Source organism: Patiria miniata, unplaced genomic scaffold (assembly GCF_015706575.1).
Source record: "Patiria miniata isolate m_02_andy unplaced genomic scaffold, ASM1570657v1 HiC_scaffold_28, whole genome shotgun sequence".
Taxonomy (NCBI): domain Eukaryota; kingdom Metazoa; phylum Echinodermata; class Asteroidea; order Valvatida; family Asterinidae; genus Patiria; species Patiria miniata.
In genome coordinates, this window is record NW_024037067.1 from 1,784,204 (window position 1) to 1,919,030 (window position 134,827).

The 134,827-nt window shown below is 40.5% G+C and overlaps 5 protein-coding genes and 1 non-coding gene across 14 annotated transcripts; 3 read left to right on the forward strand and 3 right to left on the reverse strand.

The window, feature by feature from the left end:
- Nucleotides 1-24,626: 24,626 nt before the first annotated feature.
- Nucleotides 24,627-55,001, reverse strand: LOC119734695 (LYR motif-containing protein 1-like). Of its 5 annotated transcripts, XM_038208229.1 has the most exons (6): nt 47,485-47,557; nt 42,300-42,372; nt 27,777-27,983; nt 26,445-26,505; nt 26,081-26,112; nt 24,627-25,308 (listed from the first exon to the last, which is right to left on the reverse strand). In XM_038208229.1, the coding sequence occupies exons 3-6, from the start codon at nt 27,927-27,929 to the stop codon at nt 25,195-25,197; spliced, it is 360 nt and encodes a 119-aa protein (XP_038064157.1). In that variant the 5' UTR covers nt 27,930-27,983; nt 42,300-42,372; nt 47,485-47,557; the 3' UTR covers nt 24,627-25,194. The 5 variants fall into 5 exon arrangements, with proteins under 5 accessions (XP_038064157.1, XP_038064159.1, XP_038064158.1 ...); XM_038208231.1 differs by lacking the exons at nt 42,300-42,372; nt 47,485-47,557 and adding an exon at nt 54,980-55,001; XM_038208230.1 differs by lacking the exons at nt 42,300-42,372; nt 47,485-47,557 and adding an exon at nt 42,713-42,734.
- LOC119734694 (TGF-beta-activated kinase 1 and MAP3K7-binding protein 1-like) lies at nt 53,097-74,880 on the forward strand. 3 transcript variants are annotated; one of them, XM_038208225.1, is made up of 7 exons: nt 53,097-53,475; nt 59,296-59,365; nt 63,398-63,534; nt 68,313-68,556; nt 70,495-70,633; nt 72,024-72,249; nt 73,276-74,880. In XM_038208225.1, exons 2-7 carry the CDS (start codon nt 59,348-59,350, stop codon nt 74,120-74,122), a joined length of 1,611 nt encoding a protein of 536 aa, XP_038064153.1. In that variant the 5' UTR covers nt 53,097-53,475; nt 59,296-59,347; the 3' UTR covers nt 74,123-74,880. The 3 variants fall into 3 exon arrangements, with proteins under 3 accessions (XP_038064153.1, XP_038064152.1, XP_038064154.1); XM_038208224.1 differs by lacking the exon at nt 59,296-59,365; XM_038208226.1 differs by lacking the exons at nt 53,097-53,475; nt 59,296-59,365 and having other exon boundaries at nt 63,459-63,534; nt 68,294-68,556.
- An 11,494-nt stretch (nt 74,881-86,374) lies between these two features.
- LOC119734699 (transmembrane protein 180-like) lies at nt 86,375-96,023 on the forward strand. Its single transcript, XM_038208236.1, has 5 exons — nt 86,375-86,517; nt 87,606-88,614; nt 90,711-90,865; nt 92,469-92,552; nt 93,310-96,023. Exons 1-5 carry the CDS (start codon nt 86,510-86,512, stop codon nt 93,605-93,607), a joined length of 1,554 nt encoding a protein of 517 aa, XP_038064164.1. The 5' UTR covers nt 86,375-86,509; the 3' UTR covers nt 93,608-96,023.
- Nucleotides 96,024-96,117: 94 nt separating this feature from the next.
- Trnal-uag lies at nt 96,118-96,199 on the reverse strand. Its single transcript has one exon. It is a non-coding gene; the product is annotated as a tRNA-Leu (tRNA).
- Nucleotides 96,200-96,459: 260 nt separating this feature from the next.
- LOC119734696 (eukaryotic elongation factor 2 kinase-like) lies at nt 96,460-119,352 on the forward strand. 3 transcript variants are annotated; one of them, XM_038208233.1, is made up of 14 exons: nt 96,460-96,710; nt 103,330-103,821; nt 104,436-104,473; nt 105,312-105,489; nt 108,424-108,573; nt 109,217-109,277; nt 109,675-109,874; nt 110,414-110,740; nt 111,357-111,380; nt 113,817-113,939; nt 114,111-114,299; nt 116,453-116,577; nt 117,244-117,422; nt 117,793-119,352. In XM_038208233.1, exons 2-14 carry the CDS (start codon nt 103,486-103,488, stop codon nt 117,918-117,920), a joined length of 2,058 nt encoding a protein of 685 aa, XP_038064161.1. In that variant the 5' UTR covers nt 96,460-96,710; nt 103,330-103,485; the 3' UTR covers nt 117,921-119,352. The 3 variants fall into 3 exon arrangements, with proteins under 3 accessions (XP_038064161.1, XP_038064160.1, XP_038064162.1); XM_038208232.1 differs by having other exon boundaries at nt 96,461-96,714; XM_038208234.1 differs by lacking the exon at nt 111,357-111,380 and having other exon boundaries at nt 96,462-96,714.
- An 821-nt stretch (nt 119,353-120,173) lies between these two features.
- Nucleotides 120,174-132,569, reverse strand: LOC119734698 (CBL-interacting protein kinase 11-like). The gene is made up of 10 exons (XM_038208235.1): nt 132,192-132,569; nt 126,369-126,509; nt 125,326-125,422; nt 124,845-124,988; nt 124,310-124,441; nt 123,825-123,947; nt 123,550-123,699; nt 122,980-123,130; nt 122,493-122,623; nt 120,174-121,974 (listed from the first exon to the last, which is right to left on the reverse strand). Exons 1-10 carry the CDS (start codon nt 132,345-132,347, stop codon nt 121,505-121,507), a joined length of 1,695 nt encoding a protein of 564 aa, XP_038064163.1. The 5' UTR covers nt 132,348-132,569; the 3' UTR covers nt 120,174-121,504.
- Nucleotides 132,570-134,827: the final 2,258 nt, after the last annotated feature.

Consider the following 134,827-nt stretch of genomic DNA (forward strand, 5'->3'; position numbering starts at 1 on the left):
GCTACGAATCATGAACTCTTCACTTGCAACTGGAACTCTCCCTTTGGACTGGAAACTGTCCCAGATTTCACCAGTGTTCAAGGCTGGTAAACGCACTGACATCAAAAACTACCGTCCTGTTGCATTAACCTCAGTCATTTGCAAAGTCTTGGAAAAGGCAGTGGCTGAACACATCAACAATCACATTTCTTCACTTTGCCTTGGCAACACCAAGCAGCATGGCTTCACTGCTCAACGATCCTGTGTCACTCAACTTACCAATGCAATTCATGACTGGGCGACAATTCTCGATAGACCACGACCTCCTCGCATTGACATCATTTTTCTTGACTTCAGCAAGGCCTTTGATGTCATGCCACACGACATCCTGCTAAACAAAAAAAAGGCAAGCAATTACAACATCAGTGGTCAAACCTGGGCATGGATCAAATCCTTCTTGATTGGCCGAAAGCAACGTGTCATGTATCGTGGTTGCTTTTCAGACTGGGCACCTGTCACATCTGGAGTCCCACAAGGAAGCGTCCTTGGCCCTTTGCTTTTTAACCTGTTCATCAATGACATTTCCCACAACCTGTCAACAAAATTCCTGCTGTTTGCCGACGACACACTTATTTACCAACCCATCCAGTCACCTGATGACGAGCATGCCCTTCAAACAGACCTCACTGAACTTGGCCGATGGAGTAAAATGAACGGCATGCAGCTCAACCTAAAGAAAACTAAGGTCCTCCACATGTCGCGAGCAAAGAAACAAATTGATCCTCCCACTTATATCCTCAACGACACTCCTGTAAGCATCACTTCAACCTACAAATACCTTGGACTCACCCTCAACAACCCTTTCACCTGGTCTAATCACATCAATGCAGTCGTTTCCAAAGCCAGTAGGATTGTTCATCTGGCAAGCAGCAGGAGGAACTTCAACGCAGGCCCTTTCATCTCTTTATAAATCCCTGGTACTACCAGTGCTTGAATACGGAGTGCCAGCCTGGTCCCCTTACACTGCCGCTGACATCTGTAAATTGGAACGAATCCAGAGGCGGGCCAGCAGGATGTGTCTGAAGGTTGCCAGGGGAACCGTAACGTACGAGGACAGACTTCAAGCCCTGAACTGGATTTCTTTGGAGAACAGACGAGCAAAGCAGTCCATCACATTATGTAGTGAAGTGTCTGTATGGACTTATTGACTGCCATTCTGTTTGTAGTAATATAACAGTAAACACTCGCCACCTAGATCATGTGATATTCAGCCAACAATATGCCAGAACTCTTGCCCTCAAGAACTCCATCACCCATTCATTTCCACGCATCTGGAGCAACCTTCCCTCTCATATTAAAGACTCGGTTATACTTGACTCTTTAAGTTCATTCAACAGAAGTCTGTCTGATCACTTCCTAGACAACAATGTCAGATCAGGCACTAGTGTATTTGTTTGGCCATTCTTTTCCGGCGTGACTCCTACGAGAGTCTCGTAGTAGCCATCAGTGCGTTGTTGATTATGTAGGGCTCAGTAACAAATGCGACTTGTTCGTTGAAGGGCACCCGGGCCTGACGTATGACAGATTTTTCGTAAACAGTGGACACTATTGTCAGAAAATGAGTTCAAGACCAATTGACATTTTGTGCATAGATATGGGCACAAATGATCTTTGCCAACAAGACATAACTCCACTAGTTCTAGTTGATAAAACCATCCAGTTCCTGGATACACTAACCCTTCATGGAATTGCTCCTCGATGCATCGTTATGTTTTCGGTCATTCAAAGGTCCAGGCTGTCCCGATCTGGTCAGGTCGCACTCACAACTTTCAATCATAGAGTGAGACGTTTTAACTCGCTCTTACCTCGCAGGATGCGCGCGTACCCAAGAGTACACGTGTATCAGCAAAGACGAGTAAACTATCCTCGATACCTAGTGGGTGGTTGCCATCTGACCTCTGATGGCATGCACAAATACCGTAGAAGCATTAAGTAAGTAGCTCTTTGTTACCGACGTAGGTAAATGTGAAATCTCAGCTAATTGGTTGTATTTTTGGCTCAAAGGACCCACGGGTGATGTAAAAAGGAAAAAAAAAGTGCCTTTATTGCTAGATAGCCCGAAGTCTCTTATGCCTGATGTTGTGGTGGTAGGGCCTAACAGTGATAAAATTCAAAAGTTTTGGATCAGTATTGTCCTGATTTTGTCTATTTTAAAGGATTCCCTTTTGTAATCCAAATCTTGACATTTTGCAGTAAAAAGTCTCTTAGCACATAGAGATTATGTAGAACAAAAGCAATTGATATTTTAGGCATTGTTTTAAATAAATGCTGACCATTGACATAACATCGTATGTTGATCTGAAATCATCAAACTCTTTTTGCAAATTGTTTTGTGGACTATTTCATTTTCCACAACTCGTCTCTAGTTTTAAATGATTTATTCTCATCCTTGTGAGTAAACCTGTTTATGCTGTATAATAACACATTCAGTATCTGCAGCTCTGATTCACTATGAAGTAATAACAAAGCTGTGTGGACGGTGAGTTGTTGCTTCCATTTTGAGGGTTAAACCTCAAGCATCCCAAATTCCACATTGTTTGGTAAGGCTATTGTCTTATAACAATTTAAAGGAACCTAATCAGTGTTTAAAAAAACAAAACTATTAAATCATTTTCATAAAGTTAAGAAGTTTTATAACTGCTAATTTGCTAGTTTTACCATTTGATGTTCTGACAAGTTCACTTTCATTGTGCATGTACCATGCCAGGTATTGATTCTCTCAATAGTGTTCCGCAACCACTTTTATTGTATACAAATGTATTAAAGAAGGAATAATGTTGATATACGGGTGAATAATTTGGACATCTTTGAAATTGTAATTGAAAGTTTGATATTTTACTTAAATGAACCACTCGTGGTCGAGGGTTCTTAAGCAGGGAACTTGTAGGGATCATGAATATTGATAAGCGTCTTCTGACGCTCCGCCCACTTTTCTCTCTCTCTCGTCTTAATTCGTTTTCGTGAGCTGCCCTTCTAAATTGACGCCGAAAACCTCTCATTTTATAAGCGCCCAGAATCGAGCCAGACAGCTGACGCATACCAGGGTAACAATAATCAACTACTGGAAGCTCTGTAGCCTCCCGGTACTGAGATTTACATTTCTAAAACTGCACATAGACGAGGTGCTGGGATTATCTTGCTGGGATTATTGGCTGGAGATTTGGGAATAAAAGCTCAGTGAACATCAACATTTTGTACAGTCTTCCTTACCGAGGCATCAAACCTCAAACCACGTGGGCTGACTGCTCACGTAAAAGCCGAACCGACGCACACGCGTCGCTTCACTTCAATAATAATAATAATAATTTTTTCGAGTAAACCCATTTTGAAAGCTTCGTGCGCAAATAAACTGGTCCCAGTGCCCTCTATCATCGTACTTAACTGCATTTCAGGGCCGGGAACCAGTCAGTTGTAAATCGTTTCAGTTAAATGTATACATTTCCAATAGTCCAGCGGATATGTGACAAAATATCGATGAATTGTGCACTTTTGCATAAAAGCGTGAAACTTGGCACAGATGTTTATATTCATGCGAGAAAATGTTTTAGATGTGGAGCCATCGCAAATTTACCCTTTTAGGGGCGTGGCATCCATTTAAAAAAAGGGGGGCGGGACTTGTCGTGCCCGCAGTAAAAATGGTTTTTCCCACTTGTTACAAAAGCAGGAAACTTCACAAAGACATAATTATATAGATTATTAGTGTTTTCCAGATTTGGAGCCACCACAAAAGTACCTTTTTAGGGGCGTGGCAGCCATTAAAAGAAAAGGGGGGGGTTTAATTATTATGCCCACTTTGGAAAACATTGTGCCCATATTTCATGAACGAATAAAACGTCCCACAGACGTTTATATTCATGAGAAAAAAAATTCCAGATGTGGAGCCATCTCGAACACACCCTTTTAGGGGCGTGGCAACCATATAGGAAAAAAAAGGGGGGCGGGGTTTTCATTATGCCCACCCTGGAAATATTGTTCCCACACTCATAGAGAAATGGAACTTTCCACAAACATTGACATTCATGAGAAAACAAATTCCAGATGTGGAGCCATCTCGAACACACCCTTTTATGGGCGTGGCAACCATATCAGAAAAAGGGGGGGGCGGGGTTTTCATTATGCCCACCCTGGAAATATTGTTCCCACATTCATAGAGAAATGGAACTTTTCACAGACATTGACATTCATGATAAAAACAATTCCAGATGTAGAGCCATCGCGAACACACCCTTTTAGGGGCGTGGCAGCCATATTGAAAAAGGGGGGCGGGGTTCTCATTATGCCCAACATGGGAAAAATGTGCCCACATCTCATAAACGAATGAAGCTAATTTCCACAGACATTAATACTCACGAGATAAAAATCACATGTGGAGCAATCGTAAACACACCCTTTTAGGGGCGTGGCAGCCATAATAAAATGGGGGGGGGTAGTCATGATGCCCCTATAAAAGAAAGTTGTGCCTACCTTTCATGAATGGATTAAATTCCACTCGGACAATATATTCATAAAAATCTTTTTTTTTTAATGTGAGGCCTTCACAAACCTACCCTTTTAGAGGTGCGGCATCCATTTTTAAAAGGGGGGGGGTACTCAATATGCACAACGTGGAAAATTTTGACCGCGTTTCATATAATAAAATCCACCTCAGATAGCTGTTTAATGTGTTGGAGTAGGGCCGCCTTTATAGTTGGAATTTACTGTTGACAAACCCTTTGTTTTCTTACACTATGCATTCTTGCCTCATCTATATTAACCCAGTTACTGGTTCTTTCGTCTGTAGAATTATTGATAACCTTTCAACTGCATCAATATCTGAATTAGGGGTATAAACTGGGGTACCTCAGTTAGTCCTGGAAAGACTAGAGTTACTTCTTCAAATACATTGTTTCCCCTGCCTTTTTTTCTGACAGACCAAAAGGCATATGCAGTGTCGCACCTGTATAACGTATAATTTTTGTTAAATGGATTTGGTCGGGGTAAAAAAAACACTCATAAGAGCTTGATATACCATTTTTAAGAGAACAGAGGTGCTGTGTGGTGGGGGTACACAGATTCATTGAATGTGAAGTCATAGTGGACGTGTCCACCACTTTGTGAGGCGAGTACATCGTGTTGTTACCCAATCTGCTGTCAATGCGGCACAACAGGTAAGAGGTAGGGGGATTTTACACTCCCCCCCCCCCCTTCCCGTAAAAAAGGATTTCCATGGCCCTTTAATGTTAAATGTTAGAGTTTAGGGCTGCCATTGTGTGCTGTGTATTTGTAACAAGCTGATTTACCCGATCATAGATCGGGTAGGGCGTAGTGTTGGGGATGAAAATGTGGGGAATTAAATGTCAATGGGGGATATAGTTGGGGAGACATGCAGTTATAGAAAAGCAATTTCTGTGGTGTGATCTGAGGCAATTTCTGACCACTAAAACCAAAGATCATCTTTTAAAGTTTTGAGTTTGGAGTAATTGAATCAGCTACATATATTCTGAGCAATAGAATCATTATTGTAGGCTACAATATTTTTATTCGGGGAAGAAAAAGTGGGGGGGGGGGGGGACACCAAAAAATGCCCCCGCCTCAAAATGTGTGTGTGGGGGGGGGGGGGTGGAAGGGGGGGGGGTTCCCCATGTCCCCCGTCGATTTACGCACATGATAATTATGTACCGTGGCAACTGTCTGTAAATGTTGCCGTTGGTCTGTTAAATTGGCTTTTTGTGAGGCAGTCGCATTTGGGAAAACGTAGTGAAAAGGTTACTGTAGTACACAGGCAAAGGCTGGTTTAATTCATAATGCAATAAAACGTGAAGGTGTCATTTGAAATGAAAATGTTGAGTGTTAACATTAAATTACAAACGGTCTGAATCATGGAGGAAGGTCATAATTAAGTTTCAGTATTGGACTCTTCAAAAAACGTAAACTTGAACTTCTAACAATTTGCGAGACCGTCTGCGAGGAAAAAGTCGGTAACTTTTATTGAAGTTGGTACAACCATCTATATAAGAGCAAGTTTTACTCGGCCTCCGAGAAATGTTTGCTCCTGAAAGGATCCGAGACCGCGGCTTCACGTCCGTGGAAAAATGTGGGTGTCTTCCGCCGGGTCGGACACTGTTTCGTGGATTTTTTTGTGACTGCATTTAAGATCGCGAGTTTGAAGCAATGCATCGATCCTTCGTTGACCCCAAACAGGCCCCCGAAATTATAACACGACACTGAATCATACGTGGCGGGCAGCGAACTCACAACACTCAGCCTTGGTGGTGGAAGCATGGAGCTGTAAACACATTAGGGAGGTTTCGCAAGCGAACGGATACGCTTACACTTACGTTTAGCTATCCGTATCCGTGTTTTACTTACGTGTAGCGAGCGAGGTATGCGTGTCGTCTGCACGTATGACGTCATACGCCACTCACTATCCGCTAAACGTGCAGACGACACGCATATCTCGCTCGCTACACGTAAGTAAAAACCGGATACGGATAGCTAAGCGTAAGTGTAAGCGTATCCGTTCGCTTGCGAAACCTCCCTATTATGGAAGCAACAGCACTCTATCACGCGACGTCACATGCTTGCGCCTCAAATAGCGAGCACCGTAGACCCAACCTCGTTTCCAGGGTGTGGAGCAGGCTGCAGTACGCGTTGCCATCGACAGTTTTGCATAGCCCGGAAATACTACGCAGTGTAGACTTTCGATTGGTCAGACCGCGCAAGGCATACTTAATGTATAGTCCTTCTGAGTATTCGTTGCACTCGGCGCAGGGGTTGCAAGCGAAGCATACGAAAGAATAGGGGCACTTGGTGGCCACGCACCATGGAAAATCAGGACGACCCGAAGTGTCCGACCCGGCGGAAGACACCCTCCGCATTTTTCCACGGACGTGGAGCGATTTTGGCGATGCGGGAGACCGCGGTCTCGGATCCTTTCATGAGCAAACATCGTCTCGGAGGCCGAGTTAAACTCTCTCTTATATATATAGATTATGAAATCACTCTGGAATTTAGATGTGCATGATAATATAGGTGCAAGTACACAAATTGAACAATATAACACGGGTTAGCCTACCGGTACTTACCCATGCTCTTTGGGGTAAGTCATTGGATTACCAAATAATATAGGTTATGGGCCAATCAACATTATAAGAAATCAACAACAAAATATAAAAATGCAATTGTGGGCACAGTGAGTAGGCCCCTCACACCTCTACAAGGATGAGTTTGCTGTGGCTCTACATAAGAACTCTCTTTTATAGGGGCATCATGACTACCCCCCCATTTTATTATGGCTGCCACGCCCCTAAATGGGTGTGTTTACAATGGCTCCACGTGTGATTTTTATCTCGTGAGTTTAATGTCTGTGGAAATTAGCTTCATTCGTTTATGAGATGTGGGCACATTTTTCCCATGTTGGGCATAATGAGAACCCCGCCCCCTTTTTTCAATATGGCTGCCACGCCCCTAAAAGGGTGTGTTCGCGATGGCTCTACATCTGGAATTGTTTTATCATGAATGTCAATGTCTGTGAAAAGTTCCATTTCTCTATGAATGTGGGAACAATATTTCCAGGGTGGGCATAATGAAAACCCCGCCCCCCCCCTTTTTCTGATATGGTTGCCACGCCTCTAAAAGGGTGTGTTCGAGATGGCTCCACATCTGGAATTTGTTTTCTCATGAATGTCAATGTTTGTGGAAAGTTCCATTTCTCTATGAGTGTGGGAACAATATTTCCAGGGTGGGCATAATGAAAACCCCGCCCCCCTTTTTTTTCCTATATGGTTGCCACGCCCCTAAAAGGGTGTGTTCAAGATGGCTCCACATCTGGAATTTTTTTCTCATGAATATAAACGTCTGTGGGACGTTTTATTCGTTCATGAAATATGGGCACAATGTTTTCCAAAGTGGGCATAATAATTAAACCCCCCCTTTTCTTTTAATGGCTGCCACGCCCCTAAAAAGGTACTTTTGTGGTGGCTCCAAATCTGGAAAACACTAATAATCTATATAATTATGTCTTTGTGAAGTTTCCTGCTTTTGTAACAAGTGGGAAAAACCATTTTTACTGCGGGCACGACAAGTCCCGCCCCCCCTTTTTTTAAATGGATGCCACGCCCCTAAAAGGGTAAATTTGCGATGGCTCCACATCTAAAACGTTTTCTCGCATGAATATAAACATCTGTGCCAAGTTTCACGCTTTTATGCAAAAGTGCACAATTTTTTCACATATCCGCTGGACTACAACGCGTCGAAAGATTACAAACGGAGCGCCGCGGCGCGTGGCTAGCCATGTTTACGGGCCAGATTCCACTGGGTGTGTGTACAGGTACGTGCACAATAACGTTACATTCAACGAAAAAACGTATAACGTGAGACCTTACTTTTCTCATTGAAACGGTTTCCGACTTAAATGATATTTATACATCGCACTTTCCGTGGCATCCTTTACCATTTTTCAGTGAAGACAAGTTTACAATTACTCGGCAAAACTGAAAATGTGACCCAATACTTTCGTACTATACGACACGGAAAAACAAAAAAAATGCATCAAATACTCTCTGTTTTTTTACGCTAAGGTTTGCAAAAGTGACTTTGATTGCCTTAAATTCCTGTCCACGTGGAAAGAAAAATTTATCAAAGTACTTCGAGCGTGATGTTGACCGATACTTCCAGTGGGTCAAACTGAGACTGCAGGCATCCATGTTTGCTGATTATCAGTATTTCATATTTTGAGTGCGCATGCGCGCAAACTAACTGAGCGGCTGAAACATACGTGCTATATAAAGACTGGATAGCGGCAACCTCGTTCCCCATGGGTACGATCGCGCTGCGCCATGTTGTTTCCCATCATGCCTTGCGCGATCTAAGTTAGTTTAAGGAACGCGCACGCGCCCCTGGAGTCGAGGCTGGGGTAGCGGATAAAGAGCCGCACAACGGAATGAATTTGACACCATATTGGTGAGACCGGCTGGTGATCTTCAAAGGACAAGTTGCCGTCTTTATAGACGGCATGATCACTTTTGTAACATCGGGGTTCACTTGACTTATATTTTGACCACCACCACTGACTAAGGTTTACAATTTCTCTAACGTCGTGGTTTACTTTTTGAATGCCGCAGTTTACTTTTTCGGCGTTTTGGAAATAATAATCAGTACGGAAATGTGTCCTATTTAGAACATCATAATATGTGTACGTTACCAAAATGCGCGTCAATGGCGTGTCAAACGTTGCAAAATTCAATGTTTTACAATATATATGTTCGATGTTCAACATTTGTGTGTTATCTTTTACATGTATATGTGATGTTCAGTATATGTGTGCGATGTTCAACATATGTGTGCGATGTTTTACAATATTATGTGTGATTTTCAATATATATGTGCGATGTTTTACATTGATGTGCGATTTTCAAAATATATGTGCGATGTTTTACAATATATGTGCGATATTTTCAATTATGTATGCGATGTTTTACATTAAATGTGCAATGTTATCAAAATAATTATGTGTGATGTTTTACAATATATTTGCAATATTCTCAAATATGTGAGCGATGTTTTACAAATATATGTTTGATATTTCGAGCATTATATATTTAATGTTTAATTATTTCTGTATTTGATCTTTCATCGTATATGTATTCGATCTTTTGCAATATGCATTTGATGTTTTACTTTACATTCGATGTTTCGTTAAGAGTCGCAGTCTGGTTACTAGACCACGAAATTCTGACTATTTTGCCTAAAGTCAATGTATGAGACGTCCGGGGATCGCGTAAGTGATTAGAGCCAGACCTAAACGGTAAAAACCGGAATTGTGGGCAATCTCGGAGCATGCGGAAAGCAATCGTCATTGTTTGGGCAGTACCGCCAGCGGCATGTGTTTGTAATTTGTAAATGGTATGTACATGTACATGTACATCATGATGTCATCATCCCACATGCCATGGCGATTCCAAAACCAGCCTTTATTTACACATAAGTGCTAGCATGGCGCTATAAAAACCAATCGGCGCAGTACCGGTTGCAGTTTCATCGTAATTCTCGAATAAACAGCCCACCGAGTGTTGTATAAACAAGATAAGCAGAGTTACAGAATTCGTTGGCTGTAATAGTGGCACACGCGAGGGCTTCCTTGCTCTATGGTGAGAGAAGTTTTTTGGTAAAAGATGTTTTCTTCGTAAAACTTTACGGACGAATATTCAGTGCATGGAGTGAAGTATACATAATTAGACTTCTTCTCAAGTTACACTCTCAGTCATTACAAAAGGGCAAAATGTCGAATATCTAAGTGTTGTAAATTCGAGCCGGGAGGATTACGGTTGCGCCGAGAGCATTCGGCAATTCCATCATTCCATTCGGCGATTTCATCATTCCATTCGGCGAGTCCATCATTCCATTAATCAATTTCATCATTCCATTCGGCGATTCCATCATTCCATTCGGCGATTCCATCATTCCATTCGGCAATTTCATCATTCCATTCGGCGATTCCATAACCATTCGGCGTTCATCCTTTCATTCGTCTATTTCGCATTTGATTTAGCCATTCCACATTTCATTCAGCAATTTCGCCCCTTTTGCACTTCATGCTCAGTTCTGCATTTCGCTTTTCATGCAGCCATTTCGCATTTCATGCAGCTATTCCGTATTTCATTCGGTCTGGCAGCGTCCATCCGTACGGAAGCGTTAAAGGGATATAAGACAAAGTAAAAAAAAAAAGTCTTAATTATGACTTGACATATCTTATAATAATGACTATTAAGTCATAATTATGATATATATCATAATTATGACTTATTATTAAGTCTTATTTATGACTTATATGTTATAATAATGACTTCATACTAAGTCGTAATTATAAGATATAAGTCATGACTTAATAACAAGTCATTATTATAAGATTTGTCATAAATATGACTTAATAATAAGTCATAATTATGAGATATAAGTCATAATTATGATTTAACAATTACTAAGTCGTAATTATGAGATATATATCATAATTATGACTTAACACCAAGTCATTATTATAAGATATAAGTCATAACAATGACTTAATAATAAGTCCTAATTATGACTATTTTTCTCTCTTTTTTACTTTGTGTTATGTCCCTTTAACGCTTCCGTACGGATGGACGCTGCCGGACCGAATGAAATGCGGAATAGCTGCATAAAATGCGAAATAGCTGCATGGAATGCGAAATGCAGAATAGCATGAAGTGCAAAAGGGGCGAAATTGCTGAATGAAATGTAGAATGGCTAAATCAAATGCGAAATCGACGAATGAAAGGATGAACGCCGAATGGAATGATGGACTCGCCAAATGGAACGATGAAATCGCCGAATGGAATGATGGAATCGCCGAATGGAATGATGAAATTGATTAATGGAATGATGGACTCGCCGAATGGAATGATGAAATCGCCGAATGGAATGATGGAATTGCCGAATGGAATGATGAAATCGCCGAATGGAATGATGGAATCGCCGAATGGAATGATGAAATTGATTAATGGAATGATGAAATCGCCGAATGGAATGATGAAATCGCCGAATGGAATGATGGAATTGCCGAATGGAATGATGAAATCGCCAAATGGAAGTGAAATCGCCGAATGGAATGATGAAATTGATTAATGGAATGATGACATCGCCGAATGGACGGAAATCGCCGAATGGAATGACGGAATTGCCGAATTGAATGATGAAATCGCCGAATGGAATGATGAAATCGCCGAATGGAATGATGGAATCGCCGAATGAAATGATGGAATCGCCGAATGAAATGATGGAATCGCCGAATGGAATGATGAAATTGATTATGGAATGAAATCGAACTATAGAAGGCGACTTTGGCGTTCCATACGTACGTGCACAAAAACGTTACATTTAAGGAAAAACGTATAGCATGAGACCTCACTTTTCTCATTGAAACGGTTCCGACTTAAATGATATTTATACATCGCACTTTCCGTGGCATCCTTTACCATTTTTCAGTGAAGACAAGTTTACAGTAACTCGGCAACACTGAACAATTATCCCCTAAACTGTCGCCTGTTTTGAATTTGTGACCCAATACTTTAGTACTACACGACACGGAAAAACAAAAAATATGCATCAAATACTCTCTGTTTTTTACGCTAAGGTTTGCAAAAGTGACTTTGATTGCCTTATATTCCTGTCCACGTGGAAAGAAAAATGTATCAAAGTACTTCGAGCGTGATGTTGACCGATACTTCCAGTGGGTCAAACTGAGACTGCAGGCATGTTTGCTGATTATCAGTATTTCTTATTTTGAGTGCGCATGCGCGCAAACTAAATGAGCGGCTGAAACAGACGTGAGAGGGACTAGTGTTCATTCGTTTTGAAAGTACGCAGGACGGGCATTTACGTCTCAGCCAATGAAAAGCTTTGCTTGTCACGCTACACCCACAGTTACCGCCCACCGTGACCGTCCACTGCCTTACTTTTATTATTCAAATTGTTCGCTGCTTCTATTAATCACGATAACAATGCAAGAGGATTCCAAGTCGTTGAGCGGTACAAATTTCAACATAACAAAACAACATTCTAAGTGGCAGGATCGGGAACAATAAAGTGGAGTTGTATAGTGCTGTACCTATAGGCGACATATAATTATGACGTAATGAAGAAATGCACTGGAAATATTGTACACGTACGTGTATACGTGTATAGGATACTATAGTGCACGTACAACTCAAACTCGTGTTGAAATCTTTCGACAAAGTTTGTCAACCCTTTTTCCTGTCAATAAAAGTAAACATAAACAAATCTCTGTTTCTTTGAAGCTCTATCGTATAATCTCCGATAAATAAAAACTGAAATTAACAAAATAAAAGACTTGTTATCGATTATATCACATGTATTATAAATAAATCATTATACACTAAAATTGGAAGGGCTTGCCGAAACATGGGTTAGCTAAGTTTGTTGATTGTAGTTTCAGGTCATTGTACTCTTTAAACAGTTTGCAGCAGTTGTATTCGTTTTTAGTTATGAAAAGAATATGATAAAAATACGGTACATACAAATATTTCTTTTTATTGGAGATTCAGTTAAGGTTAATTTTAAACGTAATGAGCCAAACTTTTTTTCTCAGCGTCGTTAAACATTTGTGATTTACTCTATAAACTTATGATTTACTCCATAAACCTCTTCTTTGTTTATAAACTTATGGCGATATGCATTTAAAACAGGTGCCCTCTCCTCATCATTGATATTCACATGGGCACATATGTCGAACGTTCCCCATTTCGTGCCTCACTTTCGTCTTGCTTTCAGAGTGACAGTACCCGACGGTACATGGCCTTTAGCTTTTACAGGCATAGAATGTATATGTCTTGTTAATCTGAATACTGACTGTACCCTGCGTAAGCATTTATAATCCTATATACCGTTTTTATTGTTATTCTAAGTAGCGCTCGTACCCTGCCTTAGCCTTATTATTTCCTTGCGTTCCGAGTGAATTGTTAATCTGAATACTGACTGTTCCCTACGTAAGCCTTTTTAATCCTATATAGTTTCTATTGTAGCGCTCGTACACTGCCTTAGCCTTATCCTTACGAGCCAAGTGTACTGTTAATCTGAATACTGACGGTACCCTACGTAAGCCGTATAATAGTGTCTATTGTAGCGCTCGTACCCTGCCTTAGCCTTATTCTTTCCTTATGTTCCAAGTGTATTGTTAATCTGAATACTGACTGTACCTTACGTAAGCCTTATAATAGTGTCTATTGTTGCGCTCGCGTACCCTGCCTTAGCCTTTTTCTTTCCTTACGTTCCAAGTGTATTGTTAACCTGAATACTGACTGTATGCTGTACCATACGTAAGCCTTCAGAATAGTTTCTATTGTAGCGCAATCTTGGCAAAGGTGCAGGAAAAACAAAATATGCCCGTGCAGAGAAAACCCATAAACAGAGTGTTGAAATAATTCCAAAGAAAAGCCAGCTCTTCGTCGAGAACAAAATCAACAGGGGGTACGCTTATCAATAACAGAAAGTAATAACATAGAAAGGAACATGATTGTGGCCACGGGATCCATGACTAAAGGTAGTATGTACAGTAGGCTTAAATGCTGAGAGGACTCCCTGCAGTTAGAATTTATATACCTGCACTAAACTAATTACGTGCGTAATTCTGTTTGCTTTACCGACTAGATTTTGTTCAGAACACATCATGTACAATGCACATGTACTTACAAAATTGCTTCGATAGAGAGATTCAGCAGGCATTGTGTCAGACAGCTTTCTTTGTAAGAGATCTTCTTTTGTTATTTAGATTTGTGTACCGCTCAACGAGTTGAAATCCTCAAATGTATGCAGCAAACAATTTGAATAATAAAAGTAAGGCTGTGGACGGTCACGGTGGGCGGTAACTGTGGGTGGAGCGTGGCAAGCAAAGCTTTTCATTGGCTGAAACGTAAATGCCCGTCTTGCGTACTTTCAAAACGAATGAACACTACTGAGACCTCTATACGGCCGACAAAGAAAAGAAACACAATAGGCCTGTGTCTGCAAAATTTCACTAAATCGATAGATGGGTTAAGCATAGAGAAAGGACATCCAAACTTCTATTATAACGCGCCCCGAATTGCGAATAATTCGGTATCAAAACAATCCCAGCCCAACCCATTTCACATCGAGCATACATCCAGGCACTTGAACACCCATTTTTCATCGCGGATAGAATAGATTTCCGGCTTTGGAATGAATTTGGTCCGTCGTTAATTACAGAAATTTGAATTTGTTGTTAAATCATCTTACGAAAGGGGGAACTTAAAGAATGTATAAGCGCCTTGAGAAAATCGGTGCATTGGTAAACCCAGCCCAATTAATTTTATAATGAGACGGAGATCCGGCTTTTTTCAACATTCATTGCTGGAGTGAAACGAAAACCCGTAATTCAGTCAGACGATTTTGTTCCGATCGCTTATTTCAGAAATGTCCAGATTCGATAGATGGGTTAAGGCACTAAAGTTTAATTTATAAGTTAGCGCACCGAATAATTCGGTATCGAAACAGACTCAGCCCAACTAATTTCACATTGAGGTTTAAATCCAGGCAAAACATTATAAACATACATGGTTCATCAGAATTACGGATTTCCATGCTTTGAAATGAATTTGCTCCATGAGACAAATTTGGGTGTTTTTGTGTGTGTGTTAAATCATCTTACGAAAGGGGGAATTAATGAAATAAAATCCTGCCCCGAGAAAATCGACACACTGGCAAGCCAAGCCCAATTAATTTAATTTAAAAACGGAGATCTGACTTTTTGCAATTCCTTCAAATCCACAGTGCAATCGGGTCGGGAAGGGCCACGTTTTGAGGCCGAGGGTCCGGAGAGTGTCCGGCCGGTGCTGTCAGGCGCGGTCCGCTGATGGGAGTGCACGTGCCGTTCGTTGCGCCCCGCACACCGCCGAGGTCCGATGAAGCAGCCGCGGCCGCAGTGGATAGCCCAACTTCCTTCCTGCATCCTGATTCGATACCGCAAATGGCTAGAAATGGATTTATATCGTGTACTTGGTATTGTTTTTCACAACGTGCAGTACGTGTTTTCGCGATCATTCGTCCACGCCTTCTCGAAATATTCATTTCCTTTCCAGTTTGTTAGTATTAATATGAAATGTGATACTGCATGTTGTCTCGTTAAGATCGTAACAGTTTAATTAAAATAAAATCATGTTTTCGTAACTCACGCCATGCTCGCGCTGCGACGAATTGATTCTGTTTTTACCCCAGACACCGCATACAAAAACAAACGCAAATGTAACGCACAGGCGCGTGTAGGATTTTGAGTTTTCACGAAGAGACAATTTGTGCGTGTTTGGATAGCGGAGAGTTTGAGTTTTTCACAAAAAAATTCGGTCCCCCAAAAAAGTGGGTCAAAAAAATTACGGCGTGGGAAAATTTTTGGATTCTAGATGCTCTGTGGTGCGATCTGAGGCAATTTCTGACCACTTTAAGGCCAAAAAAAAAAGTCTCCGGTTTCTGGTATGCGCGCGCGTCGCCGTAGCCATGCGCGTCGGCAAAATGAAAAAGTTTTTTTTTTCAATACAAGATGATGTTTCAAAACCGCCAAACTCACTGGTTTGACTGGAATTCTGCTGCTGCACAATATTAACGTGTTTTTAGAAGGGGTTATGATCGAGAATAAGATTTATGTGGCCTCTCTGGACTCCCATATATTTGCACTAAGTTTAGTCGGGCACCATTTGCAGTCACCAGCCGACATTTGAAGCCAAAAAAAAAAAAAAAAACAGGTAAAAAAAAAAAAAAGCCGCGTCGCCGCACCACTTTTGGGGCAAGCTCCATACCAGAAACCGGAGACTTTTTTTTTGACCTAACCAATGTTTTTTTGAGGAAAAGATAGTGGTGTACTCATTGCCTGCCTTTATTGCGATGTCACATAAAAAAAAGATTGGTTTCGGGGTTTTTTTTGGGGGGGGGGGGGCATGGCCCCCTTGGCCCCCCCCCCCCCCTGGATCCGCCCTTGTGCAGGGCCAGTCGAAAATGTGCGTGTTCGGAAGGGGCAGTTTAGAACTGCAGCTCGTGCAAACAACGCACATTATTCAATGGTGTGAACGCACACTCGAAAGTTAAACGCACAAAATGTCGTCACCCCCCTGGCACTGATATTTACCCCTACTGGACAATATGGTATCGCCCTACAACTGCAGGGCGTAGTTGTAGGGCGATACCATATTGTATTAGAGTTGCTCAGTCGACCGCCTACATACAGTGCAGTGATGATTGCTCAGTTGACTACAAAATGCATGTGCCCGTGCATGCCACTAACGTCGGAGACATGGTGTGCAGTGCTATCGCCCTACAATGTGCCCGTCCTTTTTGCACTGTTTGCGTCATATTGAGCACGCGCGCTTTAGCTCGAACATGACGTAAACAATTGAAAAGAACCCCATGATGTGCCCGTCCTTTTTCCATTCTTGCGTCACATTAAGCACGCGCGCTTTAGCTCAAACATGACGTAAACAATTGAAAAGAACTGCGCGTGTTCTAGGTATATAATCTGCCACGTTGAGGCTCAGAAAAAATAACTTTTTTTGCAGCTTTTTCGAGAACCGCTCATCCAAACCACTTCAAACTTAGCACTGCACATTCTGTGGGCCCGAGCAACACACCCGCCGATTTTCAACTTCATACGGTGCCCGGTTCTAGTAAGGACTAGTGCAGGGCCAGTCGAAAATGTGCGTGTTCGGAAGGGGCAGTTGAGAACTGCAGCTCTTGCAAACAACGCACATTATTCAATGGTGTGAACGCACACTCGCAAGTTAAACGCACAAAATGTCGTCACCCCCCTGGCACTGATATTTACCCCTACTGGACAATATGGTATCGCCCTACAACTGTAGGGCGTAGTTGTAGGGCGATACCATATTGTATTAGAGTTGCTCAGTCGACCGCCTACATACAGTGCAGTGATGGTTGCTCAGTTGACTACAAAATGCATGTGCCCGTGCATGCCACTCACGTAGGATGGAACGCCGTATTATCGCGGTACTTATCACGTTTCTCGTTCGGAATAGAGATTGCCCACTATCCTTCCAGAATTGTGCTGTCTTATGTGTAGTATAACTCTTCCTTTTTAAATTAATATAAAAAAATCTGACAGGTGGTGTGGTTTATTCCGTGTACGATGCCTGTGAAAATAGACATGCGCGCCGTGTGCGAACGGAGGTGGACTCCCTATTATCGCGGTATGCGGGAAGTGGTTTTTATAATGATCCCAACTTTTTTGTTCATAGTTTATGTTTGACCAAACACCCCCTGAATAAAGTCTGATATTTTCCCTGTAAGGTTCAAGTTGATTAAAGACAAAATGTCTGCAGGATGATTTCTTAAGACCCTGCCCTTCCCCCGAAAGGAGAACACAAATCCCTGAGGCAAGTCTACTGATCGGCGATTGAGGGCACCATTCACTTTACACGGTGTGCCGTTTTATTTTCGCTAACGCGCGGTGCTTATTTTGATCCCGTAAAAGTTGTTACGATTTCGCGCTGCAAATATCGTCGTTCGACTTCATTTTACATTTGCAGCTGAAGAATGGGAACCAGACAATGGAACTTTCATGGACAGAGCGCAATTAAAGATTTATCATAATGTTAAAATATAAACGGTACCTTTTAGCAGACACGGTGAGGGAAAATTTTGCAAGTTTTGGAAAACGTTAATATTTTATTAAAATCGTTAAAAGTCCCGAAAGACACAACATTTTTTAATCGTCCTTTTTATACCACTGATGACTGGTGAACTGGATAAAAATCGCCACTTGAAGGAGTTTTGACACTGTAAAAAGAGAAATTTCCCATGCCGCGATATTAGGGATGCCGCGATAATAGGGAGTCCGACTATTATGTACGTACGAAGACATGGTGTGCAGTGATATAGCCCTACAATGTGCCCGTCCTTTTTGCACTGTTTGCGTCATACTGAGCACGCGCGCTTTAGCTCGAACGTGACGTAAACAATTGAAACGAACCCCATGATGTGCCCGTCCTTTTTTACATTGTTGTGTCATATTTAGCACGCGCGCTCTTGCTCAAACATGACGTAAACAATTGAAAAGAACGGCTGTGCGTGGTGTTCTAGGCTATATTCTGGCGCGCAAGGCCTCAGAAAATACTGCTTTTTTGCAGCTTTTTCGAGAACCGCCGGTCCAAACCACTTCAAACTTGACACTGCACATTCTGTGGTCCCGAGCAATACACCCACCGATTTTCAATTCCATACGGTGCCCGGTTCTGGAGATAATCGGCGGACAGACAGACGGACGGACAGACAGAGATTCCTTGAATTGTAGTATAGACTAGTGCAGGGCCCGTTGAAAATGTGCCTGTTCGGAAAGGGCAGAGAACTCATACAAACGACGCACACGATTCAATGGTGTTGTTTTCACAGGTTGGCTGCCAAGTTTACAGTTTTTTTAAACGCACACTTTGTACACGTCATCCCCTGACACAGATAGTCACCCCCATTGAACAATGGTATCGCCCTTCAGTTATTTAGTCGACCGCCTACACAGTGATGGTTGCCCAGTCGACGGCAAAATGCATGTGCCCGTGTAGCCACTCACGTACGTGTACATACGGAAACATGGTATGACTATGCAGTGCTATTCACCCATACTGGACAATGGTATCGCCCTTCAAAGCATGTGCCCCATGATGTGCCCGTCCTTTTTGCACTGTTTGCGTCACATTGAGCACGCGCGCTTTAGCTCGAACATGACGTAAACAATTGAAAAGAACCCCATGATGTGCCCGTCCTTTTTGCATTGTTGCGTTTATTGAGCACGCGCGCTCTTGCTTTAACATGACGTAAACAATTGAAAAGGACTGCGCGCGTTAATCTGCCACGTTGAGGCTAAAAAAATACTGTTTTTTTTGCGTCATATTAAGCAGGCGCGCTCTGGCTCAAACACGACGTAAACAATTGAAAAGAACGGCAGTGCGTTATGTTCTAAGCTATATACTGCCACGTTTGCCTCAGAAAATACTGCTTTTTGCAGGTTTTTCGAGAACCGCTGGTCCAAACAACTTCAAACTTTGCACTGCACATTCTGCTGTCCCGAGCAATACACCCGCCGATTTTCAACTTCATACGGTGCCCGGTTCTGCAGATAATCGGCGGACAGACAGACAGACAGACGGACAGACGGACAGACAGACAGAGATTCCTTGAATTGTAGTATAGACTAGTGCAGGGCCAGTCGAAAATGTGCGTGTTCGGAAGGGGCAGTTGAGAACTGCAGCTCCTGCAAACAACGCACATAATTCAATGGTGTGAATGCACACTCGCAAGTTAAACGCACAAAATGTCGTCACCCCCCCCCCCCCCGGCACATACAATGCAGTGATGGTTGCTCAGTTGAGTACAAAATGCATGTGCCCGTGCATGCCACTCGCGTATATGTACGTACGAAGACATGGTGTGCAGTGCTATCGCCCTACAATGTGCCCGTCATTTTTGCAGGGCCCGTCAAAAAAAATACACCTGTTCGTTAGGGGCAATTTCAAAATGCTCATATCATGCAAACAACGCACATGATTCAATTGTGTTGTTTTCACAGGTTAAACTCACACTCATAGGTTGAGCGCACTTTGTACATGTCACCAGGCCATCCCCGGCACTGATATTCACCAATACGCCCGTGCAGCTACTCACCTACGTGAGTAAGGTTGCTCAATCCACCGCCTACAATAGTGGTTCAATCGACTGTAAAATGCATGTGCCCGTGCAGTCATCACGTACGGAAACATATGGCGCGCAGTGCTATTCACCCATACTGGACAATGGTATCGCCCTACAATGCACGTGCACGTGCCCGTCCTTTTTCCATTGTTTGCGTCATATTGAGCACGCGCGCTCTTGTTTTAACATGACGTAAACAATTTAAAAGAGCGGCAGTGCGCGGAGTTCTAGGCTATATTCTGGCGCGCTAGGTCTCAGAAAATACTGCTTTTTTGCAGCTTTTTCGAGAATCCCTCGTCCAAACTACTTCAAACTCGGCACTGCACATTCTGTTGTCCCGAGCAATACACCCGCCGATTTTCAACTCCATACGGTGCCCGGTTCTGGAGATAATCGGCGGACAGACAGACAGACGGACAGACAGACAGACAGACAGACAGAGATTCCTTGAATTGTAGTATAGACTAGTGCAGGGCCAGTCGAAAATGTGCGTGTTCGGAAGGGGCAGTTGAGAACTGCAGCTCGTGCAAACAACGCACATTATTCAATGGTGTGAACGCACACTCGCAAGTTAAACTCACAAAATGTCGTCACCCCCCCCCCCCCCCCGGCACAAACAGTGCAGTGATGGTTGCTCAGTTGAGGACAAAATGCATGTGCCCGTGCATGCCACTCACGTATATGTACGTACAAAGACATGGTGTGCAGTGCTTATCGCCCTACAATGTGCCCGTCATTTTTGCAGGGCCCGTCAAAAAAATGCACCTGTTCGTTAGGGGCAATTTCAAAATGCTCATATCATGCAAACAACGCACACGATTCAATTGTGTTGTTTTCACAGGTTAAACTCACACTCATAGGTTGAGCGCACTTTGTACATATCGACAGGCCATCCCCGGCACTGATATTCACCAATACGCCCGTGCAGCTACTCACCTACGTGAGTAAGGTTGCTCAATCCACCGCCTACAATAGTGGTTCAATCGACTGCAAAATGCAGTGTGCCCGTGCAGTCATCACGTACGGAAACATATGGTACGCAGTGCTATTCACCCATACTGGACAATGGTATCGCCCTACAATGCACGTGCGCGTTCCCGTCCTTTTTGCATTGTTTGCGTCATATTGAGCACGCGCGCTTTAGCTTAAACATGACGTAAACAATTGAAAAGAACAGCAGTGCGTGGAGTTCTAGGCTATATTCTGGCGCGCTGGGCTTCAGAAAATACTGCTTTTTTGCAGCTTTTTCGAGAACCGCTGGTCCAAATCACTTCAAAATCGACACTGCACATTCTGTTGTCCCGAGCAATACACCCGCCGATTTTCAACTTCATACGGTGCCCGGTTCTGGAGATAATCGGCGGACAGACAGACAGACAGACGGACAGACGGACAGACAGACAGAGATTCCTTGAATTGTAGTATAGACTAGTGCAGTGCCCGTCTAAAATGTGCATCTTCGGGAAACGCAAATTGCTTTGCCGCTGGTATAGGTCGCATACTTGCAGAGTTTTTGAGAACTGCTTGTGCAAACAACACACGCGATTTAATGGTGTTGTTTTTACAGGTTGAACGTACACTTACGTCAAAGTTTGTGCCAAGTTTGAAGTTCGACCACCTACAATTGTCGCTCAGTCGACTGCAAAATAATGTGCCCGTGTACATACAAAAACATGGTATGTATCGCCCTATATAATGCACGTGCGCGTGCCCGTCCTTTTTGCATTGTTTGCGTCATATTGAGCACGCGCGCTTTAGCTTAAACATGACGTAAACAATTGAAAAGAACGGCAGTGCGTGGTGTTATGTTCTAAGCTGCCACGTTGCCTCCGAAAAATACTGGTTTTTTGCAGCTTTTTCGAGAACCCCTCGTCCAAACCACTTCAAACTTGGCACTGCACATTCTGTTGTCCCGAGCAATACACCGGCCGATTTTCAACTCCATACGGTGCCCGGTTCTGGAGATAATCGGCGGACAGACAGACAGACGGACAGACCGACAGACAGACAGACAGAGATTCCTTGAATTGTAGTATAGATGTGTAAGTGTGAGATTTCAGCTTACTATCGGTATAAAAAAAAAATAATCAACATGTCCTCTAAAAGTAGGCGAAATCTTCAGTTTAAAAAGGGTTCAACTTTAAAGTCGATTTTCTCAAAACTATGTTTCAACGCCCCGGCCGTGGCCACAATTCTCTCTTCGTGAAAACTCTTACCAATACCAGGGTGAGAGAGCAGGTAGTGGTGGGCGCGTACTGCTCGACACCATGGGGACGAGGTTGCTGCTATCCAGTCTTTATATAGAGATCAGTGGGATAACTCTGATGAATTCACGCTCTGATTGGTTGGATTTTGCGTGACAAGTGACCTGAGCGTCATCAAGGTCATGACTCTACATGGTTGAAACGGCCGTTAAGACTGATTCATTACTCTTTTATTAGTTTAGAGATGGTTTTTTTCTCGTTGAAAAAAGCGTAATAACGTAGGAAATTCTGTAAAACTTATCTGTGTTGTAAATTAACAATTCCCGCTACTCGCTCAGGCTCCGTTTCGAGTCACAAACGGTCGGATTGCATTATGCGACGCTCAAAATTTTGTCCACATGGTCCGCAATGAAACAGAAATCACATCCGGTATGGAATGCGCGCAATTCTATGGAAAGTTTCGGATAGCTTTTGAGCACATCGTCTAAATGCGGTCTTGAACAGCTGCAGCCAGATGCTTTATACATAGGTCATACGCCATTTCCTTCACAAGATTCTGTGAAGCTCATCAGAGTATCCCAGCGTCCTGTTTGCAGGGCGGGGGTACGAGCGAATATGCGACGCTCACAATTTTGTCCACATGGTCCGCAATGAAACAGAAATCATATCCGGTATGGAACTTGTGCATTTCTATGGAAGTTTTCGGATAGCATTTACGCACATTGTCTAACTGCGGTCTTGAACAGCTGCAGCCAGATGCTTTATACATAGGTCATAGGCCACTTCCTTCACAAGATTCTGTGAAGCTCATCAGAGTATCCCAGCGTCCTGTTTGCAGGGCGGGGGTGGGGGGGGGGCGAGTGAAAGGTTTGAAAACCCTCTCGATAATAATCGATACCAGAAAATGTTATACCGTGGGAGACTCGTCGATACTATTAATAATTAATAAAGTTTTACGATTATCCGTCATAATTATAATTGGGTGCAAAAGGGATAGACAAGGCTTGAGCTAACGAATTTCGCTTGTGGGCCAGTTCGCTAAATTTATGTCTTGAATAATAACCATTTCTATATTAATACATTCATTTACTAACTTTAAATAGCTTTATACCAAGACTCTCCTCCAAGACTCTGCTGCGTTTTCCTAGGGGTGAATATGGCCTGGGTGGTACTTGGGGCTTCAATCACATACATTAAGTGCCAAGGGCGGATACAAAACAAGTTCGGGGGGGGGGGGGGGCTGGGGGCAAGAGGGCTCCAGTATTATTTCAAAAGAAGGAAGGTGATTAAGTATATAGTTTCGTGCGCTAAGCCCATTTCAACATCATAAAACTGATGACTAACGATCGGAGATGCGCAACGTTTTATTTCCTGAAAAAAGTTCAGACAAAAAGATGTCTTCATCCCCCGATTAATTCATTGGGGGGGGGGGGGGGGGGGGGGGGGGGCCTTGACCTGCCCTGGCCCCCACCCCTACCATGTTCAGTTTTATCAATAACCTTATTAACAACGTAGTATGCCAAATGTTTGGCTTGTCAATTTGTATAAAAATGATTTATCATTAATACAATCCTTTCATCTGATCATGGATGGACTTTAGCTCGCAATCAAAAATATGATTAAGGCCAAAAAAAAAATACTCGGTCTCTGGTCAGCGCGCGCGTCGATTTTAATCATGCGCTTCAACCTTCTTTTTTTCTTCAAATTAACACGGAAGCTACAACAGCGCCCTCTATATTGCCGCGCCTCCTCAAATTTTTGTACCAAAGAGCACCAAGGAAAGGGGAAATTGCACCAAGGCAAATGATAAAGGGCACCAAGGCAAATTATGGAGGACACCAATGTATAATGAGGACACAAAAAAGAAAAATAGTACCCACCTTGTCTGTACAATACAGGCTTGAAAAAAAAACAGGCCACCAAAAAAAAAAAAAAACCCGTCGCCGCATCAATTCCGGAACTTCGGTCTGACCAGAGACCGACTATTTTTTTTTTTGGCCTAACCCTGAGGAATTTTTTAACACAAGCCGCTAAAAGTCATGGAAAATTAAGGTAACACTATAAAATAAAATGACTATGAACTTTCATCCTCAGTTAATTCATTTTCAGCGTGCCCACCACTTAAAAAGTCAGTTAGAACTTGAAAGAACAAGTTGCCACAAAATCTTAACATTTTGAAGAGCAGCAAGTCTTTTTATTCATATTTACAATGTTGGTAAAAGATAACAATTACATAATACTAAAAATATATAACACTAAGGGTGTGCCAAAACTTTAGAAAAAACTCAGTTTAGTATCTGTGCACACAAATTGTTCCAATAACAAATGCACCTAAGAATTGTGATTATACCATCATTCAGAAAGCTTCGGGTTTCAATGACAATATGCTCTTTGAATGCCTGATCTTCCAAGAAAAAAAGAAAAACGTAGAAACGTTTCCATATTTTTCAGACATTTCTGAAACAAAATTGAAACTGTACAATAAATTGTAGAAATTTGTTAAAGAAAAAAAGTCATTCAAAAAATTATCATCTTAAGAGAAATTTTTAGAAATTCCCAACCAAGTAGTAGCATCTGAGCATAACATTCCCCAATTTGAAGGTATGGCAGGTCTTTGTTACAATCAGCAAGGGCAGATCCACAGAGGTTAGTGCCAGGGGGAGCGGTCTCTCAAGTGCAAATGGCCTTATTTGACACAATTTCGGTCACCGCAGCCCCCTGGATCCGCCACTGATCACTGCTCATCATGGGATTGCAGATACACAGGCTTAGCTCTCTGTCTCAGTCTGTCTTGTGCCTTCTTCCCTCGACTCACAGAGGGTGGGAGACCCATAGGCGGAATATTCACCTAAAAAGAAAGGACTACTCTGTTTAAAACCTCTCTTTGAATTGGTAAAAGATCACAACCAATGTTACGTGGCCCAAGAGATTTCATTTAAAGAGGTTGTGGAATGCTCGCAGACATTTCCGTCATTTTTCGGGTATATGTAGCCTAAGGTGTGATGAAATAAAAACGACTATTGTTTCTGTCATAAAATGAGTACAAAAGGTACTTTTGAGAGCTGTTTTTCAAGTCCTGTCATGCCTGTTTCGACCCGAACGTGCAATTTGTGTAAAAGTCGTCGTTGCGGGCAGCAAACAAAACACAGTAAATCGTGACGTAATAAACTGGACTCCCGATGCAGAGTAGCATAAACGAGTCCTCTTTATTACGTCATGATTTACTGTGTTTTGTTTGCTGCCCGCAACGACGACTTTTACACAAATTGCACGTTCAGGTCGAAACAGGACCTGAAAAATAGCTCTCAAAAGTACCCTTTGTACTCATTTCATGACAGAAACAATAGTCGTTTTTATTTCATCACACCTTAGGCTACATATACCCAAAAAATGACGGAAATGTCTTCGAGCATTCCACAACCTCTTTAAACAAGAAATACTTGTGTTTTTAAAAGTCTTATTTCATTCTAGGCTTCTAAATTTTACTATTAAGAGTAACTTTAAAAAAAAAGGAATGGGCTTTTTTTTGTATGTAAAATCACATTAAAAAGCACAAAATTAAAGTAAAAATATCACTTAATTTAAAAATCTACAAATTATGATGGTGAGCTGGAACTTACCGGTCTTGGATAGGGGCTTTGGTAATGTAACGCTGTGGATAAAAAAAAGAAATTGTGGGGAAATTTCCATGTAGTGTAACAGTATAGTTCCATTCTGCTCAATCAACTTGAGGAAGTATTTAAATGAAGTAATTTAATGTTTTATTCTCAGCGTCGTAAGCGACTCAGTCATTAGTCAGTGACTTGGTCGGTCAGTCAAACTGGGTAGGAGGCCAAATTTACATCTTTGTAAAAACGTAAAGCATTATTTCATTGAACACTTTCAGCAATTGGTTTAGAGGTACACTTAAGTGGGTTATTTATTAGTTACCCAAATTGATTCTTCTGCAGTTGCTGGCTATACAACTATTAGCTCATATCTTACCCATTGCCAACCTTGCCTCAGCCTCCTGGATGTATACTTTAATCTTCTCAGGATCTGTTACCTGTCAAAGAAAGGTTCATAAAAAGTTTATTGAACAAGTTCTTTACATTCTTCGGTCACACTTTATTCACAGATGAAATTTGATTTCTATTTGATGCTGCACCATGAGCAGCATTTTCAAGTTTCACTGAGTGACTGTGTGCACATATGCAGAACTAGTCTGAAAATTTGGGACTCTCAATACCGAGTACGAGAGTCCCAAAACTTCAGGTATTGAAAACATGCAATACAAGAAAGTAGACTGGCAACTGAAACAACCAGTCCAACACCCCTTTAGTACTGCATCAATCAACTGTGCCATATGTGGCATGTCTGGTGCTAGTCTCTATTTCTCCATAGTCAGCCACCAGACTAATGACAATGAAAGAAGAGGTCAGTCATTTCAAACAGTTGGACAATGGTTGGACATGTACCAGTCTAGTCTTTAGCCTCATTTTGAAATCACTTGACTTCCCTCTCATGTGCAAAATATTGAAAAAAAGTCTCCTTTAAAAATTGAAGTGAGTCTTCAAACTTGGACCTTTTCATTGCCCAATGAAAATCTTGGAGAATTTTGCTCGCTGAAGAGCGAGTAAAGTTGGCCTGATTTCGTTTTGCATGTTTTTCAGCACTAAAGTCAATTCTAAAAATTAGTGATTTTGCAGTGTCACACACAGACATTACTGTGGTGGCTGTTTTTACTAGTTTTCAAGTTTATAGCAATTGTGGTGGCCACGTAATGTGTAAATTTGTTTAGGTGTTTCCTTGGTTATTTTTAATTTTTTTTGTAGTGGTGGGAGAAATCGGAGATTTGAAAATCCAGTTATTCTAATATTTTTTTCAAAACGAATAACGGTTATCTGATATTACTAGAAACTCCCATTCACTTCACAGTCATGCCAACAAAAGTGATGAGTGAGGTGCTGCATGCAATGACCTCCATCTTGTGCATTGGTGATTGGTCACTGCTGTTCGTGAGCACGGTGCTGTGCATGTGTAATACTAGACACACACAACGTTATCATACATTGTATGAAAACGACAGGAAACACATATCATACTCCGTCATGTCCAATGTAAAAAATCTGGGGTTTTTTTGGTCTTTTCTTGGGAACCGTAAGAGATATTAGGTTGGTTTCCTTTCAACCAGATGTTTGAAATAGGATAAGTAAACAATCCAAAACATGAAATTTTCGGGGATTTCAGCATGCAGTGCCCCTTTAAAGCTTTTGTTCAAACATAACTGTCCAAACTTGCCCGGATATGTTTGAGAGAAAACAAATGCAAGTTTACCTGCTTATTTTTCTTGAATAATGTCCGTGTTTCATCCCTGATGTACTGCTGTTCTTCCCTGGTATCCTTCAAGAGCTTGGTGCTTGCCTGCCATGTCTTGGCTGTGCACAGTAATGTTCGATACAAGGACAGTACTTCTCGTCTCAATGCCATTGGGAGTGCAGGTACCAGATGTCACATGATGGACACAAATTTCAACAATTTAACCTATACAATTTAAAATAATGAAAAACAGAAACATTGGGCAATGAAAGTGGAATTGTGCAATAGACCTATAATGTTGGTCCATAATGCTAACAACATCTGTAACTATGTGTTCCAGCAAGGAATCACAACTTGCTATATTTAGTGTTGATGTTATCCGGGGAACATGAGGGTGTTTCTGTTGCAACGAAATTAGTAATCCACCAAAACTATGTAATAATGCCCTATAGTATCACCCTGCAACAATTGTTGGTATCGAATTTCTAAATCGTGACAAAAATGGTAAAATTTTGTTTAACATAAGGCCTAATGGAAATGTTTTTTCGTGAGGTTGTAGACTATGCCTTGAAAAACATTTCTTGTCCCCGGACACAAAACCGCTTGACCTTCACTTCCGGTGTTACCGGAAGTGCAATTAAAACCGAATACAGTCGACTCTCGTTAGTACAACCTCTGTTAATACAAAATTCTGGTTATAACAAACATAAAGCCTTGGTCTCAACTGTGCATTTATGTGCACAATGAATGGGACTGATGTTCCTCTTAGTACAAAATTCTGATAAAACAAACAATTTGGCTAGGTACGTCCGAACGAGTTTGTTTTAATGAGACTCGACTGTATAACTCAAAAGCGGAAGCATTTTACTACACACATATAAATTATAAAAGTGTTCAGTGAGAAATGCCAGACACAAAAAACTGTGTGATGACTTCGCTCGTACCCCCCGCCCTGCAAACAGGACGCTGGGATACTCTAATGAATTCACGCTCTGATTGGTTGGATTTTGCGTGACCTGTGACCTGCGGTTATGACTCTGCAAGGTTTGAAAAGGCCGTTAAGACTGATTCATTACTCTTTTATTCCAGTTTAGAGATGATTTTTTTCGTTTCTTTGATTTTGTAGGAAATTCTGTAAAACTTATCTGTGTTGTAAGTTTGCAATTCCCGTCACTTCTTGCTCGGGCTCCGTTTCGAATCACGAACGGTCGGATTGCATTATGCGACGCTCAAAATTTTGTCCACATGGTCCGCAACGAAACAGAAATCACATTCGGTATGGAACGTGTGCATTTCTGTGGGAAGTTTTCAGATAGCATTTGCGCACATTGTCTAACTGCGGTCTTGAACAGCTGCAGCCAGTGCTTTATACATAGGTCATAGGCCACTTCCTTCACAAGATTCTGTGAAGCTCATCAGAGTATCCCAGCATCCTGTTTGCAGGGTGGGGGTACAAGCGAATGTGATGACGTCATCTTTTGAAAGGGTGCCCCCTAGCGGCACATAAAACAGTGTTTGCTTTCTTTAATTTGAAAACCTTCGGTTCAAATTTCACCAAATCGCCCCTTTAACCACAAATAACTTGGCAAGGTTTCAAATTCATGACGTTATCAGACCGGAAGTTACTTTTTATGAAAATTTGAAAACGACTATATTTTAGATTTAATTTTAATCATTTGATCCATGTCGTATATCTTTGTAGCCCAAATAACGATATCAATCACAATGTTCACTTTTTGCTTCCAAATACTGTGACGTCATCCGACCTGAAGTTAGGTGTAATGAATACATACACTTATTTTTTCCACTTTAAAATGAACATTTATCCACTCCGAACAAAATCAGTATTCACTTCCCGTTTTTGAATAATGACATCATCAAGCCAGAAATAACTTGTTTGAATGTTTACTTGAATTTTATCACAAAATAATTGATTGTACTGGAAAGTATTTAATTCCATGATCCTTTGTTCTTACATAAAAATATTCATAACTTACCTCGGCAGTGTTTAATGAAAAAATGTCTGCCCGACCACTCTGCGTGTGTAACAACAAACGCGAACCTCTAGTTTTAAATTGTATAGGTTACGTGACACTCAGCTAATCCTCACGATAGAAGATCAAGCGAGAGGATTGGATGTCAAATCTCAAATTGATGCGACTACAAAGCCAATCAGATTATTCCTGGATTATTTGAGAAATAATCTGATTGGCACAAGCACAATAACCACAACACAGCCATGACAGTGTGGCACTGGACTGTTTCTCTGAAGAAGCCACCAAAATCATCAATACTTTTTATATTTTAGTAACTTTTGTTCTGTTTCAAGTCGATCATTAGCTTCATGAATGACTGAGCGCACTTCTTCTTCTTCTACTTCTACAGCGGTACTCAGCAATGTCCATAAGTTTGGATGTAGTGCCGAGAAAAACTTGATGTACATGTACAGTGAGGGTGCCTTTCAGAGCAGGTATATACAGGGTGCAAGTGAAAACATCCATGAAATTATGGACAGGCTGCTGCTACTGCTCCCCTAAACACCTCATAAGTTGGTGAGGATACTACGGTGATTTCAGGGAGTGCATTTCACCAGGCGACTGTGCGGGGGAAAAAATGAGTAGCAGTATAGTTGGAGACGAGCTTGAATGGGTTGGTACTTATTAGGATGATATGATCTTGTTGATGAAGGAACCATTGAAATGAGGTAGAGGTCAGGGTTAACTGCCACGAGATGGCGTCGGATCTTGTACATCAGCCTGTCAGAAGGAGACTTGATGTTTTTTGTCTTTCTTCAAGCGAAGCCCACTGGAGTTTTTGCAGCATATCAGATACACTCTCCCGTCGACGATATCTGTCAAGTACAAACATTACGGCTTGACATTGGATGTTTTCGATCCTAGAGGTGTCCTTCTTGGAGTACGAATTCCATATGGTACAGCAGTATTCCAGGTGCGGGCGAACCAACATGAGATAGGCTCGTTCTTTGAGCTTGTGCGAAGCACCTCTCAGGTTGCGCCGGATTAGTCCCAGGATCCTGTTGGCTCTGGAAGTGACTTTATTGATGTGATTGGACCAGGACATGTTGGTGGAGAGTGTCAGCCCGAGGTATGGGTAGTCTGCTACTGATGTGAGGGTGCTGTTTCCCAGGTGATATGTGGCTTCGATCATGTTGCGACGGAGGAAGAACTTCATTGAGTGGCATTTCTCTGTATTGAACTGCATTTGCCATGTGTTGGACCATTGATGAAGATGATCTAGGTCTTGTTGAAGTACTTTGGTTTGGTGTCATTGTTGTTGGTGATGGTTCTGTAGAGTAGGCAGTCATCTGCGAAAAGGCAGATGTTAGAAGAAATGACCAATGGTAGGTCATTTATGAATGACAAAAACAGGAGGGGGCCAAGAACTGTCCCTTGTGGTACTCCTGAGGTCACAGATGCCCAGTCAGACAACTTTCCATCTACAATGTACTACAACACCCTAGGATCACTTCGTCAGAAAAATTTTCAACCATGTCAGAAGAGGCCCTCTGATTCCATAATGGTGTAACTTCAAAAGAAGGCGTTGGTGAGGGACCCGATCGAAGGCCTTTGAAAAGTCGAGTACTATTCCATCATCTTGGCCACGATCATCAAGCGCTTTGGCGAGATCTTGGGTGGAGATTCACACGATCGTCCAGGTCTGAATTCGCGTTGGGCATCTGAGAGGATATGGTGGTCCATTATCTGACTGAAAATGATGTGCTCAATGATCTTGCTTCAAATGGATATGATGGACACGGGATGGTAGTTGGATGCTGTGCTCCTATCACCCTTCTTGTAGATGGGCGAAATGTTGGCAATTCTCCAGGCAGAGGGGACACATCCTGTATCCAACGACTGTTGGAATATGCAGCTAAAGATTGGTGAGATTTCAGCTGCCAAATCTTTCAGAATGCGTGCTGGTATTAAGTCTGGGCCGGTTGCTTTCTTAGTATTCAGGAGCAGCTTGAAAACTCCATCTGATGTTACAGTGATCTCGTCCATTGCTGGCAAGTCAGGATCATCAAATGAGGGTAGATTGGTGGTGTCCTCTGAAGAAAAGACCAAGCAAAATTGTTCGTTGAAGATGGTAGCTTTTCCTTTGCTCTCAAAGAACACCTTACTTCCTTGTTCGAGGGAAGAAATGCTGGTTGAGTCCTGCTTTTTGGATTTTATATATCTCCAGAAGGATTTGTTGGATATGTATTCAGGGTTGGTGAGCATTGTATTTTGGAAGGCCCAACAATTTTGGCGAACTTTCTTTGGTGTTGATTTCCTATACATTTGTAGTCTTTGTATTCTTTCCTGTCGTTTGGCTTCTGAGTTGACTTGGCCTTTGTTGTACATCCTCTGCTTTTTCTTGCTCATTCTTCTTATGCTTTTGGTGATCTATGGATTGTTGTGCTTGGAGCTAGACATTTTCGATGGAACATGCTTCTCCATGAGCTCATTAAGTTTAGCTGTGAACATCTCCCAGTTTTCTGTAACTGATCTTGACCTAGGGTTGCCACTCAAGAATGATTGCTGAAAATCAACCATTTCTGTCTTCATGTTGGTCATATCAGCTCTATCAAACATGAACACCTTCCGTGGTATCTTCTTGTTGAATTTAGGCTTAGTGCATGGTAAGAGGTATGTTTAATGGAATCTGGGTTGGGATAGAGGGGAAAGGGACCATTTTGTGTAGGCCGGTTTTTTAGGGTCTCTTACAATCTCACATGTACAACATAGTTTTGTCTCCAGCGTCACATGTGAATTCCTGATGAGCATGTCAGCTGGACTTACTCAAGCTAATGGCATGGCATGCACACACACACAAACGTGTGTTCACCGTCGATCGTGGATGTCCATTGTCCCTCTTTTGTTTGTACTTTTTAGGAAGACTCCCATATGGTTTGAACACGACCCCAATCGCAGACGTATGCTGGACGATATTGTTCTCGTTTGGTCTCTGGTATTTTTTTCTCCACGGTTTGAAAAGATGAACACGTACACCCACACAAATGTGTATTTGCCTGCAATCGGGGAAATCCCTATTGTCCCTCTTTTGTTTGTACTCAAACTTTTTAGGAAGACCCGCCATATGTTTTGTACACGATTCTAAATTGGGGACCTTCGGGAATTGGGGACCCTATTGTCCTCTATTGTTCAACGTCCCCTATTGAATGCAAAAACAAACTCACACACCCATTCGTAAACACCAGCAATCGTGGACCTCCTATCCCTCCTCATTCCTTTGTTTGTACATGTACCTTAACTTTTTAGCAACAGCTGTCATTGGTTTTGTACACGAATTCCAATCGAGGACTTTCAGTCAATCGTGGACGTATTGACATTTTGTTTGTGCCCTATAGTATACCTTTTGTCCTAGGTGCACGATCATATGACGATTGCCAGTGTTTACAGTCACACACACCCACTTTTGCAAAGCTAGTTTGCAGGAAGACCAAACATTATTTAAAATTCCAGCCCCAACAATGCACAATATTTTATGTGTAGCCAACTAGCTTAAAACGGGGGCACAATTGCAGAATACCCCGCCACTCGATCTATGCACCTCGTAGCCGGCTATGAGGTCACGGTTGATTGCCCTCAATAAATCCTCTCAGCGCTACATGTATGTACTATGCGTCATGCTCCACTGCACTCCCACTCCGTATCCACGTAGCCGGCAACATTGTACATGTAGTTGGTTTGGACTTTTTTCAGCAACTCCCATTACTTTTGTGTTGCTTTGTTCTCAAGCATACTCCCACTTCGTATCCGCGCAGCCGGCAACAGCATAGTTGGTTGGACTTCGAATTTTTTTCAGCAACTCCCATTCATTTTGTGTTGCTCCATTCATTTTGTGTCTCAAGGAGACCCCCACTCAGTATCCGCGTAGCTGCCACAATGGACTTGAATTGTTTCTTTTCCAGTGATTCCAACCACGTAGCATGCGTAGCCAGAGAATTTAGGGGTGTATTTCCGAGTGGCGGGGGTATTCTGCAATTACTCCAAAACGGGACCGCCACTACCGCTTCAAAAGCCTAAAAATGTTAACGAATTGGTGACATGCATTTACAAGAATTTTTACCGGGTCGCCGGAACGGTCATGACGGTGTTGCAGCATAACTAGGAATCAACGGATTTGTAAATTCTGTGCGCCGAAACTAGGAATTTCAATTTCGGTATCGCATTCGGTGTGGTGCTAGTCTAGTTCCCAGACCTGACAATTATTCCCGACGCTCACGCCTGGATTGTAGTCAGATCTTTTCGTCTGGGAACCAGACTAGCTAGTGTGGTGCTGTCTCGTTCACAAATGGTGCACGAAATGGGGGGTTCTCGGTCGGTAGGTGTTTTCAGTAGCGCTACTGAACCCTACACAACTAGTATTCTGTCACAACCTAAAATACGCACACCACTGAATAATCTGTGAACCACTAGCCCACTGTGTAAATCAGTCTCCATAGAACTCTGTACATTAAAAAAAATATATATAAAAAAGCTCCTTTTTGAAGGGTAGTTGAAATCACTACTCACTACTCCATAGACACGTGTACAAAAAGTCACTACACAAGTCCTGCCGTGTAGGACTTGTGTAGTGCCTTTTTGTACACGTGTCTATGGAGTAGTGAGTAGTGATTTCATCTCCCCTCCAAAGAAGCTTTTTTAGTTTGTACACAGTTCTATGGGGTAGTGATTTTTCTGCCGTGTAGGACTTGTGTAGTGCCTTTTTGTACACGTGTCTATGGAGTAGTGAGTAGTGATTTCATCTCCCCTCCAAAGAAGCTTTTTTAGTTTGTACACAGTTCTATGGAGTATTGATTTTCCTGCCGTGTAGGACTTGTGTAGTGCCTTTTTGTACACGTGTCTATGGAGTAGTGAGTAGTGATTTCATCTCCCCTCCAAAGAAGCTTTTTTAGTTTGTACACAGTTCTATGGCGTAGTGATTTTCCTGGCGTGTAGGACTTGTGTAGTGCCTTTTTGTACACGTGTCTATGGAGTAGTGAGTAGTGATTTCATCTCCCCTCCAAAGAAGCTTTTTTAGTTTGTACACAGTTTTATGGAGTAGTGATTTTCCTGGCGTGTAGTCCGGACTTGTGTAGTGCCTTTTTGTACACGTGTCTATGGAGTAGTGAGTAGTGATTTCATCTCCCCTCCAAAGAAGCTGTTTTGCTTTGTACACAGTTCTATGGAGTAGTGATTTTCCTGCCGTGTAGGACTTGTGTAGTGCCTTTTTGTACACGTGTCTATGGAGTAGTGAGTAGTGATTTCATCTCCCCTCCAAAGAAGCTTTTTTGGTTTGTACACAGTTCTATGGAGTAGTGATTTTCCTGCCATGTAGGACTTAATTGTGTAGTGACTTTTTGTACACGTGTCTATGGAGTAGTGAGTAGTGATTTCATCTCCCCTCCAAAGAAGCTTTTTTAGTTTGTACACAGTTTTATGGAGTAGTGATTTTCCTGGCGTGTAGTCCGGACTTGTGTAGTGCCTTTTTGTACACGTGTCTATGGAGTAGTGAGTAGTGATTTCATCTCCCCTCCAAAGAAGCTTTTTTGGTTTGTACACAGTTCTATGGAGTAGTGATTTTTTTGCCGTGTAGGACTTGTGTAGTGCCTTTTTGTACACGTGTCTATGGAGTAGTGAGTAGTGATTTCATCTCCCCTCCAAAGAAGCTTTTTTGGTTTGTACACAGTTCTATGGAGTAGTGATTTTCCTAGCGTGTAGGACTTGTGTAGTGCCTTTTTGTACACGTGTCTATGGAGTAGTGAGTAGTGACTTCATCTGCCCTCCAAAGAAGCTGTTTTGGTTTGTACACAGTTCTATGGAGTAGTGATTTTCCTGGCGTGTAGGACTTGTGTAGTGACTTTTTGTACACGTGTCTATGGAGTAGTGAGTAGTGATTTCATCTCCCCTCCAAAGAAGCTGTTTTGGTTTGTACACAGTTCTATGGAGTAGTGATTTTCCTGCCGTGTAGGACTTGTGTAGTGCCTTTTTGTACACGTGTCTATGGAGTAGTGAGTAGTGATTTCATCTCCCCTCCAAAGAAGCTGTTTTGGTTTGTACACAGTTCTATGGAGTAGTGATTTTCCTGGCGTGTAGTCCGGACTTGTGTAGTGCCTTTTTGTACACGTGTCTATGGAGTAGTGAGTAGTGATTTCATCTCCCCTCCAAAGAAGCTGTTTTGGTTTGTACACAGTTCTATGGAGTAGTGATTTTCCTGCCGTGTAGGACTTGTGTAGTGCCTTTTTGTACACGTGTCTATGGAGTAGTGAGTAGTGATTTCATCTCCCCTCCAAAGAAGCTTTTTTGGTTTGTACACAGTTCTATGGAGTAGTGATTTTCCTAGCGTGTAGGACTTGTGTAGTGCCTTTTTGTACACGTGTCTATGGAGTAGTGAGTAGTGACTTCATCTGCCCTCCAAAGAAGCTGTTTTGGTTTGTACACAGTTCTATGGAGTAGTGATTTTCCTGGCGTGTAGGACTTGTGTAGTGACTTTTTGTACACGTGTCTATGGAGTAGTGAGTAGTGATTTCATCTCCCCTCCAAAGAAGCTGTTTTGGTTTGTACACAGTTCTATGGAGTAGTGATTTTCCTGCCGTGTAGGACTTGTGTAGTGCCTTTTTGTACACGTGTCTATGGAGTAGTGAGTAGTGATTTCATCTCCCCTCCAAAGAAGCTGTTTTGGTTTGTACACAGTTCTATGGAGTAGTGATTTTCCTGGCGTGTAGTCCGGACTTGTGTAGTGCCTTTTTGTACACGTGTCTATGGAGTAGTGAGTAGTGATTTCATCTCCCCTCCAAAGAAGCTGTTTTGGTTTGTACACAGTTCTATGGAGTAGTGATTTTCCTGCCGTGTAGGACTTGTGTAGTGCCTTTTTGTACACGTGTCTATGGAGTAGTGAGTAGTGATTTCATCTCCCCTCCAAAGAAGCTTTTTTGGTTTGTACACAGTTCTATGGAGTAGTGATTTTCCTGCCGTGTAGGACTTGTGTAGTGACTTTTTGTACACGTGTCTATGGAGTAGTGAGTAGTGACTTCATCTGCCCTCCAAAGAAGCTGTTTTGGTTTGTACACAGTTCTATGGAGTAGTGATTTTCCTGCCGTGTAGGACTTGTGTAGTGACTTTTTGTACACGTGTCTATGGAGTAGTGAGTAGTGATTTCATCTCCCCTCCAAAGAAGCTTTTTTGGTTTGTACACAGTTCTATGGAGTAGTGATTTTCCTGCCGCGTAGGACTTGTGTAGTGCCTTTTTGTACACGTGTCTATGGAGTAGTGAGTAGTGATTTCATCTCCCCTCCAAAGAAGCTGTTTTGGTTTGTACACAGTTCTATGGAGTAGTGATTTTCCTGCCGCGTAGGACTTGTGTAGTGCCTTTTTGTACACGTGTCTATGGAGTAGTGAGTAGTGATTTCATCTCCCCTCCAAAGAAGCTGTTTTGGTTTGTACACAGTTCTATGGAGTAGTGATTTTCCTGCCGTGTAGGACTTGTGTAGTGCCTTTTTGTACACGTGTCTATGGAGTAGTGAGTAGTGATTTCATCTCCCCTCCAAAGAAGCTTTTTTAGTTTGTACACAGTTCTATGGAGTAGTGATTTTCCTGCCGTGTAGGACTTGTGTAGTGCCTTTTTGTACACGTGTCTATGGAGTAGTGAGTAGTGATTTCATCTCCCCTCCAAAGAAGCTGTTTTGGTTTGTACACAGTTCTATGGAGTAGTGATTTTCCTGCCGCGTAGGACTTGTGTAGTGACTTTTTGTACACGTGTCTATGGAGTAGTGAGTAGTGATTTCATCTCCCCTCCAAAGAAGCATTTTTAGTTTGTACACAGTTTTATGGAGTAGTGATATACTCATGGTCCATGGTGTCGGATACAGAGAGCGTATCGTTGGAAATGTACGAGTAGTGCTTGTAGCGCTACTCAACACATGTGGCGAAATGTTTCACCCCATATCTTGCATCTCGTTCACGAAAAAAACATGGCACGGCCGGTTAAACAACGATTATTTTCATTACTATTTATTAATGGAAGGCCCCAAAAGTATTGCTTACCTCAGAACCTCTATGATAAACTTTACGGCTTTTGTAGTTTGTAAGCATTGAAGTCAACCAAACAGCGAGGTAGTCAACCTTGCACATCAGGCAGTAGGCATTCTCCATATACACTGTGGGCATACACTGTAGCGTTATACATTCAGTGACATTACGCTCTGCCCAAAGCAGGGTGACCGTAAGGTCATGGCAAAATTCTGCTAAATTCGCTTCAAAAATCTGTCAGATTTATCAAAAATCTGTCAAATTCCACAGAATTACTCGAAATACACTATAAACACTTAAAACACATGCAGATTTGTAGTATTACCTTATTTAAGGTTCAAATTACATTATAAACAATCTATAGGCCTATAGTCACTTAAAGCATGAATAGTTGTTGTGCATTCATGCAGTGCAGACGTGCTCTCTGTTCTCTCTGGTTTCTTCTTTCCTTTTTTACTGAAAAGTCATGCTTTCATGTTTCTTTGAGGAGCTTTTACCTTCACCAATACATTCTTTCATCACCTGGACTATTTCTGATGTTCTCTTACTAAATTTTGGGACGTTTTGAGAGTCTTCACCTCAGGTTTCACCGTTCACCATACTGTAATGTGTATACTGACTGACTGAGTGCCGTTCACATGGTCGACAATCATGCAATTTCGCAAGTAGAACTGAAAACAATTTTTTCTCAGCCATCCACCCCCAATCCCTTGTCAATCGGGTTGCTTGCATCCTATTGTACACATGGTCACTCTCTATATCATCATATTTGTATTCTGGTGCCAATTATCCACATTTCTTTCAGTTTCAAGCCATCGAAGAAAAGAATTCCTCTCTTGAACTTCATGTTGAAGCCTGCCATTGTTGCCATGATTACATGCATACATGTAGGCCTACGGGTGAACTCTGAACCTTGATATGAACTGCGATGCCTTACAGGCCTAAGTACCCCTGTGGTATTTGCAGTCGTGCTGTTCGTTGGAAAACCCCTGCAGTAGCCTGTGATGATTGCGAAGTCTGGTTTCATAAGAACTGTGTACACATAAGCACTCAAACATTTAATTACCTATGCGACCCTGATGTAAGTTAATTGGCATTGCCCTACCTGTGGTGTCTTACACTTCACTTCAAGTTTCTTTGAATCATCCATCGTTGCAATGTCTCTGATTCAGCATCATATGCATCTTCATCCTGTACATGTAGCAACATATCTCAGGAAAGTAATTTTGACAGCGCATGTACTAGCGCTCATAGCCCATTGGTCTGCCATCAGCCATGTCATCCCCAAATAAACCCAACGCGCCTGTTAATATTGCCGGCACCCTTCCTTCAAACCTGGGCGTTCTGGTCATTAACTGTCGTAGCATCAGAAATAAACTGGTGGAATTTTGGAACATCCTACACACCGCTAAACCTGGCATTGTCATCCTTACAGAAACCTGGTTAAATCCCAACATTTCTAACCATGAAATCTTTCCCCCCGAACTAGACTATGAGCTGTATAGGAGGGACAGATCAGACAGTTGTGGTGGATCGTGGAGTCGCCATTGGCGTGGGTTCTGGTCTGGAAAAATCATCCAGACAGCCGACGATTGTGAGGCACTCTTTGTCGAGATCGATCTCAAACACAGAAACGCCAAATCACAAACATGCGAATCTCTCATTGTTGGCGCTGTATACCGCCCCCCATGCTCAAATGAGAACTACTTAGAGTGCCTGCCTGTGTAGTTCCATACGTAACATTTCCAGCAACAACAGGAAATCCATTGTGCGGGATAGGTGGCGACCTTAAAAGATGAATTTGTAACCAAATTTGACGCTTCATCCCCTGTCAGCGAGATGTGGGACACCATAGAGTTAAAACTCTCCCAAATCTTGGACCTTGTTCCATCCAAATTCACATCTAGTCGTTTCAACCATGCAGCCATGGATAACCCGCAAAATCAAGCAGCTCAGTAGGCAGAAACAACGTGCTTACAACAAGGCTTGCTCCCATCGCCGTCATCGCAATCACCGTCACTGGGCCAGGTACAACGTCCTGAAGAAACGTATGCAGAACGCATGCAGAGAAGCATACAACAACTACATCAACAACATTGTGTGCCCAGATCTCAAGTCAAATCCCAAGCGTTTCTGGAGCCATATCTCAAGCAAGCGCTGTGACAACAATGGTGTTGCCCCTCTCCGTGGCCCCAGAGGAGCTACATACACTGGAAGTAAGGATAAGGCAAATATTCTCAACGACCAGTTTTGTTCAGTCTGCAACAAAGATGAGGATCCATCCACCATGCCACTCCTTGGCCCTAGTCCATTTCCTACTATGGATCACATACAGATAAATGTCAACGGCGTAATCAAATTGCTGAAGAAAATAAATCCTCATAAAGCCACCAGATAATATTCCAGCTCGTCTACTGAAAGAACTTGCTAACAGCCTTGGACCTGTACTCTCCATCTTGTACCAAGCCTCGTTGGACAGTGGGGATCTCCCTTTTACTCCTTTGTATTCATACGAAACGAAGTAAATGCTTATAATCTAGCAAAGCTAAAAAGTAAAAAAAAAATGCTTTTGCATTTGCTTCATTCTATTCATACAGATATAGGCCTAGATACAAGTCAATTCTTAAAAATTGGAAGTAAAAACAAATAAAATTCTAGTTTTCAATCATACGGTAGTTTCCCATGAATTATTGTACCCATTCCGTTGCAGTTCTTCGATATAGAGCAAGTTCAAGGAAAATAGCCGATGTGCTCCAGTGCCGAGACGATCGAGCGCTTTCTTGTAGGCGGCTGGCATACAAGCATGCTGGCTCTGATGAGAATCACGCACTTATAGTGGGTCGTACTAATAAGCGTCAACACAGCGTCAACACGGCGTCAACACATGATAGAAGCATCAACACACCGTCAACACTTCCAAAACGCATTCTAAATTGACCAAAAAAGGCATGGAACTGTAATGTTTAGACTTAAAGAGATTTTTTGGTGGGCCAGAGGTTACATTTCGTTTAAGAAAATGGAGTTTTTGTCACGCAAAAAAAAAAAATGCTCGCTAAGGGCAAGTTCGCGCAAGGACTATAGTTAACCATTGGTCGACTAACGCTTGCCCGAACTCTGTCTAGTCGACGATGGTTAACTACGCTAGTCGACTATTTGGAACCAACCTACTGGGGCTGGTTGCATCGCTGGTAACCATAGCCGCGCGCGTTCATAACGTACAGCAGGGAGCCAGGATCCAGACGTTTTGCAATGACATTTTGACCAGCGTTCGACTAGAGACGTTCGCACTTTGCTATTAGCGCGCAGGCGTAAGGTACGTCACAAATCAACCACTAGTCGACTAATGGTCCTTGCCCGAACTTGGCCATGTCTGCCGATTCGGAGCTGCACGAATACGGGCGATTCCCAATAGTACGCCTCCAAGAGTTTGCAACGCGTTGGCCAATCACAATGCGCAAAATCTGTCGACCCAACGCCCGTTTGGAAAAGGTCGACTGATTTCGCGCATTGTGATTGGCCAACGCGCTGCAAACTCTTGGAGGCGCACTATTTGGAATCGCCCGTATTAAGAGAGCCAATTTTCTTCAACTGAAAATTACAATTTTCAGACGTTTAACTTATTGATTTCTAGCCAAAATTTAAGTTTTGCCCATACTGTACGGTTTGAACACTGGTTTCGTCAATTTGAATGCGTTTTGGTGGTGTTGACCTGTGTTGTCGCTTCTGTGTGTGTTGATGCTGTGTTGACCCTGTATGACTGCTTATGGTTGGGGAACGTTGTGCACAAAGCTCAAACATCGTTGCACAATCTCAAACTTTATTTTAACATTCAAGCCAAGCATTCATTTCCAATACGCAGCCAACGCCATTTTCTGACCTTCTTTTTTTTAAAATCCCACCCGACTCCCATCAAAACAAGATTTTTGCTGACGCAAAAAACTATTTGGACTAGCTTCGATGCAGGCATTTGGCACAAGTGTTCAAAATGGCTATATCCCGCGTTTCGGAAATAAAGTCTCAGTTCAACTTCAACACCGACACGAGACGGGGTGCCCACACACAAATACTAAAGACACAATGCACAAAAAATATACCAAATTGGGACTACTGAACTACAACACGATGGCTCCCATCAGCTCAGTCCCGTCCGCACTTTGACACCAGAATCTGTAGTAACATATAGACAGACAAGGAGATACAAGAAAAACTTCCAAAAGGAAGGGAAATAATGTGAGTATGTGGTTGCACAATCTCAAACTTAACATTCAAGCCAAGCATTCATTTCCAATACGCAGCCAACGCCATTTTCTGACCTTATTTTTTTAGAATCCCACCCGACTCCCGCCAAAAACTTTCTGGACTAGCTTCGATGCAGGCATTTGGCACAAGTGTTCAAAATGGCTATATCCCGCGTTTTGGAAATAAAGTCTCAGTTCGACTTCAACACCGACACGAGACAGGCAGCCCACACACAAATACTAAAGACACAATGCACAAATAAATATACCAAATTGGGACTACTGAACTACAACACGATGGCTCCCATCAGCTCAGTCCCGTCCGCACTTTGACACCAGAATCTGTAGTAACATATAGACAGACAAGGAGATACAAGAAAAACTTCCAAAAGGAAGGGAAATAATGTGAGTATGTGGTTGCACAATCTCAAACTTAACATTCAAGCCAAGCATTCATTTCCAATACGCAGTCAACGCCATTTTCTGACCTTATTTTTTTAGAATCCCACCCGACTCCCGCCAAAAACTTTCTGGACTAGCTTCGATGCAGGCATTTGGCACAAGTGTTCAAAATGGCTATATCCCGCGTTTTGGAAATAAAGTCTCAGTTCGACTTCAACACCGACACGAGACAGGCAGCCCACACACAAATACTAAAGACACAATGCACAAATAAATATACCAAATTGGGACTACTGAACTACAACACGATGGCTCCCATCAGCTCAGTCCCATCCGCACTTCCCAAAAGGAAGGCAAATGATGTTAATATATGGTTGCACAATCTCAAACTTTAACATTCAAGCCAAGCATTCATTTCCAATACGCAGTCAACGCCATTTTCTGACCTTGTTTTTTAGAATCCCACCCGACTCCCATCAAAACAAGGTTTTTTGCTGACGCAAAAAGCTATTTGGACTAGCTTCGATGTAGGCATTTGGCACAAGTGTTCAAAATGGAAAATGGTGAAAACAGAAAACTATTTTGACTAGTTTCACACACAAGATGGCTAAATCGTGTTTTAGAAATATAGGGAAAAACTAAACAAAACAAAACAAAACAAAAACAAAACAAAACGACCACGCCCACTACACTCCCATACCCAACCCTCCAATTGACATGCACAAACAAACTTAAAAATAGTCCTGAAGGCCAGAGCCATTTTGAAAAATGATGCCTACGCTCTATTGCAAAATAGAGCATTTTTAGGGCCAAATTTCATCCATATGATACTTAAATGGAAGCACACATTCCTGTGCACGTCTCCCACCCTTCTTTTTGACAAAACCTGAAGTTCATGTCCAACAAAATTCTCTGATACCAGATAATTTGAGGGCATGCAAATCGTGATTTGGCCGGCGTAGGCAATTTGGGTCCTATTTACCGGCCTGCCCGCGATTTGCTTTTTCCTTACCACATATTTGTTATAGGCGCATATGGCGAAGTGCGCCATTGGACAGATTTCACCAAGTTTCATACTGTACTGATCAAAAGTCACGAGGTCATGGGCATGTAGCTGTACTGTACGGACGTACGTACATAAGTGGTTGCACAAAAATACTCAGAACCCTCACATGTCTTCAGGGCTGCACAGTAAATTATGATTAACATGTCATCTTTCAATTTTCTCTTAAGTTTTTTGGTGGGTTGACCTTTGACTTTTCGAGAAATTCTCACCCAATAAAGACGACCCCTATTTTTCCCAAAGCGGAAAAGTAGCCATCTTGAAAAACGATCCCTCCACAACAAGGGTAAATAGCGCGACTTTCGGGCCCAAAAATGCTCTGAATTGGAAGCTCATATTCATGGCCAAAGGTTCATTGCGATATCTCTTCAATTCCCCAATTCCATGGCTCTCCGAACTTTCTAATATAGAGTATTTTGTATGCACCCATCATAGAGCAAGGAACATCGTCAGCCAGCGTTACGCTATCAGTGGCTTTGTACAGGGTGTCCTGAAAATAATGGTGCATGTAAACCCCGCCATTTTCGCCAATTTACAACCGGAATTTACTGCAAATGTTTACACGATCTTCGAGGTTACAGATTTAGCTTGAGAATACCGTTTGTTTAATTAAGATTGCTTTTGTAAATCCAGAGATATGTTTGAATAACCGCAAAGCCAAAACAAAAATCTGTGCCACTTTTAGGAAGCGAGAGCTTTAAAGATCAGACAATGCCAATTTAAAACTTCAATGAAAGAGTTCAATTGAATATAAGTAAATATTTCACACTCTGCTTAAAAATGTCAAAATCACAAACAGTAAAGTGCATGATTTGGTTTTAGACTAGGACTATACTGATTTTAATTGCTTCACAGAAACTGTGGCACATAATGGGTTTCTTGGCTTAGCCGTTATTCAAACATATCTTTGGATTTATAAAAGCAATCTCAATGAAACAAACGGTATTTTCAAGCTAAATCTATTACCTTGAAGATGGTGTAAACATCCGCAGCAAAAAAAAAGGGGTTTACATGCACTCTTTTTTTTTCAGTACGCCTTGTAGCCTATATCTAGGGTCTCTCTTAACTTCCAGAAAGCATTCGGTACAGGTATATATTATATTTGTTGATGTACCCAACGCGTTGCAACGTGGCGAGGCCCCACGTAGCGCACTTTGATTTTTCGCCTATAGTGAGTGCCTTGCTAGCTATAGAGCAACTCAAATTGCACAGAAAGTGAAAATTTCAGAAAGTGAAAATTTCAGAAAGTGAAAATTTATCAAGGTCTAAATTATATTTTGGCGTGATTTTCCGATTTTTTCGAAGTGCACAATGAACCCTTTTAAACTACGCCCAAAAATAATAAATGACAAAGTTGTAGTTGCATTTATGTGAGTAGAGATAATGATTTATCAGAATTTATCAATTTTAAAGAAAGCCTTACTGTTAAATTGGGATTTTTCCGAGATTTGTTCAAATGCGTCACGTTTGGGAACACTCGGCCGAATTTTTGCCCAATTTCCGGATTCCGCCGTTTTGTTAGTTCCGGACTAAATTTCACGACTCTGATACATTTGTATTGTTCACAAAGGTTCAACGGCAAGAATTATTAAGGTGATAGTAGCATGCAGTATTTAATTGAATGAGTTTGAAGTTTGTCAACACAAAGAGGTTTGGTAACACTGTGTGAGGAAAGTCGAGGGAAACATCGAAGTGCGCCATGGCACGTTGCAGGGTGCGCCACGTTAGGGAACACCACTGCCGAGTGCCGAATCGCCCCTCCCCGACTCACCCCGCTGTCCGACTCGCACCCTCAGCCGACTCGCCCCCAGCTGCCTCACCCCTTAGCTGATTCGCCCCCTGAGTTGGGAGTTCGTTGGTACGGTTTGGACCTTGTTGTATAGTGTTTGGAGGATGTAAGCACATAATCAGTTACCGTACCACGCAAAATTCGTCATTTTCTCAAACAGTGATAACAGTTTTTGACACAATAGCAGGACTATAAATATTATTGACTACAATTCTCCATAGAATTAAGGGTAAATGGTTTTGACATAGAAATAGGGACTAAAATGCTTGTCGAGTAATTAGATTAAAACAATTTATGGACATTTTATGAGGGTAGCAAAGAAACCATGCATTAAAAATAGTATCCCTTTTGTAAAATGTGATTTTATTAAACAGCATGCCTTAATATGATTATTTTTGTTGTGTATGTTTACGTTTTAATCCCATACCATACATCTATACATGCACGAGTATTTTTCTTTAATTGTACACCTATATCTGTGGATGTTCCTGGAAATTTTTACGTTCATTTCATGTAATGAATATTTCTTCAGATCTATATAAAGGCCTACATAGTTGTACCAACTCGACCGCCGTTATACCAACTCGACCGCAGTTGTACGAACTCGACCGTTGGGCGTTCAACTGGGAAAGTCAAGACTTCCGATGTCCAAGTCGTCCGTTGTCCGTCTGTTCCTTTGTCCAACTCGTCCTTTATCCAACTCGTCCGTTGTCCAACGCGTCCGTTTTCCGTGGTTCTAAACATACGATTTTATAGTGTCCGTACCGCTTGAAAACCTACAATGTAGGCCTACTTCTTTTGTACAGGTCTCCAGTAGTTTTTTCTGACGTAGTGGTTTTGAAAAGTAAAATGTAAGTTCCTTCGTGTTCTTGATACACATATTTATCTTTTCTGTAAAATCTCTATAACAGAAAGGCAAATTTGGCCAGATATCCAACTCACACTTTGATTTGTAGAATTTTCTCCTCGGTACGAGCACTCAGAACGTGTGATTTCTAATATTTTTTTCGTACTCTACAGTTGTATTAACTGATCATGCATCGAATGTTTGTTGAAGTAATACAAGTTGAATTAAGAGCCTCCAATGTTTTGAAAATTCGCCAACGACTGAACGTATATTTTTTATTGTTACATGTATAAAACCTGTAAATTTGGAGGAAATTGTAGTTATTGGGTCCACCCTTGGTATACCTTTTCATAAGATACTGTAGTTCTGTTGATATAGGCTTTCAAAATATGCACCTTTAAATGTGACGTCACCGACATTTAGATATTGAATTTGAATTATTTCTTCACAAAATTCTAATTACTAGCTGCCAGCAAATAAATCGGCTCTGGCAGGGTGGGTTGTGCACAAATTAAATGGAAGTTCTTTTTTCAGAGAGCTACAGACGGCCAAAAGCGGAATAAAGTAGGTTTTGTTTTCGTTAAAAACAATACAAATTGAAAATTCGTCAGGAGAATGATCGGAAAGAATGTTGCAACCTGACGCTACTTCAGCGGTTGTGTACATAGTCTATGGAGAGTCAAGACAATTTTCAAAGTGTTTCCTAACAAAAATTGGAAATGTTTCTCAGTCCCAGGTTCAAGTCTCATGATCGTCATTTTTGCAGTGACTGACCTTCATTGAGATGATATATGAAGAAAAAAAGCAGCGTCAGGTTGCAACGTTCTTTCTAAAAGGAAGAATGTTGCATCCTGACACCACTTTTTCATCATAAAATATATTATCTCAATGAAGGTCAGTCATTCCTATTTTTCAGGTCAGTCTCATAGGGTTTGTGCACAAGAGTGTCAAGTGATGTCCAGGTATGGAACTCTTTCCCGATTGTCATGATTCCATTTACAGTCTGATTTTTTGATAGGCTTTCAGACAAATTTTGCTCAATATATTAGATTTTCTATCCTTCATACACCATTCGCTATGAGAAAAAAATCAATCATGACTGTGAAATCCTTCCAAGTGGTCGAAGGGATAAACACAACGTGTAGATCATTGATTTTATATTCAAATCCAAGATGGCGTTTGCCGCGTTGTCGAGTAACGTATTCGTCCCAGGCTGTTTGTCAAACAACAAATAAACAAATCAACAAAAGCATAAGGCCCAAAACTCACCGGTAAAAATATATACCCAGCATTGAACCGGGTATAATGAAAGAGCAAGGTAATATTAATGTCAAACTTATAAAAACATTGCACCCAAAACACGGAGAAACTTCCTGTGGCAACGAAACTGGTTTGGGTCTCGGCAGGAAAGGCTGAGATTAGCTAACACGGTGTCTGAACATAGACCAACACAAAAGAGGGGGGGGGGGTTCCTCTGTCCCATATCGCGCTTCAAATGGGCTGCCTCCTTGCTTACTATTCACCTGTACCACGTGTGTATTGCGCTACCGGAAAAAACACAAAGACATTACTGCTTTTACAATTCAGAGTTTAAGTGAAGATCTCGCGCGGCGTACAATGTGTTTTGTGCATGGCCTAAACGCAGCTGTATACATTCCGGGGGGGGGGGGGGGTATTTCAGACAATTTCAAATTCAGTCCAAACAAATTCAAACAATGAGTACACGTCTTCGACCCGTAGTATTCGATTTCCTCTCGTCTGCGCCGAATCGTGTTGCGCAAATCAAATTCGTCTAATGCCACACAGGTTAAACAGAATTGTTCTCAACATCGCTGTACTTCATAGCGATATCTTCAAAGGCCATATAGGCCTCTAATAAGAATGTCTTAACTTTTTTCTTTCCTTATTTCTTTATAAATGTGTCATTTACTTTGATTCTATCTTCTTAAAATATGTTAGACTCAATATTTTAGGGATATTTTACGGGGATTTTTGGGTTATTCGTGGCTTTTGACATTTCCCTTTTTTATTGTGAGACTTTTTCTGTTCTTTTGTTTATTATAAATAACGTTGTTTTGTTGATCTTATAGTAATCTTTACTTTTTTTGGTAACTATTCTTTGAGTTTAGTAGTCTGCTTTGGTCCGAAAAATCATGCGAGCGAATATGCCAAATTGTGCTTGGGGACATAAGGAAAACGCTTTGGACTAATTTACTTTACAAGTTTTAAATTGATTGATAAAAGACGAATTTGATTTCTGAATGCTCCCATTCCGCAACATCTGTAATGACGAAACTTTTCGACCCGAGGACTAAAGACCATCTACGGCCAAAATATGGAACTCTCTTGCTGCCCACATAATTTATATACCCACTATCAGGAATCTGGCCAGCTTCAGAAGGGAGGTGAATCGCTAGGGAGGTGAATCGCGACAAGCCATCAGCAGTCTCAATATTAATCAATAATAGCTTTTAAGGCCCAGATATGCCTGGTGTTAAAAAAAGAGGACGATCAAACTTTGAATTTGAATGGTAAATGACCAATGATAAAAGTGGTTTGGTAAAAGCGTGTGATATTTTTTTCTCGGACGAACTGGAATGTTAAAGTTGGTGAATTTGAATGAAAATGTTTTAAAATAGCCAAGGAAACCTATATTATAGGACTTTATAAACGTAGCTCAAATCAAATCAAAATCTGTGTGCTTTACCAACACAAACATGTTCAAATAAAATTATCTAACATTTGGAATTGTGTATGGATGGAGGTCTCATGGGCTTGTCGAGTAGAGACCCCACTTTGTGAAATTAACAAGGAACAATTACAAGGACAACTACAAAACTAGTTAAATAACAAAATAAAAGTTGGTACAGAGCTAGTCCATGTATATACCAATTAAAATTATAACTATTAGTGTTACAAAAGGAGTTTATTCTACCTGCAAAGAATTATAATATCGGCCCGCGATATTTTTTTCCGTACACATACATCCGTTATGGGCGTATTTCGAAGTACGTTGAGTTGCAAGTCAGGTTCTCGGACTTTATTTTCCCTTGAAAAAAAAACCTTCCAACCCACATATTGGTAAAAGAAAAATGTTCCAATTGAATCGAACTCACTACATCAGTGACTCGATCGATGAGGTTGTTTTGAACATTATACTATTGCATTATAGGGCCGTCCAGCATTATTCTATATAATAGTAGCGAGCATGTGGTATGGAAAAAAAATCGCCCGCAGCCCGCCAATATAGCGCCAGTACTGTCTAGCGAAAGTGCAACTTAACACACAGACTAGCACAATTTAGGGAAATCCCCCAAGTTGAGCAATGTCGCAGGATGGAGCATCGCAACCTCGTCCCCAGGGTGTCGAGCAGTACGCGCCCAACCACTACCTGCTCACCCTGGTATTGTACATTTGCATGTGCAAGATTTTTGAACACGTATGCAAATGAGGAACAGTCTGGTGCCTGGATATGCGTAACACATTAGCGTTTGCTTTTGTATGCGGTGTCTGGGGTAAAAACAGAGTCAATTCGTCGCAGCGCGAGTACGGCGTGAGTTACGAAAACACAATTTTTGAAATCATGCAAACTGTTACGATCTTATCGAGACAACATGCAGTATCATATTTCATATTAATATGAGCAAATTGGAAAGGAAATTAGTATTTTCGAGAAGGCGTGGACGCATCATCGCGAAAACACGTACTGCACGTTGTGAATAATAGCACCAAGTACACGATAAAAATCCATTACTAGCCAATTGCGGTATCCAATCAGGATACAGGAAGAAAGTTTCCTATCCAGGGTTTACTATTGGAAACGCGGTTGGAAATAAAGTAAGCACTGGGGACGAGGTTGGGAGCATCGTGACTCGACTGCGCGTAGCTAGCTATGGGGCTCGTAGGCCAGAGCTTATTATGATACATGTATTGTGCACTCGCACTTGCTTTAGAGGGAGGCAAACTTGCCGACCGACCACTCCATGCTGGAAGCTATTAAGGTAGGGGCCAGGAATTGTTTTCCGTTCACCCGGCCGGCAAGTGCATGGCGTATAGCCAGGAGTTTTCTTGGGGGGGGGGGGGGGTTGACAGAACGTAGGGTGAAGGGAGAATCAAGTTAAAAACTATTCGTCTTTTGGTTATGCGCCGATCACTTGTTTCCCCCACCCCTCCCTGGCTGCCCAACCTAAGACCTGGGGATTGTCACTTTTGAAGTGACAAAATCCCCACCCCTCGGGCAAAATTTAAGTGACAATCCCCGACCATGCCCCGACATACATAGTTACGTGGGGCGCATTAGTGATTGCCTTTCCTACACTGCGCCAATGTTAACAATGTAATTTAAGTGACCAAAATCCCCACCCTGGGGCATGAAAAACGGGATCAAATCCCGACATCGGACCTGGGGCAGCGGGGGGGGGGGAACATTTGATAGGCGCATTAAAAAACACTTCTTGAGCTATGAGCATTTTTTGGGGGGGGGGGGATTAAATGTTGTAGGGGGCGTCCCCAGGTCCCCTTCGCTCGTACCCCGCCCTGCAGACAGGGCGCTGGGAAGGGCTGATGAGCTTCACAGAATCTTGTGAAGGAAGTGGGGATGGCGTTCTTGGTGATTTATCATGACCCATGTATAAAGCATCTGGCTGCAATTAGCCAATGCGCGCAAATGCTATCCGAAAACTTTCTCATAGAAATGCTCACATTCCATACCGGATGTGATTTCTTTTTCATTGCGGACCGTCGACCATGTGGACAAAATTTGAGCGTCGCATGATATGCAAGTTGACCCTTCGTGAATTCAAAACGGAGCCTGAGCGAGCGACGGGAATTGAAAATGTAAAAAATAGATTTTTTACCATGGAGGAAGGAACATGGTTTTACAGATTTTCCTGATTATTACGCTTTTTAACGAGAAAAAAAAACCCACATTTATGAATGGGCATATCATAAAAGAGTGATGACTCCGTCTTGTTTAAAACCTTGCAGGGTCATGGCCGTGATGACTTGCAGGTCACAGGTCACGCAAAATCTATCCAATCAGAACGTAACGTAAATTCATCAGCCCTTCCCAGCGTCCTGTTTGCAGGGCGGGGGGGGGGGGGGGGGGGGTACGAGCGAACAGGTCCCCTTGCCACTATCACCCGGCAGGCGTGGGCGGGGGAATTAGGGGGGAGGAGGGGGGTAAGACTAGTACTGATGGGGGCGCTCTTCAAAAGCGGAAAATTTATACCCCTCCCCTTAATTAAAAGCGGAATTAAAGCTATAGTCCATCATCTGCAGCCATCCGAAAAGTAACTGGCGTAATTACTGTTGAAAAACAAACTTGGTTGAAAGATAGTAAGGGGACTAAACTCCCTGTGAAATTATTCTTTCTGGGAAGCTGTCATTTTGAAGTAATCAACGAAAGAAGGCATTTACAACGGTGATTCTTAAGAAGCACCGTAGGAAAATTTAAATTAGTAGTTCGTTTTGTTATTCAGCGCAGCGCGCACAAGTTGGAACGACGCACACGCGCGCGCGGTTGTTATAATTCGTCGGATCAGTGCGCGACGCCGCGTATAGCTGCAATTCAAAACAATTCAAAACATGATTCAGTAACTTTTGATTTGAAATTGAGATCTTAGAATGCTGTTTTTCTCGGAATGTACAGCTGAAGCTTAGCTGAAACTTCATCAGGTTAGTTGCTCAGTATCCTTCATTAGATTTTGAACTCTTTTGTTGCTTCAAACGAACAAAATGCACAAATTACAAATGATGGACTGTAGCTTTAAGAGGGTAACGCTTTGCAAAAAAACACAACTGAGTTTTGCGAAATAACGCAATTGTAATGCAAAAATAATGCAATTGTTTTTGCGAATAAAATAGGGCCTACGCTGTACCGTACGGGAAATTATTTCTTGAACCTTTAAGGGCCCACCCTGCAACTTAAGTACCGCATGTTTTATAACTAAGGATTTGATACAGATTTTGCGTCGTAAGAGCCTCCCAGGCCCAGTGACGGATGTGGGACTTAAGGGGGGTCGGCTGAGCCGCGGAGGATGCGAACTGTCAGCATATGAAAAAGAGACTTGCTTTGAAGAGTGAATGGTGTGTTCAACCTTCACCATTTTTGTTGTCAAAATCGTGGAACGTACACGTATTTTATCTTCTTCTTTCGTGTGGTCCGCGGTTAAGTTACAAGCGCATCATCAGCAAAATCGTCGTGCACGTGCGTGCGGTGGCCCTGCATGCTTTCACTTTCCAAAACTGAATTTCCTCAGTGGCATTTTTGTCCCTGCCTCTCCCGAACAGGCACATTTTTAACTTGCTCCTCCCGAACAGGCACATTTTCAACTTGCTCCTCCCGAACAGGCACATTTTCAACTGGCCCTGCACTAGCCCCACTAGTAAAGTTTGGCCGTCGGTATGCTGCGCTGAACCTAAGCGTAGCATACCGACGGCCACACTAGTAGTGGGGCTAGCCCACTGATCTCTATATAAAGACTGGATAGCTAATAAAGAGCCGCACAATGTACGAATTTGACGCCATATTGGTGAGACCGGCTGGTGATCTACAAAGGACAAGTTGCCGTTTTTATAGACAGCATGATTTCTTTTGTAACGTCGCGGTTCACTTGACTTATATTTTGACCACCATCACTGACCAAGGTTAACTACAATTTTTCTAACGTCGTGGTTACTAAAATGCCGCAAATATAACTTTTTCGGCGTTTTGAAATAATAATCACTACGGAAATGTGTCCCTTTTAGAACATTATAATATGTGTACGTGACCAAAATGCGCGTCAACTGTTGATACAACGCGCGCGTATTTACGCGTAGAACGTTCGTATTATACGCGGCCATCTTCGTGAGACCGGGGGCGAATTGGTCAATATGCAAAGTCTACTGTGTGAATGTTGTATGCATATCCGCTATCCAGTCTTTATATAGAGATCAGTGGGATAGCCCTGCACTAGCTTTCTTAAATAAAATAAGAACACTGCATGCAGTGTTGATTGTCGATGTTGGCCACTCCATAAAGAATCGATTCTTTCCAACAACTTTATTCAAACGATGATATATATATTTTTTAAAAATCAATGCTCAAACGTGATCAAAGAGTCGATATTTTCTTTACGAAGGTGTCAGTACAATAATCGATGATTGTTGACGTTCTGTGAAACATCCGGGATATTGCCTATGTACAACATTAACAAGATGGCTGCGCCCATATTCTCAATTCCCGTCAAAACATTTGCTTGTGAGTAGCCTAGTACTACTGGCCTAAATACGATTAAGGATTTAGCCATGGCGACCCCACGTCCACGGAAGAACATTCTATCGTCATCGTCAGTCTCTCAGGTAAATAAAATTGTCACTTAAGGCCTCATATTACTCTACGAATCGCCTTTTTTAACATTTTGGGTAGCCCCACTTGTGAGTTGTGTTAGCCCCACTAGTGTGGCCGTCGGTATGCTGCGCTGAACCTTTGGCCACACACCGTGGTACCGCGCGCTACTGAGGACGAAGTTTTCATAAAAATTCAGGGCAGTTTCGGAGCAACTATAGAATGCAGGGCCACGCCGAAGCAAGGTTTTTTATTTTGCCTGGAGGCGTGGATGGAATAGGAGTAATAGATATGCAAACCTGCAAAAAAGTGCTAAGTACAGCGAAGGAATGCACTGCACTTGTCTTCAAAGCTTCTCATGAAGGATCGGAAGGGAGGGCGTGCTTGTAAATGTGTTGGGGGCACTGTCTGGAGCGGCGGAGGCGCGGAGTCTTGGAGTCGCAGAATCGCGGAGACGCGGGGCACTGGATTGGCGGAGGCGCGGAGTCGCGGAGTCGCAGAGACGCGTACCGATAGAGGGCGCAATTCTCGGCGGAATCTTTTTGAGAACGAAGCATCCATATCCATTTTAAATGGGCGGGCCAATTAGGAAGGGAGGAGGGCGACAGGGCACTGTCTGGAGTCGCGGAGGCGCGGAGTCGGGGAGTCGCAGAGTCACTTTAATTGGGCGGGCCAATTAGGAAGGGGGGGAGGGCGACGGGGCACTGTCTGGAGTCGCGGAGGCGCGGAGTCGGGGAGTCGCAGAGTCACTTTAATTGGGCGGGCCAATTAGGAAGGGGGGGGGGAGGGCGACGGGGCACTGTCTGGAGTCGCGGAGGCGCGGAGTCGGGGAGTCGCAGAGTCACTTTAATTGGGCGGGCCAATTAGGAAGGGGGGGAGGGCGACGGGGCACTGTCTCTCAGTGGTGGAGGCGCGGAGTCGCGGAGTCGCAGAGACGCGCACCGATAGAGGGCGCAATTCTCTGCGGCTCCACGACTCCACGATCGATTTTCAGAGGTAGGTCGACTGCGGTTCCACGCAGCTGTACGGAGGCGCGGATGTAGAGTAAAGTGGCCCTGCATTCTATAGTTGTACCGGCAGTTTCTTACATTCTCAGTTTCTTACTTTCTTATGGTTGTATTCTATGATGTCTCACCTGTCACTTCTGGGATGCTTAGGTCTAATGATGTTCCATTTTCCGAGATATTCTTCAATCTTTCTGGAGCCCATATGCACTCGTGAAACGTCTGGTGGTGGCAGCCATTTAGAATGTGACAAGAGATGACCTCAAGCTGTGACGTCGCGTTTATGCAAATTGCTTGTCGAGCGCGCGAGGGCGCGAGTTGCAAATGCGACGGCTGTTTTCTGTGCCGTAGATCCTGAATAGAGATAGCTGGAGTTACCCAGCCCTGAGTTTTATCATTGGGTTGTCTATTAGGGCTGGAGCGCATTTTTCTCAAAACTTGTAGTATTTGCAAAAAAATTTTGGAAAATGTTCAATTTTGTCCCCGTTACACACTAATTGCAACTGCAACTCACCCCAAACTTGCCTGGAATAACCATTACACAGGTCCTTGAAGTAAAAAACGATCCACGATGAAGATTCAGCCTACAATTGCAGTGAAAACAGGAGGAATAACCGCTAACCTGACAACCTTTCAGGCATGGCCAGGACTGCTATTGGTTTGTGCACAAAAAAAATTGTGTACAATGAATGGCGGTCGATTAACAGGCAGAGAGAGCGATCGCTGTCAACTACTCGGTTTTGCCGGCTGCGCTGGCGTTGGCGCGTGACGTCACGCGGAAGCGTAACACCCGACGACTGTTTCATGCACTAGTATAAGGTTTACCACTCGCATCACAGCTTTGGTACTGGAACCGCAACCAATAGTGCATGAAACAGTCATCGGGTGTTACGCTTCCGCGTGACGTCACGCGCCAACGCCAGCGCAGCCGGCAAAAACGAGTAGTTGACAGCGATCGCTCTCTGTGCCTGTTAATCGACCGCCATTCATTGTACACAATTTTTTTTGTGCACAAACCAATAGCAGTCCTGGCCATGCCTGAAAGGTTGTCAGGTTAGCGGTTATTCCTCCTGTTTTCACTGCAATTGTAGGCTGAATCTTCATCGTGGATCGTTTTTTACTTCAAGGACCTGTGTAATGCTATTCCAGGCAAGTTTGGGGTGAGTTGCAGTTGCAATTAGTGTGTAACGGGGACAAAATTGAACATTTTCCAATTTTTTTTTGCAAATACTACAAGTTACGAGAAAAATGCGCTCCAGCCCTAATAGACAACCCAATGATAAAACTCAGGGCTGGGTAACTCCAGCTAAATAGAGATCGGTGCACGTGGCCCCTACTCCTAGAACTATGAGGCTCCACGTAGTGGAGCCTCATAGGTTCAGAAGCCCGCAAAATTGTTGTCAGCACAAAACACTAATTAAGTACAAAAACGTCCATCCCAAGCAGGCCGTTTTCCACAGAACCGCTGCACAGTTTGCCCCTAAACTCCATACAATACCTCATGACATACTCACGTTATGTGCACCTAACAAACATCGGTGGATTCTGTCTGTTTTTCGGCAAAAATGATGAAAAATATGCCCTTTCTGCACTGAGCCAACCTAACACTTGAAACGAGCACGCGTGCAGAATGATCGCAGTTATTTTCGGTTCGATCACTCGGAGCGCGCCGCGGGGGTATGGTGTAGGAGCGGAACGATAGTATGCGCATGCGTACAAGTGCGAGTACGTACCCCCCGCGGCGCGCTCCGAGCGATCGAACCCGAAAATGACTGCGATCATTCTGCGCGCGTGCAAATTTCAAGTGTCAGGTTGGCTCAGTGCGGAAAAGGCATATTTTTCATCATTTTGCCGAAAAACCGACAGAATCCACCGATGTTTGTTGGGTGCACATAACGTGAGTATGTCATGAGGTATTGTATGGAGTTTAGGGGCAAACTGTGCAGCGGTTCTGTGGAAAACGGCCTGCTTGGGATGGACGTTTTTGTACTTAATTAGTGTTTTGTGCTGACAACAATTTTGCGGGCTTCTGAACCTATGAGGCTCCACTACGTGGAGCCTCATAGTTCTAGGAGTACGTGGCCCCCTGACGATAAATGAATGGTACAGGAAACAGCCGTCGCATTTGCAACTCGCACCCTCGCTCGACAAGCAATTTGCATACACGCGACGTCACAGCTTGAGGTCATCTCTTGTCCCATTCAAAATGGCTGCCATCACCAGACGTTTCACGAGTGCATATGGACTCCAGAAAGATTGAAGAATATCTCGGAAAATGGAACATCATTAGACCTAAGCATCCCAGAAGTGACAGGTGAGACATCATAGAATACAACCATAAGAAAGTAAGAAACTGAGAATGTAAGAAACTGCCCTGAATTTTTATGAAAACTTCGTCCTCAGTAGCGCGCGGTACCACGGTGTGTGGCCAAAGGTTCAGCGCAGCATACCGACGGCCACACTAGTGGGGCTAGAGTTGTGTGGCCTCGGTATTGCTGCACTGTACGTAAGGCCACATGCCTGGTTTTCCAACCTACTGAAGAGTTTAGTCCAAAGCCTGGCGCACCTTTTTTTGGCAATTTTTTTTACACACCACTGCATAAGGTTGTATTCTATGATGCCTTATCTTTTGCCCTCCGGTAGCCCCATAAATGTGGCCTATTTACTGGACTGCCTCCGTAAACATAGGCCACACATCCACATGTAGAAAAATCGTGTCGACGGAGCCAAATTTTGATTTTCACATTTAGGCTTAGTTTGTAGGGTTTTTTTGCTTTAGAAGCATACTCACCCTCTTTATAGGCTAATCAGAAAGTGCTGCCTTTTTCAGATGTATATTTTTCGTGAAATTTCCAGATTCATTTTTACACGTTTGTGTATCAAAATTTCAACATGAAATTTCACAAAAATTAGACATCTGAAAAAGGCAGCACTTTCTGATTAGCCTGTAAAGAGGGTGAGTATGCTTCTAAAGCAAAAAAACCCTACAAACTAAGCCTAAATGTGAAAATCAAAATTTGGCTCCGTCGACACGATTTTTCTACATGTGGATGTGTGGCCTATGTTTACGGAGGCAGTCCAGTAAATAGGCCACATTTATGGGGCTAGCCCTCCGGGTACTAAGGTAACGTTTCTTCAAATTTTTAGAGAAATTTAGACATCTTTCTGGAGTCCTCATGTGCAAGTTTCGGACTAAACTTCTTTCTTTCTTTCATACAAACATTTATTTCAATATTGCTGACACAAAATGCACAATGAGTCTATTTAAAAATAACATTAATGAGAAACTGAGTAAGGAACAAATAATATTTATATAACCAACAAATAATGTAATAATCCACAAAAACTACGGCTCATTAACAAATAATAAATTATAAAAACAGCAATATGGTGGCATGCGCAGAAGCCGAAGGCTTATATTGCCATGCCAGTACAAACAAACACAAACAATTTACAAACATGAGTGGACAAACAAGAAACAAAGACAAGAACAATTATCTGAATTTTCTGCTGATTGTAAATGAAATAAAATGAAGTGTGCCTGCCTAACTTGGAGCGAAAAGAAGAAGAGAAAAAAACAGAAAACAGCAGTCGGGAGGAGGAAATTTGCACAGTGGCGAGAGAATAGCTACGCTATGTAATGGGAAATCAGTTCCGCTTTGAAGGAGTTCTTAAAGCGGCCCACAGACGACTGTGTGTTCACCGTCCAGCTGATGTCATTCCAGAGACGTGGCCCGTGAAATCGAATTGTGTTCATGGAGTATGATGTGCGAGTGAAAGGAACATAAAGTTTGTTAGATGATCTTGTGCTATGGCCATGGATGTTGTGAACAGCTAAAAAAAAGGATGAAAATATCTGGAGAAGTTTGTTAATATACCGGTACATGAATATTCCCGTTTGAAGTTTGTTAATGTCTTCGAGAGTTAGTGTATTCAGATGGGCAAAAAGAGGTGCACTATGTTCCCTGGGAGAAGAGAGGGTGCAGATTCTAATGGCTCGTTTTTGGATGGTAATAACAGAATACAGTTGACTATTACTAGAGCGCGCCCAGACAATGTTGGAGTAATTGAGATAAGGAAGAATGAGAGTATTGTAGATAGAGAGTAAGATAGAGGGGGGAAGAAACGATCGAAGTTTGGAGAGAACACCAGTGTGCCTAGAAGTGATTTTAGTAATAGAAGAGATATGGTCATTCCAAGTAAATTGGGAAACCAGACGTGTGGCCTAACGTACAGCGCAGCAATACAGAGGCCACACAAGTGGGGTTACATTTGGGGATTTGGTAGGGTGGTCGGCACTGTTGGGTTTTTTAGGGCGATCGTGTAGTGTAGGGCCCAGATCCTATAAGGAAACAAAATCCACTTTAAAATTATTGGACCTACCAAACTAGTTGGCGACATTCTCAATAAACAGGTGTGTCATAGATGGAGGGCAGGTTTTTTATTTTTGAGCGAAATTTGGGGGTAAAATGACGATGATAGCGCGGTGACAACACGCGACCCGAAAATAAAGATGGCGATCATAACTGCACTATGAATGTATGAAAACCGGCCAACTTCGGCTGCCGTTCCAGTACCGCAGCTGTGATGCGAGTGGTAAACCTCATAGTTAGTGCATGAAACAGTCGTCGGGTGTTAGGCTTCCGCGTGACGTCATGCGCCAGCAGCCAGCTAGCAAGAGCGACTGGTTTGTGTGCTGTGCATGGTAATAGACCGCGCATTGCCATTCCTTAATTGTACACGCAGTTTGTTTGTGCACAAATCTAGCTCCGGGCATCATCATGGCCACACGGTTGTTGGTTATGCCTCCTTTTTTCACTGCAATTGTAGGTTGAATCTTCATCACGGATCGTTTTTTACTTCAAGGACCTGTGAAGTGGTTATGCCAGGCAAAGTTTGGGTGAGTTCCAGTTGAAATTAGTGTGTTACGGGGACAAAATTGCACATTTTCTAATTTTTTGGGGGGACCTGCCAATGCTGCAGGTGAAAAACTTCCTCCAGCCCTAAATGACAACCCAATGATAAAATTTAGGGCTGGGTAACTCCAGCTACATGTAATTGTAAAGGTGATTTTTGAGCAATAAAACACAGATTTGACTCTAATTTGATCAAAACAAAACAGGGGCCCTACACTTCACGATCGCCAATATTACAAACTTGGTATCATTGGAAAGAGCTTCCAAAAGGAAAACTAATGGTGCCAATTATAAGTTTATATCTTAAGGTAGGGTGAAGTTATAGTCCATTAACCCTAACCCACCTCACTCCTCCAAAATCCTCCTGGCGGTTTTGGAGGATTCTAGAGGATTGAGGATGAATGGTGATTGAATCAAATGAGGATTCTGGAGGATTGAGGATGAATGGTGATTGAAGCACATGAGGATTTTGGAGGATTGAGGATGAATGGTGAATGAAGCACAAGAGGATTTTGGAGGATTGAGGATGAATGCATTTTGAGGCAGGACTGTCTGATGATTTTGAAGGATTTGGCGTTGGTTATCCTTTATTTAAACACGAGTGCAAAATTTTGGGATGAGGAGGATTTTGGAGGATTGAGGATGAATGCATTTTGAGGCAGGACTGTCTGACAATTTTGAAAAATTTAGGCGGAGTTGAAAAATTTTGGAGGATTGAGGATGGTTGTAAGCAACAAGGGCCTAGGGGGTTAGGGTTAAAGGGGCATGTCTAACCCTAATTATTCCGCCGGCATGGTGCGGGGTGTAAAATGAAAAAAAACAAAAAAACTCCAAGTCACCTCAAAATATTTGAGAAAGGTTTGGAAAACATTTTCAAGTTCATTCAGATGAGATCATATTATCTTAAATTAGTATTCTCAGGTCCCCTTTATGGTGGTCCTTTAATAGCTGCTATGTGTACATGTCCTTGGAGCTGTCATATTTGAGGTTGAACCAGGATGAGAATCCAGGGAACTAAAATAGGAATGCATGGAAACCTTGCATTGACATTCACCCAACTGTGTGTTGAAAGTATTATAAGGCCCCCAAAAAGGGTTTTTAACTTTTAGCAAAAGTATATCTGTAAAGTATGGAAGTATTTGATGACAGACAACATTTCTTCATTATGTAGGTTCCAGTGGGAACTAACTTTATTTTGTCCCCTTTGTTTGGCCTTATGCAGAGATGGATATTAAAAAATAACAAAAAAACATTGAATCTTAATTGTTCTTAATTATACTCAGACCAGTCGGGTTAGACTCTGGACTAGACATATTGAGGAACTAGAAGTCTAGGGCAAAATAGCAAAAACAAAAATAAGCTAATTTTAATATGTTTAAATGCAAATTTAGTTCAAGTTTGGAAAATATTCAGAAACAGTTGAAATATTACTATATTATTTTTTTTTAGCAGAATGGCATATTTTAATAATGTTAATTTCCCCAATAAAGCAATCCACCAAAATTTACCCCAGTAATCACAGCATTATAATATTATTGCTTCATGCATGCATAAAGCATGGAGGAAGAAATAGGCAGCCATTGTGACACTGCTGCGCGCCATATTTTAATCACCTTGCTGAAGGCACCCCGACAACAAAACCCCCCACCATCAAAAAGCGTCACGGGCAACGTAACAAAAAAACTAGTCACACAAACTACTCCTGACATTCCACCCTTTCAGAAACTACCCCTTATATAGTCTTTCATGAACTCCTCACGTGAGATTTTTAACAATTTTGCGGCCCAAAAATCATGACAATCTGTACCTTTATTTCGTCGGAAAAAATCTCCAAAATCAGAAGACAAAAAAAAACCGAGTATAACCTGTTCTTGGTATGAGTTGAAAGAGATTTTCTTTGGCTTTACGATGATGTCATTTCTATTTTGGTCCAACGAAATCTAGGCAAATCTCGCCACAAAAGGCAAGTGAATGTCACGTGCTAAAAATGTTTAAAAAGGCGATTCGTAGAGTCCTACTCGGACTATACTTTTTACTAGCTTTTTTGGAGGTCTTTGTTGTTATGTTAGTGTAACTAAAAACTAACGCTAATTTTGGTTGGGCCCCTTGCTGGAGGCTATTTTAAAATGTATTTTCTACATTTGTTTTTGATGTGGTTTTGTAGGGGGGAAAAATGAAATAATCCTTTTGGAAAGAATTTTGCAACCTGACGCCACTTTTTTCTTCATAAATCATCTCCATAAGGGTCAGTCATTGCAAAAAAAAGGTTGATAAAATAAGGCATGAATCTGGGATTGAGAAACATTTCCATCAGGATGCAACATTCTTTCCAACATTAATATTATACAAGTTTGGATTTCGTCAGAATCTGCAAACCAAAGAAAAATGGATTTAAACCAGGGATTTGTGAGACACTGAAATGTGTACGTTTGAATGCAGAGTAGACCCGTGAACGTGGCGTCAATAACAACGCCATGCGTAATTGTGATATGAAACCCTTCGATGTGCTCAAAATTTTCAACCAGAACGTCATTTGTCCCATTGTATTAAGTACTTGCATGTGAAGAATACAATCGGCGTATCAATCAACATTCCAAATAAATTCCACTTTTTGGAGAGAGAATTTACAACTTTTGATCTTATCACAAGGGTCTCTGGTACCCCGACTCCTGTATGCACAAAATGATAGGAGCCCGCTGAGTACCTGTTAGCTCTGCAGAACGCTGCATATGATTAGAAGGTTCTTGTTTTGCCTGATCGATCAACAGCTGTTTCATGTCACAGCCAACATAGACAACGTTTTAGACAAGTTTCCAGTCTTCTCATCGTGCCGTGCTATGAGATTAAAGCCAGAGTCCATCATTTGCAGCTATCCAAAAAGTAACTGGCGTAATTATTGTTGAAAAACATACTTGGTTGAAAGATAGTAAGGGGACTAAACTCCCTGTGAAATTATTCTTTCTGGCAAGCTGTCATTTTGAAGAAATCAACGAAAGAAGGCCTTTCCAACGGTGCGTCTTAAGAAGCACTGTTGGAAATTTCCGTTAGTAATTCGTTTTTTTTATTCGGCGAAGCATGCGCAAGCATTGACACGATGCACACGCGCGCGTGGTTGCTATAATTCGTCTGATCGGTGCGCGACATCGTGTAGCTGCAATCGGTTCAGTGAGAACGTGTCTCGGACGCTGAATTCAGGCCCAGTTCAAAACATGATTCAGCAACTTTTGATTTGAAATCGAGGTCCTAGAATGTTGTTTTTCTCGAAATATACGGCTGAAGCTGAGCTGAAACTTCATCAGGTTAGTTGTTCAGCACCCTTCTTTAGATTTTGAGCAGTTTTGTTGCTTCAAATGAACAAAATGCACAAATTACAAATGATGGATTATATTACGTGAGACCCAAAGAGGGAAATGAGTCTCACGTAATCAATTAATCTCATAGCACAGCGCGATGAGAGGACTGGAAACTTGTCTAAAACATTGTCTATTTGGCTGCGACATGAAATAGCTGTCAATCGATCAGACAAAACAAGAACTGTTGTCAAAACTTGTCAGGCTCTTCTGCCAACAGACACTGGTCCCAACTGACTGGACTGCACCCCAAGAAAAACTGACAAGCATTTCAAGCTTCAGTAATCATGGCACTGAACTATTGGCACAAATCCCTGCACAATCCAGAAATAAGTACACAATGTACACACTGTACACAACACATACTGTTCCTCGTAAGTTGTGGCTCATTCAGCTAGCTGTGAAAAGAAAAGACTGCAATAAATGGGCACTGTTGAATATTCAATTGGCCTAAACTATTAGCCAATCAGAATGAGGACAAAATATACACACAGACTGCTTTTAAAGGAAAACTTTATTCATGATAAGGAACAATTTGCACAAATTTACTGGTACAGTAAAATTGTACAGTTCAAACGTGACATGCAGAAAAGGCATTGTACTTAATATTGTGTGAACAAAAACTCTATTTCCTATGTTGTTTGTTTTCATATTGATATGTTACAGTCTCCTGCACCAAGCTGGACCGATGATCTTCCAGTCTGTCATTTGTCTGGCATTGGCTTCTCAACCAATCAGATTTATCGACAAGATGGTGCTAGGGAGGAAGAACATGAGTTTGAGGATCGCTTCTTCCATTTTAGGTGAGAATTCCAGAACTGCATTCTCTAGAATGTCTGATTGGATGGGGCGTGGCCATTCTTATTTCTATGTACATGTAAAGGCCAGCTCAACTAAAACCTTAGTTGAATAGTTTTGATTTGGCACTGGCTCAGGTCAAGTGGCATGGAGTTACTTGGCTCAATTTCATGTCTCTTTTTTTGCAGAAAATGTTGCTTTGCCAATAATATTTGAGGCTTTGCATGGTGGAGTATCAGTATCCTTTCTGTTTGCGGTAGCACCATGTGGTAATAGCCAGAGTCGCTCAGTTGATATTTACCGTAATTTTCGGAATATTGATTTTGCCCATGAACATGTTTACTGCGGCTTATGTTGTTTTGGTCAATTCCTGGGACAATTTTTTAAGGATTTGAAATAAGTGGTGATTCGACTTGACTCGATGTCCTAATGAGCAGACTGGACTCGGGTGACTGGGAGCAAACCTGACTCAATGAGTTCCTCCTCAGTGGTACAGAATGGGGCATGGGGATGAACGCCTCCCATTAAAATGGATCATCTCTAAGTTAATTCCCCCCCCCCCCCCCCCCCCGGACTGGAAATTTGGCAAATTGAGAAAATAATGGCATTCTTACGTGTCAGTCCTATAAGTTACCATGGTTATGGACCGGTCAACATGGCTTACATAGCCACGGTTCCTTTATATTCTCTGGACTTTCAACATGTTCAAAATCCCGGTCGGAACCCTTCCACTTATACTCCCGAAATTTAACAAGTACTGTTTGTTGATATTTATCCTTGAACTTCCAAGGGCATCTATAGCTAGGATCTGTCATTCCAAAGAAGTTCGAGGGAAAATGGAGCACATACAAATGTGTTCTGTAGACATTTTTCGAAAGTCCAGCGTTATGAACAGAGCGTGGCTATGTATATAACAACGTTTACGGGTCTACCATGGTTAACGCTTTCCGTGACTCGTAACAACACACACGAAAGAACATCCGCTGAATGTCAGTACATCAATGGCCACTGCTTGTCCTCAACCTGTATCAAGAAAATGCAAAAGTAGAAAAAAATTGGCCTAATTAAACTTATTTTTATGTATACTTTATTTATAAAAATCAACAAAGCAAAATTTCAAACAGCATTTGCTTAATTTTTTTTTTCCATGTGAAATGTCCAGTGGGGGCGATGGGTGAGGGGTTAGATTAGTTTATGGGGGTATTAAGGGCCCCCACCCACGCCCCTCCCCCTTGGCAACACCGCTGGCAACGGCTACACTGTGCCAACCATAGACATATAATAAAACCTAGACACGACATTTGCTATTGCGCCTGTGAGCAAAATGCTGTGCATATAGAATAACTAGGAAGTATGTGCGTAAGTCGAAGCCATATGCATGACATTTGCGCATCGCGTAATTAAGCCGCGTGACGCAGCCCATTTTGCTCACAGAATTTACAACGTAAAAGCAGATAATGGTGTGTCTAGGTTTTATTACATGTCTATGGTGCCAACATAGAGCTAACGTCTATGCATGACCCTATGGCATGGCGCGTTGCATGCCTGTTTTATATTACACAGAATGAGAGTAAAAACAGGTTTGCTAACTCACCTTCAACGGTATTGGAGAGACAAAGGACCATTCTTCACCCTGAAACTGGACATTTCCTTGGATTAACTTGAAGATTATCAGTTTGAGGCCCCTAAAAATCCCCTCGAAGTCGACAATGAAGCATTCAAAACCAAAAAATATACGCTGCCTTTCGGCACTGCCGCAAGCACAATATGAGCTTAAAAATGGCCGATTCAACAGCAAATGTAATGCCCAGATCACAACCCACAACTACAGTGCAGTAGGTAATGAATATTCATGATTCTTCTCATATTACTATTCATTTTCTCTCAAGAAGCCCCTCCTAAATTATACATAATTGCATATCCTGTCCACCAACAGAGGGTGGGCTTCAGGAAGGAAATATTGCGCACGCATACAAGTTACAACCGCATTTGGCGTTGGAAACAGTGGTGAGGCATGCAACTTTTCCTGAGATCTGCTGATTTCCTCGTTTTTTACCCCTCAGTCGAGAGGCTCGAGGGGTATTGTCATCGCCTAGGGCGTCCGGCCGTCCGTCGGAATGGCCGTTCTGACCAGACCACCCTTGTGGGGTGATGTTCCTTTCAGGACACATCACCCCACTTTTTACACAATGGAAAAACATCACCCCAGAAGGGAATCTTTAGAAAAAGGGATAATGGGAACACAATGCTATCACCCCACAAGTCCGTCTGGCTAGAACGTCCGTCCGTCCGTATGTCAGTGCGGACGTCCGGGCAGCTTAGTTTCCGGATGATAACTTGAGTTAGAAATGTTCTTTTGGATTGTAACTTCGGTAGGGGGTTGCCCTTGGGAGTAGGCAAGTTGGGATTGGTTTTGAGGTCAAAAGGTCAAAGGTCAAGGTCACCGTGGTGAGTTAAATATAAATAGTTTCCGGATGATAACTTCAGTTAGAAATCAGATTTTGGTGTCAAACTTTGGTAGAGGGTTGCCCTTGGGAGTAGGCAAGTTGGGGTTGGTTTTGGGGTCAAAAGGTCAAAGGTCAAGGTCACCATGGTGAGTTAAAGGTAAATGGTTTCCGGATGATAACTTGAGTTAGAAATGTTGTTTGGGGTTGTAACTTTGGTAGATGGTTGCCCTTAGGAGTAGGCAAGTTGGGATTGGTTTTGGGGTCAAAAGGTCAAAGGTCAAGGTCACCGTGGTGAGTTAAATGTAAATGGTTTCCGGATGATAACTTGAGTAAGAAATGAGATTTTGGTGTTTGACTTAGGTAGGGGGTTGCCCTTGGGTACAGGCAAGTTGGGATTAGTTTTGGGGTCAAAAGGTCAAAGGTCAAGGTCACCGTGGTGAGTAACATGTAAATGGTTCTGAATGATAACTTGAGTTAGACATGAAATATTGGGGTCTATCTTCAGTAGGGGGTTTCCCATTGGTACAGGCATGTTGGGACTGGTTCTGGGGTCAAAGGCCAAAGGTCAAGGTCACCATGTTGAGTTAATGGTTTCCGGACGATAACTTGACTCTGGCTGAGGGGTTTCAACAGCAACGCTGTTATTTTTTTACTTCTCATGAATGCCATTACAAATTGACAAATACTGTACAGAGTCTCCTGTGGCTTGGAGTTTCCTCGTTTTTTCCCCTAAATTCCCAGTTGCATGCGTGTGATAAGAACTTGTCCTGCTTATTATCAACTTTCGCTTGATAGTTTTAGTTCTGATCAGAACAGTCCTGCTTTAAGTTCTAAAAGAACTGGTCTTTTGACGATGACTAGAGCACGCTAGTCGAAACGTTGAGTTATTTTAGAACTTAAAGGGGATGTACATGTACAACATTTGCTTTTGCTGCAATTTTCAGAAATAAATGAATTTGGAGGATCAGTATGTTATAGCAAATATTGTTAAAAGGGACTTGTTTCACGTTTTGGGCTTGTACATGTACATGTACATGTAGATGCTGGAAAAACCAAGAAAACCAATCATATTCCTGTAGTCTGGTTCCTGATCCCACTTAAGATGAATCGGAGCAATTTATAGACTTTGGGGATTTGTAAGTCAGAGAATCAGTTTAGAAGGCTTGTACCCCTTCACAGGTGTGTAATCAATTGCAAAGAAATTGGAGAATAACTAATTAGGAAAAAAAGGAGCAGTTTTTTGGGGGGAAAAAAACAATTTTCTCCAACGCACACCAGGAACCACGATTTTAACACGATTTCCCTAACAATCCAGTAAGGCATTTTGTGATAATTTGATCATTTCGTTTTGTGATGTTTGCAAATGTTGTTTCTTCCCTTTAAAGCAGGACTGTTCTTATCGGAAAGTAACTACTTAGCAAAAATTGATAATAAGCAGGACAAGTTCTTATCAGAACTAAATATCTACTGAGCAACAGTAGTTATTACCACATGGTGTTACCGCAAACCGAAAGGTTGCTTTGCCAACTTTGTTATGACCCATTCATAGACAATATACCAGTGATGTAGTCAAGTCCACCTCATCCGAGTCCGAGCCGAGCCGAGTCCATGAAGGCTCGAATCCGAGCCAAGCCCGAGTCCATTTTTGTCCCAAGTCTGGCCCAAGTCCGAGTCCAAATTTTCAAGTCCAAATTTTCAAGACCGAGTCCAGTCGCATAAGGTTTTTATAGCAGAACACATAAATATATATTTAAAGAATAGAACAATGCTATGTTCATGAAGAAAACTTCAATACTTGTGACAAATCGTAACAAGTGCAGTGTTGTAGTCAAGTTCATCACAGGTCCATCAAAAGTAACACCATATCACTGCCATATCACAAGTCCAGTCTCAAGTAACGGGGGATAAACAATGACAAAGGAATGTTGTCACAGTTATATAGTTTGTGACTGAGTGATTTGTGATGGACTTTTGATGTAGTGGACAATGACGTACACGTATCGCTGTACATGTACTTGTATTTACTGTCGGACTCGATTCGAATTCGACAGGTAGTCTGAGTCAGCCATTGGCCGAGTCCCAGCCAAGTCGAGTCCCGAGTAAAAAAAAAATGGACCCTAGTCTGGACTCAAGTCCGGACTTGAGTCCTCCATCACTGCAATATACACGTATGTCATACGACATTGACAGTGTGGTTGGTTACTGAGCTTTGCAAAGTCAAACCTTCTTTGTGCTTAGCAGGCTCTGAATTGGCCCTTTATATCTTCATATCAAAGGTAAAGAGTTATTACAACAAGCAATTATTTTGAAAGGATAGTTTCTTTGAACTTGACCAGGGCGTATGAGGTTGAGTGCTACTTGTATGGCATCTTTGATGGGCATGACGGGATGCATGTTGCAGACTTTGCCCGTCTTCGCTTACCGGCGGAGCTGCTTCTAGGACAGTTACTGGATGTCACTGATGATGCAGCGGTCAAGGACATCCTCCATCGTGCCTTCCACACCGTGGAGAGAAGCTACTTTGAGACTATTGACGAGGTTTTGGCTGAAAGAACAAATCTAAAGTTGCAGTTGCCAGAGGTATGGTTCAGGCTTGATGTTGTCAAAAGTATCAAAGCTATTCTTGGGCCTGCCACAAGCAATGAACATTGTTTTTCATTCATTGAATGGTGACCCGCTATTATTGTAGTCTTTCATGTGTGGGTTTGTCCACTGTAAAAGCCTGAGATTCCGTTGATTTTTAACACATGGACATCAAAATACTATTATATATATACACAGGGTAAATCAAAAAAACAAATCCCAAATGTCGGGACCATTGTTTTAGTGAAGTTCTTCATGCAGCACTTTTAAAATCTAGGACATGAAAGCCCAACTCATAAGCTTTCTTTTAGTACAAGAATCATTCAAATTACACATGTACTTTTCAAGTTACGTAATTTGAAACACAACCACAATTTTAAAGTTCTGTCCACGGATCACAAAAAGGTAAGTGTTCTTTCCGCAAAACGAAAACAAATCAAATAGGGCAAAACCTAATTTGAAATCACATAGGGATGTGTGTGAATTGTTTTTGTTTTGCTGAAAGAATGCACACCTTCTTTATGATCCATGGACAGAACTTTAAAACATTGGTTGTGTTTAAAATTCTGTAACTTGAAAAGTACATGAGTGATTTGAATAATTCTTGTACTAAAAGAAAGCTTATGAAATGGACTTTTGTATCCTAGATTTTGAAAGTGCTTCATGCACAACTTCACTAAAACAATTGTCCCGACATTTGGGTTTCGTTTTTTTTACTCACCCTGTATTGTCTGGGAAACAGCTACCCCTTCAATGGTAAAAATGAGAAAGTTTGCTGATTTTGATGGACCATTAGGTGAAATATTGCTTCATTGAGATGTACGTGTACATAGATTACATAGACGATAAAAAGCAGTGTGAACAGTGAAATGTCCTGTACATGCCTTCATTGTTGGGTTGTCTTTCTTTCACTCATGCCCCAAGGTTTAGGAGACCGCTGAGTTAACAATTATGTGCATTAATCTTACAGTTGTATAGAAATTGAAAAAGGAAAAGTGCTAGAGTTGGTTCTGAAAAATGATGAATATTAAAGATGTAAAGAGTTTCGGGTATTGGTTCTTAAACAATGACGAATACATGTACTTAAAGCTACAGTCCATCATTTGTAATTTGTGCATTTTGTTCGTTTGAAGCAACAAAAGAGTTCAAAATCTAATGAAGGATACTGAACAACTAACCTGATGAAGTTTCAGCTAAGCTTCAGCTGTACATTCCAAAAAAAACAGCATTCTAAGATCTCAATTTCAAATCAAAAGTTACTGAATCATGTTTTGAATTGTTTTGAATTGCAGCTATACACGACGTCGCGCACTGATCCGACAAATTACAACAACCGCGCGCGCGTGTGCGTCGTTCCAATACTTGTGCGCGCTGCGCTGAATAACAAAACGAACTACTAATTTAAATTTTCCTACGGTGCTTCTTAAGAATCACCGTTGGAAATGCCTTCTTTCGTTGATTACTTCAAAATGACAGCTTGTCAGAAAGAATAATTTCACAGGGAGTTTAGTCCCCTTACTATCTTTCAACCAAGTATGTTTTTCAACAATAATTACGCCAGTTACTTTTCGGATAGCTGCAAATGATGGACTATAGCTTTAACTCATGTATATGTAAGTTATATTTTAGTAATTAATCAAGCTTTGGACAGGAAACAATATGTCCTATTGTCCCATCCACAAAAACACCCCTTTTCGTGGGATGTCATGTCCTGTGTGATGTCATTGTGTATGTGTCTGCCCCCTGCAGACATAAACACAATGAGTTTTGTAGACAACTCTGGACATCAGGATGGGCGAGCCTTTAATTTGATCTTTTCATATTTTCAATTTCTTTAAACCTTTAATTATTGCTAGTTGAGAAAGTTTGTTACACAGTACAATTATTATCTGGAAATTGCAATTGCTCCTTTCCATCTGTTTGATCATTGTGTAGGAGCTGAATGACTATGAGCTATATCAGCAATACCCAACGGAAGTAGACAAAATACAATCCTTGGATAGTCAGATCATTGGTGGTGCTTCTGCCAACATTGCACTCATCATCTCTGGAAAACTCTATGTAGCTAATGTAGGTAAGTATCTAAGAAAGGCAGGAAAAAAAACACAACTTTGATATCTACCTGTCTGTAACTTATCATGACAGAAAACTACATATTATGTTCACATATGTATCTCAATATAATGCATCTTGTATGTATCTGAAATATGTATGTAATAAATTGGTCATTACATCTGTACACACACTGCATGGTTTTTGTCTCGCCTGAACGAAGTTCAGGAAAGAGACCATGCAATCACTATGTCTATCCGTATGTATGTATGTATGTATGTATGTATGTATGTATGTATGTATGTATGTATGTATGTTTGCACATCCGGACGTGCTTACCATGGACCACTTGTGGGGTACTCGTTCATTGTTAGAGGTACCCTGCAAGTGAAATCTTAGAAATAGGAATAAAAGGACAACAGTGCTCCTACCCCAGAACTGTCCATCCACTGGAACGGACGTATGTATGTGGTATTTGGTTAAAGTTTTTGAAAAATTGGTCTCATTTCAAAAGTTGAAGTCCAACTGGAACCAAACTCTGGTCATAGATGCAACATGGCAACCTTCATATGATAATGATGTCAAAGGTCACATACCAAGTTTAAAGGTCATCTGAGGTCAAGTTGTACAATAGCCTGAAAATGTAAAATTGGTCTCATTTCAAAAGTTGAAATCCAATTGGAACCAATCTTGAGTCACAGATGCAACATGGCAACCTTTATATGATTATGATGTCTAATGTCACATACCAAGGTCAAAGGTCATCTGAGGTCAAGTTGTTAAATAGGCTGAAAACGTAAAATTTGGGGTATCATTTGAAACAGACGAGACGTGTGGTTCGAGAACCACCTTGTTTCATTATCAGTGAAGCATTGTGGTCTGATGAAAAAAAGAGCATCAGCATTATTTTCATTAACAGCATTGGTTTATAACACTGTCAATATTTAAAGGCCATTTCAATATGTATCCAAAAACTAAATGAATTGTCAATTGATATCATACAAATATTGACCCAATATTACATTTGGTATTTTGTCATTTTCAATAAAACAGGAACTGCATATTGAAACATTTACTTTCCAACACTTCCCCCTTGCAGAAAATTAGCACATTATTATAATTTAGAACAAACAACATTCGCAGGTGTCCTAATAAAAACTTGTAGATTCATAATAAGGACTTATTGAGCTAAGCTCAAACTTTCAAATGATAGTCTCTGCTTGCGTACCTTGAATTATTTGATATCAAGCAGTGATAAGCAACAATCAATTGGGTCTTAATTGTAATCTTGTCAATTTGATTTGTAAAATCAGTTTTCCTGAATGGTTAGACTCGTGTGCAGAATGATACAGATGGGTTCAATGTTTGTGTTCAGTCTGACAGGAGACCTCTTTCCATTCAAATTCTCCCAGGTGATTCCAGAACCATCCTTTGCATCAGTGAGCCAGATGGTAGCCTATCTGTCAAGCAGCTCAGTATCGACCACACTGTCCTGAATGATGACGAGATACTGAGATTGCAACAACTTGGCCTGGATGTCAGTCAGATCAATGGCAATCAGCTGGGCAGCTCTAACACCACCAGAAAGATTGGGGATCACTCCTTGAAAGGAGGCTACAAGGAACATGTCATGCTCAGGTTGGTACAACAGGAGGACCTGTGGTGCGTTATATATCCTTCCAATTCTCTACCTGAATGTAGTGGCTCTCAAGTGATGAAATTGTATCAATGAATTATTAGTAAGGGCGCTTGAAGTTTGATTCCTAACTTGCACCACCACTGGTTCACTTCAAGGATTGCAATCAACTTTTAATTGGGTAAACATTTAGACATTTAATAAGATGGAAGTTGCGTCGGGGAGATGTCAATCATATATTTTGGTTTGCCATTTGCCAATGTATTTTTTAAACACTGTATACTCAGTGTTGTTCAAGGGCTTGCAAGAAAAAAGTTTGGTTGCAGTACCTGCTGCTACCTCAGACTTAAACCAGCCAGCAGACCCTGGAAAGCTTGGTGCTCAAGTGGTAGGACGTCTGCACTAGTAAGCAAGTCGTGGGTTCTAGTCCCACCTAGGTAAGTTTGTGATTTTTTTGTACAAGCCCTTGGACAACACAGAGTATACAGTGATAATAAAATACGTTGGCGAAGGGCAAAACCCTATATAAGTTAAACAGTTAGTGAACCTGTTACATGTAGGCGCTGCTCAAACATTTAGCCAATGCCATGGGTAGTGATCCTGGTAGGAGACCTGGAGGGAGACACCAGTAGCAATGTCCCACAGAAGTTGTTTATCCTAGTGCATTTAGACTTAAACTGAAATTACCCAAATCTTCATGCACCTACTTATAGCAAAGTTAAATACATGGTAAATATTACACCAAATGCAGTATGTGGACTTGTGATGGACGTGTGAGGACTTCAACACTGTCCATCACTAGTTCTGCATTGGTGGTCCTGAAAGCCTGCCTTCATTAGTTCTTGTACTTCACTGATAGTGGCTGCACCGTCCAAGTTGAAAAATTTCAAATCATGAAGGTATTGAGATAAAACCAATAATAATAATAATAATAATAAGCATGTGTTGGCATAACAGAAGTTTGTAGGAAAAGGGTGTTTCCCACCTTCAAGACTTAACTGATGTATATATTTTGTCTGTTCTTTCAGTCTTGCACAGAGTGAACCAGTGATAGCTGAGCCTGAGGTGATTGGTGGAATACCTCTGAATGGCATGAATGGATTCATGGCCATGTTTACAGGTGGACTGCACAAATCACTGGTGGATGCCACAGCAACAACACAGGTCAACATTGACATTGCCAAAATGATTGCAGCAGAATTCAGTGTCCAGACCACACTGAGTGGCGTCACGCAGGGTGTGGTGGATAAGGTTGTGCGCATCCATCACGACACCTACTTGGAGAAGGGGCCACGCGCCAGCAAGTGTCATAAACGTGAGGACATCACGCTCTTAGTGCGCAACTTTGGATTTCCATTGGGAACCAGTGTCAGCAGTCCCATGTCACAGTTTAATCCTGTCACTGTACCATACAACCCTGGGGCTGTGAGTGCACAGAGACCCACACTGATCATCCCACCAAGGCCAGGCTTTACTGGTCCGTCATCACCTCAACCTAGCCGCATTCTCCAGCCAGACCAGATTATGCCAATCTCACCAACCATGGTACCACTCTCCATCAATGTAACAGATACAATGTCTCCAACATCCTCTCGCACCAGCACAGTCGGATCCCCTACCAGTAGTAGCGTGTCTACTCCATGCAGTAACCTGAATGACACTGATCCAAATAGCAATCAAGACTCTAGGTACAATACCAGTGACAGTGACACTCAGCGTAGTGGGGAGGAACTCTTATTGTTTCAACGCCTTCAGGTGGCCAGTCCACGCCCAACAGAACCTGATGAAGAAGGGTATATTGAACCCTATGTTGACTTCACTGAATTCAACGAAGTTTTCAATGCGGCCATAATGGATAATCTCTTGTCGCAGTGATACAGTTGCAATGTAAATATGATTTTAAATTATTTTAGTATTTAAATTGGTGCCAAGTGTCCAAAAGTGTAAATATTTCCTGTCATTTGGTCATGTTAATTACCTTGCATCCTATGATAATGTCGGTGCACTATAATGACAAGAAAAATTAAGAGGTTTTAAGTGCTGTTTTGGAACACATGAATTTAATGGTATTGTTTCAGACTGAGTTGCATTATAATTAAACTTGTAACCATTTCTTGCATAGTGTAAGATCAACTTCACTCAGTCTGTAGCTGTGACAACAAAGAAGTTGTTCATTGCACTTGTACATTTTTAAACACGGTCATCCCACACAAATGCTGGAAAGTTGTAATATACAACAACAACAAATAATAAAATACAGTTGTGTTAACAGTGGCAATTGCAAAATAATTTAAAGGCAAAAACCAAAAAACAAAAAAACAAAAAAGGTGATTTGAAAATTCACTTTTGTATTTTTTCAAATCATTTTACAATGCTTCTTTTATGAACAAATAGTTGTATTTTTCTGATGTTGTATCATGCGGTATTGTAATTTTGAGATGATCACTATTTCAAGAAAGATGTTGGGATGACTCAATGAGAAAGCGTCAAGTTGATTATAAGAATTAAAAATTGACACTTAGAAGTCGAAGGTTGTTGAAATAATAATGTAATAGAGTGTGTACAAAAAGAAGTCGGCAAATTCACTTTAGTGATACACATGGATAATTTTTAAATCGCTTTTGATTTTTGAACCAATTATGTCCCTTTCTTTTCCTTTTTTAAATGCAAGCTCATTGAGTGCATTTGTGTTTAATTCAAATACACTCACTCTAATCATTCCTTGATTTGTTTACAGCAATGTAGCGAATCAACTGTGCTGGTATAGGCTTACCTGAACCATCTAAAGGTGTAGTCCCAATTGATCAATATTATTCCTAACGTTGATAAAAATTTACATTGAGATTTATAAAATATATCTTTTAACCCTAACCGCCCTGAATCCTCCAAAATCCTTTTTGCAAATTGGAGGAATTTGCAGGATTGAGGTTACATGGCAAAAGTGCGTTGCTGATTTCGGAGTACGCACTGTGTCAAGGTCTTGGGCCGGACCTTGTGTTGTTTATGCTCATCCGTGCATAAATTTAGTCCTTGATTATACTTGACAACCTCCGTACTGCTCCCGGATGTCACTGCCTCTGCCCTTAGCCTATTGACAGTCATAGCCGGAGGATTTTGCAGGATTCAGGCAGTGGTCACCCCTCCATGGACTATATTCAAGAAATAACGGAGGAATTTGCAGGATTGAGGCTATATGCTATTTTTCCATGGGGCCAATTGGAGGATTTTGCAGGATTGAGGCTACATCCTAGCAAAAAGGCCTAGGGAGTTAGGGTTAAAGATCTATGCAAGGCCTGATTTCTATATTCGACCTTGTTTGAAGGACCATCAATCAAACACTATAAGTTACACAAGGATCAGTGCTACCAGTTTTGAAATTAGAAGCATTTTTATGAAATATACATGCCCATGGAGAACTGTACTTTTTTTGTATGTCATACCATACATTGTACATGAAAATCACGTTTTTCATTCATACCCACACACAATGAACATGTATCTCAGCTGTATGCTATCACCTTTAAAGTGTCTTCAGTATACCATTGAACCAATGAAGTAGACTACATGTACACATGTAGATGAAATCATGTGATTTTTACCACTGATTCCATAAATTTTCTCCAAAAATACTTATCAATTTCTGGAGTTTTGTGGGCGATGGGTATTATAGGAACCTGTAAACTCCTTAGTGATGGGTGTAAGGGTGCATTAGGAGATTTAGACAAATTTTTAGACATATAGTCAATATTTTGAAAGTTAAAATAAGGGAATAAATGTGTGCTCCGGAGGTTTTTATCACTTGTTTAATACCGCTTAGAGTCTGGGTGCTGATAATTACCCGAGCCGTAGACAAGGGTAATTATCAGCACCCAGACTCTAAGCGGTATTAAACAGAGTGATAAATACCGACCGAGCACATATTTATTCCCATTCATAAATACCTTATCCGTAAAAAATATCAAATAATTCGTTCAAAAAATCCCGATTTTGTTCAACAAGTTCACTTCATGCTTTTTTAAACATCCCTCTAGCAAAATAATGGAGTGTTCAGCTGGCGAGTAAGATGTAAACAACCCTTTTATTGAGATTGACGCGCGCGTAGCATGTTCTGCGCGATGTCACGCAGAATGCACCTGGGGCGTTGCGTTTTGAATTTAGAACTATAAAATTCTGTCTCGCTTGTAGTGTTGTGCATGCCTACGTGAGGATTGTGAACGTTCAACCAATGAAACGGTAAGAGGCACTGGATTTTAAGGAGTCCACATTTTATCGTGAAACTGGAAAAGTGTTTAAGACCAGCTAGCCATGTCTTTATCATCTGTTTAAGACCGGCCACGTGACGGGCTCTCGACCAATAGGAATAGCTAAACTGTCTGAGGTATTTATGAATAATCAAATAAATCTGATTTTAATTTTTAAAATCTGATTTAAATCAAATAAATCTGATTTTTTTTATTTTAAAAAAAAAAATCAAAAAAATCGCCAACCCTGATTTAACCCTAAAGTATTGCAAAAATAAACTCCACGCTTTTTTTGGAAAACAATTTTCTTATCACAATAAGGCTGCCTGATGTACATACATGCACTTTATTACTTGAGTAGAACTCTAGAACAAGAACAAAGCATGTGAGCATATTGAAAGTACATTGAACAAGAAGCATTGCTGACATTCATAGATTCTTCTCAATATCGACGGGTTTTACACTTATCAACTTGATTTCGTGCTTACTCTTCACCACGAATTAATGACATTCTGAAAGTAAAAAAGGTCAGAAATTATGGAAATTTGGTTTGTGAACATTTGTACGTGCAGATTATGTACTTGAACACTGTCAGTGTGCTGATATTTTGAAGGATCATGTATTAGCTTTGCATTTGCCTTCATTTGCGCCCCTGCTGTCAATGTGAGGAAAGGTAATAACCATCTTATGCCCAGTTTGGCTGATTCTGAGCTGTGAGATGATGAGCTGTCCAAACAATGCACTGTCACTGTGGACTGTGAAAGAAAAGCTCACACGGTCCACAGGGGCATTGAATGGCCACCTCATGTCAGTACTAAATCCACCAAGTTGGCAAAAGGTTTTGAGCTTATTTTTGGAATCAATGTTGCTAAGGCATCCGTGATTGCAGGGAGGCAATAAGATATCAATGGAGAGCTGATATATCATCCTTTCGGATGCAGCCACACTCATAATTTAAAGGTACTAACCATTATTATTCATAAGGTGGAATTTGCGTCGGGGTGATGTAAATTGAATATTTGGTTTTGCCCTTCACCAACGTAATTTTCTAAACACTGTATACTCAGTGTTGTCCCGAGTAATTGTGGAAAAAAATCACTCAGGTGGGACTCGAACCCACGACCTCCTGCTTAGTACTGCAGACTCCTACCACTTGACCACCGAACTTGCCGGGATGAGCTTGCTGGTTTGAATCTGATACAGCGGCAGGTACCGCAACCAAACTAGTCATAAGATGGGAATTTCATCTAGTATTGTTGGATTACCTTTTTATTACCCTTTTTTATACACCAGCATTAATGCTTTGTTGGAGGAGTATTTCAAATACTGCTGACAAGACAAAAATCATGTTTTGTTTATCAATCAACTGAAATACTTTACACAGTCATGTATTTTTTGGGGGAGGAGAAAATGATTTTTTTTATCTCATGGTCGCAAAGACTCATGCATCAAGGTTGTAAGGCCTCAAAATTGTAAAACTAAGTTATTTACATGTAATTAATTATCAGCGCATTGTTGTACGTATTTCTTATCTTAAAGTGGCATAAGCCTGATTCTTCATATTTATATGTTCAATATTGATACAGTTCATCGTCCACCCAGATACGTACCTGTATGTGTAAGGCAATTCATGCCTTGCCATACAAAGATTCTGTATTTTCACACTTTAATAAAAACAACCTTTTTTTCTTCAATAAATGTACAACTCATTACGAATAATCCATTTGTGATTGAGCTTGATTAATTGGACTGTTGGAATACAACATCTCAAAGGAAATGCACACCAACAGAGTGCGTGCATGAAGTGTACTATTTGTGATGCACATATGAATAGACGCTATCAAAACGCTGTGCTTGGTGATGGCCCTCTATATATCTCTGTGCAGTGGTCTACAGAGGCTGCATTAAGTACGATTATCTTAATAAAGTCCTAAAACCAGTGGGGTATCCCTGCAACAATTTGGCTTGTTTTAACAAATGAAACCATCAGCATTACCCTCTCCCGCTTTTAACACATTTTACAAGGCCCCATTATACAAATATAGTTTGATAGTGCCTCCCTTAGATTTCTGCGGTTACCAAGTGACCAGAACAAACTGTCAACCTTTTAGTGTTACATCAGCAAATATGTTGTCACCCCTTGTGACGCCCGTGATTCCAACCCCCCCCCCCCCCCTCCCTCCCAGTCTATGTAACAGACCATGGCGAAGAGCCATGGTCTATGATCAATGGTATGTCAAGCTCTAGGTTTTATACATGTCCAGCCGTTGTATTAAAATCCACTGCATTTGAATTGACCAATCAAAAATTTAGTCCTGATTAGGGAATAATGGGTGATACTCCGAGCGAACTGAAAAATCATCGCTGGATCATATGCGTGCACGTTTCAAGTGTCAGGTTGGCTCAGTGCGGAAAGGGCATATTGTTCATCATTTTAGCAAAAAAAAAAACACAAATCTGTAGCAGTTGATTTTATATTGATTTTCAAAGATTAAATATGGAAATATTTATTTGCTTGTAATATGACACTTGATGATGTCATTGTGACGTCATCGCCAGAAACCTCCCAAGCTATATTTACTCTGCTAATTATATAGCCACATCTTGATTATATCTCTCACGGTTGTTTTTTTTAGCAATTGTTTAAGGTTTAAAGGTCTTTTATTCATAACTTCCGGTCTGATGACGTCATCCATTTTTTTTCGCGCACAGGTCTTTTCTGCATTAAGTTCATCATGTATGTTAGGTTTGAAGCGATTGCCGCAAATTTCGCCACATACATCAAGTGATAATGCGTTTTCGGCGTTTTTTAACTGCCGCTAGAGGGCGCTCTAACATTTGATGACGTCACCTGTAGTATGTTTGTACAGTACTGCCTAGGCAGACACTCACATCACTGAAAGCATGTTTGCATCTTCTGCCAATTTCAAATAATAAGGCACTTCCGGTTTCGACTGGAAGGAAGAGTCACGTGATTTTGCACTTAATACCAAAAATGAAGACCCTGCAATATTGTATCGATTGCCATAAAGAACAAAATCAAATCTGTAGCAGTTGATTTTACATTGATTTTCAAAGATTAAATCTGGAAATCTTTGATTGCTTGTAATACGATACTTGATCACGTCATTGTGACGTCATTACCAGAGACCTCAAGAGCTATATTAACTGTGCTGTTTACAGCCAAATCTTTATTATATCTATCACGGTATATTTTCTAGCAATTTTTAGGTTTAAAGGTCTTTTTATTGGAACTTCCGGTCTGATGGAGTAATCAATTTTTTTTTTTCGCGCACAGGTGTTGTCTGCACTATGGTCATCATGTACATTAATTTTGAAGCGATTACCGCAAACTTCGCCACAGACATCAAGTGAAAATGCGTTATTGACGTTTTTACCTGCCGCTAGAGGGCGCTCTAACACTTCATGACGTCACCTATTACTTATTTTGAAAGGTCAATCCAGGCAGACACTTAAATCTTTAAAAGCAAGTTCAATATTTTTTTCCACTTTTAAATTATTAGGCACTTCCGGTTTCGACCGGAAGGAAGGGTCACGTGATTTTACGTGCACAGGATAAAATGAAGATCATGTATTAGTACCATGTCGATTCCCACAAATTTCAGGTTGCGGTCTCTCACGGTCGATTTTATATGGAATTTCAAAGATTAAATTTATTAAACTTTCAAGTGACGTCACATGATCAATGATGGCGTCATGATTACGTAATTGCAAAAAAAAAACACATCTGCGGTGGTTTGGGCATTCATGTATTGACAAATGAAGTTCATAGCTTCATATAGTCGTGTTCCCTAACGTGGCGCACTTCGAAGCTTACCCAACTTTCCTTGTGTAGTGTTGCCAAATCTCTTTGTTGATAAACCTCAAATTCACGCAGTGAAATACTGGTACTTTTACCTTTTTAATGCTTGCTATTTAACCTCTGTGAACAATTTCGGTTTCATAAAATTTAATCCGAAATGCAAAAACGGTCGCGTCCGGAAATTGGGCACAAATTGGCAGAGTGTTCCCTAACGTGGCGCACTTGAATAAATCTCGGAAAATTCCAAATTAACATTTAAGAATTTCTGTAAACTTGATAAATTCTGATAAATCATTATTATCCTTACTTACAAACCCAGCCAGATGTTTGTCGGAAAATTATTTTCTTATTTTTCAGGGCATTTTCAAAGGGTCCACTTTGCACTTAAAAATAAAATCGGAAAATCACGCCAAAATTATTTTTTCTTTTAACTTTGTAACGGGTAAATAAACTCGCGATTTATGAACGGGAGTGTTTAGAATTATCTTTGCCTGCGTTACGGTTGTATAGCAGGCAAAATTTGTCTAATCGGTTGAGGAATGAATTCCGCGAGGCGGTGGTGCGTATAAGGGTGGAAAGGGTGTGTCAAATTTGAATATGAAAGACGTGCATAGAATGTACGTAGAACGTGTGAGGCGAAGGCGTGGGGGATCATTCTAGCTTGCGACTTCAGGTCAGTTAACACACACAAAGATGGAGCTGGGCGACATTTCAGACCTTGTGGAAGCAAAAATACAGGACAACCAAGCAGTACTTTTGAGTCAGCTTGATAAGTTAATGTCTAGTAAGCTGAACAAGTTCCAGCAACAAATACAAGAGAACCAACGAGACTTGAGCGACGTGCAGGTTGCGAAGATTGAGGAAATGACTAAAGACTCGTATAAATTTCGTAAACGAGGAAATGAAGAGCAACATAAGGTCAACGTCAAGGCAATAAGGAAAATGAAGGAGGCGGATGCCATCCTCGAGGCAGACAGCGCTACCAGCTACATTGGAGAAGCAAGAGCAAAAATATCGGAAGGTATAGACATTATGCAGAAACGTCAAAAACTAATTAAGCTTGCGGATAGTTCCGATGCAGGATAGAACACCGTGGACGAATATGAGCGGAACTGCGTCGCCGAAGATTCAGACGACGAAAAGCGCATCATGAGGGCCGAAGCAAGGGCACAGCGAAAGATAAAAACAAAGGACAAGACAAGAAAATCTCAGTGGGCGAGACGTTTTTCTCCATATCCTACCAGAGCGGGATCATCAACGGCAGTGAGCAGTAGAGCGAGCACATCATCGGACATCGGCTACCGTCAGCAGCAGGGCTACGGGGGTAGAAAACCGGGAGCGTGCTTCGCATGCGGGAAGTTTGGTCACTGGAGAGCGGAATGCAGAGAGGCAGTGAAGGAGACAAGTGGCAGCCTTAAGATAAGTGAAAAGGCAGATGAAGTATGCATGAATGTGATTTGTAGTTCGGTCCAACGAGAAATAGCATCTCCGGTTGGGCGTTTAAAGAGTAATCTGAAAAAATGGGAGGAGATTAATGCCAACAGTAGCATAATGAGCATTTTGCGTAATGGGTATATGTTGCCACTGTTTACTTTGCCTGAAGAAGCTGAAATAAGAAATAACAGGTCGGTTTTTGATAAGTTTGATTTTGTTGGTTCAGAAATAGAGAAGTTGTTGCTCAAGGGGTGCGCAGTCGAGGTTAGCCAAAAACCATATGTTGTTAATCCATTAACGGTAGCGGGTAACAAAGATAAGCCTAGATTGGTCCTAGATTGCCGCCACATAAATCCTCATCTGTACAAAGAAAAGTTTAAATACGAGGATGCACAAGTTGTACGGGATTTGTTCAAAGTTAATGATTTTGCTATAACTTATGATTTGAAATCAGCTTACCATCATATCGAAATAACCGAAGAGCACCGAAAGTTTTTAGGTTTTGCCTGGGAGAAAGAGGGCAAGAAAAAGTATTACGTGTTCAATGTGCTGCCATTTGGCCTATCAACGGCAGGTTATGTATTCTCAAAAGTAATGAGAGAAGTAGTTGCATATTGGAGAAGCAAGGGGTTCAAAGTAGTAATGTTTCTAGATGATGGTTTGGCTGGAAGTGCCACTAGAGAGGAAGCTAAAGGGCAGAGTGATTTCATCCGAAACAGTTTGAAGGATTTGGGCTTTTTAATAGCCGAAGAAAAGTGTGATTGGGAGCCGAAAACAAAAGTTGTTTGGCTCGGTCTGGTATGGGATTTTGGACATGGGGTCATGCATATCACTGAAAAGAGGACTAAAATCTCATATATTCAATAAATCAGTTGTTGAGCGGGTTAGACGCGCCTTTTGCGCTGGTAAGGGCCAGGTCATTGGCAGGCATCCTAGGCCAAATCGTATCAATGCATACCGTTTTGGGATCATTGGTTCAGCTAAAAACAAGGGAAGCATTCAAATGTGTCAATAGCAGAGCAAGTTGGAATGCCAGCGTAGTGTTGTCATCAGAAGCCAAATCAGAATTGATATTTTGGAGAGATCAGGTAGATCAAATAAATTCCAGATCGATATCGGAGCACATGGTTGTGCATTCATCAGTATACACAGATGCTTCAGGCATAGGTTATGGAGGGTATGTGTGGGGACATGAGGAGATGGAGATGGTTGGAGCTTGGTCACAGAATGAAATGGGTAAAAGTTCCACGTGGAGGGAACTAGAAGCAGTTCATAGAATGATGCAAGATATGGCACAAGGTCTGGAAGGGCCAAATGTTCGTGTGTATACGGACAATAAGAATGTAGTGAAGATCATCAAAGCAGGTAGTAATAATTCAGAATTGCAATAGAAGGCACTACAGATCCGAGAAATTTGCTCAAAAGTTGACATGAAAGTTGATCCAGTGTGGATACCAAGAGCAGACAATAAACGTGCAGATGATCTGAGTAGAATGGCTGATAGCGATGATTGGCAAATAGATCACAAAACCTTTGCAAGGTTAGACAGATATTGGGGTCCTCATTCCTGCGATAGATTCGCATGTGGGTACAATTCAAAGTGTCAAAAATTCAACTCACGGGGATGGTACCCCGGAACTTCAGGTGTAGACGCCTTTAGTCAAAAATGGTCGAATGAGATGAATTGGTGGGTGCCTCCACCCAAATGAATTACTAGAACGGTAGATAAGTGTGTAGCAGAAAAAGCATGCGGAACGTTAGTGGTTCCATACTGGCAATCGGCGCCGTTTTGGCCCAAGGTTTGGAATGGTTCTAGTTTTAAGCCATTTGTGCAGGCGCACGAGTTTTTAACATCCGATGTTGTGTTGAAAGGGAAAGGCAAGAATGGGATATTCGGAAAACGTGGGAGTATATTCAAACTAATCGCACTGAAAATACGGTTCTAATTGAGTTATTTCTTTTTAGTACTAGGGATATCTTGTGCGGTTCATCAGGCTTTAGAAGAGACAGGAGTCAAGACCAGCAAGCTGACTTCATTGGCGGACACCATGTCAACACAGCTGATGGAATCCAGAAGTGAGGGGACTACGACCAAGTACTCGTCTGCATTCAGAAGATGGCAGGCATTCATACAGACGGAGGGGGGCAAGGCGATACCGGCGAAGCCAATACACGTTGCATTATATATTTCAAGTCTGATTGATCAAGGGTCTTCGTCAAATGTCGTTCAGGCGGCAGTATATGCAATTAAATGGGCTCATAATATTAGAGGATCAAATGATCCCACAGATAATCTTTTCGTTAAAAATTTACTGGAAACGGCTAAAAGGAAAAATTCAAAGCCAACGATAAAGAAAGACATAGTTACGGCAGAGCAGATCACCGCCTGATGCGATCAGTACGGGGATTCGGAAGATATCATGGTGTTACGAGATCTAGCCATCATAGTTTTGGGATTTTCGGGTTTTCTAAGATTTGAGGAGATCCGTTCTTTGAGGGCAGTAGATGTAAAATTCCACGAAAGTTTTTTGACTTTGTACTTGAGCAAAAGCAAAACAGATCAATACAGGAAAGGAAATACAGTAACAATTTCCAAAGGTAACACAGCTGCCTGTCCTCTAAAGGTGGTAGGGAATTATTTTGAAAAGGCAGGAATCTTACTAGACTCCGACCAGTTTATTTTTCGGCCGGCATGCTGTAACAAAGGAAGAAAGGCACTTGTAAAGAAAAATAAGCAAATAAGTTACACCCGGGCTAGAGAAACGGTTTTGAGTCGACTTAGAGAGGTTTGTGGCGATGCAAATATTGGGCTTTATTCGCTCAGGGCCGGTGGTGCCACTGCTGCCGCAAGAGCGTCAGTCAATGATAGACTGTGGAAGAGGCATGGGAGGTGGCGGAGCGATATAGCCAAAGATGGTTATGTTGATGACAGTCTAGAACACAAGTTATCCGTTAGTCAGGCACTACAATTGTAAGAAATTATTACCCTCCAATGTTGCTGCTGAGCATTGTTCAAACACACTGGCTTTAATGTAAATGATTAATGTTATTACACATTAATAACGGAGATATTATAATTTGTTGATATCAATGTTATGCGATTTCATGGAGGCTCGAAATATAAGCCAAAAAAAAAAAATTCAGTTGTTCCTTTAAATTGGTTCCACAAAGGCAGCACAGTGAAGTAATGTTATCCAATACACTGGCTTGAATGTAAATGTGTAATGTAAATACAGTAAGAACGAAGGTATGGAATTTAGTTGGATTTTATGCGATTTCATGGAGGCTGGAAAGGAAAGCAAAAAAAAAAAAAAGCAATTTAGTGGTTCTTTTAAATTGGTTTCACGAAAGTAGCACAGTAAAGTATACACGGTTATTCAAGCGATGTTTATTATTGTATCATGAGGAAAAGTTGTAAAGGAAAAAGCAAGTTGCGACATAAATTGTTGTAAATGCAGTGAAAATTACTTTATGAGGCACAGTTTAGGTTGAAAGTAGAAGGGTTGGCAAATTTTGTGAAGATATTCCGGAAGTGAAGATAAAGAGATTAATAAGCGGCAAAAAAAAAAAAAAAAACGAAGCCTCTTGCCCGATCTTTGAATTCTAGCCCCTTGGCAAGCCGTACCCTATATATGGTAATATATGTTGTATATTAATTTGGTGTTGTCTTCATAGGAAAGGATGTATCATTAGAATAGACTTATCTTTGCCTGCGTTACGGTTGTATAGCAGGCAAAATTTGTCTAATCGGTTGAGGAATGAATTCCGCGAGGCGGTGGTGCGTATAAGGGTGGAAAGGGTGTGTCAAATTTGAATATGAAAGACGTGCATAGAATGTACGTAGAACTTGTGAGGCGAAGGCGTGGGGATCATTCTAGCTTGCGACTTCAGGTCAGTTAAGAACAAACAGAGAATGGATCAGCTTTAAAAAAATAGCTTTATGTAAACGTTCGAAACGTTTTGTCTTGCTGGCAACCACAAGGTTTTCCAGAGTTTTTGCTCATTGAGTTTTATCTCTGGTTTTTAATCCAGTGGGTTTATTCGGGAGTTTGTACGATTACATTGAATATCTGTATAATTATTGTTTAAAATTAAACAATTAAAAAGCCAGCTCCAACTGGTTGACTGCCCCTTGGCAAGCCGTACCCTATATATGGTAATATATGTTGTATATTAATTTGGTGTTGTCTTCATAGGAAAGGATGTATCATTAGAATAGACCTTGATGAAATTTCACTTTCTGTGAAATTTCAGTTAAAACTTTTGCTCTAGCTAGGCGCTACAGGCGAAAAATCAAAGTGCGCCACGTTAGGGGCCCGCGCGCCACGTTAGGGTACATCAACAATATGTTTGCATTTTCCAAACAGTTCTGGGGAGAAGGATTTGCTGAGAATATGCTGAGAAGAGCAAAAACAGTAAATTCTTACAAAACCAATAGGTGTTGCCGTTGGGCTCAAGGCCCAAGTCCGCCCAACACCAACACCTAATAAAATTTAAAAGAGCAGTGGAGTTACAACTTAATACAATTACAATACAAGTAACGGCGCGGAAGTAATATAAATTGTACAGCCCGCCCTCTTACGGTCAGGCTGATACTAACTAACTAGCTAGCTTTGCTCTAGCTAGCTGTACTGTATGTACTAGTACTAGTGCGCTTACTGCGCTCGCTACACTCAGCATCACGTAGTACCGGCGGGTACGGGTCCAGGGCAGGGCGATAAATCTGAACCAAATCTATCAGCGATATCATCTTTAGCATTGGATATGTTACGGTGCGTTGGCATGTTAAGTTTATTAAGTAAACAAGAACTGGTAATCCTTACTTTTAGGACCCCGTTCCTATGTAGGAAGGGAAAGACTCACCAAAACAGTTGACCAAATGACACTCAAAATTGACATTCTGATACTTCGTGGCACATCTGAACAATTTGCAATGACACCTTCTTGACTTCTAAAGACTGCTTTAGCCTGCAAAAGTCACTTTGGTACTGGACAGACATCTGCAAAAGTCAGTTTTGAACAGAACTCGTAAAAAATAGAGGTGTCCTAAAAGTAAGGATTACCCAAGAACTTACAAACAGATATTTGGATAAAAATTATCAACGTTATTTGTCACTGTCAGTTTACAAAATAGGCATCGCACTTTTGCACACAGTGATCCGATTATATTCCTCTATCAATATAGCAAAACATTTATGTTTGTGACCAAGAAAAAAAAACAAGATTAAGAATCACCTCCAGATTTGTTGAATTTTTTTTTTCTTTTCTTCATGATTGCACTTACAGGCTACATGCAGCAAATCTGTGTCTGTATTGTGCATTCATTTTTAACCGTAGCAAATGCAGGGAATTTTTTTTTTGTTCTTTCTAAGGTTAATGATCAATCATGGGAAATTGTATAAATTGTTTGTCATTTAGGCCTACAATAAAGTTTAAATCCTTTATTAATGGATTGAAAAACTCCTTAATAATGTAATTGATTTAGTCATGTGCAATTTGTTTCTGCTAATTGCAACAGCTGTAAATGGCATCCTTAGGAGTTGATAGGCATGCACAAAGTGCACAATCCATACTGTAAATTGATTTCTTTATTAATTGTCTTCTTTTTTTAAGGGGAGAACCCATTTGGACAGATGGACTAGCATTAGCACCTTGATATGGCCAGTAAAAAAGTCATTCATTTATGGAATACACTCTATGGTCAAAAAATAAAATGCAAACACGGATCCTGTTTTACTTTTAGTTTATAGGAGGTACAATGTATTTGTACATGTATATGGTCAGTTTAGCTTTCAAGAAAGACTGTTGCATGGAATGTGAGTGAAACTTGTTTTGGTTTATTCCATCCTTTTTACTTTAGACCCTTTCAGTCTGGCAGCAAGACAGACATACAAGGAGCTTGCAGAGCGTCTGTACCAAGCCCTGAAATCTCCTCGTTTGCGGTCAAGAATTTCTCATTGTCTTGTCATCACTTGAGCACCATGCCTTTCACACTGCATATGAACTCCTTCGCCTTTGCTTTGACGGCATTTGGCAACAAATTGACATCGGCTGTGTTCCAGTTCTATTACGTCAAGTTGTTTCTAAACCACTATCATATTTCTGAGTCGTGGTTTTCAATAGCACAGGTTGTATATCTTGTCTGGAATGCTGTGAATGATCCCCTGTTTGCCTATTGGCAGGACAACTCCAAAATCAGGATTTTCCGCAGTCGTAGACTGGCCATTTTGTATGGAGCCCCACTCTTCAGTATCTGTTTCCTGTTACCATGGTTTCCATGGGGGAATTATGGGGCCAACAGCTGGTTGGTGGGCATCCATTTAATGGTTTCGCTCTGTGCGTATGATACGTTATTCACATTTGTTCTGCTAGCTCACTGTGCCATGTATGCTGAGATATCTTCCAAACACGAGGACCGTCTACGCCTTACCAAGTACTGTCAGATTGCCTCGGTACTGGGAGCAACAAGTGTCATGGGTGCTGAGTTCTTCTCCTCAAGTCTTGAGAATTTCAGAGCCTTTCAAATGTTTTGTCTGGTGCTTGCATTAATCAGCTGGTTAGCTATGTATTATACTGGTCGGAATGTAGTCACTATGTACGATAATGTTGCCAATGATGATTTGTCATTGAAGATGAATGACACAGCGAGCAGGTCTTCCTCTGAAGGACCCAAGGCTTGGGTTCAGTTCAAGCAGATTGTTTGTGAGAGGAACTTTCTGTTCTTTGTGACAATGAATTTCTGTCAGATATTTCACATCATTTACGAGGCCAATTTTCTGGCCATTTTTGCTGATCAGCTGATTCCGTCGACTGACCTTCCTCCACTGGCACGAAGGATGCTGTATGGATCTGCCTTTGTAATACCTCAGGTCAGTATGGTAATATAGGTCATATGTGCATGGCCTATTGGTATACAAATATTGAGTGGCTCAGCGTGGAATGGGAGGAATATTATCGCAAGGTAAAATCTGGACTTTTCCATTTCACGAGGCGAAGCCGAGTGAACTGGAAAAGTCCAGATTTTACCAAGCGATAATATTCCTCACATTTCACAATATAAAGCCACTCAGTATTTGTTTTATATAACTGATCCTTGTCATTTGATATATTTGAACTTTTATTTCAATACAAAACTGGAGGAAAATGCATTTCTCTCTTCTAAACCACTCCTTCACAAAAATGTTTGAACCCAACGCTGTAGTCTGGCTCTTTGGAACAATACGCGCAACGTTGAACGCGCACACCAGCATGCATTTGCACACAAATACCGCGTCATGATTCTAACTGTTCAATAGTATTTCCCATTCCCCATGGGCGGATAGTACTTTTTGAGCCGCGGCATGAATGGGAGCAATAACGAATGTCACGTGATGTGAGTTTCACCAATCAAATGACAAGGATCTGTATGTCGGTTATATAATAGTGATTATATAATGCAGACACAACTACTAGTCTTGTACAAAAAACATTTTTGCTTGAAGAAAATATTTAACATTTGGTTTGAGTTGCATTGCATACTGGTTTATGCATGTGTTGCGCAAAGTACTCGCGCCTAATTTGTCACATTAAGCGTCAGGCATGACAGGCAATGCATGCTCTAATGTGCAATGGTCTCCCTCAACTCTCCCTTTCTATCGTTGATTTCAGTAAAAGGCTTGTAAAAGCAAGAGTATATATATTTTAATCAATGAAAAAAATCTTATAATCTTAAAAAAAATTACTCAAATAACTCCGGGGAAGAGAGGCCAGGAATTGCCTCAGATTGCACCACAGGGCATCTAGAATCCAAAATTTCCCGGGGCCCTTAAGCGGGCCCCGGACTCCACGCCGAAAGACGTTCGCGCTTCGCATTGGTCTTCGGGCAGATGCCCCTATACGCATCCTTGCAACAGTTTACAAACTAAGTTTATACAATTCCTTTTCAAAAATAAGCAGGAAAATAACTATGCAGACGAAAATATTTGGTTATACAAGTGAAGACAGAAGAAACTTACAAGGCTTGTAAACGCAAGAGTATATTATAAACCAATGAAAAACGTCCTTATAATCTTAAAACGTTTTGCTCAAATAACTCAGGGAAAAAAGGGGCCAGGAATCCCCTCAAAATACATCACAGAGCATCTAGAATTCTAAATTTTCCGAGGCCCTTAAGCGGGCCCCGGACCCTGGACCCCGGACCCCACGCTGTATGACAGGCGTGATCCGCCCTCACATTAGTCCTCGGAGAAAATGCCACAACGCATCGTTGCAACAGTTCACAAAACTAAGTCAATACAATGCCTTTTCCAATATAAAATGCAAGAAAACATGAAGACGTAAATACATGGATTTTGACTTTCAAGCACACAGTAACTTAAAAATTGTAAAAGTAAGGGTATATATTTTTTTTTAAATCCTTAAAATCTTAAACACTTTTGCTCAACTAATTCAGGGGAAAGGAGCCAGGAATTGCCTCAGATTGCACCACAGAGCATCTAGAATCCAACATTTCCCTGGGCCCTTAAGCGGGCCCCTGACCCCACGCCGTAAGGGCTTCGCACTCTGCGCTCGCATTAATTCTCGGACCAAATAATTTTGCTCCAACAGTGTGCCCCCCGTCTAAAAAAATCCTGGATCCGCGCCTGAATGCGATGTCAGTTTGACAAACATTCAGAGTAAAATTTGCCTCTAGTGACACCTTTGTGAACCCCCAGCAAAAATACTCGTCCTGCTGTCATTCACAAGTGTAGCATTCAGGTTGGGGAAAACAATGTGTCACTTGGATTTTGACAGATTTGATTTTGACAGGTTCTTGCAAGGGTTAAGGAACACCATAGAGCTTCAGTTTGTTCATTCATTGTTCAGTTCATTAGGATTCAGGATCAACTAGAACTTAGGTATGTGTTACTAATTCTGAAAGCATTCTCTCAAACAACTTACTTTTTAATTCAAAATCAGTGTTTCCATTTTGGATCCCTTTCTCCAGGTTTTAGTGCTGATCTTGGGACCAGTAGCAGGGAGGATGGGTTACTACAAGGTTATTCTGCTTTCATTCATCATCAAGATCGCTAGCGGTGCCACCATGTTCATGATTGGACAGACGCATACCTGGATGTTGGCAGTCTTCTTCCTGATTGATCTGTATGTACAACACCCCCTCCCCTCTACAATCCACAAACCAAATCCCTGCCCCATTGTAGCCTTTAGTCAAGTCCCCACGCGTCTATACCCGGACCACCCGGACATGTGACGCACCCCTGATGCCGGCACATAAAAAGACTAGCACGAGCGGCGAAGCCGCGAGGGCCTTTACTATCTTGTGGAACTATTCACTTATTCCTTTGTTCAAGTAATATAATTCAAGTAATATAAACCAATCATCTAGCAGTGGTTTTGGTTACCAGCGACAGCTCACGCGCCAGAGGACGGCTGATTTACGATGCACTGTGAACGGTTCATGCATGCATCCCCTCTGCTTCGCCTTCTCGTGGACCGTTCAGTGCTGCGAGCCTGATACCCAGCCAACATGGAATGGTCAGAGCCCTCAATGTTTTGGTCTGGCAACCACAACCAACTGCTGGCATTGTTTTGTACACAATTCAGTAAATGTGTCATGTACACACCCGGAGTTGCACTCACAATACCTCTTCTAATCAAGTTCGGCTTGATTGTATTTTTATTCTGAGAATATCCTTTGCTTTTTTAAACAATGTCTCCAGTCTTCGGTGAGTGTTTACTTGTATAAGTTGAGTGAAAATGGAAAATATCAGCCCTAAAACTGAATTCTGCATAGTAAGTCAGGGACTTCGTTCCAGCTATACTGGCGAGTCGCCATGTCATGGGCCTAGAAAAAAAACTGGATATTTCGAGCTAATGCCACATTCGGTTGTGACGGCCGGTTTGACAAAAACAACGCTTTTGCTGAAACCCATTACCTTTGATTGCATGGCGTTGTTGAGGTTGAAATGTGCGAGATATGTTCAGAATCTAAGCTTAAAATCTTCAACGATACTTTTGCCGAGGAAGTCGCCGGCCATCTTGCTTTGCTCCGATATCTTTTGAGTGCATGTGACGTCACATCGTCTAAACAGCTGTTAGTAATTCTACATTTTCATTGGTCAATATTCACAACGGGGTAATGCATTATGCATGAAAATTTCTCTACCAAATCAGTAGACAAATGTAAAAAAAACACAAGCGTTCTCCACGAGATGGTAAAGGCCCTCGCGGCTTCACCGCTCGTGCTAGTCTTTTTACGTGCAAGCATCTGGGGTGCGTCACGTGTCCGGGTGAGCCTGTGGGACTTGATTAAAGGCTAGCTCCATTGATGCACACATCCCCCTTTGACAATGGCCCAGAGAATTTCATTTTATATTTAACCAATTCTGGGGAAACACACTAAGAGTGTTAAATACAGTGAGTACACTACTTCAATTTAGAATCAAACAGACCAAAAATAAAACCAACCTATTTGTCAGAGGAGACAGTATTCCTCCTGTGGCACATTCAACAACAAAAACCTGAATCTCCAAAATTAATATAAAGGATGTGCTCAATCTATAACCTGCATTTATTTCTTCTGAATAACTATGTGCCAAATGGATAGAAAGTCTAAATGTATTCGTCATGTCCATCTTTAAACAAATCCAGGCAATTTTATCTCAACAACTTACGTACGGTAGTAGTTTGGTATTGAAAATGTTCACATTGAACCAATGGGGTTATTGGTATCATTTGTATGCAGGTGTGTTCCTGATGCCATAGGGTCATTCTTTAATCTGCCTGTCTCCGACATCATCGATTATGATAAAGACAAATACAATAGAAGGTAAGAATGGCATATGGTATGGGAAAAAACAATTGTGTTTGGAGGACAAGCGGGACCTTGAACAATGGGGGAAATCCTGGAAAGAAAGAAAGAAATGTTGGTATTGATGATGTATGCACTTTAAATTGAAATCTTTGCTTTGGGTTCACATTCACTGCAGACAATGCAGACTGAAATAAATTCAGAGATTTATTGTCCGATGGTTGTGGACTTGTACGTATGGGGAACAAAATTGTTCAATTATCACTTTTAAACATAAACACCAACAAATTTGCTTTGGTTTTTTTTGTAAGTTTAACTAAGTTTTTAACTTGTAAGTTTAACTTAAATTAAGTAAGTTATTTAAATGTGAGCAACTGTAAACCCTCCCCCCCCCAAAAAAAGCTTTTATTATTGGTTGCTTCTGCGCATAACACATCCAGGGTGCGAGCAGTCTTGTTTCAAGTACATGTATGTTCTTACATTATCGACATTAATGGGGGCCTGAACCAGAATACCCTGCAAGAACCAAGTTGTCAGCCAAACTTAATTCATAAATTGTGAAATAAATATTTGCTCAATGTCTAATTCAAAGGTAAATAACTTTTGCACTGCTTGAAAAGTTTAATTCAAAAGAAAAAATTGATTTTCTGATTGAAACACAAAATTAGCAAGGACAGTGCATCTTTAGTGCCCCATGGAATTTCTAGTACCAGGGTGACTGAATTGAAGCCTAATTTGATTATTTTGCTGTAATTTTTCTTTCTCTCTCAATCAGGACTCCAATTTCTTCCAGCGTGTTTGGATACAATGCATTGTTCACTAAAGCAGCCCAATCCTGTGCACCAATGCTGATCCTGAATATACTGAACAGGTATGGGTACCAGACTCTGATGCTCCAAGACAAGTCAGCCGATCGCAGTGTGGATAAAGACTCAGTGGAGCAGCTACATCAAGTCATGTTCACAGTGGCTTGTTGTATCCCTGTCATCATTGGCTGCATACAGATACTGGTCTGGTACCCCTTTTCTATCAGGAATAGCCACATTATCGTACCAAAACATGTTGAGTCGTGATGGAGACCGTTGACAATGTAAAGGCCAGTTTATAGTCAGTTGCTGCACTGCTTTTGTCCGATGGTGATGTTCGCTGGACACTAGGCTTTTTTAGGGTAGTTTATGGTAATCGTGTGATGTTTGTGAGCATATGCACACCATACCTGCAACATAAATAAATATCAAATGTGAAATTGACAATTTATGACATAACCCTAAAACAAAAGTGTACTAGCATTTTTTTTCCTTTAGTGCCTTGCTCAAATAATAATTTTATTGCATATTGCACAGAAACTGAAATTCCAGCAAGTTAAAAATATCCCTGTTTATTTTGAGTTATTTTTACTCAATTTAAAGAAATTGTTTTTAAGTGCAGAGTGCACCCTTTTAAAATGTGCCAAAAATTAAATAATGTAAAGTTGAACAAAGAAGTTGACCGGAGTGAGGTTTGAACTTGCGACCTCCAAATTGCTGTTCTGGTGCTCTACCAACTGAACTACCCAGACCTATGTTGTCAATGCCAACAGGGATGTACATGTATAGCTCAATTGGTGGAGCACTGGAATGGCAATCCAGGGGTCGTAGGTTAAAGCCCTATCCAGCTTATTTCTTTGTCCAACGGGGATTATTTTAAGATTAATTTTTTTGTTAGTTGTGGGTCTTGGATAAAAGCACTTTTGTAGCCATTTCAATACATTGTACCAACAAAGTACTGAAGTATTTTTGGAATTTTTCGTTTATTTAGCACATGACTGGTAGGATAAAAGAACAAGTAGAAAATAACATTTTCTCTTCTCGAATTTTTCAAAACTAAGACAGATTTTACTGAGTTTTGTATGTATTGTTGCATTTGTTGCTTTTAATTGGTTCTTTTTTAAATGTTTGATATTTTAGAAAAGAAAGCAGGTTCTCCAGAACTGTCATATCCATCTTAAGTCAATCACTAATAAAGTCACAAGTAACAGGGGTTATACAATGACAAAGTAAATTATCACACTTCATATCACACTGACCAGAGTATAGCTGCTTGTCAATTAAATTGGGACTGATTGATTGTATTTAACGTGGTAGAACTTGACAACTCTGAAATTTCTGTAGAGATTAGGTCATCAGTTGCATTATTTTCATTGATGCATTTACAATATTTTTTTCCTTTTTACCTCACTTTTAATATTTTATTCTTACAACATAGTCAAATGATATTTTTTTTCATATAGAGATCTGCTTTGTGTTGAATTCAATATTTCTAGTTTCCTTATTTTTATCATTTTTTAAGGGAGAGTGGTGGACAGTGGTAATGTTCCTTTATGAATTACATAAGTTTTTGTTCTGAAATTACTAGATGAACGCACAAAATTAAGTGGTTCTATGTTCATGTTATAAGGCATGTTTCATGTGTGCAATTACACTCCTGCAGGGTTCAACGTAGCACAGGGATTGTAGGTGTATACCTAGTACATGTATGTGTCAATTTGTTGTTTTAAAGTACCATTACTTTTTTTTCTAATTTATGTTGACATTTTGTAAAGATCCTCTAAATGATTTCACATTCAATTGTTTTGTTGTTATTGTGAACTCAAAGAAATGGATTTTATATTATTAATTCATTATAATTGCTACTTCATGAGTAACTTTTTAGTTGAATTACTTCTCATATGCTTTTTGTGGCAGGAATAGAAAATTTGCATCGCTTTGTCTCACACTTAAATCATCAAATGCACATTGTGCTGAAATCAACCCCCATCTTCATATTAGATTCTAAATGTGCACTACAGATTGAAACATTAGACACATTGCAAGCATTACCTTACTTTGTACATGTATAAATTCAGTTGTCAAATTCTATATATTCTTATAGATATGTTGTTAATGTTAGAAAAATCTAGTTTTTTGCTTGCTCTACTCCTGAGTACTTTCATTGTACTTTGATAAGCACAATGCATTTCAATATATACTCTATCGCTCTGCATTTTGTAAATTATTGGTGACAGGGAAATATGCCTTAATTTTTTATAACAAGTTGGCCCGAAGTTACTTATGTCTATAATATATTTGGTCTGAAAGGGTTAATAATATTGGAAGAAAAAATTCCACTAATTTGCAGAAACGTGTATTGAAATGTCTAGTTGTGTACTGTTCTAGATTTGAAATTTCTAGATCTTTCTTTCACCATCAATTAGCGTTTCCATAAGCCAGAATGTGTACATGACTTTGATGTCTTACTCCACATTTGGACAGTACCACTCTTGAAAAATGTCACATTTTTTTATTGACAAGGTAAAAGAAAATGCATAGTGCTTTGCAGATATACTAAAGTTTAAAAGAGAGTCCAGTTGATGTCTTTTGAATTGTCATTATGCAGTCAAGATAGGCAGGAGTGTTCAGATGGAATTTTTCCAAACTGTAAAACTGGCAATGGTATGCATTTCAGGAGAAAGTGAACGTTTAGATTTACTTGAAGAGCAGTTATATTTAAGCAGATTTTTCTGAGTTTTCCAAATCGTCATGCTACAACTGAAAACAAGAAGTAATGGCAGCGGTGGGATTCGAACCCACGCCATCGAAATGACTGGTGCCTAAAACCAGCGCCTTAGACCACTCGGCCACGCTACCTCAAAGCGAGGTTGGGTGCTCATTGGATTTATATACAAAAATGCAATTTAGAAGCCAAAATGGGTACATAACTTTAGAATATTCAGAAATTCGTGATGTTGAGTTAGAACATAATGATTTATCGATATTGATAATTATTTACTGAATTGTGATATAATGTAAGTGCACTTCAAACGAAGTCTATTTTTGATCACATGTTTAACAGCGGCCAATGAGTCGCTCGCGCTTTGCAGACGTGCGATTTTACAAAGTCTGGATTTCAGCCGCGAGCTGTACCGGTTTAGGACATACTAAAAGTCTGGTTCCGTAAAATTAAATCCCGTCGAAAATATACGCGTAAATATATACATGAAATATCGTGCATGTCGTGAGTCGAAACGTTTGTGACAACAATAACACTAGCAGTAGCATGCATGACAGGTGAAATACATGAATACTACTACATGTTGGATTGAGCACGCACTATACGCAGGAACGACGACCGATACGTCATCTTGTACGGGGCTATATAGTATGTAAGTTTGAATTGATTTTTTTTTTTTGGCTGGTTAATAACCCCATAAATGTGGCTCAAGATATCCTCGTATGACCATTTTTCGCGCACGTACAGTTGATTGCCCGGTTCCGCAAATGGAAATGGTCTTTGGCGCCGATTTCTTGACCGATTTTTTTCTTGCAAAAAATAAATCCTTCACATTTAGGCCTAGTCCGAGTAACTTGGACCAAACTTATCGCCTTTTTAACATTCGGACATGGTCTGGCGTCGCCAGACAACTTATCGCCTTTTTAACATTCGGACATGGGGTAATCCTTTTTAGGACCCCGTTCCTATATAGGAAGGGAAAGACTCACCAAAACAGTTGACTAAATGACACTCAAAATTGACATTCTGATATTTCTTGACACATCTGAACAATTGGCAATGACACCTTCTTGAATATCAGCAGGTAATAATTTTGTGGAAAGAGGGCAGGGCTTTGATTTATGAGGGAAATTTGGGGGTAAAGGGCGACGATGACAACCAGAAAACAGACTCAAAAACAAAGATGGCAAACGTGAAAGCTTGATGTGATGAAAGCTCGATGCTGATTGGCTGATAAAAAATAAACATCTTATTTATTTATTTTAGCAGCCAATCAGCATCAGGCTTTCATTATGTAAGGCTTTCAGTTGTGTTATGAGAACTACAATCATGACAATATGACGGCTGACTGCGAAAAAAGGTAGGAAAGTAACATTTTCTTTGAAAGTGCTTTCAAAATTACAACTAACATGAGTTTATATGAAGAAAAAAGACTGCTTTAGCCTGCAAAAGTCACTTTGGTACTGGAAAGTCATCTGCAAAAGTCAGTTTTGAACAGAACTCGTAAAAAATAGAGGTGTCCTAAAAGTAAGGATTACCGGACATGGTCTGGCGTCGCCAGACCATGTCCGAATGTTAAAAAGGCGATAAGTTTGGTATCGCCTTTTTAACATTCAGACATGGTCTGGCGTCGCCAGACCATGTCCGAATGTTAAAAAGGCGATAAGTTTGGTCCAATGTCCAAGTTACTCGGACTAATTTAGGCCTATGGACTTTAATATTGTAAGAATGACTAGGCCTAGCCCCACTAGTGTGGCCGCGGTATGCTGCGCTGAACCTCTGGCCACACACACCGTGGTACGCGCACTACTGAGGACGTTTTCATAAAAATTTCAGGCATTTTCTTACATATGGTTGTATTCTATGATGTCCCATCTATCACTTCTGGGATGCTTAGGTGTAATGATGTTCAATTTTCCGAGATATTCTTGAATCTTTCTGGAGCCCATATGCACTCGTGAAACGTCTGGTGATGGCAGCCATTTTGAATGTGACAAGAGATGACCTCAAGCTGTGATGTCGCGTTTATGCAAATTGCTTGTCAAGCGAGGGCGCGAGTTGCAAATGCGACGGCTGTTTCCTGTTCCAATTAAAAATGAAAATAATACCCTGCGCATGCGCTGCGCGGGCATCGATGTCGACGGCTTGGACGTCGCGCGCGACACAGGAAGATGGTAACTGCCATCTTGAATGTTGTTGTTGCGTACGATTCATTCAAATTGTGAGGTCAAACTGATGATGTACAACGTGCCGGCCAAGTGATGCACCCGCATTCACAGTCGGGCATATCGTGTGTGCACGCGTACACCGGCGACTGTTTCCTGAACGGCGTAGCCTGCACATATCGCATACACGGCTATGCTACGAGTGAAAATGGTCAAAACACGTTAATGGTACCCATATACAGCCACGTACCTAGGACTCTACTATCGCAGAAAATTCAGCAATCACGTATGTCACAGTGTCTGTCCACAGAGTGACAAACGTGATACATGCTGTTTTTTCCATGTTATCAACAGGTAACTTCAACAATAAATGTACATTTTGCTGAGGAAACTGCTCACCTTTGATGCATATACTCTTTTGTGGCTTTTTGTTAGGTTTAGAAACAAAAACACGGATCCATGTAAAAGAAATACAAATGTCTGTCCATTTTTGATCACGTATGTCACATGATTTAATTTCTTGCCAACCATAAAAATCTTTAAAGACTAGTCTTATGAGTGCACATACATTGATTACAAAGGTATGTGCAATACAACTGCCATTATTTTATTAGGCCAAAAAAAAAAATAGTTCTGCTTCCAATTACATGCCTTTCAAAAATAGGGTCGGTCGGTCGGAATTTTTTTTTTTTTTGCCAATTTTTTTTTATGCAGATTGAATGGGGCATTCAATTATATGCGAAGTTTTATCCTGAACTATTTCTATTGCACTACGAAAGCTATACACGAAATGGCAACAAAAAGTGAGTAAAACCTACCTTTAATTATTGTCAATATATTTACGTTCGATAATTTCAAAAAATAATGGAAAATTCAGGCCGTTCGCACCATATGCACAACGCTAGTCAAGACGCGGGGAGCTGGCCAAAACTCTGAGGTGTGTAATGCGTGCGTGTGTGGCGAGCGGCCGACCATGGGCCGTCAGAGCTGTTTTTACTGTCAACAATTTCGGGAAACACGCGGCATGTATCACTCCAAATACGAGTAGTGCGATCTCAAAATGAACTCCTGAACACAGAAAATACATACACAGACAAGCTAGATCAATTCTGTAAATTAACTTGCAAAAATGTTCTTTCTCCATCGGTGTTTTCTTGGCATTTTTACGATGTCGAATCCGACCAGTTGCCAGTGGCCTGCACTGTACTGATATCGGTCACATAGCTAGCTATGGACTGGTTACCGCATTTTCATTATGTCTTCTAAATTGGCCCCTGCGCGGCGCGGCGGGAATCAGTCGTCGCCACGTGATTATAGTCACCGTGCGTGACATCGAATTGCGAAGTAGTTATATCGCGAAGCAAATTTGTAATAACGGAGGTTTCTTTGAAAAAAAAGCGAATGTAAATAAGAAAACAAATAAATACAAGCATTTTTGGATGCAAAAGGGTTGTTGAGAGGTATTTTGTGAAGACAGAAAAGACAGATTTTATTTGTATTTATTCAATTTTTTTTTTTTTTTTTTTTTTTTTTGGAATTGCCGATAAAAATTTTTAGGGTCGCAGCCTAAAATTAGGGTCGGTCGGGTAACCGGAAGCAGAACTATTCTTTTTTTTGGCCTTATTAGAATTCAGTCCATTTTGTTGAACAGAGATCGAGAAGATCGTCTGTCCTCAGCTCCCAGGAAGGTGACATATGTGATACTATAGTGTACATGCACATGTCTGTCCATGTAACAAACGTTACTCATTGAAACATAACTACATGGTGCTCATCTAAAATAAAGTAAATAGATTTATGTAATTAAGATTATTATAAACTAATTTAGAAAAATATTGGCTTACATGTATGATCAATACTGTTTTCATTCTTAAATTTGACTTTAAAACACAAAAAGTCTGTCCATGTGACAAACATGATAAATGAGTCTGTCCTTATGACAAACGTGATTCATTGAAACAAAATTACACGCTGTTCATCTATTGAAGTAGTCTTTATGCAAATAAAATGATCACAAATTAACTTGAGAGAATAGTTAAAACGTTTGGGTAATTATCAGTCACATTTTTATTTCTAGTTAGAAATTTTATACACAATACATGTACATTGTATGTCTGTCCATGTGACAAACGTGATGTTTGATACACGTCAGCATTTATTCATGGTAATTTAATTATGTGGGTTGATCAGTCTTAAGAGATTGGAAATAGGAGTTTACAGGGGCCTTATCTAATAACCTTTAATATTGGAATCGATAGAATAATCCAGGGTCTTAATTTTTATATATTATGTGCAAAATCACGTGACCCTTCCTTCAGGTTGAAACCGGAAGTGCCTTGTAATTTAAAATTGGTGAAAGATGTCAACTTACTTTCAACGATGTATGCTATGGCTAAGTTGTTATTTACAAACAAAAATATAGTTTCTAAAAATTAATGTGGCCTGACGTTGCGAACTTAGCAAGTTCTTCTTCAGAGGCTAAAACAGAAATGACAGAGGTACATACATTAACATGGGGGTGCACACAAACTTGCAGGGCTGAAAGAAGAAACACAAAAGGAGGATTAGGTGGGAAAGGTGTGGAAAGATGCAGGGGAGGGTGGATGAGAGAACAAAGAAACAAAGGGAGATGGCAAACCACAAGGGGTCTGGTATAAACAGGGGAGGGACCAGAAAGGGGAAGGATCAAAGGTCACAGGGAGTGGGAACGGACAAAAGAGTGTGAGAGTGAAGAGGGATGATGCGGGGGGGGGGGGGGGGGGGGGGACAGTATGGAGGTGGAAAGGGATGAAAGATGGGGGAAGATGGGTAAACACAAACAAGGAAGACCAGGTGGATTATCTGTAACAGAAGACAATGGAGGAAGAAACGGATTAATCGTTTCCAAGTTGGATGTTGAGACCATGTGGTTGAATAGTTCGAAGACGATTCATCCACACTTTCTCTCTGCTGAGGCGAACTGAGTCCTTGCGATGGCCAAGAGATTCAATGCCCTGCAAAATCATATCAGAAATGGAGTGGTTAGGCAGGTTGAAGTGATGACCGACAGGGGTGTCTAGTTTCTTGGTGTTGACCGTTGACCGGTGGGCATAGAAACGCTTCTTGAGCGTATTCTTAAATATAGTTTGTGACGTCATCATGACGTCATTATGTCACATGTGACGTCATAATTCAAAGCCCCATGGGAATGTAATCACATATTATATGCCACCAGTTATTATCAACAGAACTACACATTCTTCCTGGATGGAACTTGTACTTCAAACTTTACATGTCACATGTCACAAAAAATACCGAAACAGCCCTATGTTTGTCCACAAACATAAGTCTAGTTTGTAATTGGTCTGCATACATGTACATGTAGGTAAGAATATTGAACCTGGATTTTAGATTTCCTTCATGGACATTTTTTTGTTGGAGTTTTCTTGAGTGCTGTGGGACGGACTTGCGTTCATGTAGACTTTTGCCAAGTGGAGGGGGAATGAGCATTGACCAACACTAGTCACTACAGTGTTTACAAAATAACATTAACAACAATAAAGGAACTCATTAGGTTTTAAGTGTACATTGTAGGCCCTACTTGATTGTAAGTACTTGATTTTTTTCTCCAAAGCATAAAGATCAGTTGCTGCAAACTTTATCCTATCTTAAGGGTATTTCTCTCAGTTTAATCTGCACACTTTTTTGAAAACTTGTACATGTAGGCCTATATAAATGGTATTACTACATATGTCACAGAGGTTTGACGAAATTAAATTTAGTCACTAATTACTGTAGTCTACATGCACTGCTTGTACTAGTATCAGCTAATTATTAATTTTGTAAATTAATAACAGTGGAAATTTCCGTTACGTATCGGTCAGAGTATGTAAGTATTGACCTAGTTATGCGTCGGTGTTTATTTACTGATTAAAGGGATTTTGACCTTTCCATACTAGTGGTTAATTTGACCTGATGAGTCATTTGATATTGAGCATTCAGGATGTCTACGTGTGTTTCTGCATGTACAGATGTGTTTCATAATATTTTGTTTCAATAGAATATATGTTGGAGATTTTGTTGTAAGGCCAAAAAAAAAGTCTCCGGTTTCTGGTATGGAGCTTGCCCCAAAAGTGGTGCGGCGACGCGGCTTTTTTTTTTTTTTTTACCCGTTTTTTTTTTTTTTTTTTTTTGGCTTCAAATGTCGGCTGATGACTGCAAATGGTGCCCGACTAAACTTAGTGCAAATATATGGGAGTCCAGAGAGGCCACATAAATCTTATTCTCGATCATAACTCCTTCTAAAAACACGTCAAAATTGTGCAGCAGCAGAATTTCAGTCAAACCAGTGAGTTTGGCGGTTTTGAAACATCATCTTGTATTGAAAAAAAACCTTTTTCATTTTGCCGACGCGCATGGCTACGGCGACGCGCGCGCATACCAGAAACCGGAGACTTTTTTTTTTTGGCCTAATGTGATGTTATTATATGGAAGTACGCGATGTACATGTAGTTGTGCAGTCACTGCTGGAGCGATAGGTTTGATCTGACTTTGCATAAAGCTTAAGGCGTATAGATCTGTAGAAAAAGTTGTGGAAAAAATGACTACCGTTGCCTATTTCTTGCCAAATTTGAATTGAACTACATACATTGTTGTTACTACATGTAAAATGTAACTGTTTGGTAAGGCAAGTGTATAAAGGCTTTAGTTTTGACAGACATTTAGTTGCATTTGTCACTGTTGTAATAGGTTAAAAACATTGAGTGGTGATTGGTCAATTCGTGGTTCAATGAATATATGTCACTGAAGACTTACCGCCACTGAATAGTTGTATTTTCATGTAAACAGTGGTTTCATTCACCATATTTGTACTATTCTTTGTGGTGGGGAAAATGGATTTAAACTGTGCCTCTTACTGAATCCAACAAGATCCTAAATCAAAATTCAAATAGATTGTTGAATGTTTATCTGAGCTGGAAACCAATGCATTTTGCTTTACTGAGTGTTGTTGGATAAAAAAACTTTCCTGAAACATGGTTTACTAAAACATTGTACATGTAATTCATGATGGAAACCAATAAAAATCATAGTAAGTTTCTTTTTTTTTCTTTTATTCATTGCAGTTAACATCACAACTTGGGCAGTTTCAAGGCTCTGTCTTAAATGCTTAGCGTCATATCTCGAGGCTTCTACAAAGACATGGTATATTGGCCGTTAATGTCCCTCGGCAGTTGCTACGTGCTTGTCTGTATTTCCCTGAGCTCAAGCGCCCACTCGCCATGTCCAAGCCACACTCCCTCCTGCCGCTAAATCTGAATGCGGCCAAGGGAGTGGTTGAAATCGACGATGATGATGATGCTGAGATGCACATTGTCCCCCTGATGGACATGATCCTTCTGGCGCCTCCAGTAGAACGAGTGGAAGTACAGAGAAAGAGAACCCCACCCTTGAGGAAGAAATGGAAGCATGCCATTATGAAGGCACAGTCAGTAGCAGATCCTTGGCTTCAATTCCATTTGGAGGATTACCCTACTGAAACAGCTGTCCGTCATCGCTACAGTGCTGGAACCAATAAGTGGATCATTGATAATGTTAAAGTCAAGGTGGCCAAAGAGGTGAGTTGAGAGCTCTGAAGTAATTTCCAAAGGCAAAGCTGCAGTTGAATTCATGAATATTATTTCAAAACCATTTGGTAGAAAACTTATTTGGGCTGGTACATTTACACTTACGGCACAGTGATAACAAATTTTGCTGCTAGACTCTTTGCTACTGCTAGACTCTTTGACATGGAAACATTTACCAAGACCATACATGCAGTTACCGTACATTACATGTACTTTTGTACATTGTAGCAAAGCAATCATGCTTGAAGTTGAATCCTTTGTGCAACCCTTCGAGGGTGGGCATAATCGGAGCATGTGATCCACCTTTACATTCTTTGTTTTCCACAACCAGTAAATGGCGCATGTACATGCCAAAACATCAAATTTCCAATTACATCAACAAAACCCTATAGATGTATGGGATGTATGGCTTTATGGTGCTTTGTGTAACACACAGTGAAACCTATGTCCTTGGATATTTAATTGGAATTTTAAAGGGGAGGGGGGGGGGACTATCACTGAGTATCAGGATGTGTCGAGTTTCAATTTTATTTGAAGAATAAAGGATCCTAATTTTTTTAGTTTGAAGCAGAACCATGACTTTTTCTTTTAACTTTTTTTCCTAGTCCTTTGCTCGTGGTGCTATGAGACAGTGTTTCAGGCTGTAAGTGTTTCGTTCCCATTCAACTTTATTATGATATCAATGGATCTGTTTTCCCCAACATATCTAGCCTTTCTCCAAGGCAATCGTGGCTTAGAGCGGCGGAGCGGCGAAAGCACTAAGCGACTGGAGCAAAGATTAAGTCAGCACTCACGAGTGGCGTGGCCACGAGGCCTTTACGAACTTGATTTTGCGGTTTTGCGGTTGAACGCTGACTCCGTCGTTTCCGATTGTTTGGAATTTTGCTACCCTTTTGGGGTAGCAAAAATCGAGATTATAAGGAAAAACATAAGAAATTCTTGACAAGTTGTAAAAGGCCTTGTGGCATTGCCACTCGCGTGTGTGGTCTCCTGCTCCAGTCGCTTCGCGGCTTCGCCGCTTTGTCAAATGCTGGCAAGTTAAGCCACGATGGCCTTGGCGAAAGGCTACAACATATCAGGCGCAAACATGCATTTTGTACATAGTAGGGTCACTTTTACATTTGCATCCTTCTATTAAAAATAGGCCTATGTTTCAGTTTAACTTTTTAATCTACCATTTCAAGTTACAGTTTGTCAGAAATTGTTAAAATGTGACAAAATGTAGATTTTCACCTTTCAGTTTCATTGTTACATGCTTCATAGAAGAGACCACAAGTTAACTAACATCTGTATGTTCCACTTAATATTCTGTAAGGCCAGTCATCAGTAGCATGGTCAGACATAATTATCGGTATCATGAGTAAGTTATCATCTTTTGTTGGAGTTTTTACTGTCCTTGAGGCGACTGTCACACATCAATATATATTTGTATTTCATTTTAAAACAAACAAAATTCACTTGCACATTCTTGTCTTTGACAGGAAGAAGTTGTCAAATTTTACCCGGCAAAGGAACAGTGACTGGAAGCATGCTGGTAACTTTGTTGCCAAGAGCTACATGGAGACAGTTGATAGGGAGATATACTTTCAAGATGTGCGTCTGCAGATGGATGCCAAGATATGGGGAGAGGAGTTCAGTCGTCACAACCCTCCCAAAAAGGTAGAGTTTTGGGGCAGGAACTTCATCATTTTGACAAATAAAGATAATGTTTAAAGACGTATAGGATTTTTGCATCCGTCCCAAAAGTAGTAACCCACCAAATTATTATCAAAATTCCAAAATCTTACTTGGATTAAGATCGTACAGGTTCAAAACACATGTGGGTGATTTCCTACAAACAGTCAATTGACCGATTATAAGAATGAAGAGTGCCTTTGACGAGTCGTGTTTCATGGTCAAAAGGTTGTACTTTTCGCTGTTTTCTCGAAAAGTGTAATACATGTATCAAGTAAGCTGAAACTTCAACAGTTTAGGTTTTGAACTTCCTTCTTTGCATTTTGAGTGGTGTTCTTAATTGGAGACAGAACAAATGCATGAAAAGCAAATGATTTTGTATGCCTTTTTAAGTTTGAGATTTTTGAGTTTTTTTGAGTAAATCCTCTAATCATTGCATTATTTTTTTTTATTGCGTGTCATAATGAAAAGAACAAAAAAATAAATGTAAAGAAAGAAAGTTGAGAAATTTCATGAGGCCCCTGTGATGTCCAGAAAAGCAATTAGCTGAATCCATATACGATGTAAATACTAAGTTTGAAGCATTTGTGTTTACAGAGTCTTTTGACAATCCTCAATACACAGTGTTGGTTGGTAATATTCAGTTGTATACATGTAAATGATTCAAAGACAAACAATTCTTTGAACAAAATATGGTTGGAATGGTCGATAAAAAAAATACATGTAAATATGCTAATGAACCACAATTTTCATAGATTCCGTTTCATGTGGAATCCTTCAAAATGTAACTAAAACAAAAACTAAAAGAAAGAACCAAGAACAAGCTGGAGATTTGGGTAGATTTAGGTTATTAATGTTATTCAGGGAAATAAACTAAACTATTAAATGCATAACACATTAGTAACCATTCATATTGTGTACCGTGATGTACTTATTTGGAGTTGTTTACTTCGAAAAGTCAGTCCCTCGTAGAAAGCTCTACAATGAAATTGAAAATGCCTGTCGTTGTACATGTATTGACATACAATCAGTCTCATTGACATAATGCGTGGGTTGGTGAGTTGATATGTACAGGCCTTTGTGCATGTTGGGCAGGTCAGCATAGTTGCATTGGGTGTCATATTACCATTTATGCTTATTTTATTTTTTTTGTACATATGTACAGTACATGTACAAGGTCTGTGGATGTGTACTGTACATGAACTTATAGAGTGCTTTGTGATGTTATTAATATGTAGCCGCAACAGAGCATTATGATTTTATGCTTAAAAAGCCGAACAAATATGTATTCATTAGTGCAACCGACTGTGTATATCTTTATCATAATAACACTGCCCTGGGAAGGAGCCATATATTCCCAGGGTATATTTTGTTTCATAGTCACACAGCACAGCTTTGTACTGTGTGTCACCATATGTGTCTATGATGCATTGTAATTGTGCATACAGTAGTGCATAATAATATGTCTGTTTTGTGTTTTAAATAATGATTTGAAGATAGGAATTACACTAAATCAGTATAAAGCAAGAACCCTTTTTTTCAATTTTGGTTAACAATGTAACTAAATTCAAGTATTAATAGTAGGACCCCGGCCCCCTATGTCATGTTATGTATGTAAAATAATGTACTGCTGTACTGCTATAATGCAGGGCTCGCGAAATCAGTTGTCCGATGTCCCGGGACAACCAAAATATTTTGTTGGACAACCAAAAGTTCCAGGTTGCCAGCCCGACGGGCAAACACCTTTTTTTTTCCACTAATACTCTCACAGTTGTACACTTTATTTTAGTCCACGGGATTTTCGAAAGTTCCAGAATCCCATGTGCACAGTGTTGAATAATAATCATGATGAGTCAGCTGCTACGCTACCGCCATTTGATGTTGGTAATCTACGCATAAACCCATTGAGATCAATGCATAAACCAAAAACGGGTACCAGCCAAAACAGAACAGCGGTCAATCTCAATATGTATGTACGGTCAGGCTACATCATACATTTCACGTACGCGAATACATTCCTGTGTGTTTCCAATAATAATGACCGGACCACTGTACACCATGTACCAGCGCGGCGCAGAGCGCGGGTACCGTACACACGCACACACAGCCACTGTCGGCCACGCACGCTTGCAAAATGGCGATAGCGCAGCAGCTGAGTACAAAATATTTTGGTTGTCCTGGGAAGTCTGACAGCCAATTTTGTGAGCCCTGAGCCACTGCAGGTAAAGCAGCCATGTACATTATTAGGATTTGGCCTTCAGTTTGGGGCAATATTAAAAGTTCTTTATTGGGCAACTGAAAATGAAATTCGGGCAACCAGATTTCAAAAACCCCTGCCCAAAGGGCAACTACATTTTTTTTAAATTTCGCGAGGCTTGTAATGTTTAGGACAAGAAAAAAATCATCTGCTTCCAATTACATGCCAATTGAAATGAGGTTCGGTACGTCGGGAATGCATGTGTATATTATTTTGTTTCCATCGTTTTTATGCTGTCTAGATATAGTTGAGGTGTATTTCACATACCACTTACAGAATTTCAGCCCAAAACAGTTTTATTTAAGAAAACTGCTTAATTGACACAATAATTTTAAGTCTTGCGCACGTGCACCATGGCTGACGGGGTCTGTACCGCACGGTATCAGTATGCTTGGACTGCCATATGTGTACTCATCAACCTCGTGTGTTTATACCAGCAGTGGGGAATTTGGAAAATTGCTACAAGTTTGAGTAGTTTAAAAACCTCAAAATATGTTGTTTTTTGCGTCATTATGAATGACAAAAAATCCTCATTGTGACTTACAGACAGGACCCTTATGAAAAAAACGGGTTTTTTTTTCATCATTATTAGCTGCAAGGAAAAAGGTCAGGTGTGGGGTCACTTATGAATGTTGAATTGATGTTCTTGATTGTTCTCTTAGGTTGATATCGTTCAGATGTGTGTCTTGGAGTTCAAGAATCGGCCTGGTAATCCTCTGTTCCATCTGGAGAACTTCATTGAGGGCAAGTACATCAAATACAACTCCAACTCGGGATACGTCAGTGATGAGAAACTCCGACTTACTCCACAGGTGTGTCAAGTTGGCTGGAAACTGAGAGATATTGGGTTCAAACCAACACTGTTTATGTTGTGCTTATTTATAGGTTCTGATATGAGTGCAAGAGGCAGGATTTGAACCCACACTGATTATATTTTAGTCATTCAGAGGTTTTGATCTGTTTGAATGAGACAGAATATGAATCCACACTGTTTATTTGTTGATATTCAGAGGTTTTGTATTTATCGTCAAAGACAGTGTATGAAATTCATTAGTAATATCAAACTGACAGAAATTATATCAGTAGATTAAACATTCAAATATGTAACCATCAACGACAAAAACCTATGACCAAAAACTACATGTGCCAACAAGTTATGTAATTGTACTCACCTTTTGATCCATTCTCAAAGGTTTTTATTTGAGATTTGAGAGTCGATCATTACAGTAACAACAGAATATGTTCAAGAAGTATATGTAAACTACATGTAGGTAGCAAAGTGATATAACATTCTTAGGGACACCATACATGTATAAACATCAATTTTATGATTCCCTGGTATTTTATTCATTAAAATCCACATTTTTATAGCACAATGCTGAGTTGCTGATGGTCTTACAAGTCAATTAATTTCTGTTCATAATTTGCCTTCAATTCTGTGTTTGTTTTTCAAAGGCATTCAGTCACTTCACATTTGAGAGATCTGGACACAAGTTGATTGTAGTTGATATTCAGGGTAAGTGCAGGCACAAAGAGACAAAAGTTCAAAAGCCACCTTTGTAAGGCTATGCCTTGGATACCACAGCAACACCTCTGAAATGGAGGAAGTTTAAAACAGTCATTTGGTAAAGGTAAAAGTCCTCACAGATGAATTTGTGTTGTCTAACCTGGTTAAATAGGATTGTCATTAAACCTACTTGTATACCTGTACTTACCTAGGTTTTTATAGATTTGTTAAAATCTAGTTATATACAAGGTTTGTCAAAACCTGATTGCATAGGTTTGCAAAAACCTGATTCATTTTGATTATTTGGTGACATTGCCTGGTTTACTGAGACCCACTGTCACTTTTGTAAAAAAGCGTGGCAAAAAAATGGCAATATGGCTGAAACATTGATTGTATCTATCTGCAGGGGTTGGAGACTTGTACACAGATCCCCAGATCCACACAGTGAATGGGACTGAGTACAATGAAGGGAATCTGGGCACCCGTGGTATGGCTCTCTTCTTTGCTTCACACGCTTGTAATGAGATCTGTAGTGGGCTCAGTCTGACGCCCTTTGACCTTCACCGGAGTGAGATAGCTGACCATGAGAAGCTAGTGACCAGACAGGTGAGAGCAAGCACAGTGAATCTTTGCAGGTTTTGGTTCACTTTTTCATGAATTGACAAAAGCTGATTGTTTATTAGCAAATCTGCAGCGCATCAAGATTCAGGAACGAGGAACACACCGTAATTTTTCATTTTGTGTATCTTTTACTTGACATTTTGAACATGTAGTGCAAATCATTATAATCACGTATTGATAATATGATGCTAATGAAAATACTATTGATTTTTCTATTTAAAAATATGTTGTCATTTACCATTTTATCCACTGATTTCCTTCACAATTCGTCACTTATTTGTCTTTTCTTTTCTTTTTTATATTATAAATAAAACTCCCTTCTTATAAACACTTCCTTATTCCTTGAAGAACAACCAAAAAGGGAAATAAAAGAAACTTAGAGTTTCCTCTTCAAATTCATTTGTTTAGGGACATGTGATTTGAGGTTACCCTGAGTGAAAAAAAGTCTTGTTTTCCCATGGACAAGTTTAAAATGAATTTATGTTAACGGGTTCAAATGTTTTTGTTTTGTTTGTTTCTCATAGCGGAGGGCATCTACTCATGTGAGAGGCACAGAGAACAATGTTCTACGCCCCCGTCATCGTCCCTCCATCTCGCCCATGGATGTCACCAAGTTTGTCATCTTGGAGCGGTCCATCTCAGAGTGTTCCACTGAGTCCACCTCCCCTGAGTGTTCCCCAGCCCCTCTGTCTGAGATCCCCTCCTCCCCTGAGGATGTCAGTATGTCACCCAGGGGAAGCAGCAGCCCCAAGAATCACTTTTTTTCTTCGGGGCGACGCAGGGCGGTATCTGAGGAGGATGCACCGTCAGTCAGATTCAGGGCCGAGTCTGATAGTGATACACTCAGCAGGGTAAGTACAAGACTTAAGCAAACTTCCTATCAACTAGAGGTGTAGTGATTAATTTGTGGTTATTTGCTGAGAGCCTTACTGCACTTAGCTAAGCATTTTTGAAGACACTCTATGGCCATGTTTTTAGCTAACAAATTGACTTTAGTTTAAAAAAAAAAGGGGGGGAATGAAGAAATCCTGCAATTAATATCCGGTGACATTATTTCAATTGTCATCTATAAAAAAAGGGGTCTTTACCACAGTCATATTTTTGTGAATGCTTTGTACATTAATTGCTCATAAAACCAGTTTGTCTGGATTTTGTACTTTGGAAAACGTAGATAAGATTTGAAGGTTTGCATGGCGAAGATACCGGTAGCAATAAGATTAAGTTTTCGGTTGCACTATGTAACAGATCTCTTTTGTGAGTTTGAGGGGTTCTTCCAGATCTACTACATAACACTCCTTCATCATTGGAATCCCTCGGTCCCCTGATGACCAGCAGAGCATACTGTCCGAAACGTTGAGTTTCTCCCGGTTCTTTTCAGAACCTCACAAGCTCACAAAAGAGATTTGTTACATGGTGCAAAAAAGGTAACCGTTTCATATTTCTCTTATTTATTTGAATTTTATTTAGGAAAATGAATTGGTCGACAAGAAAGTGAGTTAATTGTGGTGTACTTGTATCTGTTGTTAACCTTTGCAGTCTGTTAATAATGATACTCATTTCAGCTTGAATACACTCTTTCAAAAAAATTGCTCAAGAAGATTTCGTCAGGAAAGCATTTACCATTAACTTTCGTTACTGTCACGGGTGAGCAAAAAAATGTTAGCTGGGAAACCTTTGGAGTGAACTAACAAAGGATAGAGAAAATCCTGTAGTATTTAAAGATATAGTCCATCATTTGTAATTTGTGCATTTTGTTCGTTTGAAGCAACAAAAGTGTTCAAAATCTAATGAAGGATACTGAACAACTAACCTGATGAAGTTTCAGCTCAGCTTCAGCTGTATATTCCAAGAAAAACAGCATTCTAGGATCTCAATTTCAAATGAAAAGTTGCTGAATCATGTTTTGAATTGGGCCTGAATTCAGCGTCCGAGACACGTTCTCACTGAGCCGATTGCAGCTATACGCGATGTCGCGCACTGATCCGACGAATTATAGCAACCGCGTGTGCGTCGTGCCAATGCTTGCGCGCGCTTCGCTGAACAACAAAACGAACTACTAATTTAAATTTTCCTACGGTGCGTCTTAAGATGCACCGTTGGAAAGGCCTTCTTTCATTGATTTCTTCAAAATAACAGCTTGCCAGAAAGAATAATTTCACAAGGAGTTTAGTCTCCTTACTATCTTTCAACCAAGTATGTTTTTCAACAATAATTACGCCAGTTACTTTTCGGATTGCTGCAAATGATGGACTATAGAAACTATATATATTGCACATATGAAACCATTGCCTATCGCAAGCTACACAGGCACGTTGGACATAATAAAAAAAAATGACACAATGCCAATCTGCATGTGATCAATCCTCCGGAATTGAGCCACTTGTTGCAAAATTTAGGTTTCAGTAAAGTGTATGATTGAGTGATGCCAAAAGTACTGTGAACGTACTGTGTTAATTCATATGGCTTCTGCAAAATGTTAAGTCTTGATAAACCATGGAATATACACAGTATGTAATCAAGGAACTATCTAAATTCCTGGATGTTTTGGTCAGTTCTCTTTGAAGCTGTCCTTTAGAAATGCATGTAAAGTGTCTGAAACATCGGGTACATGTATTACCCAAGTTGAGGTGCGTACTAGCACGTTATTTTTCCTCTAAAGTTTCAAAAGACTACGATAGAAATTGAAAGCCAGGGACAAGTGACTCATTTTGTGGAGTTGGTCATATTTGTTGCTTTATAGTCAAATATTAATTTTGTTTAGACTTGTGGCACACCTAAGAAAATTCAACAGTTAAAAGACACACAGCTGTCAATCACTTGACATTGTGACATACCTACAGTATTTGAGGGTGTGTAGTCCATAGTAGAGGATTGCACCTTAGCATGGGTGCACCAGGGATGATGGCTATGACCCATTTTCATAGCTAGAGAGAGGATTTGGGTATAGAGCTAACACATGGTAAAGAACCTGTAATAACAACAGGAACGGCTGCACTTTCAACAGATTTCAAACTTTTCTTCATGAAGATATCTTTGCAACAGTTGTCAAGAAGCAGTTGCTTTGCTCACCACGTATATTTGTGGTTCATCAGCCTTCCTCTACAAGCTGCAAAACAAAATTATTCACACAAAAATAAATCCCCACTTTTACCTTCAAAAACTACATGCACTTTTATATACTTTCCTGTGCAAAATACTCTCTTTCCATGCTTGATTTGTGCTGAATACTCTCCACTGATACAGAGGTCATAGCTTTTCTGTTCTTCTTGTTTTACTTACCGGTATTATGTTTCAGAGCTCTGTTAGGCTGGAAATATTGCTTTCTCTTTTCATAACATAAAAATCCTAAATGGTTTTACTGACTTGACATTTCGTTGTAGAAGGTTCATTGTGGTGTTCATTGATTTTGTTTGTGTTACAATTTCTACTTTTATTGAAACCTTTTGCTAAATGAAGTCGACATCTTAGGTGGAAATCACAAGCACTATATTCATAATCACCAATTTATGTTTAGATATTCTTGTGTCTATTCAGTGTATTTAGTAGTTTACAGAGCAAGGCAAGCTCTATTGCCAGTGCACATGTTGTCATACACTGCATGCTTACAATGTAGATATTTTTCATGATTTGAGAGTACATGCATGGGTGAATTTTACATTGTTAAGAATGTAGTAGGAATATTTTGTAAAAATTCATCTGTTATGATGTTCATGATGTCAGAGTGTCAAAATATCTTGGCTAGAGAAGTTTAGTGTTTATAATTACTATTTCTTAACACCCACCTGTCTTAATATTGTGTGAGATCAGACTCGAAGCTACATGTTAAGCTTTCTTGCCAAACAAGTCATAAATGACAGCTCCACATCACTTTAACCCTTCAGTTCATAAATGTGTTTTTGAATTTTGTGTATGTGTTTGTCGTTTTAGGAGGAGGAACGCAAAGCCATGTTTATGAACAAGACACATAAGGCATCCTCAGTCAATGTGGAGATGGCCATGCGGGCAAGACTCAACATGCAACGCAAGATTGGAGGCTCTACACTTGGCCAAGTAGGTTTGAAAACTTGTATTATTGTTGAAAGGGCAGGGACTTATTAAATGACAATTTAAGCTAGCTGATTATCACAATACTCTCTAGTATAAAATTTGACTTCAGTATTGAAAACTAAGTTTCAAGTTTCATGGCAATTTAATTAACATTTCATTCTGTTTTTGTTCCAGATCCACTTGGACTTAGCCAAATACCATGAGATTGGGCGTTTTGTGGATAGCTTGGAGCAGCGCAATATGCAGGCAGCTTTCTACCACCTTCAGCAGGCATCTCATTGTGGCACCATGGAAGCTATCTTAGCTCTAGCAAGGATCTACCTCAACTTACCTCATGATATCTTAGAAGCTGTCGTCATTGATGTAAGCAGATACTTGAGACTGACATACCCCGTGCTCTTCAAAACAAAAACAAAAATTCTCCAAATTAATTTTCAGTTTGAATGTTTTGTTTTAATGAAAAAAAAAAGTTATTCTGATCTTGTGTGTCTGCAAAAGGAATTTCACTTTGTGCACAAATGAACATGCCCTGCGAGAGCCAATTTGTTGTCTGGTAACCAATAATTTGATGATACACACAGCATACTGTTCGAAACATTAGGTTAAACCAACTGGTTCTTCTCAGAACCACACAACTCACAAAGAGATATCATTCACATGGTAAGGCTGAAACGATATATCGATGCATATCCGTATCGCGATATTTTGATACGATACTATATATCGATACGAATGTTAAAATAATGATACAAAACGATACATACAACTGCACCAGAATTCAAGGAAAAGAAGTACCACGTACTCGTACTTAAAATGGCGCTGTGCCGAAAATAACATGTGCAGTCTCCCCACGCCCCACGCACAGCTCGCCTTGTAGCCGATCCCAAAAGACTGGTACACTGTGCCGCGTGGCGTTCAGCCAATAAGAACATTTGTTATGGGGCACCCCGATTATTTGAGTACGTCTGTTGCAAACGGAACACGCGTTGGGATTCTAATAATACATGAGTGAATTCCTATTATTTTTTTCAAAAATAGAAACAAAAATTAAAAAGGGGATGACGCTGCACTTTAATAATAATAGCTGATGTGGGGTCACTCTTAAATGCGCATGCGTCGTGTATATACCCAGATGTCAGCTGAGGGCGTCTGTCAATTTTCACTGCACTGATAGATGGGTACCAATCTTGGGTAAATGAAATTTGCATGCAATAGTAAAGGGAACTAGGCCGTTTTCCAGACATTGGAACATGATCGAAAAAATACATCAAGCGTAGTTTTTACCTGATTTGCTGCTTCGTTAACGTTACTGCAAAAAGCCTAGGCCTATATACAAATAACGTTACAGGTTAGTTTCCGTCCATAAAATGATCACTGTTCTATGTACCAATTCTTTTAATGCAAATAAACAAATTGGTGAGGGGATATTTAGTGGTTCGTGTCCGTCATGAGACAATTCTATCATGTCGTTACGTGCCCGTCATGAATTGAAGTGGGACGTGGGTTCATTCCTTGCAAGGCCCCGGTTCCAATGACTTGTGGGTATGAAAAAAAATGGTGAATAATTTGCTTTAAAAATAATTTTCTAATTATTTTTTTGGACTGGTTTGCACATGTGTCTTGAGGGTCTTCAGTTCTGGATTCTTACTGACACTAAAGTAAATAAATGCTGTCAGGCAACTGACAGAGAGGATAAGACTTCACTTGGTATTGTTTTATGTAACCATATTTTGAAAATCATCTGGGATCAGGATTTTTGTTGTAATATATATCGTGACATGTATTATATCGTTTGGATGTATCGTGATACGTATCGTATCATGACCCAGGTGAATTGTTTCAGCCCTATCACATGGCGTTACCGCAAACCACATTCATTAATTCGATTTTTGTGAAGAAATATTTCAAGAACTAAACGTCGGTGGATGTTTTATGTTTGATGTCTCATTCAAAAGTGAATAACTAAATAGCAATTGAAAAAAGAAATGTATTTTTTTAGGCGAAACTCGAATGTAGCACGGGGAGTGCGTCTTTAAAGTGGAACCAATGTTCTTCTACTTTGTTTGACTAGGGAATTAGTTGCCTTAAGATTGACTGAAAGCAATGTGCCATGATGCTGACACATCAGCTTGCAATCTCCAGCTATTGCCATTTTGAACCGATATATTGGTACGCAGAGAGTTAAAACTTCGGTTGAGCAAAAACTTGTTAAATATGAAGAAAATGTGTGGTTTTTTTAGATTTGCGTTATCTGCTTTCATTCAGTGCGATTTGATCAATGATATTTCGCATTGCATGTGTTAATTTATTCTTCAAATGGTATTTGTATTGTAAAGGTTACATCCAAGGGATGCCACATTTCTACAAATCAAAAAAATAGGGTTGTTCACAAATTTTCATTTAGTATTATTCCATCGTGTGCAGATGACAATATGCAGTGTCCAAAAGTCTTCTCCGTTTAAAATCTTGCTGATCTGAATTATATCCTTTCCATGTGACCTGGTATTGTGGTGTAGGACTGTGAAGAGAACATTAACGATGGCATGGATTTGATGGAGCAGGCTGCTGAGGCTGGGGACAGACCCTCGATGATATACCTAGCCAAGGCATATGAGTCGGGAACCAACCTAGGCACCAACAGGTATGATCCATGGCCCTTTGTCCAATCCAGTTTGAATCCCACATATGCTTTGAGCTACAACCTTTGAGTAGGTTGGAGTGCAAACGTTAGCTGAAATCTCCTTATTAATATGCAATTATTGCAATGTCCTGATCATATGAAATTTGTGAAACCATTGTTCATCACCAACTGCTCAGTTTTGTTTACATTTTCTGTTTGATTGCATTTCTCACTTCTGTGTCAGTCACCACACTATTTTTTAACTATCGCTGTTTAAAACTCGACAACTCAACCCTGCCCAAAGATTTTGTTACATTCTATGGTGAAACATAGTCCATACTCAAATTAATAAATAAAGTGCCCTATAGAGCATGGATAATGTTATCCCCAGGCACTATAGGCACAACTATGAGAAACAAAAGCGGGAAATGCAAACAATAAATCAATACATACAAAAAACTACCTTCGAATATCTGTTCAAGGATTTTCTATAGTTCACTACTTCACCTAGGTTTTTGAAAATGAGAAAATTATGATGTTAAAAGTTTACTTCCCCCTTAGAAATAGTTTCAGTCTCAGAATATTTGAAACCTCACTGGATGTCTTCACCCTGTTCGCTGTAATAGGGCATGGATGTAACCGGAGCGTTTTTGCTTTCTGATAGTCTGGTTGTATCGTTGTATGTAGAGAGATCATATGGACTGAGGCAGTGCATTGGTATCAGCAGGCTATCGCTATGTCCAAAGAGGATGACGATGGAGGCTTTGATTGTCTGAATGAAGATCCTAACTATCAGCTACTGGTCAAGCAGGCTGAAATGTACAGAACAGGAGGACATGGACTGGATAAGAACCCACGAAAAGCAGGTAAGTCCAGCTGGAGACCAGGGCTACATGTCTTGGCCCTGCTTACCTGAAACAAACTATCTGTGCTACCTATAGAAGAAACTTAAATGCTAAGTGTGTGCATGTCTCACAGATCAGCACAACATGTTAGCTAGTGCGCATGTGTACATCCAATAACTAAGGAGTCAGTGCTAACCGCGTTTAGTGCAGAATTGGTTTTGAAGCACCAAACAACTGTTGTGAGAGGTAGTTGCATAGTCTGGCCTTGTTTGTGTAGTTGGGTAAACGTGGATTGATCACCTTTGAAGTTCAACTTATTTATGAAAAGTGTCAAATAATCAAAACTGACACTTGGCCCAGATTACAAAGAGGTACTGTTTTTGTCTCACAGGTGACTTGTACAATGAAGCAGCAGAGGGAGCAATGGCAGGTATGAAAGGTAGACTGGCCAACAAGTACTACATGGTGGCAGAGGAGTGCTACGGTGAAATGGAAGAGGATGAAGAGGAAGATGATTAGACAGGTAACAGTCTGGGGACTAGTAGACTGGCTTCAACATGTCTTGTAATGAGACAGTCATATGTATGACAGTGAGGATGAGGAAAATGGAAAAGATGGATTGGGAGATGACTCTAACCTGATGAAAGGTAGACTAGCTTACAAGTAATGCATGCTGTCTGGAAAATGTAGATATTCAGAAGTCAGGTATTTAGCCACAGAGGTATAGTTAATTACTCTAGTGTCTAACTTTGCATTCAACATGCTTTTGCATTTGTTTGTATATAAATAAGAACTGTCACCTTAACTATTTGAGTGCTTAACTAATTGCTTTAGACTGGATGAAAACAATGCTGTGGCACTATCCCCAAACAGCCTGAGAGTCTGTGGCTTCCAGCCACCACTGGATCCAACTTCCACCCATTGCAGTTTATGCTGCTGTTAACTGTCCTATGCAAGGTCCCACAGGTGTTAACACCTGTTGCGCCTTCATGGACATGTAATTATGTCGGACTAAACAGGCGCCTCTCCATATGTACCTGTTTAGTCAGTATTTTTGTCCATTGCATATTTAGACCTTTTCTAAACTGCACGCCTGACTATGCAACGGACACAAAAACAGACTGAAAATGCGTATGTGGAAAAGCAGCTTTAGGGCTTAGTACACACACATGATGCACAGGGTCAGCCAGAATCCTAGCATTTCCACAGCAAGATTCAGCCACTGTTGACAGTGTTGATCATTCTATACAAGCAGTCTCTCGGTTGAGATTGATTGGTACAAGTGCAGCGCTTGAGATGCATGTATGAGGTCAACAGAAACAACAGTCCATGTCTTACTGCTCATCATTTTAGTGATGAAGTATCTTTAAGATTTGTGAAATTGATTGCTTGGAATCTGCAGTGCCTGGAAATTTACTGATTATGCCAAATACGTATGGCATTTGTATAATATGTAAATAATATCGGAGAAGTCAATACATCAATGCTGGGCATTAACAATTAAATCACTTCATCTCTGGAATCTGTGTAAATATCTTAATGGAATTTATTTCTGCATTTTTTTTCTTCATTTTTTAATAGTTTTTTTTATTTTTTTATTCTTATTTTTTTGGGGGGGGGGTGGGGGGAATGTCATTTTTTTGGCCTCTTGTAAAGTCTGTAAATATATTTTCTATTTCATTGTAATGATCGTCTCATCTAATTGTTCTTAAAATCATTACCTTTAATTTGTTTTTGAGTCTTCAAGTAATACAGAAAATATTAAGTGGAAGCTTACTTTTGGCATGAGATAACAAAGATCAGCATTTATAATTTTGAATGAAACAAGAACATTCAAATTATCATGAGCCGTCTGAGAATAGGTCACATGGGTATTGATTAGGCTTATTTTTTTCATAACTTCACTTTCCTTGGTACAGTTGTACAGTGTTGAATGTTGAATGAAGTTAATGACATAGATGCTGCGATGCATGACGTAAACAGTTGATTCTTTGTAGAAATGCTGTACATTACTGCTTCATTGTTGTCCCTATATCATTCCAGGAAAAGTATTTAGTAATAAAAAAAGGGTCTCTGATTTTCTATTTCATATTTTTTGCATATTTACACTTTGTCATAGTGAAGAGACAGTTACTATTTGTAAATACATGTGATACAAAAAATACCAGTGACATTACAACTCTTAAATGAAAGCTATTTGTGTGGTGTATCTGAGGTTTGGAACATTTTCCCATAGTTTTTCCTTTTCTTTCAAATGTTATATTTTAACTCTATTTTCTTTGAAATGAATTACATGTACAGTAAATTGATGCAACTGCCAACATATGATTAAGTGCCAATATATATGTTTTCCTAGCAGTTCATAGCAGGCAATCCTAATTTGAGTGAGTGTGTTTGAGTAGTATTCACAATTGCTGAAGCTCAACGCATATTTAGAAAGACTTGAGGCCAGTGGCGTAGCCGTGGGGGGGCGACAGCCCCCCCCCCCCCCCATGAAACCTTGTCCCCCCCCAGTCACACCCCCCCCCCCCCCTGAGATTTTGAGTTTCTAAAGAAATTATCATTGATCTACATGACGCCCCCCATGAAATGTTCCAGCCCCCCCCCCCCCCCCACCCCCACTGAAAAATTCCTGGCTACGCCACTGCTTGAGGCCAACTTGCATAGAGAAACAACCAAAATTTCAGATGAAACAAAAGAACATTTTTCAATAATGAATGTTTTCAGAAACTTTTTTGCACTGGCAAAATCCATAATAAGGGAATAAATGGGTACAAGTAAAAAAAAACACCTCTTTATTAATACCAACAGGTTTGGTTTATAATACATGTGCATTACACTGAGTTGTTAAAACAATGTTTGTGTTGATAGATATCACAAAAAAGTATAATAGTTTATTGATTAATTTTCAAAGAAGTGTTCAACTGTCAAAGAACTAAGTAAAAATGTGTCCAGTGAGATGAACATTGCCTTTTGAAATCTGCTTAGTGACTTGAACAAGTCTGTGACTTGCTGATGTCATCATTTATTGTATCATTTACCTGTCATTTTCCAGTGGAAAGAGTTTAGTTGTTGGATGTTTAATTATGTCATTCCAATGTTCAGTTATTACATGTACGTTTTATCTGGAAACAGGAATAAGCGAGATGCTGGTTTCCCCAAATTATCTAAGATGCCAACAGTATATATTTTTAAGCCAAACTGATACTTGTTCCTTCTTATTTCTATCATATTCGTTATCATGTAGGTCTGTGCTATACCAGCATTCAGTATAAAATCAAGCATTTTAAATTTAATTATTTGAATATTTTCTTTCTGTATTTTCGTAAACCAAAATTATCAAAGTTGGTTTTTTTTCTTTCCTTAGATGTTCATGAAAGTCGTTATATTTGTTTCAATTAAAATGTTTCCTTGTTGTATTTTAACACAATTTTATTTTGGTTGAAAAAAAAATGAAATAGATGAAGCAATACCATCTTTATTATTGATATTGTATTTTTAATATGAATTATCAACCTTGAGTGGGCGATACTGTTGTCTGATTATTTACAAAACATGTGAATTCCCTCTTTAATTAAAAATAAAACTGATTTATAGTTACACAATTAGTGCATCAGAACTTAATACGGTTCATTTACTTTGCTCTGTATTATTGCCAAAAAAGTCAATAAAAGAAGCATTTCAGTTGATGTGCAGTTATGTTGCATTCCTTTGTTTTTGCCTAATGTGGTTGACACACTTCTCGTCAGAAACATTAGAAACAGAAAAAAAAAACATATCCAGAATCAAATGCCTAATAACGTTAATTTGACAAATATTGATGTTTCATTGTGATTTCTTTGACATTTCGTGGAGGTTTTTATAATCTATTCATACACTAATTTTTGGTATTATGATGATAACGCTGAATAATTTACAGCCATGATTATTTATATATTACCACTGAAGAGTTAGTTTTTTTTTAGACAACCCTTGGAAGTTTACAATTTGTGGGTGTGCATTGATCCAATTTTAATACAGCTATTGTTTTAAATCAGGTTTAGTTGGTCATAATAGGCAAACGATTTTGAAAATTAGGCATTGGCAGTTACAATGGAAAGTTCTTAAGCAACCATGTACTTGATCTTTTCGCATTTGGATCTGAACATGTTGACAATAGCTTGTTCGGCAGGGTCCAGGGCATTGGGTTGACTCCGTAATTTCAGTGTATCAGTGAAGACGGAGTTGCGGCGGGTACACTCGGCTGACTTGTGTCGCTTTGCACCGGCTGCTCGGGCTACTTTGGCTCCTGTGTAGTAATGCATGTCATGGAGCTCCTTGTCGACTTTGCCCTGATTCAGGTTAATAGCAGAGGCCATCAGGTCTTCATTGGACATTAGGATCTGAGAGCCAGTGGCACGTAGGACCCCGTGGTAGGGAGCTAGGGCACCATGTTGGATACCCTTACGAGCTGTTGAAGTGAGCATTGACAAGCTGTCCTTACGGTCAGGCATGAGACTAGCACGCCGAGCACGACGGCTGGAATCTGCTGTGTCGGCTGTTTGCTGCATCTTGCCACCAGCAAATAACGGCACTGGAAAAAAAAAGTCAACAAGTTCTGTCACATTTACATATAATCACTTAAAACGTTCTAAGGGTAGTGGTGGTGTTATTCAGCTTTAAATGTCCACATCTACATTGTTCTGGTACACTTCCAATATCTTGATTTGATTTTCAAATGCGACACACTTTCGCTTTGTACTGTAACTTTTTGATGTGACACTATTTAATGTTCTACAATTAAACTTCCAATTAAAAATGTTGAGGAAAAAAGTATTTCGGTGATTTTTAAATTACAGATTAACACACACATTTTCACTTTAGGAAAAGTAGATGCATAATGGCCCATTCTATAACGCAATGTCTTGTACAAAAAGTTATCACTTGCCTCCTCTTATGCAAACATACATAACCATTTACCCTGCAATATAGGGCCAAATAGGCCAAACTGCTCCATTATTATTGACATTCTATGAATCTTGTTGGCAAATGTCTCTGTAGCGAGACATACTCTCAGGATGAGATACATGACAGTTTGTGAGCTGAACTCACAGTTTTGTTGGCTAAGTTGTACACTGATCCTGCGGCCAGCGGGTCCGGTCAAGCCAACATCATTAGCTTTCAGGTGTATTCCAGGCCGCAACCCAACATGCCTGTGGATATCTGTGGTGCTCTCACCAAATCTAAGACAAGAACATTCACGCAGCAAAACACTTCAGAAAAACTCATGAAGACAACAAGATTTGATACAAGGATAGAAATACAAAGTTTACGTACTGATAAACTTGTAATAGTTTGAGACAAAGCAGAAAAGGGAGAAGTCAATTTATGTGTACAACCACTGGGCTTGGGATGTTAAGATTTTAATTGTTATATAAATCCATCTACCAAAAATCAGTATTTTAAAATATTTTATTAGTGGTTATCAAAATAAACATATTGTAACTGAGCAAACTCAAAAATTAGAAATTATGAAAATTCAATGAGCATCGATAACATTCTAATGATAACCTACAGTTTGTTTTCTACAACTACTTACGCATGTCTGACTGCCACAGCTCGCAGAACATCAGTGACAGTGTGAGGGCACTGTTTCTCATTTTCCATGATTCGCTGACTTTCAGAGAAGCCATGTTCAGCATTCATGTCCAGGGAGGCACGGCGGGGTCGACCACCGGCTGGCATGGGACCTAAAAGTCAAAGACAAATAACAGCTTTTCAAAATAAACTGGTCGAAAAACAGAAAGAGCTAGATTTACAAAAAAAAATTACAACAGGACAAAAAGTGCAAATTCAATGGCATGTGCGATAAACTGTGTGATTTGTTGATTTTTTTTATTGGAAATGCCAAGTTTTAGCAATTATATCAATAGTCTGTTACATGAAAAATGAGTTTCTTAAAACTACCTTTCATCGTGTACTTATGAAAGCAATATAGTCCAGAGGAAGACAGTAGCTTTTATTTTGTATACCTGTAGCAAACACACTAAATTGGTATGAGCATTCAGGGGTTTTGGAATTTTGTAACACCTGATCCAGTCATTATTTTTTAACAAAGCAACAGCCAGTGAAAACAGATTGCGGCGTATAAAGTGTTTCAGAAACTCACCGACTGATTCAAATGATGATTGTGGGGTCTTATAATCCGCCGTGGACATGTCGATGGGCTTGTTCAACCAGTCCATTCGCTTCAGCTTACTGACACTCACTCGTGCTTTGGGGTCTGTGATCAGCATGCTACGCACAAAGTCTCTGCAGTCTGATATTGACCGGAATTCGAAAGAGTGAAAATAAATCATCAACGTGAGAAATGTTTTCAGAAGCACCATCATCAAGTCAAAGAAGACAACAAAGTCATTTCATTTGTGTCAATGTGCCTCCTACCTTTGGATACTTTCTTGTGGAAGAGCAGTTTGCCTTGAGGATTGTAGATGTTGTCGATCAGGATGTCCAAAGATTCATCTTGATATGGCAGACGACCACACAACATTGCATAGAGTACTACCCCTGTGGATATATGCATAGATGATGGAAGTTTGAGAGTGGGCAAAACTTGTTCTTGCAGATTGCTATCTCCCCCCCCCCAAAAAAAAAAAACACAACACAAACAAACAAAAACACACACACAAAACAAACTCCCCCCCTAAAAACAAGACACCAAAGCAAAACAAAACCCTCATGCATGAACATAAACCTTAGGTCAGGCCGGCCCTGCTACTTCTAACATTAATGCATTTTAGATCATTCCCATTGGAAAGCAGTTTCAGTGTATTCTGTCTTGGAAAAACTTTGTTCAAACAAAGCAAACTTAACCTACATCAATATGAAGGTGTAAATTGAGACAAATGCATTTATTTTTGAAATCTTACCTATGCTCCAGACGTCAGCTTTCTTGCCATCGTATTCTTTCCCAGCAAGGATTTCTGGGGCAGTGTAGGCGTAGGAACCACAAAACTCACTGAGTTTTTGCCCTGCTTCACACATTGCAGCAAAGCCAAAGTCTGTTACATCCAAAATTACAAATGAAAATTTACATAATAAAAAAACAATTAGCTATTAAGTGGGAAATTTGAATAGTTGTGAGATGGACATCTTGTGAGACAATATTGATAAAAATGAAGATACATCAAAATAAGTACCCTGTTTTCCCAAGATGGCTCATACCTTTATTTTTCCACTGCAGAAAAAGGTTGCCAATACATTGGCTGTGCAAGCTGCTTTTTGTCCTACTAATTAATGTTTGTTTTCCTTTTAAAAATCACTCAAAAACAGGCATTATCTACACTGAATTGGGCAGGAAATGGGATGCTAAATAGACAAAGCTAAACGTCTTAACTCAACTCTGACTTTATTATAACTTGAATTATACATTAGTGTGTCTCTGTTATTAAATATTGAACTAACCGCCAAGTTTGATGTTGTACTGTTCATCTAGCATGATGTTATCACATTTGATATCCCTGTGCACCACATCCAATGCATGAAGATAGCTGACTGCATCCAAGAGTTGATGAAACAACATACGAGCTTCTTCCTCGCACAGATGACCTGCGGGGGAAAATATCACTCAACTTATCAGAACATTTGCTATGAGTGTGCCACACTGCCATACAAATTGAAATGTTAATAAACTCATAATTTCTTTATGTTGTTTACAACAAGTAATTCTAGCTATTAAGTTATTTTTCAGTTTAATATGCTTTTTCACTCCATGTTCATTTTGAACTCCATGAATTTGTTTAGAGATTCATTCCTATTTGAAAATTCTTTGTATGGAATGTGACAATGTTGAGGATTATTAAATACAGTGGCATAGTTTGTACTCATCTCATGAAGTTGATATCAATTAAAAATAGTTTAAATCGATTTTTTTCAGACAACCAACCTCTTCTGTTGATATATTTAGTCAAGTCTCCGTGAGGGATGTATTCCATAAGAATGAAGGTGTAATGCTCTGTGACTAAAACTGCCTCCATTTCAACCTACAACAGGAAAACAAATATTTACGGCCCAGATTCATTTCAAAGGCTGAGGTCTATTCAAAGGTGGGGGGGGGGGGGGGTTAGGTAAAAGGAGCATCTGCTGCTCTCATAAACTCATTGAGCTCTCTGTTCTACCTCCCCCGTTTCTTGTTTCATTGATTTGGGTGGTTTTCAATTTTCTTCTTCTTCTTCTTTTTACATGGGAAACGTTTCTGACAATTTGAGGAAAAAAAATTGGTTCACTTACAGTCAGAAGATTCACTGAAATCAGGTCTGTAAGAATTATACTTTACTTAAAATTGAATCACAACTATTCATGAGATGTTGGGGGAGGAATTTGTTGATACCAAAGTTAAATTAAAGGTCATGCACAAACTGAAACAATCTGAGAAACAGTTAGGCCTATTGTTTGCACGTGTATAAACCCACGGTACAACCTCTTTTCAAGATTCCTTTCTAGATCAAGGTAGGAAATCTTTTGGGTAAAAAATAAACTGGAAAAAGATTTGGTTAACTGTCATCCATGGGTAAGTAATGATTCTATACGGGGGCTTGGCAAACAGAATCCCTTAAAATCCGTTGCCCCCCCCCCCCCCCCAGAAAGGAGGGGCCACTATATTAAGATGCCGGTGTAGCGTGAATATCCGACTCCGTGAAATGTGGACTCATTGGTAGTACTGCGCACGCGTGAGTACGATACTATGCTATTTTTAGGATCGTCCGGAGAGTGACCTGTCACGTGCGAGGGATTAACCAATAATAGGGAAATAGGGGTCCGATTTTCATAGGAGTCTGATTTTCATGTGACACGCGCAAAACTCCCCTCTTCCCTTTATTTTTTTCTTGGGGGGGGGGGGGTCAAAACTACTCGAAACTAAAAGAGGGGGTCGGAACCACCTTGATTGCCCTCTACTTTCGCCGGCCTCTTCCCTGACCCAATTCTTACCAGTCTTTCATGGGCAAGTTGTTGCATGATGGTGATCTCCCTGGGCAGAAACTTGTCCACGGCTTCTTTGGGAGCTCGTAACTTGGAGATTTTCTTGAAGGCAAAGTACCTATTGAGCTTCCGAGAGTACACCTTCCTAACCTGTACATGAAACATGATTCTTTGTTAAAAGTCTTTTGAACATGGGGCATGGTCTGAAAATCTTGCAGCTCAGCCCGTTTGTATTTGTCCCTCCGTTTTTACGGAGAAAGTAAGCAGAGAAATATGACTTAAAATTTCATAATAAGCTTTTCACTAAGACATAGGCGCATAACGTATTAACGCTTCCCGTTCGTGATCCTACAGCATATATATTATTTCGTTATTACGGATTATTAATTCGTTATTACGGATTACTAATTCGTTATAACGGATTATTAATTCGTTATTACGGATTATCTAATTCGTTATTACGGATTACTAATTCGTTATAACGGATTATTTAATTCGTTATTATACAAATAACGAATGTTTGTGAGTGCGATGGTAAGAATAATTTCATGAGGTGACAGATTGAATGTTCTATTCCACGAGGCGAAGCCGAGTGGAATAGAACATTCAATCTGTCACCGAATTAAATTATTCTTTCCATCGCACGAACGTAAAACATTCGTTATTTGTTTTATACAACACCTGAATAAATTCTCGTAATTTGATTGGTAAATTATAAACTACAATTTGCTTGCATTTTGCACGCAAATACCGCGTCATGGAACAAGCGCAAAGTGAAACGGTATAACGCATGGGTATAACGCATGGTCGCACCGTGCATTATACCGAATAATAATAACGAATAATAATAACTGACCTGTATTCCAAACCCACAGACACCCACCAGTACCTCCACTCCTCCAGCTGTCACCCCAGGCACTGCAAAACTGGCATAGCGTTTAGCCAGGCACTCAGACTCAGAAGAATTTGTTCTAATGATTCCGATTTCTCCCGCCATACACAGATACTGAAGAACAACTTGGTGGCCAGGGGTCACAGCTCTCGCCAAGTTCATCGTGCCATTGCCAGAGCTAAAGCTATCCCCAGAAATCTAGCTCTCACGGGAAAGGCCCCTGATGCCATGGCCAAACCCATGATTCCCTTGGTTACCACGTTTCACCCCAATCTCCCTCCCCTCCGCAAAATCACTAATGACAATCATCATATCCTCCATACTTCAGATCGCCTTGCCCGCGCCATCCCCAACGGCCCCACATTGGCTTACAGGCGTCCTCGAAATCTACGGGACTTGATTGTTCGAGCTGAAGTCCCTTCCTTAGATGCATCCCCTCCCACCCAGCATGGTACTTTCAAGTGCAGTTCCAGATGTGTTGTCTGCCAGATTCATATCCAGGAGTCTGACTCCTTTTCTGGCCACTCTTCTGTCACTACCCACAGAACCATTGGTAACATCACTTGTAACACCTCTAATGTCATATATCTCATTTCTTGCAGGGTCTGTGGAGTGCAGTATGTAGGTGAGACTAAGAATACGCTCAAGAAGCGTTTCTATGCCCATCGGTCAACGGTCAACACCAAGAAACTAGACACCCCTGTTGGTCATCACTTCAACCTGCCTAACCACTCCATTTCTGATATGATTTTGCAGGGCATTGAATCTCTTGGCCATCGCAAAGAGTCAGTTCGCCTCAGCAGAGAGAAGGTGTGGATGATCGTCTTCGAACTATTCAACCACATGGTCTCAACATCCAACTTGGAAATGATTAATCCTTTTCTTCCTCCATTGTCCTCTGTTACAGATAATCCATCTGGTCTTCCTTGTTTGTGTTTACACATCTCCCGCCATCTTTCATCCCTTTCCACCTTAATACTGTTCCCCCCCCCCCCCCCGCATCATCCCTTCACTCTCACACTCTTTTGTCCGTTCCCACTCCCTGTGACCTTTGATCCTTCCCCTTTCTGGTCCCTCCCCTGTTTACACCAGACCCCTTGTGGTTTGCCATCTCCCTTTGTTTCTTTGTTCTCTCATCCACCCTCCCCTGCATCTTTCCACGCCTTTCCCTCCTAATCCTCCTTTTGTGTTTCTTCTTTCAGCCCTGCATGTTTGTGTGCACCCCCATGTTAATGTATGTATCTCTGTCATTTCTGTTTTAGCCTCTGAAGAACTTGCTAAGTTCGCAACGTCAGGCCACATTAATTTTAAGATTTATATATTTCAGGTCCATCCAGTCAGTAAGCAGTTTGCAGCAGTTTTACTTTTTTTCACGAATAATAATATGTCACATGATCTACAATTCACCAATCAGATGACGGGGATTTATTCAGGTGTTGTATAATACGGATTACTAATTCGTTATTACGGATTATTTAATTCGTTATTACGGATTATTAATTCGTTATTACGGATTACTAATTCGTTATAACGGATTACTAATTCGTTATTACGGATTATTTAATTCGTTATTACGGATTATTAATTCGTTATTACGAATTACTCATACGTTCTGAGTCATACTCGGCAAGTATGGCACAGGAGTGCATAGCGGCCCTATATACACAGGCCCCTGGTCACGTGCTCTCCACGTGTGAGAACATCAGACCTAATTCGTAATAACGAATTAATAATCCGTAATAACGAATTAAATAATCCGTAATAACGAATTAAATAATCCGTAATAACGAATTAAATAATCCGTAATAACGAATTAATAATCCGTAATAACGAATTAAATAATCCGTTATAACGAATTAGTAATCCGTAATAACGAATTAAATAATCCGTAATAACGAATTAAATAATCCGTTATAACGAATTAGTAATCCGTAATAACGAATTAATAATCCGTAATAACGAATTAAATAATCCGTAATAACGAATTAAATAATCCGTAATAACGAATTAAATAATCCGTAATAACGAATTAATAATCCGTAATAACGAATTAAATAATCCGTTATAACGAATTAGTAATCCGTAATAACGAATTAAATAATCCGTAATAACGAATTAAATAATCCGTTATAACGAATTAGTAATCCGTAATAACGAATTAATAATCCGTAATAACGAATTAAATAATACGTTATAACGAATTAGTAATCCGTAATAACGAATTAATAATCCGTAATAACGAATTACACAATCTGTAACATATATACTTGCAGTGGCGCTAATGGGCTTTCGTAATCTAGGCATGTCGCCATAACAATTGATTTGAATGGGTGCGGTTTGACAACATAGAATTTGCCAACAGGTCCTCCGTGCTGGAAGTTAGCATGGTATGTTTTTTTTGTTCATGTCACCCTGCCGCTGCGAAAAAAAGGAAAGGGCAAACTACTAAATGAGCACCTTTGTAGAACGTCAAATTCATAAAACAATTTTTGCTTTCCAAGGTTTAAATCAAATTCAAACTGTAAACTGAATTTGCAGTGCACAATTAATCATTGGGGGCGCATGTTCAACTCGGAGACGGAAATGTCGCATCAACATCAACTCCTGGCAGATGGGTGCCAACTGCAGCACCTTTTAACCTTACTAAAACTTAGGAATACGTTTCCAAGGCGGGATCTAAAGGTGTGTTGGTTGGCTGCCCTCCCGCCCTATCCCCCCTTCTTCCGACTGCGATTGGTGTTTTATTTACATACTTGAAATAATAATCTCCATTTTCTTAAGTTCTCTTAAATAACGTCATCTACTTATAACATTGTAAATCTTGATTCATTGCTCACGGGCCTTTGTTTTTATGCAAGGGCTACAACGCCTCACCCCCTCCGTCTCCCTGGAACAATCCTGGACTTAAAGCCAGAGTCCATCATTTGCAGCTATCCGAAAAGTAACTGGCGTCATTATTGTTGAAAAACATTCTTGGTTGAAAGATAGTAAGGGAACTAAACTCTGGCAAGCTGTCATTTTGAAGAAATCAACAAAAGAAGGCCTTTCCAACAGTGCTTCCGAAAGACGCACCGTAAGAAACTCAAGTTAGTAGTTCGTTTTGTTTTTCGGCGAAGCGCGCGCCAGCATTTGCACGACGCACACGCGCGTGCGGTTGCTATAATTCGTCGGATCAGTGCGCGACATAGCCTTTCGCCCAGGCCATCGTGGCTTAGAGCGGCGGAGTTGCGAAGACCCGAAGCGACTGGAGCAAAGATTAAGTCAGCACGCACGAGTGGCAAAGCCACGAGGCCTTTCCCAACTTCATTTTGTTGAATTATTCATATTTTTATGCAAATAAGAAGAGTGCTGAAGGTTAACCAATCACAACGCGGATTTGGCCTAGTCGCTTCTATTTTTAAAAGAAGGGTGAGTAAGGAAATCGTAAGAGCAAATAACTGTAAGTTCAGATGAAAAATAAGTTCATACACTCAAATAATTTCTTGAAATACTTTTATAAGTAAAATTAAAATAAGATAATGTAAGAACAATTACGCGGTCACGATCTCGTGGAAAATTAGACTCGCATTTTTTGTTTTTAAATTTTGTGCAAGCATCCGGGCGCGTCGACGCGTCTGGGTAGTAGCCACGCACGCACTAAAAGGCTGATGATTGGTTGGAATTTTGCTACCCCAAAAGGGTAGCAAAAATCGAGCTTAGGCCTTGTCCGAAACGGGCTTCCAGAGCTACGGCTACGTCTATTGTCAGCGCGTCTCCGCGTATTTCTAATGGAGCGAAGACCTAGACATAGCTCTAGACAACAGATTCGGATGCAGCCTTTTAAAGAAAAACATAAAAATTTCTCGACAAGTTAGAAAAGGCCCTCGTGGCTTCGCCACTCGCGTGTGTGGTCTCCATCTCCAGTCGCTTCGCGATTTCGCCGCTTTGAATGCGGGCCAGTTAAATCACGATGGCCTTGGTGAAAGGCTATGCGCGACATCGCGTAGCAGTCAGTTGCCGTGTCACGCGTAGCTGCTCTATTTTCTCGTCCACACAACTGACAGCAATGCGAGGCCAGCGAACGATGGCCGTAAGGGCTTCAGAAAATTCGCAATTTTCATGGCAAACCACAACCGATCCAAAACAAACAAAGCTGTCTCAGGTAGTTAAAGACCTACTAAATACATCTATCGAGGTATTTTTTTCTCAAAAAACAATATTTCGATGAATTTTGACGTTATTATTTCACGGACAAATTGACTAAAAAATATGCCATGAAATTTCCGGGTTTTTTCCAAATGTTAATGTCCAAAGCAGTTATTTTTGGTATCAAAATAAAGCACATGATTTCAACTTTTCAGTTATTTAGCCATCTTGGCCAAACAGTGCATGTTTCCAGGTACTTTTTGTGTTTTTCTGTAGTCTCAAATACATCTCGTAAAATCTCGCGTACGCTTTTGGGCCATGCGCGCGTAAGAAACTTAGGTCAAATCGGGCTGTGTGCGTGACACGGCCACTGACTGGTAGCTGCAATCGGCTCAGTGAGAACGTGTCTCGGACGCTGAATTCAGGTCCAATTCAAAACATGATTCAGCAACTTCTGATTTGAAATCGAGATCCTAGAATGTTGTTTTTCTCTAAATATACAGCTGAAGCTGAGCTGAAACTTCATCAGGTCAGTTGTTCAGTACCCTTCTTTAGATCTTGAGCACCTTTGTAGTTTCAAACGAATAAAAAGCACAATTACAAATGATGGAATATACCTTTAAACACCCTAGTCATACACCTTTGCAACATTTTCGATATAAGGCCTATATCTGAAATGAAACTGAACTATTATTAGTTCGCAGCATTCAAAGTTGCCTTTGGCTTTGGCATCCTCCCATGGTAATGGTCTTCCTCGTGTCATATGAATGCATACGATAATTTTACAATTTTATAAAACAGCTCATCATCCCTACTTGCGAGAAAGGTCCTTCTTCGATGGTGCCTTCATCCACCAGATCGAGATGCAGAGAATCCCAGACGGGCCTTCCCTTCTCCGGCATCCATACTCCTTCCCCCTTCCTCTTCAGATGAAGAGATTCGTCGGTGTAGAAGATTCTCTCGTTTCCCATCCTTAAATGATCCCTGAAAACTTTAAAGCAAGCCGAAGAAAATGGGATTGCCTACTGATTCAAAAGAATGAGTGAAGTGAACAAGCACCCCCCGATGTGATTCACGCAGCACTCCCCGTACCTAGCGCCTGCTACGATATGGCGATGCACAGGGTCTTCATTACCGCGTCGTGTTTTCAAATGTTCTGTTTCCATGGGCTTTTGCAGTTACACGCACACTGTGCTTTTTGCTGAGCGCGCTAACTGTGCGCATGTCGTCATGCAAACTCCGTAAATTTCATGATGTCATAATGACCGAGTCTTAATGATTGCGTCAAACAGTCATGTGGTTGCTAGGGCAAAGCTTTTGGCGTTGTTAGGCAAAGCTAATCCGATTACGTACTTAGACGCTATAATAGAGCAGTGAAATCCATGCACCCCAAAGAACATGGCCTTTGTTGTGTTTCTCAGAAAATATGCTCTGTATGATTGAAATAATAAATTCTAACAGAAGACGACATTCTAAACTTCATGTATCTCGGTCATCGATGCCGAAACGTCAATACTGGTTACTGGTAAAGCTGACCTTCAAGTCTGGAAGAAATCTTTCGAAAACTTCCCCAAATGCATGTTTTAACCTCAATTTCTAGGAATCTCTCCAAGTTGTTATTTCACGAGTAGTTCAACATTTATATCATCTAAGAATATTCCGAATTTCAGCTTAATCTGTTGTTGCAAACACTAATATACCATCAAGAACCATCTCCGTGGAAATTTCGACGTGGATTTTCTGGTGACACAACGCCAAAATGTGCATTGTATGTTCAGCAAAGCACCGTAGGCGCTATACCTGTTGACCGAGTATGGTAGATTGGCATATTCATTAGCGTCACTCGGCGTGTCTTGGCGCGGGTCCCGGTATCGACCAATAGAAGTCGGCAAAAAGGGTGATATTTATCAATTAATAACTCGTGAAGGAGGCTTTTCTCCAAATTTATACTGCATATACCATAATGCATAGGAACCTTATTAATATTTGTGAGTCTTGAAAAGATTGACAGATATTGCAAACGCTAGTCTACCAACTTTCAAAAGTGTACGTAGCCAAGCCTATTTTTCCGATTTTAACGAAAAGTAATGAACACATCACAACGATTGTTAGCACATACTTGGATCATTATGAGGGAAGTAAACCCTGAAAGTTGCATGAAGATACGGTCTTCCAAACGGGAGAAATAAATTTTCAAAGATTTCGCCTGCCAACTTGAACATGTGTAGTTTCATTCAAAATGAAGTGTTACGTAACCTTTAGAAATCGCCCTTAGCAACCACGTGACTGCAAATTAAAAAAAAAAAATCAAAATCAAAACCACCCACAAACTCATCCTTAAAGGTAATGGACACCATTTGCAAACATTCCAAAATATTCTAACGAAAATGCAAGTCATGATTTATTTCCAGTTATCACACTTTATTCTTTACTCTGATAAAATACAGGTTCCTTTCAGAAATATGTTTAAAGTTAATAACTCGTATTTCAATGAGAAGAATTAATGCCAGTACAGTTGACCACGTATTGATAATAGGGCATAAACTAATGGTAGAATATACTGTTAAATGAAATGACTTATACAAGTTTAATTCATCCACGCTTTCTAGGCCAAGACGCTATGATTATTGTAGACTTGATGACAAGTCGTTAGACTATAGTGGTTTATGTCCGTCACCGATCAGCGCCAAAATCCGCATACCACCGCCGTTCGTGCAACGTGAGCGCTACAACCATTCATGCAAAAGTCATGTACATGTACTACCGCGCGGCATGGTCAGTCTGTGTCTAACGACTTGACTAAGACGTTTTCAAGCGAATATTCATATATGCAGCCACTGCAATGCATATGCATAACGTTTCCATAGCGAGGGCCAATAGTAGCCCATCTGGCTTACGAAGACACATGATTTGGCAGTCCTATTTTAAAAATTACAGTAAAAAAGAGTATAACATTGTAGATAATATTAGTACATTTGCAACTGTCTTTGAATAAAAGGAGTAATATTTAAGTAATTATGGAAGTTAAAACTGTTACGAATAATTGTAAATCCCCTTCAAAAAAATGAAGTGTGCGCCGACTGTAAACGTAAGTTCCTTTTGGCCCATGTGGTTTGTTGTAGTTTAACTAATCACCCTGAAAACAACCTCGTCCCCAGTGCTTACTTTATTTCCAACCTAGTTTCCAATAGTAAACCCTGGATAGGAAACTTTCTTCCTAGCATCCTGATTCGATACGGCAATTGGCTAGTAATGGATTTTTGTCGTGTACTTGGTGGTGTTATTCACAACGTGCAGTACGTGTTTTCGCGATTATTCGTCCACGCCTTCTCGAAAATACTCATTTCCTTCCCAATTTGTTCATATTAATATGAAATGTGATACTACATGTTGTCTCGGTTACTCAACGTTCGATTGCAATGCACATTGGCGCTCCGCCTCATGGAAGACA

Bases quoted from the DNA above. Each gene is read 5' to 3' on its own strand.
- LOC119734695 (XM_038208231.1), bottom strand. From the start codon at position 27,929: ATGGCATTGAGACGAGAAGTACTGTCCTTGTATCGAACATTACTGTGC. The intron at 26,506-27,776 runs GTAAACTTGCAT...TTTCTTTGACAG, and splicing joins TATTCAAGAAAAATAAGCAG to GTAACAGATCCTGAGAAGAT. The intron at 25,309-26,080 runs GTAAGTTCCAGC...CTTTCTTTTTAG, and splicing joins AAAGCCCCTATCCAAGACCG to GTGAATATTCCGCCTATGGG.
- LOC119734694 (XM_038208224.1), top strand. From the start codon at position 53,422: ATGGCGACCCCACGTCCACGGAAGAACATTCTATCGTCATCGTCAGTC. The intron at 53,476-63,397 runs GTAAATAAAATT...GATATGTTACAG, and splicing joins CGTCATCGTCAGTCTCTCAG to TCTCCTGCACCAAGCTGGAC. The intron at 72,250-73,275 runs GTTGGTACAACA...CTGTTCTTTCAG, and splicing joins AAGGAACATGTCATGCTCAG to TCTTGCACAGAGTGAACCAG.
- LOC119734699 (XM_038208236.1), top strand. The intron at 88,615-90,710 runs GTCAGTATGGTA...CCCTTTCTCCAG, and splicing joins CTGCCTTTGTAATACCTCAG to GTTTTAGTGCTGATCTTGGG. The intron at 90,866-92,468 runs GTATGTACAACA...ATTTGTATGCAG, and splicing joins GTCTTCTTCCTGATTGATCT to GTGTGTTCCTGATGCCATAG.
- LOC119734696 (XM_038208233.1), top strand. From the start codon at position 103,486: ATGTCCAAGCCACACTCCCTCCTGCCGCTAAATCTGAATGCGGCCAAG. The intron at 103,822-104,435 runs GTGAGTTGAGAG...TTTTTTTCCTAG, and splicing joins AAGTCAAGGTGGCCAAAGAG to TCCTTTGCTCGTGGTGCTAT. The intron at 105,490-108,423 runs GTAGAGTTTTGG...TTGTTCTCTTAG, and splicing joins GTCACAACCCTCCCAAAAAG to GTTGATATCGTTCAGATGTG.
- LOC119734698 (XM_038208235.1), bottom strand. From the start codon at position 132,347: ATGGGAAACGAGAGAATCTTCTACACCGACGAATCTCTTCATCTGAAG. The intron at 124,442-124,844 runs GTTAGTTCAATA...TGGATGTAACAG, and splicing joins GTACAACATCAAACTTGGCG to ACTTTGGCTTTGCTGCAATG. The intron at 123,948-124,309 runs GTAAGATTTCAA...ATATATCCACAG, and splicing joins AGCTGACGTCTGGAGCATAG to GGGTAGTACTCTATGCAATG.